This window comes from Chiloscyllium plagiosum, unplaced genomic scaffold (assembly GCF_037043375.1).
Source record: "Chiloscyllium plagiosum isolate Xiang-an unplaced genomic scaffold, Cpla_swu_hap1 HiC_scaffold_15, whole genome shotgun sequence".
Classification (NCBI taxonomy): domain Eukaryota; kingdom Metazoa; phylum Chordata; class Chondrichthyes; order Orectolobiformes; family Hemiscylliidae; genus Chiloscyllium; species Chiloscyllium plagiosum.
In genome coordinates, this window is record NW_028270153.1 from 21,016,268 (window position 1) to 21,160,446 (window position 144,179).

The window sequence follows — 144,179 nt, forward strand, 5'->3', positions numbered from 1 at the left end:
GGTAACTTGATGACTTACTCAAAATACAATGCAGTAATCAGTTCACTTTTCACATAGCCACAGGCACTCTGACAGTTTGTCCATTCAAATGTGTAGTCTTTTAAAAACTTTGTCAAAGAACACTACAAGGCTAAAATTTGGAATGAACTTCTGATGAAATGTACTCCTGCTAACATCACGCAACTTCTCAGTTTGTCTCAGACACAGGAAAATCCAAGGTAGCTTTTATCCTTGGTTCTTCCAAGGCTCCTTGGCCTTATTCTTCAGTATGCTTCTCTCGCGTTGACAGTTTCACTTTTAGCCAAATGTATTACCAAGTTAGTTATTTGTAATTAGTCAAACAATTCATTCTAATGTTGTAAATGTTTTTCCCAAATTTAGCTGAACATAACCAAATCATCAATATGTTCAACACAGTTGAATAATCCTTTGATGATCTTATCAGTTAATTGTTGGTTGAGATGTACTGCCGTGTTTTTCATTCCAAACAGCAAGTCATCTGGTGTTACCAAAGCTGATATTTTGTCAATATCCTTTTAACAAGTCATTTTTGAAAATAAATTGTGCTCATCCAATCATGCAATCAGCTATGAATTCTTTCTTGTTATCAAAGTGGCTTTGCAATAATTGATACACAATCATTGTAATCCACCTGGTTTTGGTTCCATCACAATAGATGAGTGATGCAGATCAATAATATACTTATGTATCATGAATTTGATTTCCTCCTCACTCTGACTAACTTTTCAGGGTTGAATGTGTAAGAATGTTGTTTTATGGATAATGCATCCCGTGCATTAACATCATATATAACTAAAGATGTTTTACTGGCCTTTTTACACAAATTAATTCAGGTGTCTGCAATAGTTTTATAAGTAACTCTGATTTCCTGGACATAGCATAATATTTGACTTATCTTTTCAAACATTTCTGTATTATCCAATCATTACTACTTGAGAGTTAACTTCCATTTGGCCCATACCTCTCTAAACCCCTCCTATTTTTATATCCATCCAGATGCCTGTGTATAATTGTTTTAATTGTACCAGCTTCCTCCACTTGTTCTAGCAGCTCATTCCATACATGCATCACCCTCTGTGTGAACAAGTTGCCCATAAGATCCCTGTCACCTTAAAGCTATGCCCTCTGATTTTGGACTCTCCCACCCCAGGGAAAAGACGTTAGCCATTCACCCTATCCAGGCTCCTCATGATTCTATAAACCTCTATAAAGTCAATCAGCCTCTGATGCTCTGGGGAAATTAGCCCCAGCCTAATCAACCTCTCCTTATAGCTCAAACCCTCCAACCCTGGCAACATCTTTGTAAATCTTTTCTGAACCCTTGCAAATTTCACAACATCCTTCCTATAGGAGGGAGACTAGAAGTGTATGCAGTATTCCAAAAGTGGCATAACCAGGCAGCATGACCTCTGAACTCCTATATTCAGTACACTGATCAATAAAGGCGAGCACACCAAATGCTGCCTATTTACTTGCAACTCTACTTTCAAGGAATTATGAAACTGTACTCCAAGGTCTCTTTGTTCAGCAACACTCCCTAGGACCTTACCATTAAGTGTGTAAGTCTTGCCCTGATTTGCCTTCCTAAAATGCAGCTCCTCACAATTATCTAAACTCCATCTGCCACTCCTCAGCCCATTGACCTGTCTGATCAAGATCCAGTGGTACTCTGAGGTAACCTTCTTCGCTGTTCACTACACCTCCAATTTTGGTGTCATTTGTAAACTTATCAATCAACTCCTATGTTTATGTCCAAATTATTTATGTAAGAGACAAAAAGTAATGGACCCAGCACCGATCCTTGTGGCACACCACTGGTTCCAGGTCTGCAGTCTGAAAAGCAACCCTCCACCATCGTCTGTCTTCTACCTTCAAGCAAGTTTTGTATCTAAATGGCTAGTTCTCCCTGTATTCCATGTGATTGAACTTTACTAACTGGCATGGACGAGTTGGACAGAAAGTTCTGTTTCTGTGCTTTATACCTCTAACTCTATAACTAGTCTACTATGAGATACATTGTCAAATGCCTCACTGAAATCCATATAGATCACATTCATCTCTTTGCACTCATCAATCTTCTTCGTTACTTCTTAAAAAAATTCAAACGTTAGTGAGCCATGATTTCCCACACACAAAGCCATGTTGACTATCCCTAGTCAGTCCTTGCCTTTCCAAAATACATGTAAATCCTGTTTCTCAGTATCCCTCCAACAACTTGCCCACTACCAATGTCTGAGTCACCTGTCTATAGTTCCCAGGCTTTTACTTACCACTCTTCTTAAATAGTGGCACCATGTTAGTCAATCTCCAGTCTTCCAGCACCTCACCTGTGACTATCAATGATACAAACTCTCAGCAAGGGGTCTCTTCTCTAGCTTCCCACAGAGTTCTAGGGTACACCTGATCAGGTCCATGGGATTTATCCACCTTTATGCATTTTACGACATCCAGCACCACCGCCTCTGTAATATGAGCACCTTTCCATTTATTTGGACAAGTGTTCTTTAATGGAACAACCACCAGATGGACTACTGACCAATCCTCATTGACTGGTATGTGAAGTGATCTCCATTTTGTCATTAAGTCTGGATAACCCCTCCCTGATAGCATCCCGAGTCTATCTGTAACAACAGGTTGCAACAGTGCAAGAAGGTGGTTTATCATCACCCTCCCTCAAGGCAATCGGGGATAGGCAATAAATTCCGAGCCAGTGGTAGACATATCCCATGAGTGAACAAAAAAACTGGTGATTTTTAAATAGTAGCACTGCAATCTTGGTTCTGATTCAATTTCTGAGTTGACTGATACAGCTCTCTCAACTCTGCATCTGTTTGTTGCATTTCTGTAAATGATGCTATAAACACAACCTTTTCCTCTTTGGTCCTTTTTACTTAAATGAATTTCCATATCATCTCCCTTTTGCATACAATTTTCCTGTTTCTAACTCTATAGACTTGAGGTCTAATTACAGCTAAGGAAAAATCCAAGATGTTCCCCCTGTGACATCTGAATTCAATTAGTTGTTCTGACACCAGGTCACTCCCCAAAACAAAATCAGTTTCTTCTATAGGATTTGTTGCTAAGTCTCTCCTGGCTTCAACTCTATAAAATGTGATTAATAACCTCCACTTTAATTTTTTTTCTTCATTACCTCTTTGGAAGATGAATTGTATCTTTATCTAGCATCAATAACTGACTTTCTTTAGTGTTCCCCCACATCTTTATCAATTTGCCTATTTGATTTGAAGAATAAGGAAATTCTTCCCTACCAAAATATTAAAAACTTTGTGATCTGATTTTCTTTAGCAATTACTGGTGAGGAATTTGCTTGACTGTCTTGAGCTATCTCCCCTTTTCTAGTAAATTCTGAGGAACACACTCCGACGGTACCACCAGTCTGAGGACACATTTCTTTTCCTGATGCTCCCTTGTGGATTCCATAGCGCCTCCTTCTACTGTGAGAGATCTCCTATTTAATTTCCAGCATTAGCTACGTCCCTTCTTAATGCGATGGAAGTATATCATTTTATTTATATTACCTTTAGGTTCTCGACTTTCTCCTAGTATTATTTTAGCATCCTTATGTCTATTTCCTAAAGCAATTACCCGTTTCATCCCTGATTCCTCCAGTTTCCTTGTGGCTTTGGGAAGGTGCTGTTGCAAGAGCCTTGGGAGTTGCTGCAGAGTATTGCATAGATGGTAAACATCGATGCCACTCTGAGTCAATTATGAAGAAAGTGAATATTTAAGCTGCTGGATTGGGTGCTAGGCACTTGGACTGCTTTGTTCAGGAATATATCAGGCTTTTGAGTTTTGTTTGAACTGCATTTATCCAGGCGTCTATTCTTAAATGTCACTCTTCTATTGGTCTTGAATTCTTAATTTCCTGTGTAGTTACATAGAGGGAGTATGAAAAAGAGACTAATAGCTAATAAAGAGGGAATCCTAAAGTTTTCTATCAGCATAAAATAGTAAAGGGTGGTAAGAGTACTGGAGCTGATTAGGGGTTCTAAACATTGGGAGAGAGCATAGTTCAATTATTAGTTCAAAGGACTGTGCACCCATCTTTACCAAAGAAGATGATGCCAAGGACCCTAGTATAAGAGGAAGTCGGTCATTAGGAGGGTTTAAAATTGGTAAGGAGGACATATTGGATAGACTGTCTGTCTACTTAAAGTTGACAAAGCGACCAGATGAGATGCATTCAAGAATATGTAGGGAAGTGACATTGAAATTGTGGATGCATTTGCAACAATTCTTCTGTTGTCTTTAGCCTCAGGGTGGTGCCCAGAGAATTGCAAATATTCAAAAAATGTGTAAAGACAAGTAACTTCATCAGTTTAACTTTGGTGGTTGGGAAGCTTCTAGAACAAAAATAACAGTGACGTGGATGAGTGAAGGTTAATGAGATCTGACACAAAATTCCTAAGTGAAAAATCACTTTTAACTAAATTGCTGGAGTGTTTTAAAGAAATAGCAATGGGTTGATGAGAGTAATACTGTCGATGTGATGTAACATGGACTTCCAAAAAGGGTTGATGCAGTGCCATACAACAACTTGTGAATAATGTTATAGCTCATGGAACTAAAGGGTCAATAGTAACATGGATTAAAAAAAAAAATCAGTGACAGGAAATTGAGTAATAGTTAACACATGATTTGGGGGCTGGGATAAGATTAATTGTGGAGCTCCCCAGGATTCAAAATTGGAACCTTATAGGGCATAATTTCAAAATTTGCAGATGAGTTGAAACTTGGAAGCATTGTACAACTGTGAGGTTAGTATAGAATAACAAAAAAAGGTTGGTTTGATTGGTAGACAGATGGCAGATGAAATTCAATTTGAAATAGGAAGTGATACATTTCAGTTGGAGGTTTTGCAGGAGCATAAACTCAGAATCCCTACAGTGTAGAAGCAGGACTATCGGAGTCCACACCTACCCTCCAAAGAGGACGCTCCTCTGCTCCCCCCAGACCCATCCATCTACCTTATCCCTATAGCCCTGCATTTCTCATGGCTTATCCAGCCAGTCTGCACATCCTTGGACACTATGGGCAATTTAGCATAACCAATCCATTTAGCCTGCATATCTTTGGAGTGTGGGAGGAAACCAGAGGACTTGGAAGAAATCCATGCAGACACAGGGAGAATGTGCAAACTGCACGCAAAATAAATCACCTAAGGCTGGAATTGCCGCCCCAATCTGGGATTTGGGTGTGAATGTACAAATCATTAAAATGTGACAGGACAGGCTAAGAGAGCAATTAACAAGACATATAGCATCCTAGGCTTCATTGATAGTGGCAGAGTACAAGAGCAAAGACATTAGGTTGAGCTTATGGTTGTAGGTTTGCTGGCTGAGCTGGAAGATTTGTTCTCAGATGTTTTGTCACCATGCTAGGTAACATCATCAGTGAGCCTCCGGTGAAGTGCTGGTGTTCTGTCCCGCTTTCTATTTATGTTTCTTGGTCTGTTAAGGTGGGTGATATCATTTCCAGTTCTTTTACTGAGAGGTTAGTAAATGGGGTCCAAATCAATGTGTTTGTTGATGGGAATTCTGGTCTGAATGCTAGGCCTCTAGGAATTCCCATGTGTGTCTTTGTTCAGGCTGTCCAAGGATGGATAGATTGTCCCAGTCAAACTGGTGTCCTTTGTTGTCTGTGAGTACGGATACTAATGATAGTTGGTAGTGTCTTTGGTGGCTAGTTGGTGCTCATATATCCTGGTGGCTAGTTTCCTGCCCATCTGTCCAATGTAACGTTTGTTGCAGTCCTTGCAGAGTATTTTGTATATGACATTCATTCTGCTGGTTGTTGGTACAGGGTCCTTTAGATTCATCAAGAGCTGTTTCAGTGTGTTGGTAGGTTTGTGGGCTACCATAATGCCAAGGGGCTGGAGTAGTCTGGTCATCATCTCTTGAGATGTCTTTAATGTATGGTAACGTGGCCTGAGTCTCTGGGCATGTTGTCTCTTGATTAGGTTTGTTGTGCAAGAATCAGAAGACTGTGCTTATTGAGCACCTTTTGTTCTTGAATACATTGTCCAGATGTTTGTCTTTGGCATCTCATAGTTCCTGGGTGCTGCAGGTTGTCGTGACCCATTTACATAATGTCCTGATGCAGCTCCGTTAGTAAGTGTTGGGATGAATAGCTCCTGTAGTAGAATATCTAGTCTGAGTATGTCACATTCTTGTAAACACTGGTCTGCAACTCTCCATTGGTTTTTCATTCTACTGTGACATTTAGGAAGGGTAGTCTGTTGCTGCTCTCTTCCTCTTTGGTGAACTTTATCCCAGTAAGCATATTGTTTATGGGTTTATTTTAATTTGTTCCATTTCGTGAATGCCGAAGGTGTCATCCACATAGCAGACCCAAAGCTTAGGCTGAATCGTGGGGAGGGCTGCTTGATCCAATCCCTGCATAACTGCTTCTGCCAAGAATCCTGATATTGGTGATCCCATGGGCATCCCATTGATTTGTTTGTAGGTCTTGTCGTTGTAAGTCAAGTGGGTTGTGACGCACAGGTCTACTAATTTTAAGATGCTGTCCTTGCTGATGTATTTGGTGGTGTCTGGTGCTTGTGTCCTTGGTTCGTCTAGCAGTATGGCCAGTGTTTCTTTGGCCGGGGGATATTTATTGATGTGATTGGGTCGGTCGCATCAAAGGAGACCATGACTTCGTCATCCTCTACCTTGGTATCTTTGATGATGTTCAGGAATTCCTAGATGGACTGGCATGAATCTTCTACTAGGTATTTCAGTTTGCGTTGACTTTCCTTTGCTAGTCTATATGTTAGTATGCCCGGAAGTGAGACCATGGGTCTGAGGGGAGCCCCTGGTTTGTGTATCTTCGGTAATCCATAGAAACAAGGTGTTGGATCCTTTAGGTTTCACTCTTTGGAGGTTTGTTTTAATTTCATCTGTCTTGTGGAGTTTCTTCAGTCATGTTTTAACTGTGGAGTCGGGTCCATCACCACCTATTGGTAGGTGTCAGTATCTGTGAGTAGAGAGTTCACCTTTTCAATGTATTGTGTTCTGCTTAGGATGACGGTTATGCATCCTTTGTCTGCTGGTAGGATTACAACATTTCTGTATTTTCTGAGTCCTCCCATGGCTTTCCTTTCCTTTCCTGTGTGTTGAGGGTCATAGAGTCATAGAGATGTACAGCATGGAAACAGACCCTTCGGTCCAACCCGTCCATGCCGACCAGATATCCCAACCCAATCTAGTCCCACCTGCCAGCACCCTGCCCATATGTCTCCAAAGCCTTCCTATGCATATACCCATCCAAATGCCTCTTAAATGTTGCAATTGTGCCAGCCTCCACCACATCCTCTGGCAGCTCATTCCATACACGTACCACTCTCTGCGTGAAAAAGTTGCCCCTTAGGTCTCTTTTATATCTTTCCCCTCTCACCCTAAACCTATGACCTCTAGTTCTGGACTCCCCGACCCCAGGGAAAAGACTTTGTCTATTTATCCTATCCACGCCCCTCAATTTTGTAAACCTCTATAAAGGTCACCCCTCAGCCTCCAACGCTCCAGCGAAAACAGCCCCAGCCTGCTTAGTGTTGGTGCAACTGTCTGTCTGATGGCCTGCTGGGTTTCTTCAGTAAGTCCGCCGTCTTTCAGAGCTGCTAAGAAGAACTTTTTGTCGTTAAGATTATAGCACAAATTAGTTTTGGCTCAGCTGTAGCATTGTGCTCAACTTTAGAAACAATGTGAAGGCATTGGAAAGGGTGTAGAAGACTTTGAGATTGGTTCTAAGGATGAGAAATCTCAGTTATGAAGGTCAACTACAAAAGTTGGGACTATTTTTATTGTATAAGAGAAGGCTGAGAGGAGATTTGACTGAAGTATTCCAAATCATGAGAGGTCTACATAGAGTAAATGGAGAGCGCCGATTTCCATTCACGAAAGGTAAGCATTGTTCAGTCTTTTGCCTCGTAGCATTTACTTGTATCTCATGGACCTAAGGGAGCATATATAATTGCTCTGTTCCTGTTGGTTTATGTATATTGCGAAACTTTGGGTCTCTCTGAATTAGGCCTTATTTGGTGATGAGGTCACTGCTATATACACAAGCTTTTCTAAACCCATAGCTTTATATAATTGAAATGACAACTTTGCAAGTATAGGAAAGATATTGTGAAAGCTGAAATGATTCAGAAAAGATTTAGAAGAATGTTGCCAGTGTTGGAGGGTTTGAGCTATAGGGAGAGGCTAAACAGGCTGGGGCTGTTTCTCTGGAGCATCAGAGGCTGAGGGGTAACCTTATAGAAGTTTATAAAATCATGACAGGCATGGATAGGGTAAATAGCCAAGGTCTTTTTCCCAGCGTAAGGAGAGTCTAAAACTAGAGGGCATAGGTTTAAGGTAAGAGGGATAAGATTTAAAAGGAACCTAAGGGCAACTTTTTCACACAGATGGTGTATGTATGGAATGAGCTGCCAGAGGAAGTGGTACAGTTACATCTAAAAGGCATCGGGGTGGCTACATAAATAGGGAGGGTTTAGAGGGATATGGGCCAAATGTTGGCAAATGGGACTAGATTTATACAGGATAATTTGTTGGCATGAACGAGTTAGATTGAAGAGTCTGTTCTAATGCTGTACATTTCTATGACTATGATTGAGAGCAAGAGTGAGCAGATAAATTAATTAGTAAAAGCAGCAAAAAAGTGATATGGGCATAGCATTTTCATTGTTAGGATCTGAAATGTACTGTTTAAGAGTATGTGATTTTCAAAGGAGAATTAGTTATTTAAAAAGAACAAAAATGCATCGTTACGGGTTACAGATATGAGAATGGCACGAAGTGAAACGTTCATTCAGACAGCTGGCTAAAGTCAATGGGCCGAATGGCCTTCTTTGGCACTGTAACAATTCTGTTTTTCCTTCTGTGAAACCTTTGGCTATGATTTGGGATCCTCAGTTTGTTCTTGCGTGCACATAGTGAGTGTGTTTACACTGACCTTAACAGGATTGCGAATCATTAACTGGATACAATACTTAAAAATGAAAATACTGAAACCACTGAGACACTTAACTAAACAACAATAACAATATAATGTTGAATAATTTGAGACATCCTAATATGTCCAACTATGTTTCCCCACACTGAGAATTTATTACGACAAATGAACAAATTTCCTTAATCCCCTTTTCTAACACTAGCATTGGAATATGATGAATAATGTAGTTTGTTATTGCTAAGCTGCCGATTTGTATTTTCTTAATTTTTTCAAGCTTTGCTGTTAGGAACTATTTCAATTTTACTGGAACTGGTTATTTATCAAGAGTACAGTAAATCACTAAAATTATCCTGCACATTACGCTATAGCCAAATGCTACCATGACATATGCTTGCTTTATCGCAGAATTGTGCTGCATTTTTTTAAAACAGAGGAATGCACATATTCTTCTTAGCTTCTCCAATTGCTTACAGGGGTTTGCTAGAAATACATAACCTAAACTAATAACCTGTAACTTTAACAAGCACCAAAGATGACAGAAAGCAAAATACAGATAAATTCATTGTTTTAATAAAGGAGTTAATTCTCTTTCAATCCTATATAAAACAATAGTAATTAAAAACTTCCTTTTTTGAAAGTAAAATATTTACATATTAACAAGTAACTGTGCAAAATTTACATGAAAAATGGAAAGACAGGATTTGTAAAAGACCAAGGTTGTAACAGTTTTCAGGCATTGGTAAAAATACTGATTAGTTTTCAGTTTACACACAGAACTCATCAGCTTAATAGCATCTTAAATGTTTCTTTTAACAACATAAAATTACACACAAAGAAAGCAAAAGTATTTACAATCATAATGTCCTATCGATAGACAATCATTTAATACAATAACCTCTGAAAATATAAAGAAAAATTTAGTATTTTTTGTATAAAAAAATAGATACAAAGAAGGGACATCGCTCTGGTTACCATTAAGTAGGTCCATAGCTTGCATACAGTCTTTTTACCAAAATAATTACGGTTTACATTGCAATTTATGTTATGTGCCAAAATTATGTACAAATTATTAGCTCACTGATAGACACCAGCAAATTGTTTTCTACACGTGATTCATACCAAGTAACAATCCTTTCACAATTCACCATTTCTTAGATTTTTTTTAACTAAAGTTTTACATTAGCTAGGTAGCCAACACAGTGCAAGTAATGTATATTTATGCAGAAAAGTTATTTTTTAAATCCTTTACGGCATCATGTATTGTATCAAATAAAAAAAAGCATTTTTTTCTTTTTACAAATGCCCTACAACATTCACAAAAGAAACCCTTCTTAAAGGCTTCCAAGGAAAGCCTCTGACATGCAAATCACATGGTGAGAACTGCAGAGTTACCACTGAACAAACTCTCCTAACTCTTCACAAACCATACATTTACAAAAGCTAAATTGAGAAAAGTACAGCAAAAGAATGGAAACAATGAAAAGTGGATAAAGATACAATAATGAAAATGTTTTTTTGCTCCATGTCCTTGAAGGTAAAACAATCCAAGGTTGTTAGCTTCAGACCCATATAATTCAAAGTCTTTTAAGCCAAAAGATTCAAAAACAGAATACTTAAATGTTTCAAGTTGCTACTAATCTGCCAAAAAGTTGGCAAATTATACACTGGTGAAATCAGAATCAGTTTTTAAATATGGCTTGTTTGGCAAGAAGGCCACTCAGTCAGGAGACGAGAAGTGATCAGACTTTTTATTTTATAAATAAAGTATCCACAGGTCTCGCTGTTTTCATTTTTCTAACTAAAATCCAAAACTTTAAAAACAGAAAGAGTTAATGTAAAGCTGAACATTAAAACATTCTCCCATTTGTAGAGTTCCACCTGTTCTCCAACTCTCTATCTTTCTTTCCTTACCTCCGTCCCCCCAAAAACTGCAAAGAAAAAGAAATGGCAGAAGGTTGTCTCGGTCAAAATCAAACGAAATCAACCCAGGACATTTATTTAAGGAATGCACGGTACAGCATTAGTGAATGGCTTGTCTCACGCTCATTCTCCAAGCAGAAGATAAGGTCCCTGAGGTTGACTCTTGTTATTCGTTGCCGTGTGAACTGTCTAGGTGTTCCAACTCCAGAGGCTCCTGGTGTCCCGCCCGTACTGGGTCCCTAGAACAAAAAGAGAGAATGGATAATATATCATGTTCGACTATAAATTCAAGGATTTATAAGGTATTGAAACATACCAATTTAAATTCCAGCAACTTTATCTCAGTCTCTAATGCCTGAAAATATGCTTTGTAAAATGCTTTACTTCATACTGCCAATACATTGTCTATTATAGAGTCATACAGCACAGACTATTACTTGCATTCAACAATCAAGCTTGCAAATCTCTTGTGTGAGATACATAAGAGATATTGTCAGGCTAACTAAATGATTTGTTTGGTGAAGAAGTCAGCAACAACTTTTTCCCTTGAAGTTATTGTTTATAAATATTAAATTTACTGTTTTGTTTAAGAGCCAGTTCTTTAGAACAACTGCAGTTCCAGCAGCTGCATGTAACTTTATGGTTTATTGTCATTTGATTTAAACCGGAACCTAAATTAATGACTCTAAAGAGTTCTGAATTGTGTCCTTCCATTTGTCTCTAAGAAAATATTTCTCTGTCCACAAGTTTATGGTCTGCGAGAGATAGCTGGATCATCTCCTCTCTGAATTGCACGTGAAGGAGAGAATGGGATTTGAAACAGTTTTAAGCTGTGAATTAGCAAAACATGTTTAGTATGTCATCAAATTAATAGCTTTATTGTAACTGCACTCAATATAGGAATTCTATTTATTCTTTTACCAAAGATGAACCAAAACTTTGGAAAAAAATTACAGGAAGGCATTGGTGTATAAATGCAGGGCAAGAAATATAAATACAAATTTTGTCAGTTTGTGACCAGTTTATAAACATAGATTAGGAAAGTTTTGTTGGGAATGGTTTTCTCCTGATTTGCAAAAGCAAGTTTACATTGGAAAGGCTCAGCATAGAGTCATAGAGATGTAAAGTATGGAAACAGACCCTTCGGTCCAACTCGTCCATACCAACCAGATATCCTAACCTAATCTAGTCCCATATCCCTCTAAACTCTTCCTATTCATATATCCATTCAGGTGCCTTTTAAATGTTGCAATTGTACCAGCCTCCACCACTTCTTCTGGCAGCTCATTCCATACATGCACCACCCTCAGCATAGAAAAAGTTGCCCCTTAGCTCCCTTTAAAAGTTTTCCCCTCTGAGCCGAAAACTATGCTCTCTAGTTCTGGACTCCCTTACCCCAGAGAAAAGACCTTATTGATTTATCCTATACATGCCCCTCATGATTTTATAAACCTCTATAAAGTCACCCCTCAGCCTCCGACACTTCAGAGAAAACAGTCCCAGCCTATTCGCTCTCTCCCTACAGTTCAAATCCTTCCACCCTGGCAACATCCTTGTAAATCTTTTCTGAACCCTTTCAAGTTTCACGACATAAGCAACATTTCCCCAAATTCTGTCAGTTATAGCATTTATCAAGTTTTGAGAAGATTTGTAGCTCAGGTTGAGGTCCTAGATGTAAGTTTGCTCAGTGAGCTGAAAGGTTCATTTTCAGATGTTTTGTCACCATACGTTTTGTCACCATAGAACATAGAACATAGAAGAATACAGCGCAGTACAGGCCCTTCGGCCCTCGATGTTGCGCCGATCCAAGCCCACCTAACCTACACTAGCCCACTATCCTCCATATGCCTATCCAATGCCCGCTTAAATGCCCATAATGAGGGAGAGTCCACCACTGCTACTGGCAGGGTATTCCATGAACTCACGACTCGCTGAGTAAAGAACCTACCCCTAACATCTGTCCTATACCTACCCCCCCCTTAATTTAAAGCTATGCCCCCTTGTAATAGCTGACTCCATACTATGTAACATCTTCAGTGAGCCTCTGGACGAAGCATTGCTGGTATTTCCTGCTTTCTACTGATATGTTTGGGTTTCCTTGGGTTGGTGATGTCATTTCTTTTTCTCAGGGGGTGGTAAATGGGATCCAAGTCAATGTGTTTGTTGATAGAGTTCCGGTTGATAGAGTTCCGGTTGTTTTTCTAATTTTCACGTGGGCAGCAAAACTTCAGCTTGGATTTTACTCCAGCTGAACAAGACAGAGCCAAATTTCATGTCCAGGATGAAAACCTGGTCCACTGTTTAGATTCCAACATCACAACTGCTTCTTCTTTAGGTCTAAGCTTGTGGAGTGGCATGCCCATTGGGCTTTGTGTAGAAACTCTGAAAGAATTATAGGAATTCTCGTGCGTGTCTCTGTTTGGCTTGTTCTAAGGATGGATGTGTAGTCCCAATCAAAGTGGTGTCCTTCCTTATCTGTATGTAAGGATACTAGTGAGAGAGGGTCATGTCGCTTTGTGGCTAGTTGACATTCGTGTATCCTGGTGGCTAGTTTTCTGCCTGTTTATCCAATGTAGTGTTTGTTACAGTTCTTTAAGTCTGTAAATGACATTAGTTTTGCTTGTTGTCTGTATAGCTTCTTTCAGGTTCATTAGCTGCTGTTTTAGTGTGTCGGTGGGTTCGTGGGCTACCATGATGCCAAGGGGTCTGATTAGTCGGGTGACGAAATGTCTGAAAACCTTCCAGCTCAGCGAGCAAACCTACATTCTTTAGCATTTATGATCAAAGAAAACAGCTTCCTAACTATCAATCTTGGTCTATGACAAAATTCTTGGACTGAGCTTAGAAGGGAAATCTCAAAGGAAGAAGGGAAAACTCAAAGGAAGAATGGCAAAAGAAAATGGTAACTGAATGGAACAGCAAGAAACTTTGCTTCCATTTTCAGACAATGCTATTTTGTACAGTGTAGGATAGAGCACAGGCAGAAAACCACACACATTCATAATATTAACCCACTTAATACTACTGAGGGCGCATTAAAAGCCTACACCAGATACATTTGTTTTTCTAATTTTCACGTAGGCAGCAAAACTTCAGCTTGGATTTTACTCCAGCTGAACAAGACAGAGCCAAATTTCATGTCCAGGATGAAAACCTGGTCCACTGTTTAGGATTCCAACATCACAACTGCTTCTTCTTTAGGTCTAAGCTTGTGGAGTGGCATGCCCATTGGGCTTTGTGTAGAAACTCTGAAAAAATTATAAAAGAATGTACCATTCAATCTATAGAATCAGTGCTGGTGTATTCTTCTAATTCACTCAACAGCCTTTCCAAAACATTTTAATTCAAATACTGGTTATCTCTGATTTAGCACAAAGAATGGCTTTCAAATAAATTGTACTAAATAGCTAACCATGCCATTTTGCCAAGTTTGTGCATCATGCACTTCAGTTGCCCAAATGCCCCAAAAGCCTGTTTCACCTGCAAACACCCACCAAATAAAGCCAACAGAAGACACACCCCATAAAAGTATTAATGAAAACAATCCAGACAGACAAAAATAATACTGTTATAGTTTTGTACGAAATTGTTGACTCAAATGACTCATATCTTAAAAGGACAATAAGATCATTTATAATATGGTGGGCTAGGGACACCCACAGAGCTGTTTGGATTGGAGCTTCAGGATTATGGCTGGAAATGTGTTGCTGGAAAAGCGCAGCAGGTCAGGCAGCATCCAGGGAACAGGAGAATCGACGTTTCGGGCATAAGCCCTTCTTCAGGAATGGGGAAAGTTTGTCCAGCAGGCTAAGATAAAAGGTAGGGAGGAGGGACTTGGGAGAGGGGCGTCGGAAATGTGATAGGTGGAAAGAGGTCAAGGTGAGGGTGATAGGTCAGACTGGGGTGGGGGCGGAGAGGTCGGGAAGAAGATCTCAGGTTAGGAAGGTGGTGCTGAATTTGATGGATTTGACTGAGACAGGGTGGGGGGAGGGGAAATGAGGAAACTGGTGAAATCCGAGTTCATCCCTTGTGGTTGGAGGGTTCCTAGCCGGAAGATGAGGCGTTCTTCCTCCAACCGTCGTTTTGTTGTGGTCTGACGATGGAGGAGTCCAAAGACCTGCATATCCTTGGTGGAGTGGGAGGGGGAATTGAAATGTTGAGCTACAGGGTGGTTGGGTTGGTTGGTCCGGGTGTCCCAGAGGTGTTCTCTGAAACGGTCCGCAAGTAGCCGGCCTGTCTCCCCAATATAGAGGAGGCCACATCGGGTGCAGAGGATGCAATAGATGATATGTGTGGAGGTGCAGGTGAATCTGTGGCGGATATGGAAGTTTCCTTTGGGGCCTTGGAGGGAGGTGAGGGGGGAGGTGTGGGCGCAAGTCTTGCACCTCCTGCGGTTGCAGGGGAAGGTGCCGGGAGTGGAGGTTGGGTTGGTGGGGGGTGTGGATCTGACGAGGGAGTCACGGAGGGAGTGGTCTTTACGGAATGCTGATAGGGGAGGGGAGGGAAATATATCCTTGGTGGTGGGGTCCGTTTGGAGGTAGCGGAAATGACGGCGGATGATGCGCTGTACATGGAGATTGATGGGGTGGTAGGTGAGGACCAGTGGGGTTCTGTCCTGGTGGCGGTTGGAGGGGCGGGGTTCAAGGGCGGAGGAGCGGGAAGTGGAAGAGATGCGGTGGAGGGCATTGTCGACCACGTCGGGGGGGAAATTGCGGTCCTTGAAGAAGGAGGCCATCTGGGTTGTGCGTTTTTGGAACTGGTCCTCCTGGGAGCAGATGCGGCGGAGTCGAAGGAATTGGGAGAATGGGATGGCGTTTTTACAGGGGGCAGGATGGGAGGAGGTGTAGTCCAGGTAGCTGTGGGAGTCGGTCAGTTTGTAGTAGATGTCCATGTTGATTCGGTCGCCTGAGATGGAAATAGAAAGGTCGAGGAAGGGGAGGGAGGAATCTGAGACTGTCCAGGTGAATTTGAGGTCAGGGTGGAAGGTGTTGGTGAAGTGGATGAACTGTTCAACTTCCTCGTGGGAGCACGAGGCGGCGCCGATAGTCAATGATGTAGCGGAGGAAAAGGTGGGGGGTGGGGCCAGTGTAGTTGCGGAAGATGGATTGTTCCACATATCCTACGAAGAGGCAGGCATAGCTGGGGCCCATGCGGGTGCCCATGGCTACTCCTTTCGTTTGGAGGAAGTGGGAGGATTGGAAGGAGAAGTTGTTCAGGGTGAGGACCAGTTCAGTCAGTCGAAGGAGGGTGTCAGTGGAAGGGTATGGTCGGTACGGCGGGAAAGAAAGAAGCGGAGGGCTTTGAGTCCATCGTGATGGGGGATGGAGGTGTACAGGGACTGGATGTCCATGGTGAAAATAAGGCGTTGGGGACCGGGGAAGCGAAAATCATGGAGCAGGTGGAGGGCATGGGTAGTGTCCCGAATGTAGGTGGGGAGTTCTTGGACTAAGGGGGACAGGACCGTGTCGAGGTATGCAGAGATGAGTTCGGTGGGGCAGGAGCAGGCGGAGACAATGGGTCGGCCGGGGCAGTCAGGTTTGTGGATTTTGGGCAGGAGGTAGAAGCGGGAGGTATGGGGTTGTGGGACTATGAGGTTGGAGGCGGTGGATGGGAGATCACCCGAGGTGATGAGGTTATGGACGGTCTGGGAGATGATGGTTTGGTGGTGGGGGGTGGGGTCATGGTCAAGGGGGCAGTAGGAGGAGGTATCTGCGAGCTGGCGTTTGGCCTCAGCGATGTAGAGGTCGGTGCGCCAAACTACTACCGCGCCTCCCTTGTCTGCTGGTTTGATAGTGAGGTTGGGGTTGCAACGGAGTGAGTGGAGGGCTGCGCGTTCCGAGGGTGAGAGGTTAGAGTGGGTGAGTGGGGTGGGGGAGTTCAGGTGACGGTTAATATCGCGGCGGCAGTTGGCTATGAAGAGGTCGAGGGCAGGTAGGAGGCCAGCACGGGATGTCCAGGTGGATGGGGTGTGTTGGAGGCGGGAGAAGGGGTCGTCAGAGGGTGGGCGGGAGTCTTGGTTAAAGAAGTAGGCACGGAGGCGAAGGCGGCGGAAGAATTGTTCGATGTCACGCCGCGTGTTGAATTCATTAATCTGGGAGCGTAGGGGAATGAAGGTGAGGCCCCTGCTGAGGACTGATCTTTCATCCTCAGAGAGGGGTAGGTCTGGAGGGATGGTGAAAACACGGCAGGGCTGGGAGCTAGGACCTGGTGTGGGGCTGGAGGTGGGTGTGGGGGCGGGGTTAGGTCTGGATTATGGCCCAATGATAGTGGAGAGGTAGTAATATAGTTCCAAATCAAAAAGGTGTTTAGCTTGGAAGGGAATTTGAAAATGATGCTACTTCCATGCATCTAATGTCCTTGTACTTCTAAATGATAGAGGTCAGGATTCTGGAAGGTACTTTCAAAGGAGCTTTGGTAAAAAGGGTGGCACTGTGGCTCAGCGGTTAGCATTGCTGCCTCACAGCACCAGCGTCCTAGGTTCGATTCCAGCCTTGGATGACTGTCTGTGTGGACTTTGCAGATTCTCCATGTGTCTGCGTGGGTATTCTCCGGGTGCTCCGGTTTCCTCCCACAGTCCAAAGATGTGCAGGCTAGGTGAATTGGTCATGCTAAATTGCTCATTGTGTAAGGTGCATTAGTCAGGGGTAAATGTAGGGGAGTGGGTCTGGGTGGGTTACTCTTCGGAGGGTTGATGTGGACTTGTTGCACCAAAGGGCCTGTTTCCATACTGTAGGGAATCTAATCTAATAAAAAAAATCTAAATTGTTGCTATGCATCTTGTAGATGTACAGTGGCAGCAGTATGTACTATCAGTGGTAAAGAAAGCAGATGGTTAAGGTGGTGTATAAAATGCCAATAAAGCAGGCTGCTTTGTTCTGGATAATGTCAAGCTTCAGGATTGTTACTGGAGCTTCAGTGATCCAGGCAGTTGCAGAATATTCTATCAGACTCTTTATTTGTGCCTTGTAGATAGGTGGTGCACAGGGCCTGGGGAGTCAGGAGGGGAGCTACCTGCTACAAACTCTATGGCCTCTGACCTGCTCTTGTAGCTGCAATATTTAAGTAACTGCTCCAGTTTAGTTTCTGGTCAGTGATGGCCTCCAGGATATTGATAGTGGGGATTCAGCGATGGCATGATACTTGTGTGGGGCGAATGTTACTGAACCTGCTTTGGAATTTTGTGTAGCATTCGTACAGTAATGATATATAATGTTTTTATATAGTACCTCTGTCCCAGCTCCAATGCCGGGTCCTGGTGAATCAACCTTCCGCTTCTTTCTGGGGCCAATTGCTGCTAATGCAGTTAAATTGGCTTCCCTCTGCCTCATCTGAGCCAATTCCTGTTGTTGCATCTAGGAATCAAAGAGTGGATCATTTATTCATGTGAAAATAGTGAATATTCTGAATATATCAAAAGTCATACTATTAGAAAATGACAAATGACTCGAAAGTTTATTACTAAAATTTGATAAATAATCAATTTCAATCAATGCTGGATGAGAAAACAGTCTTAACTAGCCTAAAATATTAACCTTTAGGAATTGTTATTTCTGTTTTCAAAATTTGCAGGTGACACAAAACTTGGAAATATTGTCAACTGTGGAGAATAATTTTTTAAAACCTCTTTTATGCAAGTGAACATCATTGGCAAGGCAACCATTTCCAGTCCACTGTTAATTAGTGGCTCATCCATTTCAAAGTTGGCTAAAATTTAACCATTTTGCTTCAGATCTGTCATCACATATAGGTTAGACTAGCTGAGAATGCCAGACTCCTTCCCTGTAGGAATTAGTGAACCAGATGCTTTTTTTTCCAAAACAAACCCCAAATTAATGATGGCTTGATGTCATGGTCACTATTACTGAGACTATCTTTCTCTTTTAAAAATCTTTACTAATTGAACTACGTCAGCTGCTATTGAATCCTCATTCCAAAAGCCCGGACCTCTGAAGTACCAGGCCTGAGACATGACCACTATCTTTCCCTTTTGTGACAGACTGCAAGTGGACACAGGCTAGTGGAGCGAACAGTCAGGTGGCTGATGAAATGTAACGTGTAAAGTGATTCATTTTGGAAGGAAGAACAAGGTTAGTCAATAAAGAATGTGATTCAAAAACAGAAAAGAAAGTGGCAATATTTACACATATTGTTGAAGGTTGCAGAGAGGATTGAGAAAGTGGTTGATACAGCATATGGAATTCTGAGTTTAAAAAGAGTAGAGAGCAAGGATGTTATGATAGGCTGTTAAGAAACATTTGTTTAGCCTCATGAGTGTTGTGTTTAATTCTGGACGTCCCACTTTAGGAAGGATGTGAAATTATTTTAGAAAGTGTATGAGATTGGTTACAGGCATAAGGAACTTCAATCATGTGGATAGATTGAAGAAACAAGGATTGGTTTCCTTCGAAGAGAAACTTGAGATTTGCCAGAGATGTTAGAAATGAAGGGTCTGGACAAAGTTGAAGGGGAAAAACAGGTTTGTGTTTGCCAAAAGTAGCAATAGAACAGTTTTAACGTAGTAGGTGGCTAAAATTTGGAATGCATTGACTGAGAGAATGACGTGGGAATATTCAACTGCAGCTTTCAAAAAGGAATTGGACAAATACTTGAAGCTAAATAAGCTGTAGGGATGGGGAAAAGGCAGGAGAGTGGGACTAGCTGATCTAATTTTGCAGAGAGACTACACAGACAAAATAATCTGTGCTTTATCAGTTCTATATTTTGTGTTCAAAAACAATAAGTTATATTCAAATAGTGCCTTAAATGTAATGAAATGTCCCAAGGCGCTTAGAGTAGGAATTAAACAAAATATGATACTTATAAAATATTAGGTCAGATAAGAAAAAGCTTGGTCAAAGAAATAGTTTTCAAAGTGTGTACTGAAGGAGGAAAGTAGGGCAGAGAGATATGGGGAGGGTATTCCAGAGCCTATAGCTGAGGAAAGCCAAAGTGCCACAAAGCAAAGATGAAGCAATTAACATTGGCAATGCACGTTAGGCCAGAATTAGAGGACTTCAGATACCTAGGAGGATTGTCAGGCTGAAGGATGAGGCAAGGCTGTGGAGGGATTTAAAAACAAGAATGAGAGTTTAAAAATCAAGATATTTCTTGAGCAGGAGCCAACATAAAGGCAGTGTAGATAGATGAATGGGAATTGGTGTGCCTTAAAACACAGTAACAGAGGTTTAGTTATCCTCAGGTTTACAAATGACAGTGTGAGAATCCATCCAGCTGTTATTATGCATAGCCAAGTTTTGTGCAATTATTGCTATTTTTCTTATCCATGATACCACTGCCTTGCTAGAGGTAGCAAGAACAATAACTTAGATGATAGAGATTTATCATCTTCCCTGGATGTCATGAAGTGCTTCAGAGCCAAATAACTACTTTTTGAAGTGATCACCACAATTGTTCACCGAAATGCAGTAACCAATTTTCACAAATTAGACAAATAACCAGTAACTTCTTTTCATGGTGATGACTAAATAAGCAATGTTTGTCAAAACACCAGCAAAATTCCCTCCTATCAGATCTCACATTTCTTTGTACTGACAACTCTGGCTAATATCCCATTCAAGAGATGCCACTTCTAACAATGTTGCACACACTCAGTATGACACTGAAGTGTTGGTCTAGATTATAAGCACATACTTTGATATGGAGCATAAGCTGATAATCAACTGACAGAGGCAGGAGAGCTTCCAACTAGGTCAAGCTAATACCTAGTAATGTAGGTAATATTTTGCATTCCAGGACATCACAATGGGAAAAGAAAATATAACTATTCTGAAATCTGATCACTGACAGTGGGATTCTGCAAATAAAAAGTGGTCAGCTTGTAAAAAAACCCAAAAAAATCGGCAGCTTGAAAGTAACAGTACCACTGTGGCAAAGTGTATTATTCTGCCATAATATATAAAAAGCAATCTTTACCTTTTCTTCGCATAAGGACATCTCTTAAGGTTTCACATCAATTTTATTAACAAAATCTACGTAGAATCTTCCTGCATACACATGCCACCTGAATGTATTTTACTGAGTTATTTGATTCTACTATTAAGCTTGATCTCAGACCAACTAGTTTAACCAGAGGTTTGACTTCCTTTCTAGGTATTTCTATTCAGTGCACCCTGCAAGTATCTTGTACAGTGTGCTAAACTTGGTACAGCATTCTTTTGTAGCAAAGGGGAAAAAGGATTATTCTTACCTCTTTGGCCTTTTGTTTTAGCCTAAGTTGCTCTGGGTCCTCTTGTCTGGAGCGAGACTGTTGACAAAAAGGAATAAAATAGTAATTTGCAAAGTAATATCGTAGAAGGTGAGGATTAAGACTGACAATTATATAAATTCCTGTAAAAGGTACTGAGTTAGAAGTACTACAATTGTTTTTATTTATTCATTTTGTGGGATGTAGGTGTCACTGGCTGGCCAGCATTTATTGCCCGTCCCTAATTGCGCTTGAGAAGGTGGTGATGAGCTGCCTTCTTGAAACACTGCAGTCTACCTGCTGTGGGTTAACCCACAACGCCATTAAGGAGGGAATTCCAGGATTTTGACCCAGCGACAGTGAAGGAACAGTAATGTATTTCCAAATCAGGATGGTGAGTGGGTTCAAAAGAAACTTAAAGGTGGTGGTGTTCCCATATATCTGTTGCCTTTGTCCTTTTAGATGGAAGTGGTCATGGGTTTGCAAAGTGCTGTCCGAGGTTCTTTGGGGAGTTTCTGCAGTGCATTTTGTAAATAGCACACACTGAGTGTCAGTAGTGGAGGGAGTGGATGCTGTGTCAATCAAGCAAACTGCTTTGTCCTGTTTGGGTGTTGTTGGGGCTGCACTCATCCAGGGAAGTGGGGAGTATTCTATGACTTTCCTAGCTTGTGTCTTGCAGATGGTGGACAGGATTTGGAGAGTCAGGAGATTGCTCTTGTAGCTATTGCACCTACGTGGTGAGTCCAGTTGAGTTTCTGATCAAGGATAACTCCCAGGGTGCTGATAGTGGGGAGTTCAGTGAAAGTAACACCACTGAATGTCAAGGAGCAGTTATTAGTGATGGTTATAGCCTGGCAATTGTGTGGCACGAATGTTACTTGCCACATGTCAGCCTAAGCCTGGATACTGTAAAGATCTTGTTGCATTTGGACACAGAGTGCTTCAGTGTCTGAGGAGATGCGAATGGTGCTGAACATTGTGCAGCCATTGGTGAAACATCCCCACTTCTGACCTTATGATGGAGGGAAGGTCATTAATGAAGCAGCTGAAGACTCCTGCAGAGACGTGCTGAAGTGGAGATGAATGACCTCCAACAATCATGACCCTCTTCCTATGTTTCAGGTATGACTCTAACCACAAGAGAGTTTCCCCCTGACACCCATTGATTGCGGTTTTAGGGGAACTCCATGATAACACACTTGATTGAATGCAGCCTTGGTGTCAAGGGCTGTCACTCTCCCCACACCTCTGGAATTCAGTTCTTTTGTCCATGTTTGAACCAAGACTGTAATGAAGTCAGGAACCCTGGCAGAATCCAAACTGGGTGTCACTGAGCAAGTTCTGCTAGATGCCACTGTTGATGAAACCTTCCATCACTTTACTGATGATCGATAGACTGATGGGGAGGTAATTAGTCAGGTTGGATTTATCATGCTTTTTATGTACAGGACATACTTGGGCAATTTTCCACATTGTTGGATAGATGCCAATATTGTAACTATACTGGAACAGCTTGACTAGGGAACGGCAAGTTTTGGAGCACAAGTATTATTGCTATCAGTACTATTGCTGGAATGCTGTCAGGGCCCATAGTGTGTGCACTATCCAGTGCCTCCAACCATTCTTGATATCACATGGAGTGAATCGAATTGGGTGAGGACTGGTATCTGTAATGCTGGGAAGACAAACATTTGAGACGGACTCCAGTTTCATGATATTTTAATTTAGATTCTAAATTGCAATGATTTATTGTTACAGTTGAAAATTGTTATTATTTCTCTCATCGTGCATTCACAAACAATATATTGGAAATACTTAGCTGTGGAGGCAACGTCTGTGGAGAGAAACACCGTTAACATTTCAGTTCAATTACCTTTCAAGAGAACTGAAATAAGATATGAATGCCAAGAACTTTAAGTCAGTGCAAGGGGAGAGGGGCAGGAAGCACAAATGCCATCATCGCATTGAATGGCCGAGTAAACACCATGTGTTGAATAACCTACTTCTACTCTTGTACCTTATGGAAGGTCTACGGCAGGGTGAAGGGCAGGAGAGATTAACTAAACCATTGATCATTTACATGTCATCAGGACACAACTTTTGTTTTTTTCAGTACATCCATTATCCCTGATCTAAGATGGCCGCAGGGTAGGGTGCCTGAGCTCACTTTTTTCTTTTTTTTGTTAGTTTTTTTTTCCTCTACATACCCTCTGGAGGGAGCTCAGTTGTGGAGACAGTGGTGATAACAGTAGTGACTAGAGGCCCAGAACCTTAGCAGTCAATCACAAGGTGCATGTTGTGCATGGGCAGACCTCTGGTGGTCAGTGACATTGCGGAAGTGGCTGGGGCCCACAGTGAGACTCTGGCAACCTTTGGTGAGGCGGCTGATGTCAAGATGGCAGCACAGAGGCCCAGGGATCGAGAGATCAAGCGTGGGGTGTGACTGTGAGAGAGTGAGAGAGAGAGAGAGAGAGAGAGAGTGTGTGAGTGTGAGTGTGAGAGAGAGAGAGAGAGAGAGAGAGAGAGTGTGTGAGTGTGAGAGTGTGAGAGAGTGTGAGAGAGTGTGTGAGAGAGAGAGAGAGAGAGAGAGAGAGAGAGAGAGAGAGAGAGAGAGAGAGAGAGAGAACCTTCATGGAGCAACTGCAGGCCCATGGCGAAAGGAGGAGTGTAATTTGGAACTTTTAACTTTATTTCCTATTCTACTTTATACTAGGAAGAATTACATTGTTGACACTAATTTCTTTATTTTTCTAGTTTTTAACCTAACATTTGTACCCAAGATGATGCTGTGACTGGCAACATTGTATACTTTTCACTGTACTCCAGTATTCCTGTACTTGAGTACACATGACAATAAACCTAATTCTAATTCTTTTCACTCTCTTAGGCTTTTGTTACAAGAGTGCTTCTTATCTAATAACCTGAAGGTCTTAAACTCTGGAAGATTGTGGAACACTGATTTATTTTAAATTAATTGGAAATATCTGGAGTGTTTAAAGTCATTGAAAGCTAACTGTGGACACTGGAGTTTTGTTTTCCTTTAAGGCTTCCTGTAAATCATCAACCTGCTGATAATTGTTTTGTTGTAGACCTCGGAGATGGCTGGTTTGAACAATGACTGATTTGGAAAGATACTTGCTTTATCTGGTTATGTTAGAGGGAAGCCTGTTAAGAACAAGCTGACTTGGAGGAAAGATTGCTTAGAACAAGCTGCAGAGCTAACCTCTCCTATTCTGAAAAGGAAACCAAGTTGTTGAGTTTAGAGTGAAATCTATTTGTTCTTTTGAGAGAGCGACTGCAAGAGCATTTCAAAATTGTGTTTCCTGAGCAAGCTGTATTTACAAACTTTCAGAGATTAACCATGTGTGATTAGTGATAGTCACTTGTGCCTGTACACCAGAGCAACACCCTCTGGAATATTCTATACTTTATTCCTTTTCCCTTCAAGAATAACCCACTGGCCAAAAAGCATTTTTTTTCCCCAGAAAGTCAATGTCTGCAGAGAAATCTAATCTTTTCTCCTCTTTTACTGAAGAGAGAGAGAGAGAGAGAGAGAGAGAGATGGAGAGATGTTTTAGGGATAGTTACAGGAAGAAGCATTTAAACGTCTCTATTACTAGCTGTGTACGTTAACCAATTATCGCACCTTTGTGGAATAAGACCACAAGATATAGGAGCAGAAGTTAGGCCATTCAGCCCATCAAGTCTAATCCACTATTCAATCATGGCTGATACATTTCTCAACCCCATTCTCCTGCTTTGTCCCCTTACCCCTTGATCCTCTTGACAATCAAGAACCTATCTATCGGTGTCTTAAATATACTCAATGATCTGACCTCCACAGTCTTCTGTGGCAGTGAATTTCATTCATTCACCACTCTCTGGCTGAAGTTTCTCCTTATCTCCACTCTAAAATGTCTTCCCTTTACTCGAAGGCTGTGCCCTTGGGTTCTAGTCTCACAAAACAATGGTAACATCTTCCCAACATCCACTCTGTCCAGGCCATTCAGTATTCTATAAGTTTCAATTAGATCCCACCGCTGCCCCCTCCCCCCCATCCTCTAAACTCCAAGTATAGACCCAGAGACCTCAAACATTCCTCATATGTTAAACTTTTCATTCCTGGGACCATTCTCTGAACCTCCTCTGAACCGGTTCCAGGCCTGTACATTCTTCCTGAGATATCAGGCCCAAGCCTGCACACGATACTCCAAATGCTATTCAACCAGAGCCTTCTAAAGCCTCAGAAGTACACTCCTACTGTTATATTCAAGTCCTCTCAAAATAAATGCCAACATTGCATCTGCTTTCCTAACTACTGACTCAACTGCAAGTTTACCTTGAGAGAATCCTAATCTAGAACTCCCAAGTGTCTTTGCATTTCAGACTTCTGAATTTTCTCACTTAGAAAACAGCCCATGCTTCTATTCTTCCTACCAAAGTGCATGACCTCATACTTTCCCACTTTGTACCCAATCTGTCACTTCTTCGCCCACTCTCCTAACCTGTCCAAATCTTTCTGCAGCCTTCCCACCTCCTCAATACTACATGTCCCTCTACCTATCTTTGTATCATCTGCCCTCAGTTCCTTCATCTAGATCATTAATGCATAAAGTGAAAAGTTGTGGTCCCAACACTGACCCTTGCAGAACACAAGCTCTCACTTGTTTTGATAAAAAATCCACAATTATGTTTAAGAAACCTAATTGACAGATCTTGTTCTTTGCAACCTGATAAACTATTTTACTGGTCAACTTAGTAACTGGAAAATGTATTTTTGTTTTATGGGTGAACTGTTGAGTAGAGTGACCAGAGTGTTGGTACATGCCAGCTTTAATTATAACACTTCTACATAATGAAATACTTTGCTCATTAATCTCACCTCCCTATCACACCCATCATTTTGTTATTCCTGCCCCCTCCCCTCCCACTGATTTCAAACCTCTTACATTTCTATCTTTCTTCACTTCTGATGAAAGGATTTCAACCTGAAATACTAATAGAGTTCCTTGCCATAATTGATGCTTGACCTACTACTGGCTTACATTGTTACATTATTAACTCAAATGATTCCAGTGTTGTGTTTATATATCAGAGACAAGTGTATTGTGAAATAAAGCTTTAGCTTGCACAATGTACTATTTATAACCCACAATAATCAACCTGGTGCAATGAAATACAGGTTTGTGGATTGAGTGAAGCTAAAATAAATTTTCTTTTAAAGTATGACCTAAGATTAATTACAATGTGCTGAGTAATGACAGTTAAAGAATTGCAGACATTATAACTTACAGTTGGTACATTAAAGGTGGTGCAATTTTCTGCTGTTTCAGGTGGATGGTAAAGCCAAAAATAACCGAACTAGTATTTCTTAAAATTAAAAAAACAAACTCCACTTAGCAGATGTCTTAATTAAATATGAACAGTTCCAGCAGATGCCTTCCATAAATGTAAACGTTATGTGCAGAATTTTATCACTCAGATGATCACATTATATTGAGGTGGGAACAGATAATTGAAATCGTTTGAAGACCTGACTTGTTCCAAAATCTGCAGCATTTTAAAAAGCCCTGTGTACCAGACACAATTTAAAAGTTGATTAAAACTGTATATCTGATTTGCTGAGCCTATTAAGTTAGTAGTGCAGTGCAAATACATATTGGATATGTCCCCAAATAACAAGTATGTTTAATACAGTATAATGACTTTGAAAAGTTAAAGTAACTTTGTAATGGATTCCTATGCTTACGAAGAAAACAGGTAACTCTACTTTCTCGCTATAAGCAACTGCCCATCAACATGGGACCATATCACTAAAGGGAACTGCACTTTTCTATGCATTATATCAGTACAATGAGAAGTCTTAAATCGCTAAATATGAGGGGTTTCATTGGCATGCAGTCCCTGTAAATGGGCAAGCTTTTTTTAAAGCTCATTCGTGTGCAATGATGCTGGCAAGATAAAGCTGCATTTATTATCTATCTATAATTCCCTTCAAACTAAGTGCCATGTTAGGCCACTTCAAAAGGGCATTAAGAATCCAGTGCAATGTGGAATGGGTGTCACGGGTTGGTTACATTATGTGAGGTTGTCAGGTTTTCTTTCCTGAAGAACATTAAATGATTCAGTGACTTCTAGCCACTTCTTTGGTCATTACAATTGTCACTTGTATTCAGTTGTGAAATGGATGAATCAATGTGCTCTGCCATGTGAACCAGCATTGATTTTGAAAGCTTGCTTGTGAAACAGTGTGTGGAGGCCCAGCAGATGAAGTAATCAAACTTGATATTTACTTTCAGTAATATGCATAGACACAATATCAGCACAGCTGCCAATTCAATCTCCTCTTGTACTGTGCAGCTTGTTCAGGTATTTGTTTAAACTTAATAAATATGTAGTTCAAAGCAGGTGGATATATGTCTACAATCCAAGCTGTGATTTTACAGTAGAAAAGGTAAAATTGGTGATCAAAGACCCTAAGATTTCTTAAGCATTTCAGGCTAGTAACAACTACGTATCATGTTCACAAGTACTCAGTTGAATATGTGCATTTAATATTTGCATCAATGTCGCCTTTGGCTCAGCATTCATTATATATGCTTGGTATTAGATTAACCTTTTGCAAGACGAAACTGAGAGTTTAATGTATTACAACATCCCCTTCTGTTTGATTTAATTTAAATTCCACTTAACACTGCTTACCTTTGCTGCTCGCATTAAAATTTCTCTTTCTTGTTCATCTTTTCTCTGCTTTTCTATTTGATCTAGTTGTTCAAAGAACTTGAGCTGTGACTTTACATCATTTAACTGCTCATACCTGTCGTCCTCCTGAAATCAAAAGATAAACGTTAAATTATTTCAGATTGTGAAAATAGTGAAGTAATTCTTACACAAAAACCTTGACAATCAGACTGCCCTATCACCACTTCCCTGTTTTATGCAGGTTTGTGAAGAGCAACATTCCAATGTGCAAAGACTTCAGTTAATGTCTTGCATAGGGCAGTACAGTGGCTCAGTGGTTAGCACTGATGCCTCACAATGCAAGTGACCCGGGTTCGATTCCAGCCTTTGGTTACTATCTGTGTGGTGTTTGCACATTCTCCCCGTATCAGCAGGTGCTCTGGTTTCCTCCCGCAGTCCAAAGATGTGCCGGTTAGGTAGACTGGCCATACTAAATTGTCCTGTAGTATCCAGGGATGTGCAGGGTAGATGGATTAACCATAGTAATAGAATGGGGGTTATGGGGATTGGGTTTTGGGGTCTGAATGGGATGCTTCTTCGGAGGGTCGGTTCTGGCTCAATTGGCAAAATAGTCTCTTTCTGCACTGTGGGAATTCTATGTTCTATAAATAGCCCATTTGTGCTGGATAAGAGGCAAAACGTTCTGCTCATTGCCCTCCTGTCCTTTGACTGCTATCCTACTTGCAAACAACAAATGATGTAGCAAAAATAAATTGCTGTTAAACTTGTTGCTTATTCCTGAAATGAAAAAAGAAATATTCTGTGTATTTGTAGTGATATCCCCTTACAAAAAGAATCTTTGAAATAATCATTCACATGCAAGTTGTTTTGTTAAGTGCAATTAGTCCATATATATCAGTGTTAGTTTACCACCTTTTAAAAAAGTAGTTTGCACTAGTCTCAGTTATGTTACAAACCTGACAGAAAATGTGAACATCCCACTAATAAACCCTCTGAGAAGTACTGTTCTGCAATACAATCAATACAAACTTTTGGCTACTGTTTATACTGAATTAGTTGAGATGGCTGCAAGGTACTAAGATTGGTGTCAGGGTTTCAAATTAGGGAAGGGATCAACTATAATTTCTGCTCCTGATTGCCAATTATTATGCTAGCCAGCAAGTATTAGTTGAAGAGAGTATCAGTCTATGTTCTGAGTTCTTCCTCATTATCAGACTTAACCTGGCCTGATTCCACACTCTGAGAATGTTCACTCTGCCCCTTCTCAGCTATGTTGCTGATAGCAATGGTGGCACCATATGCCCTTGAAAATATATCTCAATGAGAATCAATATTCAAAGTTTGTGCGAAGATTTGTAGCTCGGGTGCTCGTTGTTGTGGTTCTGTTCGCCGAGCTGCAAGTTTTTGTTGCAAACGTTTTGTCCCCTGGCTAGGCGACATCATCAGTGCTTGGGAGCCTCCTGCGAAGCGCTTCTTTGATGTTTCCTCCGGTGTTTATAGTGGTCTGTCCCTGCCGCTTCCGGTTGTCAGTTTCAGCTGTCCGCTGTAGTGGTTGGTATATTGGGTCCAGGTCGACATGTTTGTTGATGGAGTTTGTGGATGAATGCCATGCCTCTAGGAATTCCCTGGCTGTTCTCTGTCTGGCTTGCCCTATGATAGTAGTGTTGTCCCAGTCGAATTCATGTTGCTTGTTGTCTGTGTGTGTGGCTACTAAGGATAGCTGGTCGTGTCGTTTCGTGGCTAGTCGATGTTCATGTATGCGGATTGTTAGCTGTCTTCCTGTTTGTCCATCAACAAACACGTCGACCTGGACCCAATATACCAACCACTACAGCGGACAGCTGAAATTGACAACCGGAAGCGACAGGGACAGACCACTATAAACACAGGAGGAAACATCAAAGAAGCGCTTCGCAGAAGGCTCCCAAGCACTGATGATGTCGCCTAGCCAGGGGACGAAACGTTTGCAACAAAAACTTCCAGCTCGGCGAACAGAACCGCAACAGAATCAATATTTTGAGGAAAGGTGGAGGGGGCGTGGGGTTGTTTATAAAAGTTTAAGCTCACAGCAAATACTTGTAGTCTAACCAGTCTTTTTAACATGAAAGGGGTGCAAATTCAGTTAGTTTATGAATCTTTTACTGATAGGATTGATAAAACAACTCAGATTATATTAAAACCAGGCATTTGGTCTAAAGAAACAATAAATGATTCGACACTCACCTTGTATGAGATGTTTCTCTGTTGTGCAACTTCAGATATCTTTTCTACAAGTGTTTGTAATCGTTGTTGGGTGGCATGTGATACAAAATTTACTACATCAGGATGAACGTCAGTAATTCCATGTTTTTTACCTATGCCAAAAAAAAGTTAAAATATGTTTAGATAGGTTAAACATTCTTAGCTATATTAATATAGCTTTCCCCTTTGACTAATGCATATTATTCACTGAGCTCAATACAACAGCTACAAGCTACACTTGGCTAATTGTGAGTGAAACATAAGACAAAAACAGTGCACAACTGTTTTGTGATCATTTGTTGCTTTGTTTCATTGGTTAGTTAATGTTGGTAAATGTTTGCTTGACGAACATATATATTTGGAAGTACACTCAGCTGTGTTGTGAGTATATCGAATATAATTACTGTACATGGCTAAAACAATCTTGACCATAACTGTTGTTAATTAGCAATCTTACTGGATAGCACTTGGCAGAATAAGTTTTGAAACTTGTAGTTCCATGTACAGATTTTAGTATATTTAGTTTCTTTTTATAAAAATATTATTTCAGAAACCTTCCTTAGAGATATTTCTAAACATTTCTTCAATAGCTTGTCCCAAATCTGTGACTTCTGCCACCTAAATACAAGACCAGTAAATACGTGGGAACACCATCACCTCCAAGTACTCGTTCACATCACAGACCTTGTAACTTGGAAATGTATCGCCAGTCCTTCAGCATGGTTAGGTCAAAACCATGGAACTCACTACTTCCTGGTACTGTATGCAGTACCTTCAAAGCACCTTGGATAGAACATCTTCCTTCTTAGCACTGTAGTTGTACCTACAGCATCTGGATTGCAGCAATTCAAGGTGACTTACCACCATTCTCTCAAGAGGAGTTATGGATGTGTAATAAATACTGACCATGCCAGTAAGACCCACATTTCATGAATGGAGTTTTAAAAATTTTTGAAAGAGGTCATGTTTTTAAAAAGATTCCTTATTGCACTTTTTTTTTCAACAAAGTTTGCATAAGTAGGTAGCCATAGTATGAAAATCAGTTAATATCTCTTTACCTATTTCTAACATTCTTCTGTGCAACGGTGCAGCAAACAGGAATGCCTCATCTTTACACGATCTTGTCAGAGTCCCCACCAGTTCTGAATTTGTTGCCAAAATGCGTGCACTTTCTTCTGAAAGGTTAACTCCAGCCATAGATGCCACATCATTAATATCATCATCATCCCTAGAAAATTTCACACCTACACATTAATGTCATTACAAGAGCTAATCTACAATGTTAGCAATTTGTAAATTTGCATGGAATATTCAACCGAGTCACAGATTTGATGAAGTACATTTATCTAGTTAAGGAAGATAGAAGAGTTCCCTATTTAGATAGTACCTGTTTAACAATGCAGGCAAGCATCTGTATGGATCATCTTACCAGCATGCCAGGTAGTTTCCTTTCTTAGAACACTGCAGAGTACCATGATCACAAAGACTGTAATGGGCCAAGCAGAAGGACCAACACAGCTCTCAATGCAACCAGGATCAGGAAAACATGTGGCCGTGCAGTATTATTTTCATATTACAGATTTTTTAAAAAAGGCCAGTACTTTTTCTTCCTAACAGGAAACAGATCACTTCTGCCACTTGCTTGGCGTATGACATCGGGTGTTGTTCCGAGCAGAAGTGAGGACTGCATATGCTGGAAACCAGAGTTTAGATTAAGATAGCAGGTCAGGCAGCATCCGAGGATCAGGAAAATCAACGTTTCGGGCAAAAGCTCTTCATTAGGAAAGGGCTTCCTGATGAAGGGCTTTTGCCTGAAATGTCGATTTTCCTGCTCCTCGGATGCTGCCTGACCTGCTGTGCTTTTCCAGCACCACTCTAATCTAAAAGCTGGGTGTTGTTCCCTCGACAGCAAATTCAAAATCATTGATTATAATGTGCTAATCCACTAAAAAGCATCACACATGTTAACCCTCTAGATATAGAATATTGTTCTAATTAAGTCCAACTTAAGTAACCTGATAAAGGGCCAAGTATGAAAATAAAGTTGACTTTTAAAGAACGGCAGTTGGTGATGGGATATTGTTTTTAAAAGGAATGTTGTCATATAGTTTTTAATGAGATGTAAATATTTACCAGGTAAGTACTGTTTTCAACAGTAATCTTTTCCATATTAAACATCATTTGTTTCTTCCAGAGATATTGATTAAATATCTCACCTGAAAGAGCCACTTGCAGCAGCAGCAGCAGCAGCAGCTTCTTTTAGTTTATTTTTTTGAACGACAGAAGTCTGGACAGAGTAAGTCAAACCAGCTTTAGTTCCTGGCACCACTGTCTGTTTCATAACAGGAACTGTAAAATTATGGAGAAAGTTATGTTAAACACGGTGTCAAGTCAGTTTCTCCAATTCAATTAATCACAGTATTTTACTTGTCACTGAAGTTTTTAAGCCTGTTTTTTTTTTAACTTGCAGATACAAATGCCCACTTGCATCACTTTACATAAACTACATGGGCGGCATGGTGGCACAGTGGTTAGCACTGCTGCCTCACAGCGCCAGAGACCCGGGTTCAATTCCCGCCTCAGGCGACTGTGTGGAGTTTGCACATTCTCCCAGTGTCTGCGTGGGTTTCCTCCGGGTGCTCCGGTTTCCTCCCAGAGTCCAAAAATGTGCAGGTTAGGTGAATTGGCCATGCTAAATTGCCCGTAGTGTTAGGTGAAGGGGTAAATGTAGGGGAATGGGTCTGGGTGGTTTGCGCTTCGACAGGTTGGTGTGGACTTGTTGGGCCGAAGGGCCTGTTTCCACACTGCAAGTAATCTACATATAAACAGTCAATTTGAGGATAACAACCGCAAGATTGCTTTTGTACCAGGTTTGTAGGAGCATTCCTCATGGCAGATCACCTTGTTCGAGGTTGTCTGCATCAGTGCTCAACACGAGGTAGGTTTGTTAACACCATCCTTTTTCAGAATAGGGATCTTCTGGGCCCCCTTGATCTAATATGGTAGAGGAAAACCACTTGGTAGTCCAATGTGAAATGCTAGTCTTAAACAAAATGATTTATTCTGTGGTAGCAACTATGGACAAGCTACATTAATGTGATAGACATGATTACAGAAACTATGAGGAGCACTTAGATACTGGTCTTATTCCTTTGGGATCTACACTGTTCTCTCAGAAGTCTGTACGTCATCATGGTGGATGGGGTTTGTGGCACCTCTCAGACCCTTACATCCTTATACAATAGCAACTCAAATGAATTACATCTCCTAAGTATTATCTGGTATTAATAACAGAAGTTCCTTAATGTGCAAACACCACATTTCTTCTAGTCACAAAATAATCTCTAAAGACATTTGGAAATAAAAACATGTTGGTAAAATCTATGCAAGTCCTTATAAAATATTCCCTTCATCAGTTTTACCCTTGTGCAGTTCTATGTACCTTACAGGGTTTGCTTGTGATTTATGACCTTATGGAGGGTGATGATGTTATGACACGGTTAACATACTTGGCAGACTTTAGTGTAAGATAGATGTGGGCAGACGAATTTTTGAGAGGTGAAATTTACAGAGGTAGAGTATAGAAGGCCAGGTAGTGTTATTTAAATAACTGACTGAGAAAATAGCAAAGACCAAATTGCGAACTTTCGCAGCAAACAATATAAGAATGATAGGGAGGCAGTATTACAAAGATGGAAGCAGGTATTTTTGTGATGGACAATAGATTGTCAAACGTTTGCTTTAACACAGTGGAGGTTTCTGTCTTCACAACGTTTACACGGAAAAAAGCACGATCTACCCAAAAGTGAACATCGCTTGATCAATTTGACATCACTGAGGCACTGGGAGAGGAGACCAGATGTGGTTTTGAGAGCTATGTATCAAGTAGAAGCTGATCTTTTTCTTTAATTGTGTTACCAAGGGAAAGAAATGCAAAAGGAAGAAATGAAGGAGCAAGATGGATTCTTGTTCTTGGAACTCCATAAACAATATGTGCACCACAGAAAGAGGAAACCCCCACCCTCTCTACAATAAAACTGCACAGAAAGAAAGGGATAAGACACTTTGTGTGGATTGTGATTAGAATAGATGACTGGTCATGCTAAGAAACTGCCACATTACCAAAACTGTTACTGTAAACAGGAAAAGGCTACAGAAAAATGTCTACTTTGATCAGCCTCTGAAAAAACATTTGTCATGATTTCTGTATTCAATTGTTTACATATAATCTGCCTTTCAGCTTGTTGTTTTTAACTAAGTGTTTTTAAGTGTTGATGCTATGCAATAATTTGGGTATATTACAACTAGCATTGTTATTGTCGGAACATTTAACATATTCACACTAAATTTCACTCTACATCACTCCATGCTCAACCCAAAAATAATTTGCACTGTTAACTACAAGCTTTAGTTGAAGTTTCAGGAGCATTCTAATATTTTAGTCTGAACGTTCAGGGCCAGTGTTTTGATGAAATAATTCTTGTCATAGGTGGTGCTTAACTTAAAGTGAACTATTTCACAACCTTTGATTTATTTCAATTCATTTGTCTGATAAGTACAGCTGATTTGACTTCCTAAAGGTAAGCTTTTGAAAGCAGCATAATTTTTATATCAAAATGTATTTTGAATAATTAAAACCAAGACTACTGCAGATAAATGTAACAAGACCCAAGTTCCATAAAAATAGGTAATGTTCGGGGAGGTAAGCGAGATGTATAAATTTGAGTTTGATGCACTGTTCAATTCACTGTTCTCGTTACTATGCTTAAAGTATGCAAATAAGCCAGTAACTGCACATAAAAAGCAATCATGCATTAAGTCAGGGTTGTGAACCTTTGGAAATTCCAGCCCAGACAGCTGCAGGCGCACACAGTCATTGAGGACATTTAAGATGACTAACATCAATAGGTTTTCGAACATGAAGAGAATCAGGGCGAGTTGGAAACGAGGTAGAAGAAAAGATATGATTTTACTGAAAGATGAAGCACGTTCAAGCAAATGCAAGACCTTCACTTTCTCCTATATCCTATCTCCTTAGAGATGTTTCAATTCTGTCATACATGTTCAACCATTCCTTCATTTCCTAATGACAATTGAATTGCAACTTGCAGGATGGTGATTCACAAGTGCAGTTTTACTTCTAAAGCTGATTAAAGTTTGATTACAAATTCAGATAATTAGCCTCCTCTATACATATGATAAAAACTAATGTCTGTATATGTTTCTCCACATCAACATTTTCATTGTACATCGCTACATCTGCATCTTTTAAATGGAATTTAATGTAATTACACACTCAACAATCCTGTTGCACCACACTAGTTTTGTACTATCTGTATGTCACTTCCTCTCTCTGTCCTATGTTGCCACCTACTGTATTTCTTTTGTTTCCCAACCTAACTTTGATAAACTATTACATTAAGGGCAAAGTCTACAACTTTAAAATTGGACTGAATTAAATGTATATTCTCTAGTCCAATTCTCTCCATCTTTTCTACTCAATATTTATATTTTGTCTCATTCCCTGTTTGCAAAGGTACACAAGTTGATTTAACAACAGGTTATATTTTTCTGGCAACTTCAATGTTTTTCTTAGGTTGGTGTTTTTACTATTTAATATTAACAATTTAAAAGGGCTTCCTTAAAGAAGGTAAGTAAAAATACTTAAAAAGATGGAGTTGATAATTAAGTACCTAAGTGAGTAGGCCATTCAGTGTCTCAAGCCTGTCCCACCATTCAATAATATCATGCCTGGCCTGCCCAGGCCTCAATTCCTCTTTTGTACTAGTTCTTCATCGCCTCAACTCCCTGATATTTCAAAAATGTATTTACATCTCTAAATATTTTCAGTCATCCAGCCTCCACAAATCCTAGAGTATTCTAGACATTGACCACTCTATGGGAGAAGAAATTCGTTTGCATCTCAGTTTTAAATGAGTGCTACCTTATTTTGTAATTACTGATAGAAACATCTTCTCAACATCTAAAGCTCCCATAAAATCTTGTTTGTTTCAATAAGATTGCCCCTCATTCTTGGAAAAAGTGAGGACTGCAGATGCTGGGGAACAGAGTCGAAGTGCGTGGTGCTGGAAAAGTACAACTGGTCAGGCAGCATCCAAGGAGCAGGAGAGTTGACATAAACCCTTATTAGATTAGATTAGATTCCCTACAGTGTGGAAACAGGCCCTTCGGCCTAACCAGTCCACACCGACCCTCCGAAGAGTAACCCACCCAATCCCAATTCCCTCTGACGAATGCACCTAACACTAAGGGCAATTTAGCATGACCAATTCACCTGGCCTGCACTTCTTTGGACTGTGGGAGAAAACCGGAGCACCCGGAGGAAACCCATGCAGACACAGGGAGAATGTGCAAACTCCACACAGCCAGTCACCCGAGGCTGGAATCGTACCTGGGATCCTGGTGCTGTGAGGCAGCAGTGCTAACTACTGAGCCACCTTGCTGCCCCACTTATGAAGGGCTTATGCCCGAAATGTCGACTCTCCTGCTCCTCAGATGCTGCCTAACATGCTGTGCTTTTCCAGCACCACACTCTTCCACCCCTCAGTTTTCTAAACTTTAACGAGTAGGCCTTTCTTGATAAGTCAAACTCTTCATCTTGTGAATAAGCCAATTAATCTTTTTGAAATGCTTCTAATGCCAGTATGCCAAGTTTTAAATGACAGACAAAAACCATTAACAGTACTCCAGGTGTGGCCTCAGCACCACCCGTTATGGCTGTAGTAGGCATGGGCCAAAGAAATATACTGAACATAGACTGGTATCTATGTGAGCATATCTAAATTGACCTGCAGCCTTAACGTTTATATATTTTGTTTTAAGGAGGGTTGAAGAGTATTCATATTTACCTGTTTGAAGTTGCTTCAATTGCACCTGTGAAGAACCAGTCAGCATGATACGGTTCTGAGGTTGCCGAAGTGTCACCATAGGTGTTTGAGTCAGTGTTACCTGCGGCCTGACGATTGTTCCCTGCTGCTGTTGAACAACCTGAAAGCAATTACATGCATTAGATTAAACAGATGTCGAAATAATTTTTTTAAATCTCAGTTGATAATGATCATCGTTCTTCAGCAACTATCCTAAATAACAATTCATTTAAGTAGATGCAGTACCAAAATCAAGAAAACCAGGTTTACAAAAATGAGTATAAAGCAAATAATTATACATGCAGTCTGCATGAAACAAATACTTGAATAATGTTCAGAGTGTATTTGGCTTCTTCCCGAGCAAATCCTGTGTTTTACCACACCAACTGTGTTCTGTGCTCCCACAGCAAGGGGATAGTTTTGGTTTCAAATGTTATTTTTTAAAAACATAGTTTTAAAGTAAAAAACATGTAAACCCAAATGACATATACCACTACTATTTCGGCCATCTGAGGTGACTCTTTCTGGATATATCCTGGCTCCATTTTAAGTTTGGAGAAAGTGAGGACTGCAAATGCTGGAGATCAGAGCTTAAAAATGTGTTGCTGGAAAAACGCAGCAGGTCAGGCAGTATCAAAGGAGCAGGAGAATCGACATTTCGGGCATCAGGAATTCCTGAAGAAGGGCTTATGCCCGAAATGTCGATTCTCCTGTTCCTTTGATGCTGCCTGACCTGCTGCGCTTTTCCAGCAACACATTTTTAAGCTCCATTTTAAGTTTGCTCATAAACGCTGCAAGCATGAAATGCAGTAAATTAACTTTTGGACACACCTCCTACCTTAAAAAGCCATTTGGATCCTTTAGGGAAAGGAATCCTTTCCAGATCTGGGAAATGTGGGACTCCAGATCTGCAACAATATGGTTGACTCTTAACTGCCCTTTGAAACTGTCAAACAAACTAATCAGTTACATTCAAGAAGGCAGCTCATTGCCACATTCTCAAGGGCAATAAAGTTTGGACAATAAATTTTGGCTTTGCCAGTGATATTCACATCTCATGAATGAATGAAAAAATTGTAATATTCTGCAATGTAACGGGCATATAATAATGTGAAATAATTAAAATAGTGATTGCCAATCATATCCCCATAGTGGTTAGTAATGCTTTAAATAGTCACAATGCTCATTATTAAAAGAATACTAAACCTAGTGGTTGTAATTAAGGTAACTAAACACTTTCAATAACTTTAATGATTTAGTATTCAGCAATTTGAAACTTTCCTACAGACATTTTTACATTAAAATGATAATTATTTAATTCCAAAAAGAGAGTCATACAACCCAGAAACAGATCCTTCGGTCCAACTCATCCATGCCAACCAGGTTTCCCAAACTAAACTAGTCCCATTTGCCTGCATTTGGCCCATATCCCTCCTATTCATGTACCTGGAGAAAGTGAAGACTGCAGATGTTTGAGCTCAGAGTCAGAGTCAAAATGTGTGGTGCTGGAAAAACACAGCTGGTCAGGCAGCATTCGAGGAGGAGAAGAGTCAAAGTTTCAAGCATGAGCTCTTCCTGATGAACAGCTTATGCTCTCCTGCTCCTTGGATATTCATAGTATTTTAACTTTAAGTATAACTACCACTTCGTCTAGCCTAAACTGCATTTTATCGGGTTTCAAACTAAAAAGTAAATTGCAAGAGTATCTATAACTTTACATGACTGGTACTGGTCAATTATTTCTTATTCCCATATTATAGTCTAAAATAAAAAAATTATGTGACCCAAATGACAGCCTAAGATTAGTGCTGCTTATAGTTTGCTACATATTGACCAGAAACATAAACATACCAGTCTTATAATTACTGAAATAAGAGAGCAAGCCAGAGTCTGAGAATCCTATGACAAATAACTCAATTCCTGACTTCCCAAAACCTGTCCACCACCGACAAGGCACATGTCAGATGTGCAACTTAATACTTCCCAAGTGCCTGGATGGGTGCAGCAAATCTTAGAATAATCCAAGATAGGCCAGCCCAATTAACTGGCATCCTATCCACCACTTTAAACATTCATTTCATCACCACTTGCATACAGTTGCCTCTACAAGAGACAATGCAGCAATTCATCAAGATCCCACAGACAACACCATACAAACTTGTGACCTCCGTTATCTCGAAGGACAAGGACAGCAGCTGCATTAGAACACTACTACCTGCAAGATCCTTTGCAAGGCATCCACCATCCTGACTTTGAACTATATTACCTTTCCTTCACCATTGCTGGGTAAAAGACCTGAAGCTCCCTCCCTAGCAGCACTTTGGGTGTACCTCCAGATTGTGGGCTGCAGCAATTCATGAGTCAGTATACCACCATCTGCTCAAGGGCATTTAGAGATGGTTAATAAATGCTGTCTTGGCAGCAACCTTACATGCTAAAAACAAATTATTAAAATAGTTGTTCAACAACTCACCTTTCAAGCTGAAAGAGTTTATTCAGATAATCTATGTGAGGTTATCTCGAATGGGCAGTTCTGAACAAAATATGGGGTTATGAGAATGTCTGAAATCTGCTAAATGCATGTAGGTTACACTTTGTCCTTAAATGGCAGCTGTATGGATTAGTCTTACCTTGCCAGTTTGCACTGACTGTCCAGGTTGTGTTAAACTTAGCACAGGATGTTGGAGAGTGCTAGTTACTGTAGCTGTAGCAGTAGTTGTTCTTACTACAGGTCGTTGTTGAACAGTATTTCCCAGCACCACTGCTGTCAATGCTGTTGTAGTCTGAGTTGAGGATTGCTGTTGACTTTGCTGAATAAAAGCTTGCGAGTCTTGGGTGAGTTGGCGCAAGGCTGGCAAACTCCGCTGGAAAAACACAGAATAGTTAAACATTTGTACCAATCTTATTTTGAATTTATAAATTACTTCTGTGTAACTGAACTTCTAATTGAATCATCTCTTTTAAAATACCATCAATTCTTATTTTTTTATTGAAATCAACCAAACTATTTTTTTTTTTAGATTTTAGATTACTTACAGTGTGGAAACAGGCCCTTCGGCCCAACAAGTCCACACCGACCCGCCGAAGCGTAACCCACCCATTCCCGTACATTTACCCCTTTACCTAACACTACAGGCAATTTAGCATGGCCAATTCACCTGACCTGCACATCTTTGGACTGTGGGAGGAAACCGGAGCACCCGGAGGAAACCCACGCAGACACGGGGAGAATGTGCAAACTCCACACAGTCAGTCGCCTGAGTCGGGAATTGAACCCGGGTCTCTGGCGCTGTGAGGCAGCAGTGCTAACCACTGTGCCACCGTGCCGCCCACAATTCCTTGTATTTATTGATTCCTTGTACTCTAGCAGCAGAATTGACCATATTTCTGATGGATTAGTATCATTATGCATCATTTGTTGGGGATGGAGGAAAGAAAGAAACTTTAAGAATAAATAAATTTTGTCATCTGTATGGTATATTTAAGATGGCTCTCTTTATAACCATCAGATTGATCAAGTTACCCTTTTGGACAAAATTTGACAACTGTTTCAATGAAGTTAGGATAATTATTTTAACCCAAATTGTTGAGAAATGTCTTAATCAAATAGAGAAAAACACCATTACTTCTAATAAAATGGTCATCCTTGTTGCCCAAAAGTTTGGGTAATGAAAGATTGGATTCTGAATAACCATTACAATCTTAACAATAAGAATCTGGTATTGAAAAATATTTCTGTAAAATGCAAGCTAAACCGGAGAATACTTTCACAAAAATAAACACATTTCCAACATAATCCTTGCCTTTTCCAACCAATTTAATTCCTATACAGGGATCATTGACCAGGACAAAATGAATAGTCATAATTATAGTCACCAAATATGAAAAACACTGTAAACCACACCAAGATAATCAATTAAGTACCTTCAGGAAAGGCACGAGATAAGGTTGAGGCGAGGAGTTGAGCTCCCTGTATAACCGGCTAGTGAAATCTTCTGCTTCAATTTTTCCATCCTGTGAGAAGAGGAAGAGAAGAACTTTTGAGTGAGACAAGGGTGGGAATTGAGTAGGTCAAAGTGGCGAAAACTTCCCGCATTGTCCAACAGTTTGTAGCTTGCATGGACCAACTCTCATACGTTGGGGGAAACTAGATAAATCTGCCCTCAAAAGTCCCCAATCTGCTCAGGGGAAATCCACTCACAGGGGCAACCAGGGAAAGGTCACTCCTGAAAGGAAAATAGAAGAAAATGGTTAGCAGCTGCTCCTCCAATCACAGGCCACTCTCTTCCATATTTGCTGTTGAAAGTCAGTAGTGAAACAACATGTGAATGGAGGAGCACAGGCAGTTACAAAAGTAAGTAAAGGCAATGAGGGAATCGTTCAACTTGCCTTTAGACAAGGATGGGGTTACGGGCTGCCTTGATCAGAGGCAGGGGTCAGCAGTTGCCTCATTCAGAGGCCTGGATTGGGAGCTGAAGCCAGAATCAAAGGTCACCTTGTGGCAAGGCCGGGATATGGAACAGTCTTGTGCCACGGTCAGGACCTGGAGCCTTTTGCTGTGTGCAAGAACTCTGGCTGCTGGAATTGGGATGTCTTTTGAGAATATCCAACCAAATACACTTAAAGAGTATGGCGTAATACAGTGTAAGACTTTTAAAGTTGAGATTAATTGAGAAACTTAAAACTTTTCTGGAGGGTGAATGTTAGTTAAGTGAAATGTACTAATTGCAAGTATGAATAATGGAGCTTTTAAAGGCTCTTAGGCATGTTTTACTTGTGAAATCTGTTTTGTGCGCATAATGGATAACTTTCCTGTATGATGCTGAGAATCACAGCACCAATATTTTGTTTTGAGGAAAATTCAGAAGATTCCAAATTTCAGGTACAAGCAGTGATTCTCCATCACCTGACTATTTAATCAAGTCTTTGTTATATCTGTGGCTTGTATGATACATTGCTGCAAAATTTGAAACTGTATCCTCTGTAATATTAAACCACAAAGGTTTAAATAACAGAAAACCAATTAGCCCACTGTGAGCGTTGCTGTTTGTTGCTAGTATGATTCAAAATGAATTTCAATATCAGGCTTTTTTCCCCATATTTTGTATCGAATTCTATTTAAGATACATTTATTTACTATTCTCTGAAAAGATGCTTCTCTATCTCAACCGCCCTCATGATATACTATTCTATCCTCTCTAATAACTCTACGTAAAGATTTTGTTTCTTTGTTTTGCTTATGTTACACATTCACTCCCAATTCAGAAACAATTTGCATTTTGTTGAGATAGCTTTTTACTTCAACAAAATTAATGCAGAAATGTGTATACTATATTTCTCACCAACAAGTTCTGCACCAGTTCTTTAACATTGGCAGCTGTTTCTGTTGACTGTTTACCACTTGAAGCTAGTTTGATCAGCGTAGATAGAAAGTTCTTACACTTCTTCACATTTTCCATGGTTTCCTGTGGAGCATAATAAGGATTTAATGAAGGGAAAAGTACACCACCATGTAATTAAAAACATTTTACATACAAAGTTTACTTTACATGTTGAAGAGTCATTTGTGGAACAGTAGGGAAACTTCAGATCTTGTAAAAAGCAATTCCATACACTTTGCATTTGCTTCAAAACTAGAAGTTTTCCAACTTACTAACAGTTAAAAATATTTTTTTTTTGTGAAGGCTGGTATAGTTCCAGTTGTTCGAACTTTTAGGCATTGGATTAATATTGTACCTTTAACGTAGGGAAGTGTCCCGAAGCATGACGCAAAGTTGTAATCAAACATGAGTCAGCAGCAAGCCAATGAAGATGACATTAATGAGGACTAAACATTTGGTGAAAGTAGTAGATTTTAAGAAGGGTCTTAAAAATACGGAAAGAAAAAGAAATTTCAGCAGGAAAATCCAGAGTTTCGAGCCTGGACAACTGAAAGCATGCTGCCAATGGTGGGGTGGAGGGTGTGGTGGCTTGGTAAGCAGCAAGTGTTGGGAGTAGAGTCTTTGAAGATTTGTGAAAATAGGAAGTCTATTGTGATAAAATGGAGAAAGAGCATGGAGGGATTTGAACACAATGATGATTTTACATTTAAGATGTTGATCAACTTTTATGTCAACATCATAAGGGTCATGGGTGAACCAAACCTCCTGTAGGCTTGAATGGGAATTTAGAATTCTGGATGAAATTCTGGAGCATGGAGATTGACAAACCAGAAAAACAGTAAAACAATACACTCAACACTGACAAAAGCATTTAGAAGATGGGCTGAGACAAATGTGAAGACAGGCAGAAGTTGAGGTGGAGGAACATGCTGAAATCACCAAGTGGGATTCTGGATGATTTTTATCCACCAACAACCATCAATGATGAGACTAATTTGTGCCCATTTCTTATCCATCTGTTTACTCGCACAGTCCTGAAATTGTAAACCAAACTTCCACATTTTAATTGCTGAAAATGTGTTGCTGGAAAAGCGCAGGTCAGGCAGCATCCAAGGAACAGGAGAATCGATGTTTCGGGCAAAAGCCCTTTTCCAGCAACATATTTTCAGCTCTGATCTCCAGCATCTGCAGCCCTCACTTTCTCCTTCCATATTTTAATTGCCCATTACAGTTTTCTTCCAAATAACTTCATAGAATATTGTCAGTGAAATATTATTTTCTCTCCTTCAGGTCACATCACTTTTATTATTTGTCAGAATTATTTAAAAAGGAACATTTGAGGACGTGACAAAACATATTGATGAAGGGAGAGCACTGGATGTGGAGTATATGGATTTTAGCAAGGCATTTGATAAGGTTCTCTGTGATAGGCTCATTCAGAAAGTAAGGAGGCATGGGATGGAGGGTAACTTGGCTGTCTGGACACAGAATTGGCTAGTCCATAAAAGACAGAGGGTGGTTGTAGATGAAAAGCATTCAGCCTGGAGCTTGGTGACCAGTGGTGTTCTGCAGGGATCTGTTTTGGGGCCTCTACTCTTTGTGATTTTTATAAATGATTTGGATAAGGAAGTGGAGGAGTGGGCTAATACGTTTACCAATGACACAAAGATTGATGGAATTGTGGATAGTGTCAAGGACTGTTGTAGCTTGCAATGGGACATTGACAGGATGCACAGCTGGGCTGAGAAGTGGCAGATGGAGTTCAACCTGGAAAAGTGAGAAGTGATTCATTTTCAAAAGGTTGAATTTGAATGTAGATTATAGATTTAAAGGCAGGATTCTTTGCAGTGTGCAGTGTGGAGGAACACTGGGATCTTACAGTCCACATCCATAGATCCCTAAAAGTTGCCACCCAAATTGATAAGGTTGTTAAAAAAGGCGTATGATATCATAGAGTCATACAGAATGTACAGCACTGAAACAGACCCTTTGGTCCAGTTTGTCCATGATGACCAGCTATCCTAATCTCATCCAGTCCCATTTGGCGACACTTGGGCCATATCACTCTAAACCTTTCCTATTCATATACCCATCCAGATGCCTTTTAAATGCTGTAAATGTACCTCCCTTCCTCTGGTAGCTCATTCCATACACATACCACCCTCTATGTGAAAAAGTTGCCCCTTAGATCCCTTTTATATCTTTGCCCCCTCAGCCTAAAGCTATGCCCTCTAGTTCTGGACTCCCCCACCCCAGGGAAAAGAACCTTGTCTATTTATCCTATCCATGCCCCTCATGATTTTATAAACTTCTATAAAGTCACTCCTCAGTCTCTGAAATTCCAATGAAAACAGCCCCACCCTATCCTTATAGCTCAAATTCTCCAAACCTTGGCAACATCCTTGTAAATCTTTTCTGAACCCTTTCAAGTTTCACAACATCTTTCCATTGGTATGTTGGCTTTCATTAGTAGGGGCATTGACATTAAGAGCTGTGAAGTTATGCTGCAGCTCTATAAAGCCCTGGTTAGACCACACTTTGAATATTATGCTCAGTGCTGGTCACCTCATTATAGGAAGGATGTGGAAGCTTTAAGAGGGAGTGCAGAAGAGATTTACCAGGATGCTGCCTGGACTGGAGGGCATGTCTTATGAAGAAAGGTTCAGGGTTTTCTCACTGGAGCAAAGAAGGATGAGAGGTGACTTGATAGAGGTGTACAAGATGATGAGAGGCATAGACACAGTGGGTAGCCATAGACATTTTCCCAGGCAGAAATGGTTGTTACGAGGGGCATACTTTTAAGGTCGTTGGTGAAAGCTTTAGGGGAGATGTCAGGGTTGGTTCTTTACTCAGTGTGATGGGTGCGTGGAATACACTGCAGCAGTGGTAGTAGAGTCAGCTACATTAGGGACATTTAAGCGGCTCTTGGATCGGCACATGAATGATATTAAAATAAAGGGTATGTTGGTCAGTTTGATCTTAGAGTAGGATAAAAAGTCAGCACAACATAGAGGGCTGAAGGGCCTGTACTGTGCTGTAGTGTTCTAATTTCTATTACAAAAGGAGGGGGATGGGAAAGAAAATATATCCAACATCCTTTTGCACAGTAATGAAATTGCAGAACTGAGATATCAATTCCTACAGTGGCTGAGGTTACCATGAAGAATTCTCCTTCTCAACCTTTCCCCTTCCCCAAGGCGTACTGACAGAGGTTAAACTACCACCAGTCATCACTCTTGTTTGGGTGAGTAGTCCTACAGTCGGGTCAGACTGTGGTGACTTTTACCTTTCATAGGGGTGATTTGATTACTTGCCTTTAATGACTATCTATATATTAACAACTGACCACAATAAAACCATATTCTTTCAGTAAATTAAGTATTAAAATTGCGCTTTTTAAAATTATAGGTTAAAACCATTTCTTTTAAACTGTGAACATTTAGTGTCTTTGCTTTTATTCCCTTGCCTCTCTCTTTAGATTATGCAGAAAGAGATAAAAAAATGATGAAATCCAGCTTATGTGGAAATACTCAAAGCAATGTGGTTTATGTCCCGCTGTGGACACCAAGTGTGGAAAACAAATACTGGCTTCTACCAAAAATAATTGATTATTGCAATGGAAATACAATGTAACGACGTGTTGTAAAAATGACTGATGCTTGATGCATCACAGTGTGGTTTGGCAACTGCTCTTCTCAAGACCGCGAGAAACTACAGTCAGTCATGAACTAAGCCCAGTTCATCACATAAATCAATCTCCCAAGCAGTGACTCCACCTGTACTTCCCACTATGCTGGTTGCTTTCCAGAGGCAATCAAAAATGCCTCCCACCCCAGCTATACTCTCTTTCACCCTCTTCCATCGGGCAGAAGATATAAAAGTTTGAATACATGTACGCATAGAATCAGGAACACCTTCGCCACTGTTATCAGACTTTTGAATGGACCTCTCAAATACTAATTCTGAACTGTCTCTCTGTGCAACTTCTCCATGCCTGTAAGACTGTATTCTACACTCTGTTCTGCTACCCTGAAGAACTCTATATGGTATGATCTGCCTGTACAGCACACAGAACAACACTCAGTACATGTGACAATAATAAATCAATCACAGTCACAAATTATTCATCACCGGGTAAGACCTTTCTGAATCAAACACATTTGGGTGGCTTACTAATGCTATCTGATTAAGAATATTGGATAAAGCCTTCGCTACTGACTGCAACAGCATTGTACATATTTATACACAATTATTCATTTTGGTATAAATAGAGACCAATTGTAATTTTTTGGCTTGCATATATGCTGTGATGACAATACTCACTTAGTTACTAACTCTAGAATTTACAACTACTTTTTCCCCAGGTGGAATATATTTCTAACCATCCAGCTTGCTGCTGACAGAAATTTGGAACTTTTTCTTTATGTGCAGTTTGAGTGCCTACCAGCAGATGGCTGTATATCTTTAGTCCATCAGCCATTAATCTGTTTTGGGTTTCTAGTGTTGAATGGACTTGGCTGACATACTGACCTACATTAATCGTGAAAGGGTAGTCTTAAGCATGTAACTCTAATACGGAAGCAATGGATCTTACAAATACATAACATAACTCCCTGTGTGAACATGGAAGTTACAGTTCAAATTTGGCCAGCATTAACTATTAAAGTAACAAATTATTTAAGAATATCTAGTAAATACAAAGACCCAGAAATATTTAATTGCAGACAATAAGAAACAACATTCCTTCCAAATCAGAGTTACTTGGTAATTGTTAAATGACACCTAAAAGACAAATGACGTTGGGAGTTTTTGTTTTAATCAATGTAAAGTTAAAAAAAAACTTAATACTTCATCGGCGATGAAATTTCAGAAACAAGTACCAATATTCTATACACTTAATGAACATAATCACAATGTCAAGGGATTAAGATTGCCTTTTTGCCAACATGCATTTCTATCCTAACTTTCAAAATATCATGATTATTGCATGAAAGGAAAACAATGGATTACTACAGAAACCATATTTAGTACGAAATAAAACCTTTGTACAGCAAGTGTACTTCAGAACCACTCAAACTCAGGAAACTATTGGCATTGTTTTTAGTTTATTCACGATACATTCACTTTGGAGTGAGTGGAATGTGCTCAAAATTTAGCCATTAGAATCTTATAATAATGCATTGTACAAAAGTAAATCAACTATTCAAAAGTGACATATCCGCATCAGACCTGAATATGGATAAAATGTCGATAAATTTAATATAATGTCTTAAAAACTTTCATTTTAAAATGTTAAAAAAAGATCTTTGTTAAACATAATTTATTGTTGGAACATAAAACTACTTTCTTTAATACGTTTGATATTTCTTTAGCATGAAAATGAAATTTGCTAGAGTTCCAGAGAACTACAAGCTGCTCTCTCATTACAGCAAGGTGAGTTTAACCTGTATTCCAGTGCACATCCGTACAGGCTGATTAAAAATGTTAACAAGTTAAGCTAGGAGGGGACATCTTGTAGTACAGTGGTTGTGTCCCCATCTCTGGGTCAGAAGGCATGGGTTCACGTTCCTCTTGCTGCTCAACATGAATGCCATACATGATGGAGCAAAGTGATTAAAAATAAGTGATTGTCCCCAACTCTGATTAAAACTATTAGTTCAGTCAAGCTGCATCTGAAGATTTTAAAATAGTGAAGCTGGGTTCTCTTCTGGTGTAATGGTAATGTCTTTGCCTCTGAGCCAGGAGGCCCAATTTCAAGTCCCAATTGCTTCTAAGGTGTGTAATAACACCTTGGAACAGGCTACTTAGAAAATATTTAAGAGTTAAGTCATTTTTAGGGCCAGAAGATTCAGGTTGAAGTCCCACCTTCCCTGGAGGTGTCTCATAACAGGTTCAAACAGGTTGATTTAAAAACAACTAAAAATTAAGCCCATGACAATCTACTGAGGACTCTTGTGATGCAGTCGTAGCATCCCTATCTTTGGGTCAGAAGGCCTAGGTTCAAGTTGCCTATGCTCCACAAGTGTGTAAAAACATGTCTGAGCAGATTGGTTAGGAAATATCTAAAGGGTAAGCTAATGACCATTTACTGAGCATTCTTGCGGTACAGGAGTTGCGGTTGCTTATACGTATTTGTAATCAACTTATTCAGTATTGAGACACACCTCTAGAGCCAATGGGACTTGAATCCATGCCCTCTGACTCAAAGGTCGAAACACTACCACTGTCTGAACACATTCTGATACCTGTGGACCTCACCTCCTAAGATGGGACACAAACCTTCTGGCCCAGAGACGCACTGTCACAAAAGCCCCAGAAGACCTGTTCCTGTCTGAATAGGTTGAATAAAACAACTATAACTCGAGCTTTTGGGCCTCTTGTAGTGCAGTGGTAATGTGAAACAGGTGCGGGCTTGCTGAATAAAGTCCAAAGATCATTGAGGCTCAATACTTCTATTCTGGCGTGTTGCGAATGGACATATGAGCATATGAATGAGGAGCAGAAAATATAGGTTAATTCAAGTTTTTGATTTCAAGTAAGCTCCTACAAAGTAAAAGAAATAGCTTAAAAAAAACACTGAACCAGACAGAACAATTTACATAAATTTAATCAAAATTGTTTTGTATCCATTCAATTATGGAAATGCAGTTTTTAAGAAAATCCACAGTTTAAAATATCGTCTGCGTTTAATTTGTAAAAGGCAATGGCCTAGCAGTAGTATCACTCAACTATTAATCCAGATAATCAGGTAATGTTCTGGGAACTTTGGTTTGAATCTCACAATGGCAGATGGTGAAATTTGAATTCAATAAAAATCTGGAATTAAGAGTCTGATGATGACTATGAAACCATTGTCGACTGTTAGAAAAAACACATCTGGTTCACTCATGTCCTTTAGGACTGCCATCCTTACCTGGTCTGATCTACATGTGACTCTACAGCCACAGCAATGTGGTTGACTCTTAACTGCCCTTTGGCAAATTAGGAATAGGCAATAAATGCTGGCCTCATCCCACAAATGAATTAAATAAAAATAAATTTTGTTAAATAAATGGAACGATTACATTGTCTAACTCTAGCAATATATGTTATGTTTATGATAAAGATGTTAATTGCTGTGATGGATATTTTTGCTCCACTGTATTTCATTGCCGAGGAAGTTTTCCTTAATCAGATATTTTTAATCGATGTAAATTTCATTTCTCACAGGTGTAGGCTGCAAATATTTCTGAACTCTCAATAGCAGTTTTGTTACAATGTCATATCTTACAGGTTTCACACCATGCATCAACAAATGATTCTTACCGCTGAGGCAGTGGGTTGCAGTATCTGTGATGAAGGACCCCCAGCAGCAGCTGCTAATGTTTGTACAGATCTCTGAGGTGTTCCTGGTTGGACTGTTGTTGCTGTCCCTATTGAAGCTGCAGATGTTGACCCACTTATTACAATCTGAGACTGGAAGATAAATAAATAATTTGCCTTTATCTAACATCATTCATGGCTTTAAGATATTGCAAATAAAGCACCTTAAAGTATAGTCACTTTGTAAGGATATGAGGCGTTCAATTTGCACAGTAAGCTCCCATAAAGTTTCCTGCTCTTCTCCAAATGGTATGATTGATCCTTTACTCCAGAAAGGGCAAAGAGAATCTTATCCACTTCTGACAATACAGTATTTCTTCAGTACTGTAGTGAAGTGTTCATTTAGTTTATGTGCAAAGTTTAAAACCATGTCCAGTAGTATTATTGAAACAAATTGGTGATAGTAAAGTGCCAAAAATAATTAACATATTTTTCATGTGTTAAAATCTCAGTGACACACTACTGACATAATGAATTCTGAAGACTTCAAACAAAAGAAAAATCACCCTTCTCATTTAACAAAAACAAACCACAAAACCTATGGGGTAGGAACAGGAAGTATTTTAGCTATTGTACCTTTCACCAAGATTGTGGCTTATCTGCATTATAACTCTACCCACTCCTTTTGATTCACTCTTCTGTACATTTGTTTAGCAAAAAATGGTGCGGCAAATGACTTTTCTCCACGCATTAGTTTAATATTGCATTTCTTTATTAATTGTGTCAAGCTTGTCCTTCGCTCAAAATTCAAACTCTTGAAGTGAAATTGAAATAATACACTGCACAATATACTTTCGTACATATATCCTGAAGCTTTAACTTTACTAACAGACATTTCTAGTCTAACTTTGAAAACTGTTCTCATTGATTTGCAATAAAAGTGAACTCAATATTTTTAGGTATCACAACTTGGTTCGTAACATTACCTGTACAGTTGGAGGTCGCTGCAATGCAGTTGTTACTTGTACTGTAGTCTGTGGCTGAGAAACCGGTTTGATGATCGTAGGTGTCACTTGTCGTGCAATTATTTGGGTTCCAGGTGCCTAGAAATGAGAATGAAAAATGTAGGAAAGATGGGGTCAACCTTTCCAGGATTACTGATGCATGTTTTCTTTTGAGAAAATAATCTAAAAATTATTCAAATATAAATGTAATTATGATTTGGAGATGCCGGTGTTGGACTGGGGTGTACAAAGTTCAAAATCACACAACACCAGGTTATAGTCCAACAGGTTTAACTGGAAGCACTAGCTTTCGGAGCGTTGCTCCTTCATCACCTGATGACAACCAGCTGATGAAGGAGCAGCGCTCTGAAAGCTAATGCTTCCATTTAAACCTGTTGGACTATAACCTGATGTTGTATGATTTTGAACTTAATAAAATTATTAAGTCATAACTTTCAGCACCTTGGAGAGTGGTAAAACACTCAACAAATTTTTAATTCTAATTTAGAAAGCAGAAAATGAAGAAATGCAGAAAATGGATCCATTTTCTAGTTTGGTGATGTTTCTCCTTGTGGCGTTCTCTAAAACACATTGAAATAAATAAAATACACAAATTGGAGGGACAGGATGTACATGTATTTGGAAAGGCAAGGACTGATTAGGGATATTCAATATGGCTTTGAGTGGGGGAAATCATGTCTCACAAAAGATTGAGTTTTTTTTTGAAGAAGTAACAAAGAGGATTGATGAGGACAGAGTGGTAGAGGTGATCTATATGGACTTCAGTAAGGCACTCAACAAGGTTCCCCATGGGAGACTGATTAGCAAAGTTAGATCTCACAGAAAATGAGGAGGACTAGCCATTTGGATACAAAACTGGCTCAAAAGGTAGAAGATAGAGGGTGGTGATGGAGGGTCGTTTTTCACACTGGAGGCCTGTGACCAGTGGAGTGCCACAAGGATCGCTGCTGGGTCCTCTACTTTTTGTCATTTACATAAATGATTTGGATGTGATCGTAAGAGGTACGGTTAGTAGGTTTGCAGATGACACCAAAATTGGAGGTGTAGTGGACAGCGAAGAGGGATCCTCAGATTACAACAGGATCTGGACCAGATGGGCCAATGGGCTGAGAAGTGGCAGATGGAGTTTAATTCAGATAAATGTGAGGTGCTGCATTTTGGGAAAGCAAATCTTAGCAGGACTTATACACTTAATGGTAAGGTCCTAGGGAGTGTTGCTGAACAAAGACCTTGGAGTACAGGTTCATAGCTCCTTGAAAGTGGAGTCGCAGGTAGGTAGGTAGGATAGTGAAGGCGGCATTTGATATGCTTTCTTTTATTGACCAGAGTATTGAGTACAGGAGTTGGGAGGTCATGTTGCGGCTGTACAGGACAATGGTTAGGCCACTGTTGGAATATTACGTGCAATTCTGGTCTCCTTCCTATCGGAAAGATGTTGTGAAACTTGAAAGGGTTCAGAAAAGATTTACAAGGATGTTGCCAGGGTTGGAGGATTTGAGCTATAGGGAAAGGCTGAAAGACTGGGGCTGGTTTCCCTGGAGCATCGGAGGCTGAGGGGTGACCTTATAGAAGTTTACAAATTATGAGGGGCATGGATAGGGTAAATAGACAAAGTCTTTTCCATGGGGTCGAGGAGTACAGAACTGGAGGGCATAGGCTTCGGGAGAGAGGGGAAAGATATAAAAGAGACCTAAGGGGCAACTTTTTCGCACAAAGGGTGGTACGTGTATGGAATGAGCTGCCAGAGGAAATGGTGGAGGCTGGTACAATTGCAACATTTAAGAGGCATTTGGATGGGTATATGAATAGGAAGGGTTTGGGCCGGGTGCTGGCAGGTGGGACTAGTTTGGGTTGGGATATCTGGTCGGCATGGACGGGTTGGACCGAAGGGTCTGTTTCCATGCTGTACATCTCTATGACTCCATGACTCTCATTAGTAAACTCTAACATATGGTGAACTTAATTCCACTGCTAGTTATACTGTTCAGGGTTTACGTAAGACTAACAGAGATCCACAAAGCATTAATCTACAGAGTGGCATATCTGTATTATCTATATTGCAACATCATTTCTTTAAATTCCAATTCCATATAATCCTTCTCATGCATACATATTCTGTTCCCTTTATCCCTCTCCTTTCATTCCCATCCCATCCTATCATTCGTTTCATTCTTCCTATGCCATCCCATACCTCTTAGCACATTCATCCCATCCTCCATTTTGAATTTTCCATGTATTTCCCCGACTCATGCCAATACATTCAAAATAGGGAGAAAATATCAAACATCAAATGCTACACAACAAAGCAATTTTTTTTACGGTTTTGATAAGCTTCAATAGACTTTAGTTAACAATCAATCAATTTCAGAACATAGTCATCAGATCTGAAATGTCATGTGTACAACAGTCACATTTTGAAGACCCTAGGTTGACATCCATTAGGAGCTTGGGTTTTGTCAGCTTTTAGTCTTTTTTTTCTGTCTTAAGAGTTTACCTCAGTACCCTTTCTTGTGGTGATTGTCACTAATTTAGGTTCCTCCTTCATTTCAACCATCGACTGACCAATTTCCTTTCAATTCGCCATGATTGCTTTATGCTCCATTATTCATTCTCAGGCTCACTCCAGAGGAGCAATGTTTACTTATGTACTAGTTTGTTTTTCAAATAACCATAGAAATGCTACTGTTTGATTTTGAGATTTTGAGCCAGCTTTATGAACAGTCCAAAAGTAAGGAAGGAGAAAAAAAAAGTTTTTTTTTAATATTCTGCCCAGTCTTTTAACCTACCATTACTCGTCATAGAAATATACGTTTTTCTTTCAATTTCATATCATCTTCATACCCTTAGAAAGCCATAGATGGTGTGTCCTTCACTTGGTGTGTCCTTCACCTTTCTTTCTCACTGGAAAGTATCTATGCTGAGTGTTAGGAAATGTCTCCCTCAATGTCTGCCATCTACTAATAGATTCCTGAACTTGAATTTTCCAGTTCTCTTTAGTCAATCCTGTCTTCATTCCCTCAAAATTGCCCTTATTAAGTTTAAAATGTTGTCTTGGACAAACTATTCTAACCCTCAGATTGAATGTGAATCCAATCGTGTTACAATCACTGCTATTACGCGATCTAGAATTCCCTGCCCTTTGGCTCCGGAACATGCTGTGCTAGGAAACTGTCCTGAAAATCTTCAATAAACTCACCATCAAGACTACAGAAGATGGCTCACCACCACCATATCGAAGGTAATTAGGAGAGCAATAAATGCTGGTGTTCAGTGACGAACACATCCCATAAATGAAGTTACATGATCACTTTGTTCTATCACTATTTGATTTAAAGTTGTCTTCAGTGCTCTAATTATACAAGTTGCCCGAATACTAGTTTAAGCACAATTCTGAAGACGACCTTTCCTCAATACTGTCAATGTCTAATGAACCAAAACTCATTTATCTATTTTACAAACCCACCCTTGCAAATTTAGTGGGCCTATTTATTTCTCAAGTTTAAGATTTGCAACATTAATTGGAACAAATTAGAACGTTTCATGGCTTAGAGAAAGAATGAGTTACTAATTATCATGTTAGAATTTGAACATATTTATATAAATAATTACCATGTGTATTTCAACAGATGATGGGTATGTCATTAAAAACTATTTTCTGAATGTTAAGCATAAGAAATTGATCTGGCCTGTGAATTAATAAAAATGGTGCTCACAGATTACCTAGACAATTTAAACCCTAGTTATTACTGTTTTATAAGCAGATGTAATCATGCAAGGAAACAGAAAGCTAGCATGCAGTTACACCATGTATTTGGGGGAAAATTACTGTACTACAAGCAGATTGTAGTAGAAGACAGAGGAAGTCTTGCTACAATAGATAAGACCACATCTAGAGTAACGTGCACAGTTTTCATCTCCACATTTAATGAAGGACATATTTGTGTTGGAGGCAGTGCAGCAAAGAGCCATGAAATTAGTTTGTAGTGTAACAGGATTGCCTCATGTTGCTGCTGAGTAAATTGGGCCTATATTGTCAGGAATGAAGAGAATGAAAGAAGGAGGAATGATTGAAACACACAATAACCTGAAGACATTTAACAGGGTACCCACCCAGTAGTTGTATCCCAGGAATGGGGAGTCCAGAACATGAGAATCATGAGGAGAAATGTCTTCAAATCAAATGATTGTGAAACTTTGGAACTGTCAACCACAGATTTATGGATTCTCCAAAATTTACTATATTTACAGCTGACAGGAAAAGGTTCTGATCCAAGAAAATGGATAGCAGATGGTACAAGAGTTGAGACAAATGATTAGCCATGATCACAATTAAAGGTAGAATAGGTTCAAAGGTTAGATGGTCTACAATTGCTCCTATTCTTATATTTATATGTTCCTACAACTCCAGATTTAGGTTCAGCTGTTAGACACCAACATGTCTTGAGAAGAACCCTTTTTTATTGTTAGCTAGTGCTGATAAATTTAAGGAAAGACGGACATTTTATTTTACATCTACATTATGAAAATTACTGCAAAAACAAAAATTCAATTACATGGCTAGAATGCTCCACTGTATTGACTTTGCCTCGAAAGAAGGCATTATAGTTTAGTTAAAAAAACATATAAATATCAGTTTCATGTTTTCAATCTATTAAAAAGTAATGAAAATTAAAAGCAACATTTTACATTTTTTTTCTGATACTATCAACTGTGTGCACATAACAATCAGTGACACAAACATAAAGCTCAATATAACATCGCTGGAAAGTCTACTTCTAGGATCCAAAGACACTTTTTGGAGTACTAATAAACCTGGAGTTCAGATTTATAATATGCAGCCATCTGACAATAGAACTGACTTTCAAATCCAGACTGCAAGTTCTTCATCTGGATAAAACTGCATCAAAACCATTTAACCCTCATTGAAGTTAGGTAGCAGACAAAATGTTCCAGCCAAGTACTAAGCAGGCTCTGTTGTATGAGTTAAAATACTTAGCAAATTCAACTGTGGACCCTGAGTGGGGAGCATTCCCTTACCTGTACTGTTGAGATCTGAACTGGAGGACCACTGGTAGGTGTAGCTGATCTTGAAGTGAGTGCCCCTTGAGACTGAGCTTGTGACTGCATCTGTTGTAGAGCTTGCTGAGGAATCAGCATCAACTGTCCACTGTCACTTCGCACAAGAACCATTCCTAGATGAAGAAAACAATTTATTTAGAATTCCCATTCATTTAGATTCTGGAAAACAATATTTTCATGAATTTAATGTCGCAATAAAAAAAAAGTATTTAAAATTTGACGATCTGAGCAGATTGATACAATTCAATCAAATGCTCGCCTTCAAAATCAAAAGGAGGCTCGCAAATAAAAGAACTATTGAGTTAATAGTTATTCAATTTTGTGAGAAATTATGATGCTAGAAATGTGTACATTTTACACAACAGTTTTTTTTCCACATCCTTAGGATATCCCAAAGTGCTTCATGACCAGTCAATTACTTCTGCAGCGTAATTACTGACATCTTGTTGGCAAATAACAAGACAGCATTAGACTGAACATGGCATCAAGGAGTCCTGGCAAAACTGAACTGGTTGGGAATTGGAAGAAAACATTTCACTGATTGGAGTCATATCTTGCACAAAGGAAAATGGTTGTCATTGCTGAAGGTCTATCACTCAGTCTCAGGACCGCAGGACATCCTGAGAGTAGTATCCCAGATGCAACTATCTTCAGTTGTTTCATCAATGACCTTCCTTACATTACAAAGTCAGAAGTGGAAATGTTTGCACAATGTTCATTACCATTCACAACGCCTCAAATACTGAAGCAGTCTGCGCAAATATGCAGCAAGATCTGGACAAAAGGCTTGGGCTGATAAGTGGCAAGTAATATTTGAAGCAGACTTGTACCAGTTTGCAGCAAATGAGTGCAGTCACTGGGTGAGAAAGTATCAAAGCCCTTAATTTGTGTAAACCTAATTTAGACTGCAATTTGTAGTTGACATTAAAGTAAAATATGTAGTTTAAAATTTTGTAGTTAGGGGCTTTGAGCAGGTTTATTTTCAAGTAGTGCATTGAAAGCACAGCCTAATTAATGAACTGACCAGAACTTCCAGTGGAAGGGGAGGGACCCCATCAGAATGCATATTAATATCAATTACATCGATATGACTAGAAAGAAGATTCTGCTTAAAGAATTTTGAACAGCAAGAAATAAAATTGAAAAGTAAAACATAAAACAATATTAAATAAAATGATATGGCAACCAATTTATGCACAGCATAGCCCCACAAATAAATTAGGTGAATGAGCCGCTGGAGAAATGCTCATGAGCATACTAGGAAAACCCCTTACTATTCGTCAAGAAAGTCCATGATGTTATGTTTGATCTAAATGAGCACATTTCCAAGAATGCATTCAGTATTCTTTCTGTACTGGATTAAAGCAGCAGTCTACATTGTGTTCTAGCTTTGGATTGGGCACATAACTTACAAATATTTAATTCAGTGGAGAGAGTACAACCCTTTAAACAAGCTAATGGACATGTAATGACAATTACAGGAGACGCCCTACCATACTTCCCAAATGTATCAATGTGAATTAACACTAGTTTCCCTAGAAGCTGTTATTCATCAATTTTATGACTTTAATGAGGCAAGAAAGTAATGCTTGCGCATAGAAAAAACACTGGAATTGAAGTTTGCTCATCTTTATTTACAGACAAGCAATTGTGTTCCAAACACAAGAAATTTGAATAACTTGAAAAATAAGCCGCACAATATAATGAACATTTTACAAACACACACGTTATTACAAAACAGACTTTTCTCCCTAATTTAGTTGTGATATACTCAAAAGTATATATGATCAGAGTTCTATAATTTCATTCTGTAGTAAATCTTCCCTATCTGAAATCTGTAGTTAGATCCTCTATTCAACAAAAATACATGTAAAATTGTCCTCAATGTAATATTGAGAGCATACTGCATTTTTGAAACTGCCAATAGTCAATCAATACATTAAACCAAACCAACACTTTTCTATAATAATGGGCATAAAAGATTGCATAGTGCTACTCAAATACATTTTACCACTATCTTAGTGATCTATGAATTAATAAACACCAATAAAACAGATTGTCTGTTATTTATCTCATCATTCATTGTTGCATCCTATTGTGGGCAAATTGGTTCCATTATATCTGAGACTACACTTGAGAAAGATCAACTATAAGAAAGGATTTTGCTGATCGTAATTACAGTTTTTCTCAGCAGCACACTGTGAGAATTCTATTGCACAAAGGAACCAATCTAGCTTTCGAATTGCAGCTATCCTTTTTTGGTCAAACTTACTGCCCTGTCCTCGTAACTTTTCATGTCGTTTGCGAATCTTTATCAGATTTTATTTTATTAATTTTGATAATAGCTTGATAATCATGTTCTAATGACCTTCTACGAGAAGAGAACCTTCTTCCAATTTTGACTTTCACTCTTCAAATTATAGTCCTTCATGAAAAATGTATGAACATAAAATACATTCTCATGGAGAGCTTTCTCATTCTGACCCTCCTCAACAACTTCTAATTTTGTTATTCAACCTCAAACCTTTAGTTAATTGCAATGCAGTACCACACAGGTGCCAGTGCACGTGGCTTAAAGACTATGAAGCCCAACCTATTGTGATCGGTTTTCTGCCCGATTCCCTACATTAAACTGCGTGTAAATTCCAGGTTTCCAGTGAAAGATGCAATTTCAGAGCTTGCTCTCCATTTGTGATGGTGCTCAATATTCACTTTTTTCACTGCTGCCTACATTGTCAATAGAGATTCTTTAAATCCAGTATTGTTTCCAGTGCAGCGTTGTCTACAAGCAGCAAGGCTCCTTGGTCAATCAAACTGAACCATCCTTAGACAAGTGGAGAGTTCTGCCCAAAGCTAGACACACAAATTAGATTTAAAGAATGTACAGCAAGTGGAATAGAGATTGGGAAATACAATTGGATTGGTATGAGAGATTAAAGACCAACAGAAAAAAAATGCATTTTTAAAAAAATTCTCCAACAGAGATTACAGAGAGTTAGGCAGGAATTTAAAAAGGAGGTCCTCAAGAGTAGTAATATCTGGATTACTCCCAGTGCTAGAGCTAGTGAGGGCAGGAATAGGAGGATAGAGCAGATGAAGGCAAGGCTCAGGAGCTGGTGTATGGGAGAAGGATTCACATTTTTGGATCATTGGAATCTCTTTTGGAGTAGAAGTGGATAGGATAGTGAAGGTGGCGTTTGGTATGCCTTCCTTTATTGGTCAGAGTATTGAGTACAGTATGGGAAAGCCTGTTGCGGCTGTAAAGGACATTGGTTAGGCCACTATTGGAATATTGCAAGCAATTCTGTTCTCCTTCCGATCGGAAAGATGTGAAACTTGAAAGGGTTTAGAAAATATTCACAAGGATGTTGCCAAGGTTGGAGGATTTGAGCTATAGGGAGAGGCTGAACAAGCTGGGGCTGTTTTCCCTGGAGCATTGGAGGCTGAGGGGTGACCTAATAGAGGTTTACAGAATTATGAGGGGCATGGATAGGGTAGATAGACAAAGTCTTTTCCCTAGGTTGGGAGAATCCAGAACTAGAGGGCATAGGTTTAGGGTGAGAGGGGAAAGATATAAGAGAGACCTAAGGGGCAACTTTTTCATGCAGAGGGTGGTACATGTATGGAATGAGCTGCCAGAGGAAGTGGTGGCGGCTATTACAATTGCAACATTTAAAAAGGCATTTGGATGGGTATATGAATAGGAAGGGTTTGGAGGGATATGGGCCGGGTGCTGACAGGTGGAACTAGATTGGGTTGGGATATCTCGTCTGCATTGTCGGGTTGGACCGAAGGATCTGTTTCCATGCTATACATCTCTATGACTTCTACCAGAAGGACGGATTGCACCTAAATTGGAAGGCAGATGAACTCAGGGCTTGGTTAGGAACATGGGACTGGGATATCACAGCAATTACAGAAACATGGCTTAGGGGTAGACAGGACTGGCAGCTTAACATTCCAGGATACAAATGCTACAGGAAGGATAGAAAGGGAGGCAAGAGGGGGAGTGGCATTTTTTGATAAGGGATAGCATTACAGCTGTGCTGAGGGAGGATATTCCTGGAAGTACATCCAGGGAAGTTATTTGGGTGGAGCTGAGAAATAAGAAATGGATGATCACCTTATTGGGATTGTATTATAGACATCCTAATAGTCAGAGGGAAATTGAGAAACAAATTTGTAAGGAGACCTCAGCTATCTCTAAGAATAATAGGGTGATTATGGTAGGGGATTTTAACTTTCCAAATATAGACTGGGACTGCCATAGTGTTAAGGGTTTAGATGGAGAGGAATTTGTTAAGTGTGTACAAGAAAATGTTCTGATTAAGTATGTGGATGTACCTACTAGAACTCTTGGGAAATAAGGCTGGGCAGGTGATTGAGGTGTTAGTGGGGCCAGTGACCATAATTCTATTAGATTTAAAACAGTGATGGAAAAGGATAGACTAGATCTATGAGTTGAAGTTCTAAATTGGAGAAAGGCCAATTTTGACGGAATTAGGCAAGAACTTTTGAAAGCTGTTTGGGGGCTGATGTTTGCAGGCAAAGGAACAGCTAGAAAATGGGAAGCCTTCAGAAATGAGATAACGAGAATCCAGAGAAAGTATATTCCTGTTATGGTGAAAGAAAAGACTGGTAGGTATAGGGAATGCTGGATGACTAAAGAAATGGAGGGTTTGGTTAAGAAAAAGAAAGAAGCATATGTAAGGTATAGACAGGATAGATCGAGTGAATCCTTAGAAGAGTATAAAGGAAGTAGGAGTATACTTAAGAGAGAAATCAGGAGGGCAAAAAGGGGACATGAGATAGCTTTGGCAAAAAGAGAATTAAGGAGAATGTAAGGGTTTTTACAAATACATTAAGGACAAAAGGGTAACTAGGGAGAAAATAAGGCCCCTCAAAAATCAGCAAGGCAGCCTTTGTGTGGAGCCGCAGAAAATTGGGGAGATACTAAACGAGTATTTTGCATCAGTATTTACTGTGGAAAAGGATATGGAAGATATAGACTGTACGGAAATAGATGGTGACACCGTGAAAAAACATCCAAATTACAAAGGAGGAAGTGCTGGATGTCTTAAAAAATACATAAAGGTGGATAAATCCCCAAGACCTAATCAGGTATACCCTAGAACTCTGTGGGAAGCTAGAGAAGTGATTGCTGGGCCTCATGCGGAGATATTTGTATTATTGATAGCCACAGGTGAGGTGCTAGAAGACTGGAGGTTGGCTAATGTGGTGCCACTTTTTAAGAAGGGTGGTAAGGACAAGCCAGGGAACTATAGACCAGTGAGCCTGACCTCGGTGGTGGGTAAGTTGTTGGAGGGAATCCTGAGGGACAGGATGTACACGTATTTGGAAAGGTAAGGACTGATTAGGGATAGTCAACATGGCTTTGTGCATGGGAAATCATGTCTCACAAACATGATTGAGTTTTTTGAAGTAACAAAGAGGATTGATGAGGGCAGAGCGGTAGTTGTGATCTATATGGACTTCAGTGAGGCGTTCGACAAGGTTCCTCATGGGAGACCGATTAGCAACGTCAGATCTCACGGAATACAGGGAAAACTAGCCATTTGGATACAGAACTGGCTCAAAAGATAGAAGACAGAGGGTGGTGGTGGAGGGTTGTTTTTCACACTGGAGGCCTGTGACCAGTGGAATGCCACAAGGATCAGTTCTGGGTCCTCTACTTTTTGTCATTTACATAAATGATTTCGATGTGAGCATAAGAGATACAGTTCGTAAGTTTGTAGATGACACCAAAATTGGAGGTGTAGTGGACAGCGAAAAGGGTTACCTCAGATTACTACAGGATCTGGACCAGATGGGCCAATGGGCTGAAAAGTGGCAGATGGAGTTTAATTCAGATAAATGCGAGTTGCTGCATTTTGGGAAAGCAAATCTTAGCAGGACTTTTACACTTAATGGTAAGGTCCAAGGGAATATTGCTGAACAAAGAGACCTTGGAGTGCAGATTAATAGCTCTTTGAAAGCGGAATCGCAGGTAGATAGGATAGTGAAGGAGGTGTTTGGTATGCTTTCTTTTATTGGTCAGAGTATTGAGTACAGGAATTGGGAGGTCATGTTGCATCTGTACAGGACATTGGTTAGGCCACTGTTGGAATATTGCGTGCAATTCTGGTCTCCTTTCTATCGGACAGATGCTGTGAAACTTGAATGGGTTCAATAAAGATTTACAAGGATGTTGCCAGGATTAGAGGATCTGAGCTATAGGGTGAGCCTGGACAGGCTGGAGCTGTTTTCCCTGAGCAACAGAGGCTGAGGGGTGACCTTATAGAGGTTTACAAAATCATGAGGGGCATGAATAGGGAAAATAGACAAAGTCTTTTCCCTTGGGTCGGGGAGTCCAGAACTAGGGGGCATAGGTTTAGGGTGAGAGAGGAAAGATATAAGAGAGACCTAAGGGGCAACTTTTTCATACAAAGGGTGATGCATGTATGGAATGAGCTGCCAGAGGAAGTGGTGGAGGCTGGTACAATTGCAACATTTAAGAAGCATTTGGATGGGTATATGAATAGGAAGGGTTTGGTGGGATATGGGCCGGGGGCTGGCCGGTGGGACTAGATTGGGTTGGGATATCTGGTCGGCATGGATAGATTGGACCGAAGGGTCTGTTTCCATGCTGTACATCTCTATGATTCTATGACTAATTTGCTTCTGAAGAAACAGAGTTCTGTATCGACAAAATTCTTTCAGGGTGAAAAAGATTTTTCTTAAGTAATTATCACTATTGCACCACTCATTTATCACTCATAAATGCACCAGCCTAACATTTTCCAGCCATTTTTAGAGCAGAAGTAGTGGGTAAGAATTGCATGTTCATACCACTATTTATTTCAATGCTAGCTTTATCAATAAGGATTGCTAAGATACTTCTGACAGCAACATTTGGATTACTACATTTAACTCCTGACATTGCTGTTAGATTATCTCCATTATAATTTTGATCATAGACAGCCTTGCTATTTTCATAAATCCAAAGCCATTATCTGGTAATAACTGCTACCAAGTCATACAGCATGGAAACAGATCATTTGGTCCAACTAGTCCACTATAACCATGTTCCCAAACCAATCTAGTCCCACTTGCCTGCCTTTGACTCACAACCCTCCAAACCTTTCCTATTCATGTACTTATCTAAATGTCTTTTAAATTTTGTAACTGTACCTACATCTACCACTTTCTCTGGAAGTTCATTCCACATATGAATGAATGAACGAACGAACGAATAAATGAAACACTATGTAAAAAGGTTGCCCCAATGTTCTTTTTAAATCTTTCTCCTCTCACCTTAAAAGCATTTCCCCTAATTTTGAACTCACCCAGTCCTTGCTATTCACCTTTTCTACCTCTCATGATTTTGTAAACTTCTAGAAAGTCACCCCTCAACCCCTAAGCTCCAGTGAAAAAAGTCCCAGTCTATCTTTATAACTCAAATCCTCCATTCCCGACAACATTATGGTAAGTCTTTTTTGGACTTTCTCCAATTTAATAATATCTTTCCTATGGCAGACCTGTACTCAGTACTCCAGAAGAGGCCTCATAAACATCATGAACAACCTCAACAAAAGCCCAAGTTCTATACTCAAAGGTCTGAGTAATGAAGGAATACACACTGCTGGCCTGAATAGGTATGTGAATGACTCAGTTTTCATGTTAATACTAAGACAATTGTTTTAATAAGATTAAGGATACACAGTGAAGAGCACTGATTAAATACACTGAGTGCTTAAAGAGAAGTGTTGGGAACTTTGTGCCACAATGTTACTGTCCCAACCTCTGGGCCAGAAGTTTTAGGTTCAACACCCATTTAGCCCAGAGATTCATCATAAGTCCAAACTGGTTGTTTGAGTTTTCTTTACAAGAAAGATTTTGATGGGTGAATGGGTACTCAAGAGTATAAAAAGAAAGATTTTGGGACACTGGCTTGATTAGGAAGGAGGCAGACATTACATAATGCTATATTCTGTAAACAAGACTGATATTAAGTAAAAGATTGCTGTCTAGCTTGCTACTTCACTATTGGACCAGAATGAATTAACGTGGTAGCAGAGAACGGTTGGCAAAAGGAGAAAGTTGGATATTTTCTCAGACATATTTTAATGTCAGTTACTTTATGAAGAATAGCTGAAAGGAAAAGTAAATTGTAAGGGTGATGATTAACCACTGATGTGTTCCAAATCTGAACAGCAAAATCAAGTGAATATGTGGACATTACTAAAGAGAAAAAAAGGTATGGATTTGACAAATATAAAATCAAAAGCAAAGGTTTCTGTGAGTTGTATGCTTATCAGTTGGATACTGAAGATATTTGAACAGATTCATAGAGATGTACAGCACGGAAATAGACCCTTTGGTCCAACTCGTCTATGCCGACCAGATATCCCAACCTAATCTAGTCCCATCTGCCAGCACCCAGCCAATATCCCTCCAAACCCTTCCTATTCACATACCCATCCAGATGCCTCTTAAATGTTGCAATTGTACCAGCCTCCACCACTTCCTCTGGCAGTTCATTCCATACATGTACCACCCTCTGCATGAAACAGTTACTCCTTAGGTCTCTTTTATATCTTTCCCCTCTCACCCTAAACCTATGCCCTCTAGTTCTGTACTCCCTGACCCCAGGGAAAAAACTGTCTATTTATCCTATACATGCCCCTCATGATTTTATAAACCTCTATGGTCTCCCCTCAGCCTCCAATGCTCCAGGGAAAACAGCCCCAGCCTGTTCAGCCTCTCCCTATAGCTCAAATTCTCCAACCCTGGCAACATCCTTGGAAATCTTTTTTGAACCCTTTCAAGTTTCACAACACCTTTCCGATAGGAAGGAGACCAGAACTGCGTGCAATATTCCAACAGTGGCCTAACTAATGTCCTGTAAAGCCGCAACATGACCTCCCAACTCCTGTATTCAATACTCTGACCAATAAAGAATACCAAACGCCTTCTTCACTATCCTATCTACCTGCAGCTCCACTTTTAAGGAACTATGAACCTGCACTCCAAGATCTCTTTGTTCAGCAATATTCCCTTGGACCTTACCATTAAGTGTAAAAGTCCAGCTAAGATTTGCTTTCCCAAAATGCAGCACCTCACATTTATCTAAATTAAACTCCATCTACCACTTCTCAGCCCATTGGCCCATCTGGTCCAGATCCTGTAGTAATCTGAGGTAACCCCCTTCGCTGTCCACTACACCTCCAATTTTGGTGTCATCTACAAACTTACTAACCGTACCTCTTATGCTCACATCGAAATCATTTATATAAATGATGAAAAGTAGTGGACCCAGCATCGATCCTTGTGGCACTCCACTGGTCACAGGCCTCCAGTCTGAAAAACAACCCTCCACTACCACCCTCTGCCTTCTACCTTTGAGCCAGTTCTGTACCCACATAGCTAGTTCTCCCTGTATTCAGTGAGATTAGATTAGATTAGATTAGATTACTTACAGTGTGGAAACAGGCCCTTCGGCCCAACAAGTCCACACCGCCCCGCCGAAGCGCAACCCACCCATACATTTTCCCCTTACCTAACACTACGGGCAATTTAGCATGGCCAATTCACCTGACCCCTGCACATTTTTGGACTGTGGGAGGAAACCGGAGCACCCGGAGGAAACCCACGCAGACACGGGGAGAACGTGCAAACTCCACACAGTCAGTCGCCTGAGGCGGGAATTGAACCCGGGTCTCTGGCGCTGTGAGGCAGCAGTGCTAACCACTGTGCCACCGTGCCACCCACAAACCTTGAGATCTAACCTTGCTAACCAGCCTACCCTGGGGAACCTTGTTGAGTGCCTTACTGAAGTCCATATAGATCATATCTACTGCTCTGCCCTCTTCAATCCTCTTTGTTAATTCTTCAAAAAACTCAATCAAGTTTGAGAGACAGGACTTCCCATGCACAAAGCCATGTTGACTATCCCTAATCAGTCCTTGCATTTCCAAATACATGAACATCCTGTCCCTCAGGATTCCCTCCAACAACTTGCTCACCAACAACGTCAGGCTCACTGGTCTACAGTTCCATGGCTTGTCCTTACCACCTTTCTTAAACAGTGGCACCACATTAGCCAACCTCCAGTCCTCTGGCACCTCACCTGTGACTATCGATGATTTAAATATCTCAGCAAGAGGCCCAGCAATCACTTTCCTAGCTTCCCACAGCGTTCTAGGGTACACCTGATCAGGTCTTGGGGATTTATCCACTTTTATCCATTTCAAGACATCCAGCACTTCCTCCTTTGTAATATGGATATTTTTCAAGATGTCATCATCTATTTCCCTACATTCTATATTTTCCATGCCCTTCATCACAGTAAATACTGATGCAAAATACTTGCTTAGTATCTCCCCCATGCTCCACACAAAGGGCGCTTTGCTGATCTTTGCGAGGCCCTATTCTCTCCCTAGTTACCCTTTTGTCCTTCATGTATTTTCTTCTAAGTTTAATTTATAAAGCTAAATAGATGCCTACGGGAAATGGTCAGATTCCGATAGATTTTGCAAGGCTGATTTTCATTCCTTACAGGAATATATCATGGCATTTAGTAGATCATTGTTTAGATGCCTGCAGAAGTTCAATTTATGGATTCCTTACTCAAAGGGCGTGGCGCTGGAAAAACACAGCCTGACAGGCAGCATCTGAGAAGCAGAAGAGTTGACGTTTCGAGCATGATCTCTTCATCAGGAATGAGGGAGTGGCCAAAGGGAGCTGAGAGATAAATGGGACAGGGGTGGGACTGGGTGTGAAAAGATAGCTGGGAATGCGATAGGTAGATGAAGGTGGGAGTGAAGGTGATAGGTCTGAGAGGAGGGTGGAGCAGATTGGTGGACAGGAAAATGAACAGATAGGACCGTTCAATAGGGCGGTGCCGTTGCAAGGTTGGATCTGGGATAAGCTGGGGGGTGGTGAGGGGAAATAAGGAAACTGGTAAAATCAACATTGGGACCCTTCAACCACATAGAATCAAGGCAGAAGATGAGGTATTCTTCCTCCAGGCGTTGAGTGGCTAGAGTTTGGTGGTGGAGGCCGCCCAGGACTTGCATGCCCTTGGCGGAATGGGACAGGGAGTTAAAGTGTTTGGCCCCAGGTGAGGTTGTTTAGTACAGGTCCCAGAGATGTTCTTTGAAACATTCCGTAAGTTGGCATCCTGTCTCCACAAAGTAAAGGAGACCACATTGAGAACAACAGACACAGAGATGACCTGTGTGGAAGTACAAGTAAATCTCTGTTGGATGTGGAAGGATCATTTGGGGCCTTGGACTGAGGTGAGGGTGAGGTGTGGGCGCAGGCTTGCAGTGGCAGGGGAAGGTGTCTAGAGTGGAGGGTGGGATGGTGAGGTGCGTGAACCTAACAAGGGAATCTTGGAGGGAATGGTCTCTGCAGAATGCAGACAGGGGTAGGGAGTGAAATATAATCTGATGGTGGAGTCTGTTTGTAGATGGTGGAAATGGTGGAGGATGATATGATGTATCTGAAAGTTGGTGAGGTGCAAGGTGAGGACCGGCGGCAGGGTTCTGTCCTTGTTGTAATTGGATGGGTGAGATTCAAGGGCGGAGGTGCATGAAGTGGTGGAGATGTGCTGGAGGGCACAGTCGACCACGTGGAAGGGGAAATTGTGGTCTTCCAAGGAGGAGGCCATCTGGTATGCTCTTTGGTGGATTTGGCCCACCTGGGAGCAGATGTGATAGAGGTAGAGGAATTGGGAATAAGGACTCGTATTTTTACAGGAGGCAGGGTCGGAGGAGGTGTAATCCAGGTCGCTGTGGGAGTCAATGGGTTTGATGTCGAGTTCAGTGTTGAGTTGGTTGCTGGAAATGGAGGTAGAGTGATCCAGAAAGGGGAGGGAGGTATCAAAGATGGTCCAGATGAACTTGAGGTTGGGGTGGAAGGTGTTTGTGAAGTTGATGAACTGTTCAAACTCCTCCTGGGAGCACGAAGTGGTGTCAATACTGTCACTGATGTAGCGGAGGAAAAGGTGGGAAATGGTGTTGGTGAAGCTGTGGAAGATGGACTGTTCCACATACCCGAAGAGGTAGGCATAGCTGGGGCCCATGCAGGTGCCAATGTCTACCCTTTTCGTCTGGAAGAAACGGGAGGATTCAAAGGAGAAAGTGATGAGGGTGAGGATCAGTTCAGCCAATCTACTGAGTATCATCCTCCGCCATTTCCACCACCTACAAACAGATCCCACCACCAGGGATATATTTCCCTCACCACTGCTGTCTTAGTTCTAGAGAGACCATTCTCTCATCGACCCCCTTAATAGGTCCATGACCCCACCAACCCAGTCTCCACTCCCAGCACCTTCCCCTGCAACCACATGAACTGCACAACCTGTGCCGACACCTCACCCCTCACCTCCTTCCAAGGCCCCAAAGGATCCTTCCACATCCAACAGAGATTTTCTTGTACTTCCACACACGTCATTGACTTTGTCCGGTGCTCTCAATGTGGTCTCCTCTACATTGGGAAGAGAGGATGCCCACTTGTGGAACTTTTCAGAGAACATCTCTGGGACATGCACTAAAAAACTCCACGGCCCTGTGGCTGAACACTAACTCCCTGTCCCACTCTGCCAAGGATATGCAAGTCCTGGGCCTTCTCCACCACCAAACTCTAGCCACCTGACACCAGGAGGAAGAATGCCTCATCTTCTGCCTTGGGACCCTCCAACAGCATGGGATCAATGTGGATTTCACCAGTTTCCTCATTTCCCCCTCCCCCACCTTGTCCCAGATTCAATCTTCCAACGCAGCACCACCCTCTTGAACTGTCCTATCTGTCCACCTTCCTTCCCACCTGTCCACTCCACCCTCCTCTCTGACCTATCATCTTCACTCACCTTCATCTACCTATCGCATTTCCACCTACCTTACCCTCAGCCCCACCCCAGTCCCATTTATCTCTAGGCTCCCTTGGGCCACCCCCTCATTCCTAATGAAGAGCTTATGCTCAAAATGTCAATTCTTCTGCTCCTGACTAGCTGCGCTTTTCCAGCGCCACATTCCTCAACTCTGATCTTCAGGATCTGCAGTCCTCATTTTCTCCTAGATTCCTTACTCCTGGCTTTAAATTGTTGAACTTTTATAAGGTGTCATATATAGATATGCTCCTATCGCAACTGGCATTCAGTGTTAGAAAAAGACACTTTTGGATCAAATTCTTACTCCTATAAAAAAGTTCCCAGGAAACAGTCATTTCCACCAACCTTGATGGTGCAAATGGGACATTCTGTGGTATCCCAAAGGATAGAGGACTCAATGTCTGGTGGTATTTTGAGGTCAGACAGATAAGGGTGCAGTCATCAATACAACAGAAGAAAGGCATTTTAGTAGTCCTGGCAGATGACAGAATTGGAGGAGCAATAATAGCTGAATAAATCCCACGAATACTCTAGGAACAGTTAACAGATATTTCAGACTCAAAATATCAATATGTCCAAGATGGATCAGCAGGGTTTTTGAATTGATGCCTGAATCAGAAAATTCACAAGTTTATGATGATGATAAGATCAGTTTCAAGAGTGTGTACGAGGTACAAGCTGTTTAGTCCAGAATTGAATATATTAGTTTCAAATTCACTTAATTGTTCCATGTTAGATAGTGGTAGCGTATGGAACAGTTTAGTTAAAATGTTATTGAGATTCATCAGTCAGAAAGATTCAAGTAATAGCAGGGAATAAGAAAGTTCTAATTAAGTCCTCCATTGGCATGAAATCTTTATGAAGTAGTAGCCATGGATTTTAAGGTGAAAGTGAGGACTGCAGATGCTGGAGATTAGAGTGGTGCTGGAAATGCACAGCAGGTCAGGCAGCATCCGAGGAGCAGGAATATCGACGTTTTGGGCAGGAGACCTTCATCAGGAATGGTTCCTGATGAAGGTCTCCTGCCCAAAACATCAATTTTCCTGCTCCTCGGATGTTGCCTGATCAGCTGTGTATTTCCAGCACTATTCTATTCCTAGATTTTAAGGTGTAGGGCTAAATCAGGAACAAACATTTTCATTTAATTATTTACAGACATGGCAGTCAGATTCAGACTTTCTACAGTAACACCTGGCAAAGACAAAAGGGTGATTGTAGATTAAATCGTGGAAAAATAGACAGAAACTGAACAGAGGAGCACTGACAAACTTTTTGACCGACAAGGAGGGGTATTTGCTTATGGAAAATTTCGTACCATGTAGAAATATGAACAGAGGTCATGAACACCACAGTTGATAGTGCTTTTAACAGTGGACTCTGTGGTCAATCCATGTGATCAATGAGATGATCCCCAAAATCTTAGCCAATCAAACAAATTGTAAGTTGGCATGGGCAACCCATGTAAAGGACTTGCTTCGAATGGCTGCTGCTACACTCCTCATCAATTGACCTAAGGAAGGTATCCCAAAATACCTTCTATGCTGTGTGATAGTCCCCCTTAGTTCAATTTTCACTCCACAGTTGTATGCTCAACATGCACGAACAATGGCATTCAACAAGGCAGAAGTCTTGGAGAAACCTTGGAGAGTTCTAGGCCATCATGTAAGACCACCAATCCTGGGGATTTAGTATCACGTGAAAGGGAGGGTCATAAATCGTGAAAAAGTCTGGTAGTGTAGAGTTATGGGAAGACAATGATTCTTCAACATGGTAACCAAACTATTATGGTCCATTAATTGTGATCAATTGAGAATGATTGCAATCTTTCAGAACTTGAGCAACTAATAGAAACTAGTAAGAGTACCCTGTATCTCACATGCATTCATTTGACAGAAACATAGCATATAGGAGCAGGAATAGGCCACTTGACCTGTGTCCTCGCTCCGTCATTCAATGTGATCATGGCTAATCATCCACCTCAGTACCCTGTTCCCACTTTCTCTCCATATCCTATGATCCTCTGTGGTGAAACGGTTAAAAATTATGTCCCAATACATGTGTGAATCTAACCGGAATGGAGGTGTTGCTTAGTCCCGTGTGAATCTTATTACACACCTCCCCGTGTGAATCTTCTTATCTGTATGTAACCAGAATGGAATGTGTTTTTTAGCCTTGCTCTGCTGTTCACATGAATGTTTATATCTGGAAAAGAGTATATCAGCTGGAAAAGTCTCCAGTTCGGTGAGTCTGCTCCGGGGTTACGTTTAACCGCCGAGCGTGGGTTATTGGCAACCGCTCTACGAGAACTGACGGCTCCCAGTTCCGGTAACATGTAGAGTGAGTATAAGCCAGACCCGTTGTAAGTATGAGACCTGGTTGTGGCGACGCTGCGGGGAATAAAATGCTCATATTCTAGCAGACTCGCCTCTTGGTCGTTTGTTCTGTGTCAGACTACTCTCCTACGAACCTGACCTTGAGAATTTTTTTAAAACATCCTCTCAGTTGGAAGGACAATATCTTCATTTTTCTTGAAAGTCTTGAATGTTTTTGCCTCCACAGTTTTCTGTGGCTGAAGATTCCACAGGCTCACCATTCTCTGGGAGAAGACATTCTTTGGCTTCTTTGTCCTAAAAAGGCCTATCCTTTACTCTTTGATTGTGACCCCTGGTTCTGAGTTCCCTAGTCATTGAGAAGATCCTTCCTGCATCTACCCTGTCTAATCTTGTTTGAATTTTATAGGTTTGTAGGAGATTCCACAACTCCCCACCATTTTCATAAACCAGTGAATATAGTCATAACTGATGCAGACTCTTCCTGTATGTCTGACCTATAAAGCTTCAGCAAGACATCCCCACTCTTGTACTTGAGTCCTCTCACTCTGAAGGCCAAGATACTATTTGCCTCCTTCACTGCCTGTTGCACCTGCATGCTTACTTTCAGTAACTAGTGTATGAGGACGTACAGGTTTTGCTGACCTCCTCTTTTCTCAATCTCTCACCATTCAAATAATAATCTGACTGCCTATGTTTCCCACCAAAGTGGATAACCTCACATTTATCCACATCACCCTGTATCTGTCATGTATTTGCCCACTTACTTAACTTTTCCCAACATCTCTGAAATCACCATCTTGTTGAACAGAATATGAGGTAAACAATGGACCAAATTGCAAAAGGCAGAATAATATTGAGGTACAGAACAGAGCTATCATATTCAAAGCACAACTAACCAGAATGGATGCTCAAGTGACATGAATACAAGACGACTCCAGTAAATGAAGAAATGCCAGTATGCGGGGAGAGAAGGGAAAGCCAGTGCCTTAGTCAATATTGACTGTCCAAGATGTTGGACAAGAGGCAAGACATATGGACCAGCAAAATGGGGTGAAACAGTGGGAAATAAGAAAATCTGGTTTGGGTTTTCATAGTGAAACAGAGATTGACTCATGTAGCAGGAAATGATCATGTACCAGCAATAGATTCTCTGATTGTGGGAGGGAGGGATCCTGTAGGAGTAATAGTACAGAAAGACACAGACGGGCAAGCAGATGAACTAGGTTATGCAATAGAACAAGGACTACAGAGCAATCTAGGAACACTACTGGAAGTAGAAATAAAAACAGAAATTGCTGGAAAAGCTCAGTAGTCTGGCAGCATCTGTGAAGAGAAATCAGAGTTAATGTTTCAGATCCAGTGGCTCTCCATCAGAACCCCTTTCCACTGCAAGTAGGAGACTTGTTTTTAGGATGTACATATATATCGATGTTTTTCTATGGGGAGCATGTGTGATTATTTGGAGTAATTTGTCATAGATATGATTAACAGGGAATCTAAGAGAGGAGATCAAGTTTCGTGGACATTTGAACATACTAGCTTAGACATTAAGCTTCTATAGATCAGGAGCAACTTTCAGTTGGCAAGTGTTATTCATATACTGGTAGGGCAACATGGTAGCTCAGTGGTGAGTGTTGTTGCCTCACAGCACCAGGTACCCAGGTTCGATTCCAGCCTCCATCTGTGTGGAGTTTGCACATTCTCCCTGTGTCTGCATGGGTTTCCTCCCACAATCCAAAGATGTGTAGGTTAGGTGAATTGGTCATGCTAAATTGTTCATAGTATTCAGGGATGGGGAGGTTAGGTGCACTAAGCAGGGGTAAATGTAGAGTAATAGGGTAGGGGATTGGGTCTGGGTGGACCACTCTTTGGATGGTCAGTGTGGACTTTTTGGGTCGAAGGGCCTGTTGCCACACTATAGGAATTCTATGAACTGTGCTAGTTGTCAAAGAAAGATGATCTTCTAGCAAAAGAAGAAACAGAGCAATTAGAAAGCTGGACTGGACAGGCGAATGGCTATACATCAAGATAAGACAGAATACCAGTTTTGCTGTCTTGCAACTAAGTGCTATGATAAAACACTGTTCAACCGAGGATGTTCTACGGGCATTTGAAACTTTTAAAAAGTGAAATACAAAAACATGCATGCTCATGTTTACTGACAGCCTTGAGGAACCGGTAGGACATAAAATTAGTACATTTTAGTGACGTTCTCATGAAATCTTCCAGATGGGTATTTAAATACAGCTAGTTTTATCATATTCTTGGTGTGTGAAAATGAAAAATATTATCCCTTGACCCGGGAAGCCAAGAAAATAAAAAGGGTGATTAAAAGTACTTTAGCTGTGAAAATATGACCTCTTGCAGAAACAATAGCCATATGATTTTACTTATTAACTATTTTAGCAGAAATCCTAAGCAAAAGGTGTTCTGAGAATACTTTGTTCATTGATCTCATGGAACTTGCAAATAAAACAGAAAGCTGTTTAGTTTACTGACAACTTGAGGAAAGGGGCATCTTTTGAAATGGTGCTCTATGTTAACAGAGCCACTAAAGCTATAATATCAACCACCTTCAATAAATTACAATTATAAAGAAATCTCGGTTTGGAAAGCAAAAAGATGTACAATAAATTAAACCATTTATACTGGGCTTGACTTCCATGTGATGCAAACTAATACAGGTAGTTCTATAACGCGATGGTCGTGTTCTCGTGCAACCCCATGTTATTGAAAAATCATGCTTTAGAAACAGTACTTCAAGTGTTGGCAATGTAATCGTGTTACAGCCATCTTGTGTTTTAAATGTTTGCACTTTAGAAACAGTGTTCCTAATTCATCAATTGCGTTACAGAGAATTCGGATTAACGAAACATGCATTATAGCAGAATGACCTGTACAGTAATTTTATCCGGTTCACCAAGATCAACATGCAAAAACAATCTAGCGAGTGTATGGTTGCCTGCTTAAGGTACTCTCACCTACTTTCCTATAATGAAAATGAAAAACTGATTAGTTAGTGATATTAACACAGGTCTGATGGTAAACATGCAGTCTATTCTTCTGAGCAGAAAAAAATGTACGATACATTGCGTTAAGGTTATTGAAAATGGAGAATAAAAATAAAGTGCCGAAAAAATGTCAGTTATCAATAAACCAACCAAAGTCACAAAGAATCTGGTCAGGATGGCAACTTCCTTTGAAGAAATTTATGGGGATAGTGATGCACCATAACTACTGGTAAGACAAGATAATACACATTACAAATCATTAATCATATTCAGACATGACAACAAGAGAAGCTGTCAATAATAATTTTTATTCCTATTGAGCTGAATGGTAGCCAACAATTTTCAGAAGCTCCCTGTTGGCTGAAACTAACAAAGATTAATCCTCTTTATTATTGCTGCAATTGCAAATTTTTTGTCAAATCAAAAGTATTTGTGAGCACTTTCATTCTGCAGTTAATAGTCTAATATGATTTTCTGAGTTGGATGATTACATGTACACCAAAAATGATTTTCTTTCAACCATTACATTGGAAAGTAGGCTCACTAGGTTAAAAGCATACGGCATCATCCAACAATCATGTCTCTTCAAACTAAAATCAGAACTTGAACACAATTTCCTAGAGGGGAAAGGATTTTGATTTCCTAAGCCTTCTGTAATGAGCAACCTGAAGTGGCCCATCATCTTCATGATCAGTTAGTCTACAATCTAAATCTAAAGGTATTTGCATCCACTACCTAAAAATTCTAACAACTAAATGAACACCTTAATTGTAACTGCCACAATATAAAATACACTTGCTTGTCATCAAAAGCCTATTAACTTCAGAGTATATTTTGAAAAAAAAAGGTGTAATCTGAACAGGGCAGAGACCACAAGAGGTCCTGACTGAATCCAGACATGATAATTTAACCACTTTAGAATATTGCCATCATAAAGTAAGGTATACCTTGTCACAATGTCAACAGATGGCAGGAAAGATGTAATAAATAGATACAGAAAGTGCACGAGAAACAGCATATCTGGCAGCATCTGTGAAGTCAGAAACAGAGCTAACATCGAGTCCGATATGACTTGAAATGTTAACTCGGTTTCCCTCGCCACAGATGCTGCAAGACCTGAGTTTTCTTCCAGCATTTTTAAAATTTCAGACTTACAACATCTGCAGTATTTTACTTTAACATGACAAACTTACATTTGATACCTAAGGATCAGATTGGGCATATAGTCAAGCATTGATATATGAATGCAAAATCCTGTTTGATGAGCTTGAGTTTTTTTGAGGATGATACTAACAAAATTGATAAAGGGAAAACTGATGGACTTAGTTTTCAAAAGGCTTTTCATCAAGTCCTCCACCACAAGAGGATGGTTAACAAAGTTAAAACAAAATGGAACAGAAGGTAAATTTACCGGCATGGATTAAGGAATGGCTGACAGGCAGAAAACAAACAGTAGGAATAAACATTTCATTCTCAAATTGGCAGTTTGTGACTAGCAGGGTAGGATCATTACTTCTGCCCCAATTGTTTACAATATATATCAATGATTTGGATGTGAGGACAAATCAAAATATTTCCAAATTTGTGGAAGATACAAAGCTACAGAGGAATATGTGTCATGAGGAATCTGTAAATCAACTTCAGAGGATTTGGAAATACTTAGTAAGTCCAGCAGAACATTGCAGATAGGATACAATGTTAAAAATGACAAGATATCCACTTGATAGGAAGATGTGGAGACCATTTCTTAAATGCAAAAGATAAGTAGCGCAAAGGGACATAGGTATACTTGTTAATAAGTTACTGAAAGCCAACATGCAAGTGCAACAAGCTATTAAGAATGCAAATGGAATATGAGCCTTTATCATAAACAGATTTAAGTACAGGATAGTGAAGCATTGCTTCAGTTATATAGAAGCTAAGGGAGACTGCACCTGGAATACTTTTGGTCTTCCTACTTCAAGGTAGGTATTATTGCCACAGATAGATGCAACAAATGTTCACCAGACTTGTTCATGGAACAGTGGGACTATCCTATGAAGAGTGAAAACCATGGTTGGCATGGAGCTTGACTTTAGAGAAGAGCTAGAAAAAGGGTATGGATTATCAGCATGCTGTGATTGTATTCTACACATGGAAGTGTTACATTTGACCCAAACATTCAGTTCTGCCCCCAATACTCATGTTATTCAACTTAAATTAAAAATACATTTATATACTGATAAAATGAAAATGGTAGATTTGAAAAATAAATTAGAACATTAATTGCAATATTAAAATATTCATAAGTTTTAAAAATCAAATCCATAAATTTATTCAATAAATATAAATCCATAAAAAATAGGTACAAAACTTATCTAGGAGAAAGTGAACACTGCAGATGCTGGAGATCAGAGTGATGAAGGACGTTTGCCTGAAACGCAATTCTCTTGCTCCTCGGATTCTGCCTGACCTGCTGTGCTTCTCCAGCACCATACTCTCGACAAAACCTTTCTGCTGCTGGTTCATCTTCAAAGGCGTAAGTATGAAAGTATTGTGATTTGCTGTATTAAACTTGTATGTTTACTTGTATGTAAATCACTGGGACATTTTTCAAATTTCCAGATATATATTTGAATATAAACAATTTAAGAGACCTATTTTTAAGGAAACTAACAATACTGTATGCTGATCTGGTTCACAAAACTTTTGATGTGCACAGAAAATTGATTGTTCCTGTGTGACATTCACAGCAAGCAAATCTTTAATTTATACTAATCTGTAAGAGTAGTAATTTAGGAATATCTGTTGGTCAGCAGATATTGTGGCAGGATATTCCACTCTTGCGTTATAAAACAATGCATATAATCTAACATTTAATTTGTTTTTGGAACAGCTCTGCTGTTACCTAATCTATACATAGATCATTAAGTCTACAGCATGGAGATAGACTATTCGGCTTCACCAATCTGTTCCAAAGTTACAGTTTCACATGAACCTTCTCCCAATCCCTTCATCTAACCCTCATCATACCCTTCAACTTTTTCTCAATCATGTTTACCTTACTCCTCCTAGAACACATCTTGTCTATTTGTATCAGCTACTCCTGGTGGTATTGCGTTTTACATTCTTAATATCCTTAATAAGTTTCTCCTGAATTTCTTTTAGATTTATTAGCATCTACCTTTTGCTTATAGCCTCTAGTTTTGATCTTCCCCAGACCTGCATCCTCAAAGCTTTTCTCCTTTATCCACTTAGATTCCTAACATCCAAATAGTAGTTGACTTCCTTCAAATTCAAACTTACATTCAGTTAAAATGAGACTTATTTTCCAGATATCTTAATTTAAGTTATATGCCATTTATTCAATAACTCAATTTACTGTTTCAGAACATACATACACTCTTGTCTGTTAAATGTCATTCACCATAGATTGCAGAACTTGAATTTTTTTCATTTTTCATAAACATGCTTTTCTAAATATCTTTTAATATATACAAATCAAATTTTTATTTGTACCACTTCCATTTGGAGTAGTCCTATTCTGATAGCCTTAAAGGCTTCACCTAATAATCACCATGGTAGCAATTACCATCAAAATTCATGTTTAAATGAAAACCTGTTGGCAAGGTATCAGAGGAGAAAAGGAAACTCTTTTTAAAGCTTAGAGTGGATGTTGAGTGTTCCAATAATTGTCCAATCAGATTCATCATTGATTATTCTTTTATTTTCCCCATATTATTATACAATTTGTTCCTGTCTCCCTCCAAGAGTTTTCCATTTGAGTGGCAGAAAATCATCTTGGGTGGTGGTGCAAAATAGATGGCAGGTTGAGGCCACCCTTCATACAGGGTGCCTGATTTTGTAGACAATTATTTGGTGATTGATTAAATGTCAGCTGTGTTGCCTGAATGCTCAAGAAGAATTTCTACCTCCAATTCTTTTCTAAATCTCAACATACACCAAGATTTTTAGCCATGTCTTTCTAAATCATACAATGCATGAAAGTTTCCTGTTAAAAATTAAACTGCCTAATTTCTAAAACCATTGTCATCCTTACAGCTGGGAAATTTAAGAGGGGGTGATTGATGGATTAAAGGATTTTGATAGAGTAAATACAGAGAGACTGTTTCAGGGGCTGAAGTGACAGTGACCACTAAAGGTAAATGGCAAAAGGTGCGGAGTTGATTTTATGCTTGCACACATATCTAAAGAAATTATTGAATATTTTGGGGCACTGATTTTATGAAAATATTTGAAAACAATCAAAATACAAATGCACAATGTAATAATGAAATTTGTTATGTAATTTGTATGTAATGGAAAGATAACTTCTGGCTCATTTTCAATCCTTTCTTTCATGAAGCTAATATCCCTTTGAAAAATGAACCACAGTATTTGATATTCTGCGAGATTTAAATCTACCTTCCGAATTGGCTACACAAAGCATAATAGTAACATTCAAAAGAATCAACTGAAGATTGTTTTATAAGCAAAGCTGGTATTTAAAAAAATTTTTTTTGAATACCTTTAAAATAATTCCTTTCTTCTCTATGCTGCTGATAAATGATTTGAAGAACTATTTTAAAATAAATTGAAGCAATGAACAAGGGGACATAGTTTGGACTCATAAAAGTCAAATTTAGGATTAACTTCAGGAGGTTTTTCCACACAATAGTAATCAACATGCAAAGTAAAACTGGATGAAATTCAAATAACTTTATATCGATTATATGTAAAGTTTAAAAACAGGATAAATAATGAGAAATGTCCAGAAACTTTTGAAAATTTACAAACTATAGCATAATCTGTGTGGTCACCTTTGCTGGGAATAATCTCTTTACATTGACATTTAAGAAAATTAAAAGTTGCAGCACTCACAGTATGTTTGCAAATTCTAGTTAAATGCATTAATAAACAAATTATTTAAATTTAAATTTGACAAAAATGACTGAAATGATCTGCTCAATAATGTCCAAGAGTATACTTGCTATTTTTAATCCAATACTGGATGGCTAGTTTCTCATTTGTAATCTTTCAGACTACATTCATACTTTCAACATTGACTTATATGTTTTGATTAGAATTTTAACTTGTCAAACAATTTGTTTCTATGCCTCCAAGATATAAACAAAAGCCATTCGACCATCCAGCAACTTTTGGTACTTATTTAAAACAATCATGTACCTTCTTGAAGGTTCAGGAGCAACTTGATGTTGTGACTGAACCAAAAAAAACCTTACAGGGGCAGAGCCTCAATAAGTTGGTATTGGGATGTAGGGCATATGGAAATTGACCATGCAAATTTAACTACTTAAATTAAACCAGTATTTTTTTTAAACTGCTTTTAGTACTGATAAAGCAAAGCAGAAACCATATTTAACTGTAGAATTACAAATTGATGTAAGACAACTTTAATTTTCCCCCTGTAAAAGGTAGCTGCATACACATCGAGTCAGAGATGTACAGCATGGAAACAGACCCTTCGGTCCAACCCGACAATGCAGACTAGATATCCCAACCGAATCTAGTCCCACCTGCCAGCACCCGGCCCATTTCCCTCCAAACCCTTCCTATTCATCTACCCATCCAATTGTAATAGCCTCCACAACTTCCTCTGGCAGCTCATTCCATACACACACCACCCTCTGCGTGAAAATGTTGCCCCTTAGGTCTCTCTCATATCTTTCCCCTCTCACCCTAAACCTATGCCCTCTAGTTCTGGATTCTCCCAACCCAGGGAAAAGACTTTGTCTACTTACCCTTTCCATGCCCCTCAATTTTGTAAACTTCTATTAGGTCACCCCTCCGCCTCCAATGTTCCAGGGAAAACAGCCCCAGCTTGTTCAGCCTCTCCCTATAGCTCAAATCCTCCAACCCTGGCAACATCCTTGTAATTTTTTTCTAAACCCTTTCAAGTTTCACAACATCTTTCCGATTGGAAGGAGACCAGAATTGCTTGCAATATTCCAACAGTAGCCTAACCAATGTTCTGTACAGCCGCAACAGGCCTTCACATACTGTACTCAATACTCTGACCAACAAAGGAAGGCATACCAAACGCCACCTACACTATGCTATCCACCTGCGACTCCACTTTTAAGGAGCTATGAACCTGCACTGCAAGGTCTCTTTGTTCAGCAATACTCCCTAGGACCTTACCATTAAGTGTATAAGTCCTGCTAAGATTTGCTTTCCCAAAATGCAGCAACTCGCATTTATCTGAATTAAACTCCATCTGCCACTTCCCAGCCCATCTGATCAAGATCCTGTTGTAATCTGAGGTAATTCTCTTCGCTGTCCTCGACACCTCCAATTTTGGTGTCATCTGCAAACTTACTAACCATACCTCTTATGCTCGCATCCAAATCATTTATATACATGACAAAAAGTAGAGGACCCAGAACTGGTCCTTGTGGTACTCCACTGGTCACTGGCCTCCTAGATTTTATTCAAATCAAGTGCACAAGACCCTCTGTCTTCTACCTTTAAGCCAGTTCTGTACCCACATGGCTAGTTCTCCCTGTGCTCCGTGAGATTAACCTTGCTAACCAGTCTTCCATGGGGAACCTTGTTGAACAACTTACTGAAGTCCATGTCGATCACATCTACCGCTCTGCCCTCATCAATCCTCTTTGTTGCTTCCTCAAAAAACTCAATCAAGTTTGAGAGACATGATTTCCCACGCACAAAGCCATGTTGACTATCCCTAATCAGTCCTTGCCTTTCCAAATACATGTACATCCTGTCCCTCAGGATTTCCTCCAACAACTTGCCCACCACCGAAGTCAGGCTCACTGGTCTATAGGTCCTGGTTTGTCCTTACCACCCTTCTTAAGCAGTGGCACCACATTAGCTAATCTCCAATCTTCCGGCACCTCACCTGTGACTATCCATGATATAAATATCTCAGCAAGAGACTCAGCAATCACTTCTCTAGCTTCCCACAGAGTTCTAGGGTACACCTGATCAGGTCCTGGGGATTTATCCACTTTTATGCATTTCAAGACACCCAACACTTCCTCCTCTGTAATATGGACATTTTTCAAGGTGTCACCATCTATTTCCCTACAGTCCATGTCTTCCATATCCTTTTCCACAGTAAATACTGATGCAAAACACTCGTTTAGTATCGCCCCCATTTTCTGCAGTTCCACACAAAAGCCACCTTGCTGATTTTTGAGGGGCCCTATTCTCCCCCTAGTTACCCTTTTGCCCTTAATGTATTTGTAAAACCCATTTGGATTCTCCTTAATTCTATTTGCCAAAGCTATCTCACGTCTCCTTTTTGCCCTCCCGATTTCCTTCTTAAGTATACCTCTACTGCCTTTATACACTTCTAAGAATTCACTCAATCTATTCTATCTATACCTGACATATGCTTCCTTCTTTTTCTTAACCAAACCCTCAATTTCTTTAGTCATCCAGCATTCCCTATACCTACCACCCTTTACTATACCTACCCGCCATATCAAACTTTTATTCAAATCTAGTGCATAAATTGTTTATGGAGCAATTTTACTAATGTCATGCCACATCACCAACTTCATCATTTATTAGAGGAATATTATTTTACAACTTTTATGCAAGTCCAGCAGAAACCATAAAATTTACATTGCATGGTTTCTGTTTATTTGTTTAAATAGTTCAATTTTAGCCTATTTGTAACACAATCGATATAATAATTTGCTGTCCTAATGAAAATTAGCATTTGAACACATATGTCCCAATCCTTGACCACCATTAGTTCTTCCTCTTTCTCAGCAAAGCTTTTCCCCATCTCTCTTCCAATCTTTCCCTTCCCATAACAAAATATATAGTCATTACCAATCTCATATTTGAAAAACATGCCAACCTCATTCATTAAAACATTTACATCTATCCATCTTTTCAGTTCACATATCATTTCTAAGCCCTTCCATACACAAATTCAGTCGAAACATTCTTAACTCAGCAACAAGGTTGTGAATTCAAGTCTCTTTTCACAACTTGAGCAAGTATTCTCGGTATTTCCAGTCTAATACATAGGGAATAATATGAATAGGAATTAAACCAAGTTCCTATCTGTCTATTCAGATGCAGAAAATTCCCAAGGCACCATTCAAAGAAGAACAGGTGAGTTACCTGTTGTCCTAGCCAATACGGATCCCTCAATCAATGCCACTAAAACTGCTTGCTTATCTCATTGCTCATAGAACATTCATACAAACAGCAAAGTGATTGCACAGGTTGTTCACAAAGTTCCACTTTAATTTACTGGTTGTAAATAATGCTTTGGGATATCCCAAGGAAGTGAAAGGCTTTTTAAAAAAAAGTTACAGCTTAATTTCCTCTTGTCTAAAATCAATTGAGTTTCAATACAGTACTTACAACGATCAAAAAATACGATACATTGCACTTTCAGTATCACTTTCATCATGATAAACACTTTATGTTGCCCCAAAGCTTTCTTTACTCTGTTTCTAATACAAAAGTTCATGAACAACCACCAAATATATGTGCCACTTAGTTTGGACATAATTAACATCTTCCTCAAACATTTGTTCAATCATATCATTATATTTTTTCCAGTCATCTTTCCTTGAGTGTAATTGCTGGTTACAGCCATTTTTATTTCCACTTTACAGATATTACATATTAGCACTAGCTTTGCACTATCATCATCAAAGTATACAACATAAAGTCGACCACCTCAGAAATGTTCACAGTATCGTTCAATAGATGTAGGCATACGCATTCTCACAGCTAAAAGATAAAAAGAGAAAACTGAAAAGGCTTGGTATTTAGAATTATAAACAAAGTAAATTTCAAATGTAGCAGCATCTGAACAGAACACGGAAGTTAACATTGAGTGTAACCTTTCATCAGAATTAACCAAAAAATACTGTTAACTTGTCATTCTAATTCTGGTCAAAGATTGATCTCAAAATACCATCCTGATGCTGACAGACCTATGTACTTCTAATATTTTACATTTAAACCCTCTATAGTTGACTGCGATGAGGAGTTCAATAGAATTTGGCATTTGGCATGCTGACATTCAGCATGTGTAATTACATATTTCAAGGATATCTTCAACTAAAATTTAAAATCAAGTAAACAGAATTGGCATCTTCTAATTACATTTAACCCCAAAACTATCACTGTAATGCAAAATATTCTGCAATGCGTTACGTTGATGTGTCTATGTTACTCTAGCAAGACTTTTGTTCTCCTTATTACACAGTGTGCCCAGTATAACAGGCCCTTTATCACAATCTTTTTAAGTGTCTCCATCTGGCTGCATTTTTCCAATCTCACCCGTTAACACAATGCAGTTAATGCCTGACGGATACAAAGTTGTAAAATTTTATTCTTAATATGCAGAAGAGTGGTACCGAAGAAGACAATGTTTTGTGTCCCCAGTTTCCACTCAATTACAATTGCCTTCCCTATAGGCATTGTAGGTCTACCAACAGCACACGGAATGTAGCAGTTCAAGATGGCAGCTCACCACCACCTTCTCAGGGACAATTCGAGACAGGCAATAAATGCTGGCCAGTTAGCGATGTCCATGTCCGACAAGTGAAGTTTTTTGTTTAACAAATTCACTCACAATCAGATTAAAACTGATGTTTCTTTCAATTTGCCCCAGATAATAACTCCAATATTAGAATACTACCTTGTTACCATTATGAATATTTCTGTCATCCTCACCAGCTAACCTTTCGGCCATTCTGGAAAGAGTGCCACATGTGTGCCAAATTATTGACAGATTTGTAGGGGGAAAACAGTACTGAGATGGACAAAACTAATTTACATATAACTTTTAAAACTGGTGGAGACAAGACATTAATTCACTCAATATGGACGAGATACAAACAGAAATCCCAAATATATGAGCAATAATGATTAGTAAAGAAGCTTTTTTTAAAAAAAACACAAGTCTGGTTTTTATCAAAATTGGAGAGATCGGGTTTGAAGGTTCTGCAGTTCAATGGGCTAAACACCATATTCTTTTCCTTTCAATTTATTGCATATCTTAAATATTTTCCATTGTATCTTTAAATTTCTTGCTCTCAACTGCTGCTTTAGCACTATTCCAGATAATAACTTTATTTTTAATGAGGGTAAAATTGTAACTTTTGAAAGTATTAGCATGTCTAATTTTCATTGTTCACAAGTATCACAGCATTTTGAAATTATCAACTGTTCACAAATTCAGAATCAATACGGAGTGAAAATTTATTTGTTTGCTGTTTGGTGCATCTATGACATACTGCACACTCTGAATAATCAACTTACTAGAAACAGGGTTTGCCAAATTCACTATTTTGAGTGTGAGGTTTTGAAGCAACTGATGAACAGAGATCATATTGTCAGTCCCCTATGAAAAGAATAATAAGTAAATTCTCTCAATTTTAGGTTAACAGAAGAGACATAAACTTATGGTGAATAAAGCAAGATAACTACTCATCCACTGATCTTCACATTACTTTTATACCACTTTGAATAAACATTAGGCCAGGGAGTATCAATGAGTGGAACAGCAATAAAGCAGGCAGTAGAGGATAATGTTTAAACAGACCAGGTCTTGAGAAAAAGACTGAACACATTACATTGCACGAAAATACACTCCCTTGGAAAGAATGACATATCAGTTAAGATTTTAACAATACGTTTGTTCTGAAGAGATAGTGGCACCATGGATAAGAATTTGGCCGAGTGTTTTGAATGGGTCTAATACAGAACAATATTGTAATATTGTGAGACTCAGCACCAGACTTGGAGTCTTCATCAAGAGGACCATGGATCACAGAATTTGCCCTTTAGTGTTACAGTCCAAATTCTAATCTGGGAATGGAGTCTCACAAAATCATCCCAATACATCCAATATTAAATGGTAGGACTATTTATCACAACTTGGTTCTAATCCCAGATGTGGCTAAAATTTCAACATTTGCATTCTTATAAATTTTAAACTCGAAACCTTAGACTTACTGCAAGTAGTCAGAACACTTTCCTACTGAGTGAACAAAATGCCCACAAATTCCACCCTAAAATCCACACAAGATCTGCAACATACATATCTAACTGAAACTTACACCATTAACATATATCTTGTTCACTCACTCTTTAGGATTTTGCAAAACTAACTGCTCACCTTTTTGCGATCAGCAAAATTGTAATGGTCAATGTTAAAAAAAAATCACAAATCCAATGTATGAGGAACTAATACATGTCAATATATTTTGGAGTTCATGCAAGTTTTATTAAAGGGTGAAAAGTATAAGTAACACAAGATTTAATTTGTTTCCTTTCAGAACAGCTTCTCACTGGTCAACCCCTGTCCCTTCCCACACCCACCCCTGCAACAAAGATCATTCTGCCATGGTCAGCTACTAGAATGGACCTCTGAACAGCAACATCAAGGAAGGGTACCAAAATTCTTCCATTCAACCTAATAAAATTAACCCCAAGCCTACACTTGGTTGCAAATTATGCCACATCCGATGATGTGAACTGCCAGGCCTCTTTGGTTTAATTCGAGGCTCAGCCACCTTAAGATCAGAAGTGGAGCTGTTTGTTGATAATTTTATAGTGTCTGGTTCCTTTCTCAACTCCTCAGATAATGAAGCAGTCCATGCCTTCATGCAGCAAGACTTGGTCAACATTCAGACATGCTGCTAAATGTCAAGTGACATCCATGTCACACAAGTGCCAGTCAATGAACATCTCCAACATAAGGAATCTAACTTAATTGCCCTTGACATTCAAATGAATGATATTTGTGGAACTGTCAGCATCCTGGTAATTACAATTGACTAGAATCTTAACGGGAGAAGCTGTCTAAATATTTCGACTACAATAGCAGATCAGAGGCTGGCTACTCTATCGCAAGTGATTCATCTTTTGACTCCCAAAGGCTTTCCACCATCTACAAGGCACATGTCAAGAGTGTAATGAACTTTCCATTTACTTGCATGAGTGCGGCGCCAATAAAAAGTAGGACATTTAACATCATTGAAGACAGAGCAGTGAGTTTGATTGATAACCTATCCATCAACCTAAAATGTTCACTTCCTCCATGGTGGGTGCACCACATTTTCAGTGTACACCACCTACAAGATGCACTGCAGCATCTCACCAAATCATTCCAAGAGCATCTCTCAAACACCTCATCTAGAATGAAAACGAATACCACCACTTCTGATATCCTCTTCAATTTACACATCAACTTGGCCTGGAAATCTGTACTTCAATGCTCCTGGGCTAAAATTCTGGAATTCTCTATCTGACAACACTATGAACATACCTTCAACAGAAGGTCTGCAGTATTTTACAAAGGCATTTGCTATAACCTCCTGCAGGGCAGACAGGATTAACAGTAAATGGTAGCCTTCCCTGTGACACTCAAATTCTGTGAATAAATTAAAAGAAATGTACTATGCCACATCAAGGGATAGCTTCCAGGAAAACGGTACGATTCTTTAGTCTTCCTTTTGATCCTTACAGGTAAACATCTGGCCTGTACTTGCATCTTCTGAATAAGCTACTATGATTAGAAGCTGATCATATGGAAAACTGTGTCTTCCATTTTATAGGCAATATACATGATGCTGTAGACTTTCCCCACTATTAAACAACTTTCATGAAACAATGAACACTGACTTTTGAATATCAATACAATGATGGTGCTCAATTATTACAATTGCAGCAAGATACAGCAAATTCATTGAATATTTCAGAGACCATCTGCAGAAACAAGCATAAAAATATAACTTTAAAAGTCTTCCATTCAAAGATTTGTTCAGGCAGTAACATATTAATTGAGAATAGAACACTTGCACATTTTCTTCTCATGTCATCTCCCACACAAGTTCACCATACCATTTTCTCCAAACTAACCTCGTTGCTTTAATTGTTTCCAGCTTGTATAAACTTGGTGCATCTACTGAAAACCTACATGTTACTCTTAATTCTACACAGAGCAATAAAACATCCCAATGTGCTACACAAGAATGTGATAACACAAAATATGACTTGGAGCCAGGTAAGGAGATATTAGGTCAGATGACCAAAAGCTTGATCAAATAAGTTTTAAGAAATGTTTTAAATTAGGAAAGCAACATAGAGAAGAATAGCAAGAGTATTTCAGGCTTTAAAGTGTGGCCATCAATTGTGAATTAATTGAAACTGATGTTCAAAAGGCTAATACGAGAGGAGCCCAGATATCTGGGACAGAGGAAAGTTGGAGGAGATTGCAGAAATAGGGACTAGTGAGTGCACAGAGGAATTTGAAAATATGAATGAGAATACTAAGATTGAGAAGTAGTTGACCCGCATCAAGTGTAAGTAAGCGAACACATCAGCAATAAGCAAATGGAACTTTATGCCAATTAAGGTATGGGCAGCAGAGTTTTGAATGACCTCTGGTTTACAATATGTTCAGCGTAGAATACAGGAGATAAGCCACAGTGCAGTGGAATAGTCAAGAGGTAATGAAGGCACATGTAAGATTTCAGAAGTGGGTGAGCTGAGAGGAGACAAAGATGTTTACAAGGTGTCCTAGTGACAATATGAAGATGAAAATTATTAGAATCAATTTGTACTTTTGCAATATTTAGAGTATGAACAAGAGCTTAATCCAAGTGCCAGTTCGTGGAAACATACCATTCCAACACTTACATGCCATGTACTCATTTTTGTGTTTCATACAGGGAAATATTTTGGACAGCATTTTAGAGTAATTCAGGGAAGTTTCCAAGACAACAGAAATGGTGCCTTGAATAAAGACTTGGAGTGAATGTTAAAAATCACAACACCAGGTTATAGTCCAACAGGTTTAATTGGAAGCACACTAGCTTTCGGAGTGTCACTTCTTCATCAGGTGATAGTGGAGGACTCAATCCTAAAACAGAATTTATCGCAAAAATTTACAGTGTGATGTAACTGAAATTATACATTGAAAAATACCTTGATTGTCTGTTGAGTCTTTCATCTGTTCGAATACCATGATAGTTTCACTTATCTAATGTGTAAATCACAAAACCTTTTTTTAAAAAGTTGCATTCTCAGGTTAACTGTAACAATTGGTGTTAGCTAGACAATATGTTGAACGTGTTAGCCCAGTGTTCTGTCTGTGCCATGATGTTTAGATCGATTCTAATTTAAAAATTGAGATAACAGAGTTTTACATGAATTCATGCAGTTTTTGAGCAAAGTACAATGTAACTCTGCAAGTAAAAATTCACCCCACAAAATATGTGTGCGCATGTGGGTCTTTGTGTCTGTCCGGGTTGGGGGTTGTGAGTGTGAGAGAGTGTATATGTGTGTGTAGCGAGTGGAGAGTGTCTTAAGTCTGTGAGAGGATTCATATATATATATATATATAATATGTGTGTGTGTGTGTGTGTGTGTGTGTGTGTGTGTGTGTGTGTGTGTGTGTGAGAGAGAGAGAGAGAATGTGAGAGGGAGGGAGGGGGAGCAAGAGAGAGCGAGTGCGAGAGAGAGAGAGTGCGAGAGAGAGAGAGAGTGCGAGAGAGAGAGAGAGTGCGAGAGAGAGAGTGCGAGAGAGAGAGAGAGAGTGCGAGAGAGAGAGAGTGCGAGAGAGAGAGAGAGTGCGAGAGAGAGAGAGAGTGCGAGAGAGAGAGAGAGAGCGCGAGAGAGAGAGCGCGAGAGAGAGAGAGCGCGAGAGAGAGAGAGAGCGCGAGAGAGAGAGAGCGCGAGAGAGAGAGAGCGCGAGAGAGAGAGAGCGCGAGAGAGAGAGAGCGCGAGAGAGAGAGAGCGCGAGAGAGAGAGAGCGCGAGAGAGAGAGAGCGCGAGAGAGCGAGCGCGAGAGAGCGAGCGCGAGAGAGAGAGCGCGAGAGAGAGAGCGCGAGAGAGAGAGCGCGAGAGAGAGAGCGCGAGAGAGAGAGCGCGAGAGAGAGAGCGCGAGAGAGAGAGAGAGTGCGAGCGCGAGAGAGAGCGAGCGCGAGAGAGAGAGAGTGAGCGCGAGAGAGAGAGCGAGCGCGAGAGAGAGAGCGAGCGCGAGAGAGAGCGCGCAAGAGAGAGAGCGAGCGCGAGAGAGAGAAAGAGAGCGAGCGCGAGAGAGAGCGAGCGCGAGAGAGAGAGCGAGCGAGCGCGAGAGAGAGAAAGAGCGAGCGAGCACGAGAGAAAGAGCGAGCGAGCACGAGAGAAAGAGCGAGCGAGCACGAGAGAAAGAGCGAGCGAGCGCGAGAGAGAGAGCGAGCGAGCGCGAGAGAGAGAGTGAGCGAGCAAGCGACAGATGCTGCCTGTCCCGAACTTCGCCTTGGAGGATGGTCACCCGAAAGGTCCAAGGTCAAATGTCCTGGACTGCTGAAATGTTCCCCAACTGGGAGGGAACACTCCTGTCTGTTGATTGAGAGAGAGAGAGCGCGAGAGAGAGAGAGCGCGAGAGAGAGAGAGCGCGAGAGAGAGAGAGCGCGAGAGAGAGAGCGCGAGAGAGAGAGAGCGCGAGAGAGAGAGAGCGCGAGAGAGAGAGAGAGAGTGCGAGCGCGAGAGAGAGAGCGAGCGCGAGAGAGCGAGCGCGAGAGAGAGCGCGCGAGAGCGCGAGAGAGAGAGAGAGCGAGCGCGAGAGAGAGAAAGAGAGCGAGCGCGAGAGAGAGAGCGAGCGCGAGAGAGAGAGCGAGCGCGAGAGAGAGAGCGAGCGCGAGAGAGAGAGCGAGCGCGAGAGAGAGCGAGAGCGAGAGCGAGCGAGCGCGAGAGAGAGAGCGAGCGAGCGCGAGAGAAAGAGCGAGCGAGCGCGAGAGAGAGAGTGAGCGAGCAAGCGAGAGATGCTGCCTGTCCCGAACTTCGCCTTGGAGGATGGTCACCCGAAAGGTCCAAGGTCAAATGTCCTGGACTGCTGAAATGTTCCCCAACTGGGAGGGAACACTCCTGTCTGTTGATTGTTGTGCGGTGCCCATTCATCCATTGCCATAGCCTTTGCTCGGTTTCCCCAATGGACCACGCCTCAGGGCATCCTTGCCTGCAACGTATAAGATAGACAACATTGGCGGAGTCACTGCCACATACAAGGTGGGAGGTGTCCCCACGTGTAAAAGGTGGGATCCATGTCCACATTCTGACACGTCTTGCAGTGCCTACCGTGACAGGGTTGTATGGAGTCGTCCTGAAAGCCGGACAGCTTGCTACGAACAATGATCTGTTTGAGGTTTGGCGGTTGTTTAAAGGCAAGCAGTGGAGGTTTGGGGAAGGTCTTGGCGAGATGCTCATCCTCATTGATAATGTGTTGCAGATCATGAAGAACATGGTGTAGTTTTTTCAGCTCCTGGGAAGTACTGAACAACGAAGGTTACCCTGTCGGTTGCAGCACGTGTCTATCTCCTGAGGAGGTCATTATGGTTCCTTGCTGTGGCACGTTGGAACTGGTGGTCAATGAGTTGAGCATCGTACCCCGTTCTTATGAGGGCATCCCTGAGTACTTCCAGGTGCCCATCACGTTCCTTCTCATCTGAGCAGATCCGGTGTACGCATAGGACTTGTCCATAGGGGATGGCTGTTATAATGTGTTTTGGGTAGAAGCTGGAGAAATGTAGCAATGTGAGGCTCTCTGTGGGTTTGCGGTAGAGTGTGAACCTTGGGTTCGTGTCACACTACAGGTGACCACCATTGCACTACACACACACACACACACATATATTTTGTGGGGTGAATTTCTCCTTGCAGAGTTACATTGTACTTTGCTCAAACACTGCATGAATTCATGTAAAATTCTGTTATATCACTTTTTAGATTAGAATCAATCTAAACATCATGGCATAGACAGAGAACACAGAGGGCTAACATGTTCAACAGATTGTCTAGCTAACACCAATTGTTACAGTTAACCTGAGAATGCAACAGTTAAAAAAACGTTTTGTGATTTATACATGAAAGAAATGAAACTATCATGGTATTTGAACAGATGAAAGACTCAACAATCAAGGTATTTTTCGATGTATAATTTCAGTTAATCACACTGTAAATTTTTGCGATAAATTCTGTGCCTTACAATTGTATCCTCTACAATCACCTGATGAAGGAGTGGTGCTCCGAAAGCTAGTGTGCTTCCAATTAAACCTGTTGGACTATAACCTGGTGTTGTGTGATTTTTAACTTTGTACACCAATGTCCAACACCGGCATCTCCAAATCATGGAGTGAATGTGTAATGCTAATTATTTTCAAAATGTGCTTAATGAAAGAAAAAGATGAAGTGGCGATTGTTCTGAGATTTAAATTATAGTTTTTACCTTAGGTCCCTGTAGGAATCAAATTCAAGAGGAAGGCTCAATGAAAAAGATGCCTTTTTAAAAAAAAAAAATTGGTTTAAAAATGGTTCTGACAATGGTGAATCTCATCAGGTCTAAAAACAATCAGAACAACAGTATAGGTAGACATTCCTTTATCCAAAAATCATCGGGACCAGCCGTTTTTCAGAATTTGCACTTATTTTGGATTTCAGAATATATGTCGCACCCCCTGTAGGGTCCAGGGCAGCATCCCGTGATCAAACATCAATACTGCAGCAAAAACGTATGAATACTCACACTAAGTGGAATAAATAAAGACTAGAAATACTACCACAGTTTATTTATAGAGTAAAATACTGATAAATGAAATACATAGACCATAACTACTCAACAACATTTTATTTCCAGAAAAACCATTCCAAGAAAAACATTCGGTAAAACTTAAACATATTCAGCTTCAGCACTATGGCAGACGGCGTTTTTGAAGACTTCTTCAAGTATCATCTGTCTCATTAACATAGAGAGATTGCTTAGACAGAAACCTGAGTAAATTGCCATAATCTCTTGCTCACTGATAAATGAACTTTGTTCAAGGCCAGGAATTAACTGATCACACATTTTCACCAACCGTGTTCACTAAGTCATCATCATCACTACTATCCTCACACTTATCTGTATTTAAAACCATTTCAACAATTTTCCCATCACTCAAGGGATGCACGACAGGTGCATCATTGTCAATGTTCAGCATTTCTTCAATGTCAGCTTCCTGTAATTTATTTACATTTTTGTCCGATAGACTTTCTGTGTAACTTACAAGGTTTGCTATCAACTTTTTCTCTTCAGTGACACAAAATCCTTCAAAGATTTCATCTGTAGATTCATTTACATCACACATCGTTGTAGGCCAGAGTCTGTGCCAAGCTTTTGTTAATGTTGATTTATCAACATCATTCCAAGCATTAGTGACTGCGTAAATGGCATCCTTAACATTAATCTCTTCCAGGAAGTACTGGATTCCTACCTCTCTGTTGACTGCAGCAAAAATACAGTTTAAAAAAATAGTCTTTATACTTGCTCTTCATGGAGCGCAAAATTCCCTGGTCACAAGGCTGTAATACAGATGTCACATTAGGGGCAAGTAAATGCCAAAAACATTATTTTTCACAAGAAGTTCAGCAGGGGGATGTGCGGAGCAGTTGTCCAGGAACAATAACATTTTACAGTTTTCTTCCAGTCCAGCTTGCCTGCAATGAGCTTGTGCCGCTGATATGAAGTAGTTACTGAACCAGTCGAAAAAGATTTCTCGGGTTACCCATGCTTTTTTGTTTGCATAATACTGCACAGGTAAATGGTGTTCACCTTTCAGACATCTCGGATGTTTGCTTTTCCCAATCACTGCCAATTTCACCTTGTGTGTGCCTGCAACATTGGCACACCCAAGAATAGTTAACCTGTCCTTAGAATCCTTAAAACCTATTGGTGCTCCCTCATCAGCCGTTGTTAATGTTTTTCTCGGGACATAGCACCAGTCGAGAGCTGTTTCATCAGCATTGTAAATTTGTTCAGGACTAAAGCTTTGTTCAGATATCATCTTGTCAAATTTATCAATAGAATTTTCAGCTGCTTCATGGTCAGCAGAAGCCTTTTCACCACAGATTTTCAGGTATTTTACACTATTACGCTTCTTAAATGTCTGCAGCCAACCTTCTGAATATTGACATTTGTCTTTAATGTTCAGTTGTTATAATATTTTCTAGCTTGTTTCATGACCAACAAACCAGTCAATGGCACACGTTCACCTCTTCGTTGTCGAATCCACTCCATCAACACACGGTTAAGATTTTCATTTTTTGCCCTATGCAGTGTTTTCTTATTTTTCATTAGTTTATGGTCATCACTGTTACCATAAAACTTCAGTAGCTTGTCTTTCTGTTTCTTCAAGTCATAGACAGTGGTAGTCCGGACACTGTTTCTTCAGTAAGATGCTGCACAGACACATCATGATCAAGCTTCTGTAATAACTCTACTTTCTGCATTATTGATAACGTCAGATGCTTCCTTTCCTTTTTATTATTGTTAGGCATAGCTGTACCTGCAGCTCTTTTTGGCATTTTCACAGTGAAAAAAATACACAATTGACACCTGCCAGTGCTGGGCCATACCGCCACGTGGGTCGAGTGGGTGTGGCCTTCACCCACCAAACAAACCTTGATACGTTATGCAGACATGACTGATGCTTCACATTCCATGAAAACACTTCGGATTTCGGAGTTTTTCAGATTTTGGAATTTTGAATAAAGGATCATCTATCTGTACTATTAAAATTTAACTCAAACTATTTGTTTAAAGTATTCACATTCAAGTTACCCTATTTGAATACAAGGACCGATCCAAAGTGTCACGTCCAACAGCACAAGACAGACTGATCTACAGTAATATAAAGATTTGACAGCAACTTGGCCAAAATAAAGTTTACATACATACACATTCAGTAATGCATCTGGATGTAGCACCTTTTTGTTCTTTTCTTCTCTTTGCTCCACCACCTTCAGTAATCAATTATCAAAGTTATCCTAGAATATTCATACATTGATCTACCATTCATAACTGTCACAAATTCTGTTTTGTCAGTTGTCAGAGTAACAATTGGCAAGGCTGTGTTTACTGTATAGAAACTAAAGTTCCACAAAATCCTGTGGATACAAAATACTTAAAATTTTAGTAAGTAAATTGTGGATACAATATACTTAAAATTTTATAAATTTCACAGGACCCTGACAATTTCAGACATTTTGAAATAAAAAGCTGCTTCAGTTAAGAATAACTTATATAGACTGAACATTTTCTTAACATAACAAGAACAAATATTAAGACCCACAGGCTGCATACTTACGTTAAACAGTTGAAAGATTTACATGTTTGGGTGGGTGGGAGAGTGGGATCGCTTCATATGCCATTAGAACTTTACAAAGATAAAAGTAAAGATACTTAACTTTTAAAATAATTGAATAGCATACATTAGAGCAAATATTTCCCCTAAAATCAAACACCCACAAATTGGAAATAGACAGGAAGTGCTAAGTGTTTCCCCTACTGACTGGAGAGGGATATTGCCTTATTTAATTGGTGCCTAACCTAGTGACTAGCTTCAAATATTGCTAAAATCCCAACAGCAAGTTACTCCACTGCACAATGTATTTAGAGACTCAAGAGGAAGGGAAAAATGTTGGTGTCGCTCCACACACCAATTCAAAATACTAAATGGGGAATAGAAATATAACAATTCTAGCGTACTTACAAATGCAAACAAGCACACAAATACACAAATTAGGTGGAGTAGGTCATTCACCTTCTCAATCCTGTTATGTAATTAAATAAGATCATTGTAGATCAGACTGTAGCCTTAACACCATTTTCCTATCTCACTCCTCATAACACTTTAATCTTGTCAACCAAAAATCTAACTCAGCCCCCATTGTGCAATTTGCTTTGTTGAGGCAAACTACAAGAGAAGAAAATTTCTCATCTCAGTCTTAATGACAGACCTCTTATTTTCAAATTGTATCCTGTAGTTCAAGTCTTTTCCACAAGGAAAAGTATTATTTTAGCATTCACTGCGAAGACCCTCAGGTCTTATATGTTTTAATAATATTGTCTCTCAGTCTGTTAGACAATATGGTGTAGGAGCAGGAGGATGCCATTTAGCTCAACAAGTGTCCTCTGCCATTGAATGGATCATGGCTGATCTGATAATCCTCGACTTTTCTGGCTTGTCCCCATAACCCTTGATTCATTTACAGCTATAACGCGCATTTCTTCAAAGTGAATTGGTTATAACACAATTGAAGATTTAGACCATCATTTGTAGTACGCAAACTTTCCTTACCTGTATTGGCTATAACGAGATTCCGGTCTCATTGTTTTAAACGATGCTGCTATTATGCGATTTGCTTGTAACGCAGGATCTCACGGGAACAGAACTATCAACTTATATCAGAACAGACTGTACTGGTTAAATTCTATTTACCTCTGCCTTGAATATACTTTAGGACACAGCTACTACAGCCCTTTATGACAAAGAATTCTGCAGATTCACTACCCTAAGAGCAAAAATTCATCATCTGTGTCCTAACTGGGTAACCTCTCGCATTCAGATTATGCCCTATGACCATAAGATAGACCATAGATATAGGAGCAGATTTAGGCCATTCAGCCCACAGGATCTGCTCTGCCATTTTGTCATGGCTGATCAGTTTCCCCCAACCTTATTTTCCTGTATCATCCCCATAACCTTTGGTCCTCTTACTAATCAAGAACTTATTTATTTCTGCCTTAAAAACACTCAATGACTTGGCTCTAACAACCTTCCATGACAATGAGTTCTAAACAGTCATCCTTTCACTCAGAGGCTGTGCCTTGGGTCCTAGTCTCTCCTATTAGTGGAAACAGCTTCCCTACGTCCACTTTGTCCAGGCCTCTCAATATTCTCTAAGTTTTAATGAGATTCCTCCTGTCGCCCCCAATCCTTCTAAACTTCATTCAGTAAAGACCCTGAATTCTCATATGACAAGTCCTTCATTCCCAAGAACATTCTTTTAAACATCTTCTGGACTCCCAAGGCCAGCACATCCTTCCTTAGAAATAAAAGCCCAAAACTACTCTCAATATTCTAAATACAGTCATAGAGATGTACAGCATGAAAACAGACCCTTCGGTCCAATCCATCCATGCTGACCAGATATGCTCATTCCTGAAGAAGGGCTTATGCCCAAAACGTCGATTCTCCTGCTCCTCGGATGCTGCCTGGCCTGCTGTGTTTTTCCAGCACTACATTTTTCAACTCTGGTCTCCAGCATCTGCAGTCCTCACTTTCTCCTGTGCCGACCAGATATCCCAACCCAATCTAGTCCCACCTGCCAACACCCGGCCCATATCCCTCCAAACCCTTCCTATTTATATACCCATCCAAATGCCTCTTAAATCTTGCAATTGTACCAGCCTACACCACAACCTCTGGCAGCTCATTCCATACATGTACCTCTGCGTGAAAACGTTGCCCCTTAGGTCTCTCTTATATCTTTCCCCTCTCACCCTAAACCTATGCCCTCTAGTTCTGGACTCCCCGACCCCAGGAAAAAGACTTTGCCTATTTATCCTATCTATGCCCCTCATGACTTGATAAACCTCTATAAGGTCACCCCTCAGCCTCCGACGCTCCAGGGAAAACAGCCCCAACCTGTTCAGCCTCTCCCTGTAGCTCAGATCCTCCAACCCTGGCACTAAATGTGGTCTTATACAGACTCAGCAGCTCATCCCAGGTCTTGTTATAAAGACATACAGCACAGAAACTTACCCTTCAGTCCAATTTGTCTGCGCCAACCTGTTATTCCATTTTTCAGCATTTAGTCCATGTTCCTCTAAACTCTTTCTAATTACATACCTAACCAAATGCCTTTTAAATGCAATTGCACCCATCTCCAACACTTCCTCTGGCAACTCGTTCCATACATGCAGCACCCTCTGTGTGAAAATGTTAACCCTTGATCCTTTTCAAATCTTTCGTCTCTCACCTTAAACCTATCCCCTCTAGTTTTAGACTCCCCAGCCTAGGAAAAAGACCTTGGCTATTCACCCTATCCATGTCAATCATGATTTTATAAATCTCTATGAGGTCACTCCTCAGCATTCAATGCCGCAGGGGGAAAAAGCCCCAGCCTATTCCATCAGTACTGTCACAGGAAAAGGAGAGATGAGAAATAAGGGTAGCCTTACCATTCACATGACAACAACAGGCATTTTAAAAGACTTCTTTTTTGGCAAATTGTAATCTTATCATTTAATCTTATCCTTCAATTTCATCTTTCTTCAGAAACACTTCTGGTCACCTCTCAATTTTATTATTTTGTTTTGACCACCTATCTTGGGAATTTAATTCCACATTTCTGAGCATTGTTGATAAGTGATTGCATCCAACATTTTATGGAGAATATTGATTTATGCCGGAAATTACATCTATAACAGGGCAAATTTTTGTTTTACTTTTAAACATAGTGTCAGAGTCATACAGCATGGAAGCAGGCCCTTCAGTCTAACAATCCATGCCGACCATAATCCCAAACTAAACTAGTCCCACCTTCCTGCAAACATTTCATGTACTTATCCTAATGTCTTTTAAACATTGTAACTATACCCCCATCCACAACTTCGCCTGGAAGTTCAGTCCACACATAAATCACCATGTAAAAAAATTGCCCCTTGTGTCTTTTTTAAATCTTTCTCTTCTTACCTTAAAAAATGCCTCCAGTTTTGAAATCCCCCACCCAAGATAAAATACATCTGCCATTCACCTTATCTATACCCTGCAATATTTTATAAACCTGTAGAAGTTCATCTCTCAACTTCAGAAATTCAAGTGAAAAAAGTCCTAGCCTCTCCTTATAACTCAAGCCCTCTATTCCCAGCAACATCCTGGTAAATCTCTTCTGAACCCTCTCCAACTTAATAATATCCTTCCTATAATGGAGACCAGAAATGGACATAGTACTCCAGAAGAGGCCTTTATTATGTGGCTATTAAATTGAGAGATTAAATCAAATCCTCAAGACCTTTCAGAATCTGATATTCTCAATATTATTAGAACTTCAGATTATCAGATCATCAAAATTGAAAACAAGGTCTCACTATTAAATTCTCCTCCATAAATAATAGCCAAGGTACGTGCCCTAAAAGGGCTAATTGAAGACATTTACATTTATTATTTTAATAGCCTGGATTTTCTTTTGTGCACTTAACCCTTAGGGATTACAGACACACATCCACCAGTTAGATCGTTTGTTATCTATAGTAGAAAATGCAGATTTTTATTTAATTGTCACATGTATCAAGAATCAGCTCTCAGAATTCTTCCTCTTTCCACCACAAGGTATATGGCCACTTCCTAACAAAAAAAAAACTCCAAACTGTTATCTGCTGAGTTAATTCCTACTATGTGGAAATTAGTCCTCTCAAAACAAATGCCAACATGCTCTTTGCCTTTACTCCAAATGAATCTGCACTTAACCTTACAAGAATCCTGAACCAGGACTCCTAAGTCCATGTGTGCTTCAGATTTCTGAAGCCTCTGCTCATTTAGAAAATCGCTCATGCCTCTATTCTGCCTACCAAAGTATACACACTCTGATTCTAGATTCTCCCATAAAGGGAAACAGCATCACAAATCTATCCTGTCAAGTTTCCCAAAAATCTTGTTATGTTTCAATAAGGTCTGTCTCACTCTTGTAAACCCAATTTATTCAACCGCTCCTTATAAAACAAACCCTCCATGTGCAGAATCAGTCTAGCGAACCTTCTCTGGACTACACTATCCCATACTAATATACTACATCCAAGACCATGGGATCTTGACTTATTAAGCATCCTTGCACATGGTACTTTATCGAATGCCTTCTGAAAATTCAAATAGGTCACATCCACAGATTTCCCTTCATCTACCCTGCTTGAATCTCCTCATAAATTTGTCAGGCACAATTTCCATGTGAAGCTATGCTGTCTCTGCTCAATCATGTTATGCATTTCTAAATGCACTGCAATTACATCCCTTACATTGGATTCTAACATTTTCCTAATAACAGATGTTAAGATAACTGGTCAACCATTTGTTATGCCTCCTTGCTTTTTTAAATAAAGGCTTTACATTGGCAGTATTCCAATGTGACTTTTCCAGAATCTAAGTATTCCTATAAAGTTACTACCAGTGCATCCACCATTGCTGTAGTTATTTCTTTTAATATCCCAGGATGTGTTCCATCAGGTCCAGGAAATTTATTGGTCTTTAGCTCTATTAGTTTCCCTAACACTTTTTCCTCGAGCGATAGTCCTCTCCTGTTTGCCCCTTGATTATTTAGTAATTTTAGATTGCTAGTAGTGCTCTTCTACTCTGAAGACTGATGTCAACTCCTCTGCCATTTACAGTTATAGAGTCACACAGCACGGAAACAGAACATTCGGGTCAACCAGACCACGCCAACCAAATTCCCAAATTATATCAACCCCACCTGCCTGCGCTTGACCCATATCCCTCCAAACATTTCCCATTCATGAACTTATTCAAACGTCTTTTAGGCATTCTAACTGTACATGCATCCAACACTTTCTCTGGCAATTCATTCCGTACACGAATCACTGTAAAACGTTGCCCCTCATGTCCTTTTTAAATCTTTTCTCTCTCACCTTAAAATATGCCCACTAGTTTTTAAAACTTGCCTACTCTAGGGAAAAGACCCTTGTCACTTATCTATGCCCCTCGTGATTTTATAAACCTCAATAAGGTCACCCTCAACCCCCTAAGGTCTAGAGAGAAAAGTCCCAGCCTTTCCAGTATAACCCAAACCTTCCATTCCCAGCAACATTTTGGTAAATCTTTTCTGAATTTTTTAAATAATACCCTTCTTATAACAGGGCAACTAGAACTGCACACAGTACTCCAGAACAGGCCTCATCAATGTCCTGTACAGCCTCAACATAACATTCAGCTTTGACAAAGGGTCAGTTAGACTCGAAACGTCAGCTCTTTTCTCTCCTTACAGATGTTGCTGGACCTGCTGAGATTTTCCAGCATTTTCTCTTTTGGATAACATTCCAACTGTTATACTCGAAAGGTCTGAGCAAAGAAGGCAAGTGTGCTAAATACCTTCTCAACCACTCTACCTGTTATGCAAAATTCAAAGATTTATGAATGTAACTGAACTCCTTGGTCTCTCTGTTCTATAACACTACACAGGCCCTACCATTAACTGTGTAATTCCTGCCCTTGTTTGTATTACCAAAATGCAATACCTTGCATTCATCCAAATTAAACTCCATTTGCCACTCAACCCATTCACCCAATTGATCAAGATCTCTTTATAATCTTAGACAACCTTCTTCACTATTCACTAGATCATCAATTTTGCTGTCATCTACAAATTTACTAACCATTCCTCCTATATTTTCATTCAAACCATTTATAAAAATGACAAACAAAAGTGGACCCAGTACCAATCCCTGCGGACCCCAGTAGTCACAGGCTTCCAGTTTGAAAAACAACCCTCCACCACCACTCTGTCACTTACCATAAAGACAATTTTGTATCAATTGGCAGGCTCATCCTGAATCCCATGTGATCTAACTTTACCAGTTAGCATACCATGTGGAAACTTGTCAAAGGCTTACTAAAGCTTAAAAAAAGCCCTGAAGAAGGGCTTATGCCCGAAACGTTGATTCTCCTGTTCCTTTGATGCTGCCTGACCTGCTGCGCTTTTCCAGCAACACATTTTTAAACTCTGATCTCCAGCATCTGCAGTCCTAACTTTCTCCAAAGGCTTACTAAAGTCCTCGTTCCTATTACTGTTTCTCTCGCCTCATTCATTAGGAGCCTATATACACTTTGGTAGCTTTCCTTTTTATATATTTAAAGAAACTCTTGCTGTCTGTCTTAATATTGTTTGCAAGTTTACCTTCTCCCTCTATGCCTTTCTAGTCATCATTTGTGTGCTTTCCCAATCCCCTGGTTTACCTACAACTTTTGCCACATTATTTGTTTTTTTCTTTCAATTTGATCCTAATCTTAACTTCACTGGTTAACAACGCTTGGCTTAATCCTTTCCTAGAAACTTTCTGACTGGGATAGATCTTTGTAGTGAACCATTTTGTGACACTATTCCTATTCTTTCTCAACCAATTTTTCTCCTATAGTCCTTTCTCATGCCACTCTAGCTAGATCTGCGCTCATTTCTTTGTAATTAGTCATTATTTAAGGGTACAGGCTGTTCTGCTAATAACATGCGTTCCATCAACATGAAGTCACTATAATGTGATTGACGAATTGGGGATACTGTTTCTAAAGCATAAACTTCTAAAACATGTGCTGGCTGTAATGCAACTACATTGTCAACACTTTAAGCACTGTTTCTAAAGCGCAAATTTTCTACAACACAGGGTTGCATAAGAATATAATCATTGCTCTATAGAAGAACTACTTGCATGTCCAATTGGCATAGGCCAAACCTTTATAACCCTTTCTAAGACAGACCCAGCATCCCAGGAATCAGTTAAGTAAACTTTCTCTGAACTGCTTCGCATGCAATTCCATCTTTTCTTAAGAAAGAAGTCTAAAACTGTAAGTAGTATTCCAGATGTTGTCTCACAAAGGCCCTCTACAGCTGTATCAGAATTTCTCTACTTTATATTCCATTCCCTTTGCAATAAGTGACAACATTCCATTTGGGTTCCTAATCACTTGTTGTTGCTGCATGCTAACTTTTGTGATTCACATACCAGCAGACCCAGGTCCCTCCATGACACGGAGTTCTGCAGTCTTTTTCCGTTTAAATAATATTCTGTTCTTGTATTTTTAGTAGGCTGGAGCATTTAAAAATAAACCGTAACAATTTCTAAACCATCCTGATTCTTAAAGATTATGGTAATCAGATTGTAATAACCAGATAAATAAAATCTGCTTTAAGTTTTAAGGCAACATATAAATTGCCAAAGTTCCTCAGTGTATGCACTCATTAAACAAACAATGCACTGTTTAAACCAAAATGTCAATATTTTACGTACTTGTATATTTAACTAAATTATTTCTGCTACAATATAAACATTGAAGCAATGCATCATTGCAGGAACAGAATCAAGCTCTCAGTAAAACGTAGTGTCTACTGTCTCCTACCAAAGTTCTAATAATTGTGAGAATATCAGAACTCTTACTAAGTTTCTGGATACTTAACATGTTAGAAATTTTAGTTTTTTTTTTAGGTTGTTTCTGAACAATCACAAATTTCTCACACAGAAGGGGGAACACTACCAAATTTTATTTTCATTTCATTATTTCTGAAACAATGAATTGACACAATTGCATTTAATTTACACTGTGTTCATTCATCCTGTTTTGTCAATTTTATTTATGCTAATTGCACTTGCTGTAAATTTTTAGGGTTCCCTTCACCATTTCTCCCTGTACTGTTTATTCAGGTTATAGCAAAAATATTTAATCTGCATATAAACACAAATAATTTTGTTCAACTGTTCATAATACTACCATGTGCTTCTTAATACGGCTTGTTACTTGTTTTCTTTGAAACTTCGATTAAGTGAATATTTTTTATTCATTCACAGGACACGGATGTCACAATCGAGGCCAGCATGTGGGTGTCAATGGCTGGCCAGCATTTATTGCCTGTCCCTAGGAGCCCTTGAGGTGGTGATGAGCTACCTTCTTGAGCAGTGGATTGACTCACAATGCCATTAGGGAGAGAATTCCAGGAATTTGACCCAGTGACAATGAAGGAACGGCAATGCATTTCCAAGTCAGGATGGTGAGTGGCTTGGAGGGGAACTTAGAGGTGGTGGTGTTCCCATATATCTGCTGCCCTTCTCCTTCGCGATGGAAGTGGCGTAGGATTGGAAGGCTCTGTCTGAGGATCTTTGGTGAATTTCTGCAGTGCATCTCAGATAGCACACATTGCTGCTACTGAGCGTCGGTGGTGGAGGGAGTGGATGCTTGTGGCTTTGTCCTAGATGGTATCAAGCTCCTTGAGTGTTGTTGGGACGGCACTCATCCAGGCAAGTGGGGAATATTCAATCTCACACCTGACTTCAGCCTTGTAGATAGATGGTGAACAGGCTTTTGGAAATCAGGAGATGAGTTAGACGCCACAGTATTCCTATTCTCTGACATACTCTTGTAGCCAAGAATTGGCAGTCTGACAAAATTAAGTGATACTGTTATTAAATGTAGTTTGTAAGTTTAATTTCACACAAATTATGGATTTTACACTATTTATTTCCATTAAAATTGTGCACTCCAGTGTAGTACTGATGTTTTGTCTTCCAAGGACATGTTAAGCATAAGCCCCATGTCATAAAATTCCATGGCACTATTTCGAAGAACAGGAGAGTTATTCTCAATATCCTGGCTACTATCTATCCCTCAAGCAACAGGACAAAAACAAATTAGCTGGTCATTGTAACAATGCTGTTTTGTGAATTTCCCATGTGCAAATTGGCTTTTGCATTATCTGAATTAAAATACTGGCCACACTTGATTGGATCTGAAAATGTGTTGCTGGAAAAGCGCAGCAGGTCAGGCAGCATCCAAGGAGCAGGAGAATCGACGTTTCGGGCATGAGCCCTTCTTCAGGATTGGATGCAAAGCACTTTGAGATGTTTTGAGGTCATGAAGTGTATGATATAAATGTGAGGCTTTTTTCTATACATTTAATTCTTATTATATTATGATTACTATTTTAATTTCCGTTAACACAATAGTTAAATAGTGACTTGTTCTGTTCATGTTATCTCACAAGTTATACAAACATATTTCTTATCCTTGGGAAGCCACAACACAGGTATTTAATTTTCTAATGGGAAATGCTAACCTAGCTTCTCCATTCATAACGCTATACAATCTGTATAATGTTTATTGCATCCACTATGTCCAATTTAGTCATGTGCCATTTCATTGGTAAATGCTGAAAATAATTTGCACAGGATTTAATATGAATTTCTATTGCGCAATGTAAAATGAGAAAAAAAATTAAGAGTACACATCCAAGTACGAAGATTTTAGTGATTTTCACATAAAAGGTTGTATGTTACTTTTTCCCAAATCGCCAAAATGATACGCATGAGTACTGAAATTTACAGTGACTATCAACTGATTTAATGTGAAGTTGAATAATCTCCTGAACATTAGATCTTCATGATAGCAGAAGCTGAAAAACTAAGAAGGAAATACACAGAGAAAAAATGAGGTACGAAGGTAAACTGGCCAATAATATAAAGGAGGATAGTAAAAGTTTTTTTAGGTACGTGAAAGGCAAAAAAATGGTTAAGACTAAAATTGGGCCCTTGAAGACAGAAACAGGGGAATATATTACGGAAAACAAAGAAATGGCAGAAGAATTGAATTAGTACTTCAGATCTGTGTTCACTGGGGAAGACACAAGCAATCTCCCTGAGGTAACAGTGGCTGAAGGACCTGAACTGAAGGGAATTTATATTTGCCAGAAATTGGTGTTGGAGAGACTGTTAGGTCTGAAGGTTGATAAGTCCCCGGGGCCTGATGGTCTATATCCCAGGGTACTGAAGGAAGTGGCTCGAGAAATCATGGATGCGTTGGTGATTATTTTCCAGAGTTCGATAGATTCGGGATCAATTCCTGCGGATTGGAGGGTGGCTAATGTTGTACCACTTTTTAAGAAAGGTGGGAGAGAGAAAGCAGGAAATTATAGACCAGTTAGTCTGAACTCAGTGGTGGGAAAGATGCTGGAGTCTATTATAAAGGATGAAATTACGACACAACTGGGTAGTAGGAACAGGATAGGTCAGAGTCAGCATGGATTTATGAAGGGGAAATCATGCTTGACTAATCTTCTGGAATTTTTTGAGGATGTAACTCTGAAGATGGATGAAGGAGATCAAATAGATATCGTGTACCTGGACTTTCAGAAAGCTTTTGATAAAGTCCCATATAGGAGGTTAGTGAGCAAAATTAGGGCGCATGGTATTGGGGGCAAAGTACTAACTTGGATTGAAAGTTGGTTGGCTGATAGGAAACAAAGAGTAGTGATAAACAGCTCAATTTCGGAATGGCAGGCAGTGACCAGTGGGGTACCGCAGGGATCAGTACTGGGACCGCAGCTTTTTACAATATATGTTAATGATATAGAAGATGGTATTAGTAATAACATTAGCAAATTTGCTGATGATATTAAGCTGGGTGGCAGGGTGAAATATGATGAGGATGTTAGGAGATTACAGGGTGACCTCGACAAGTTAGGTGAGTGGTCAGATGCATGGCAGATGCAGTTTAATGTGGATAAATGTATGGTTATCCACTTTGGTGGCAAGAACAGGAAGGCAGATTACTACCTCAATGGAATCAATTTAGGTAAAGGGGCAGTACAGAGAGATCTGGGTGTTCTTGTACACCAGTCAACGAAGGTAAGCATGCAGGTACAGCAGGTAGTGAAGGCAGCTAATAGCATGCTGGCCTTCATAACAAGAGAGATTGAGTACAGAAGCAAAGAGGTTCTTCTGCAGCTGTACAGGGCCCTGGTGAGACCATACCTGGAGTACTGTGTGCAGTTCTGGTCTCCAAATTTGAGGAAAGACATTCTGGCTATTGAGGGAGTGCAGCGTAGGTTCACGAGGTCAATTCCTGGAATGGCGGGATTACCTTACACTGAAAGACTGGAGCGACTGGGCTTGTATACCCTTGAGTTTAGAAGACTGAGAGGGGATCTGATTGAGACATATAAGATTATTAAAGGATTGGACACTCTGGAGGCAGGAAACATGTTTCCGCTGATGGGTGAGTGCCGAACCAGAGGACATAGCTTAAAAATACGGGGTAGACCATTTAGGACAGAGTTGAGGAGAAACGTCTTCACCCAGAGAGTGGTGGCTGTGTGGAATGCTCTGCCCCAGAGGGCAGTGAAGGCCCAGTCTTTGGATTCATTTAAGAAAGAATTGGATAGAGCTCTCAAGAATTGTGAAATCAAGGGTTATGGAGATAAGGCAGGAACAGAATACTGATTAAGCCATGATCATATTGAATGGTGGTGCAGACTCGAAGGGCAGAATGGCCTACTCCTGCACCGATTGTCTATTGTCATATTAGACATCCTTGGCTGGTTCAAGCATCTCACTTCAAATGGGGCAATAAGAGAATAGGAACTTTAACAGAACTTTACCCTATAACTGACTTACCTCAAACTAAAGCTAAATGTATTAAATTGTTGCACATTAATTTTCTTCATTCTCCTGTTACTGAATCCTTACAGGGACAGCTCCAATGCTTCCAGTCATACTCCAATACATTTCACAAGTGGAACTCTTCATGTGAGGGTTTGACAGTGAATGACAACACTTGATTCACTCAAAGAAGTGTCACAGCAGATTCTGATCCTGCCACCTCAGCACGTGTACAAATGTGCCCTTGAACCAACACTGACTTGAAAATGATCAGGATCAGCGACCAGATTCCCTCTCATCTCCCCTGCAGCATTTTCAGAGATGTGAAAAATCAACTAATTTAGAGTTATTGAGAAGCATACATTCATTCAGTTCGAGTCCACTTAACCTGAAGAAAGTGAGGGCTGCAGATGCTGCAGTACCAGTGTTGAAAAATGTGGTGCTGGAAAAACACAGCAGGCCAGGCAGCATCCGAGGAGCAGGAGAATCGACGTTTCGGGCTTAAGCCCTTCTTCAGGAATGAGGCTGGTGTGCCAAGCGGGCTGAGATAAAAGGTAGGGGGGGGAGCAGCGCTGGGAATACGATAGGTGGAAGGAGGTGAGGGTGATGGTGATGGGCTGGAGAGGAGATGAGGGCGGAGAGGTCGGGAAGAAGATTTTAGGTCAAGAGGGCAGTGCTGAATCCAAGGGTTGGGACTGAGATAAGGTGGGGGGAGGGGAAATGAGGAAGCTGGAGAAATCTACATTCATCCCGTGTGGTTGGAGGGTTCCTAGGCAGATGATGAGGCGCTCTTCCTCCAGGCGTCATGTGGCCAGGGTCTGGCGATGGAGGAGGCCAAGGACCTGCATGTCATTGGCGGAGTGGGAAGGGGAGCTAAAGTGTTCAGCCACGGGGCGGTTGGGTTGGTTGGTGCGGGTGTCCCAGAACTGTTCTCTGAAACATTCTGCAAGTTGGCGGCCTGTCTCCCCAATGTAGAGGAGACCACATCGGGTGCAGCGGATACAGTAAATGATGTGTGTGGAGGTGCAGGTGAATTTGCGACGGATATAGAAGGATCCATTGGGGCTTTGGAGGGAGGTGAGGGGGGAGGTGTGGCCCCAATGGATCCTTCCTTATCCGTCGCAAATTCACCTGCACCTCCACACACATCATTTACTGCATCCGCTGCACCCGATGTGGTCTCCTCTACATTGGGGAGAAGGCCGCCTACTTGCGGAACGTTTCAGGGAACACCTCTAGGACAACCACACCAACCAACCCAACCGCCCTGTGACTGAACACTTTAGCTCCCCCTCCCACTCAGCCAATGACATGCAGGTCCTTTGCCTCCTCCATCGCCAGACCCTGGCCACACGACACCTGGAGGAAGGGCGCCTCATCTTCCACCTAGGAACCCTCCAACCACAAGGGATGAATGTAGATTTCTCCAGCTTCCTCATTTCCCCTCCCCCCACCTTATCTCAGTCCCAACCCTCGGTTTCAGCACCACCCTCTTGACCTGCAATCTTCTTCCCAACCTCTCTGCCCCCACCTCCTCTCCGGCCGATCACCCTCACTCTCACCTCCTTCCACCTATCGTATTCCCAGCGCCCCTCCCCCAAATTCCCTCCCCCCTACCTTTTATCTCAGCCCGCTTGGCACACCAGCCTCATTCCTGAAGAAGGGCTTAAGCCCGAAACGTCAATTCTCCTGCTCCTCGGATGCTGCCTGGCCTGCTGTGTTTTTCCAGCACCACATTTTTCAACTCCACTTAACCTGAGCCAGCCTCAGCTTTTTGACATATGCTATTACTCAAGTTTGGAGTGCTGAACTCAACTGTCATATTTAAGTGTAGGCTCAAGTTCATCATTTTAAAATTTCCATCACAATCTCTGAAAATTTCTCAACTTTTCAATTCATGTGCTTCACATTAGGCTGTGCAGCAACGTGTAAAGGTATTCCTAGCAACATAAAACTAGCAATCATGTAACTATACTGAATAGAACTGTTTACATGTAAACAGCACTTTTGCACAGAACATTCAAGTATCTATTTGTCATTTTCATAACTTCATCTACTTCCCAAATAAAAATGCTTTCAAGATGGAGTGATTAAGAGACTTTTCTTACTGTCTTTACCATATAAAGAATAGTTATGAATCTAAGATTTGTGTTATGTGTTTATTTTACAGCATGTTTACTACACAATGCCATTTACTTTTAGAAAAAAACATTCTTATTAAAAGTTATATATCTAGATTTACAAAACCATAGTAATCACATTGCGACAAATTGGTAACAATCACTCAAAAAAAATGAATGTATTCTCACAGTTTTAAGAATTTTCAGTTTATGTGTTGTGAAATATTGTCCAGATGTACCTTTAGAATGTAATCCAAACAAATCTCTAAAATATGACAAAGCTAAAAGTAATAAAAGTGCTGGATTTTATGTTAAATGTCAATCTTCCATTTATTCTATAGGAAAAAACTATGACAACCAGATTTTCTTTGATTATACTAAAATTCCCATAATGTCTTCATTCTAAGAGTATGCCATCTCGCAAAGACAATATGAGGGGCAAATTGAATTGTTAACTATTTCTCTGTATCTCTCATTATTGTGACTTACTTTCCCTCTTGCATGCAATTTCGGTCCCCTTGCTTTGGAGACGGTTCAGAGAATATTCATTAGATTAGTTGAAGAGATGAAAAGTTGTCAGATGAGGGGAGATTGAACAGTCTAGGTCGATACTCACTACAGTTTCAAACAACAAGAGATCTAATTGCGGTATATAGATGCTAAAGGAGATCGACAGAATAGATGTAGAGTGGATGTTTCCCCCTTGTGGGCAATCTAGAATGAAAGATCATAATTTTACGCTAAGGGACTTCTCTCAAAGATTTGAGAATTTGTGGAATTGACAACCCAAGAGAGTAGTGGACACCACACATTGAATAGGTTTAAGGAGATAGGCTTTAAATTTGTAACCGGTTAAAAGGTTTATGAGGAGTGGGTAGGAAAGTGGAATTGAGGCGAAGATGAGATCAATTAAGATAGTGTTAAATGGCAGAACAGGCAAGTGGGGCTTAGTGGCCTACTCCTGGTCTTATTCATAAGTTCTTATTTTCTCAATTTATGCAAAGGCAGTATTGGCAGTGATTTCAAGTAAGTACCTATTCAGTAATCTCACTGAGCTACTAAGTAAAGGTAAAGTCACTATAGTCCCAGAGAACCATTTGGCTGCTCTCCCATTACAGAGACAACGGACGGTGAGTTTAACCATCCGCTGTGACTCAGGCGAGGAACAAGGGTGAGAAGGTGGGACCGTCATGCTGACCTCAGCTGATGTGGGAAGTGAATTCACGCTGTCGGCTTTACTCTGCATTGCAAACCAGCCATCCAGCTGTGCTAACCGATCCTCAACTGAGCCTCTCCTGTATGCTTCTCTGTACTAAAAGGGAAGAGTACACTCATTTTAAAGAAATGTTTGAAGTTCTGGACTCCATCTTGCTAAGCCACACAGGTAGTTTGTCATTGGCAATTACACCAGAGCCACTTAACAAAAGAGGAAAGTTTGATCAAAGGTTTCCTTCTTAGAATGAAGTTTCCCATTTAAAATAAAAGCATCATAACTCACACTAAGTCCCGTTCACCCATCAGATCATAGGGTTGCTGATTAAGTAGCATTACAATTCTAAAATTCTCAGCCTTGTTTTTAAAATCCCTCCATGGCTTCACTCCTTCATAGATCTGTAATCTCTGGGCCCAAATCCCTCTGAGGTATTGGTCCTCAACTACTTCTGGTTTCTTGTGCATCCCCAGTTTTGGTTGCTTCAATCTTGATGACAGTGCTTTCATTTGCTAAGACTTGCTCTACAATTCCTGCCCCAAACACCCTGCCGTTGTATCCACCTTTAAGACATTCCTTACCATGTAGCTCTTTGCAAACTTCTGATCATCTGAGCCAATATCTTTTTGTGTGGCTTGGTGCCAAATTATCTTAATAATGCTCTTGTGAAATGACTTGGAGGGGGACAAGTTAGCTCAGTTGACTAGATGAATGGTTTGCAACGCAGTGATGCCAACAGTATGGGTATTTCCTGCACCAGCAGAGGTGACCATGAAAGACTTGTCTTTTCAATCTCTCCCCTCGCCTAAGGCACAGTGATCCTTGAGTTAAACTACCACCAGTCGTCTTCTTTCTGGGTGAGAGAGTAGCACTGTTGTTCTCTGGAACTATGATGATTTTTATCTTTACCTAAATAGCTTTGGAATTTTTTAACGTTAAACATGCCATATTAATGTAAGATATATTGAAGACAAAGCAAACTTTTGTTTAGTTACTTCTTTCAACAAGCTAACTGGCAGCTTAATGTTCCAGGGCATAGGTGCTATAGGAAGGATAGAAAGAGGGGCAAGAGGCATTTTTGGTTAGGAAAAACATTATGGCTGTACTTAGGGAGGACATTCCTCAGAGATCATCAAGTGAAGTTATATGGGTGAAATTTAAAAATAAGAAAGGGATGATGACCTTGTTGGGATTGCATTATTGCCCCCCCCCCATAGTCAGTGGGAAACTGAGAAGTAAATATGTAAGATCTTGGATATCTGTGAGAAAAATAGGTTTGTAATAGTAAGGAAATGAGGTAGGGAAAGTAAATGAGGTGTCAGTGGGGCCAGCACTTTGGGGTGAGTGATTATAACTGTACTAGTTTTAAAACATGATGAGGAGGTGCCAGTGTTGGACTGGGGTGGACAAAGTTAAAAATCACACAACACGAAGGACGGAGGAGCAATGCTCTGAAAGCTTGTACATCCAAATAAACCTGTCAGACTATAACCTGGTGTTGTGATTTTTAGTTTTAAAATAGTTATGGAAAAAGATAGAACTGATCAAAAAGTTAAAAGTTTAAAGTGGAATAAGGCTAATTTTGACAGTATTAAATAGGAACTTTCAAAAGTTGATTGGGGGAGGCTATTCGCAGGTAAAGAGATGGTTGGGAAGTGGGAGGCCTTGAAGAATGAGATAATGAAAGTTCAGAGACAGTATGTTCATGTTAGTGGAAAGAGCAAGGCTGGTAGGTGTAGGGAATGCTGGATGACTTGAGAAATTGAGGTTCTGGTCAAGAAAAAGGAGGCATATATATCAGATGGACAGCTGAGATCAAATAAATCTCCAGAAGAGTGTAAAGGCAGTAGGAGCATAAAAGGGAAATCAAGAGGGCAAAAAAGAGTTTTGATAAACAGAATTAAGGATAATCCAAAGAGATTCAATAAATATATTAAGGGCAAAAGTGTAACTAGGGAGAGGACAGTGTCCCGTAATATTCAATGTGGCTGCCTATGTGTGGAACCACAGGAGATGGGTGAGATACTAAACAAATATTTTGCATCAGTATTTACTGTGAAGAACATGGAAGCTACGAAATTAGGGAGATAAATACTAATGTGTTGCTGGAAAAGCGCAGATCAGGCAGCATCCAAGGAGCAGGAGAATCGACGTTTCGGAAGAAGGGCTTATGCCCGAAACGTCGATTCTCCTGCTCCTTGGATGCTGCCTGACATACTGCGCTTTTCCAGCAACACATTTTTCAGCTCTGATCTCCAGCATCTGCAGTCCTCACTTTTTCCCAAATAAATACTAATATCTTGAAAAAAAACTCATATTACAGAAGAGGTGGTGCTGGAGGTCTAAAAATGTATAAAGCTAGATAAATCCCTAGGACATAATCAAGTGTTTCTCAGAACTTTGTTGGAAGCAAGGGAAGAGATTGCTGGGCTCCTCGCTGAGATATTTGTATCATCAATAGCCACAGGTGAAGTGCTGAACAACTGGAGGTTGACCAATGTGATGCAATTATTTAAGAAAGGCTGTAGGGAAAAAACCCAGGGAACTATAGACCAGTGAGCCTTATGTGGGTAAGTTGTTGGAGGGGATTCTGAGGGACAGAATTTACATGCATTTGGAAAGGAATGGACCGAGTAGGGTTAGTGAGCACGGTTTTGAGTGTGGGAAATTGTGTCTCACTAACTTTGAGTTTTTTGACGTGGTGATCAAGAAAAGTGATGAAGGCAGAGTGGCAGACATTGTCTATGTAGCCTTCATCAAAGCATTTGACAAGGTTCTGTATTGTAGATTGCTTAGTAAGGTTCGATCACATGGAATCCAGGTGGAGCTAGCCAATTAGATACAGAATTGGCTTAAAGGTAGGAAACAGACCATGGTGGTGGAGGGTCGTTTTTCAGATTGAAGACCTGTGACTTGTAGGGTGCCATGAAGATCAGTGCTGGGTTCATTGCTTTTCATTAAATGATTTATATAATTGATTTGGATGCGAATATATGAGATATGGTTAGCAAATTTGCAGATTATACCAAAATAGGTGGTGTAGTGGACAGCGAAGAAGTAATTACCGCAGAACATAATGGGACGTTGATCAAATGGGCCAGTGGGCTGAGGAGTGGCAGATGGAGTTTAATTTAGATACATGTGAAGTATTCCATTTTGGTAAGGCAAACCAGGGCAGGACACTGGGGAGAGCTGCTGAACAAAGAGACCTAAGGCTGCAGGTTCCTTGAGAGTGGAGTCACAATTAGACAGGGTGGTGAAAAAGGCTTTTGGCATGCTTGCCTTCATTGGTAAGTACACTGAGCATAGGATTTGGGATTATAATATTGCGGCTGTAGAGAACAGTGATGAGGCCACTTTTAGAGTACCATGTACAATTCTGATCACCTTTATATAGGAAGAATGTTGTTAAACTTGAGAGGGTGCAATAAAGATTTACAAATTTGTTGCCGGGACTGGACGGTTTGAGCAATAGGCAGAGGCTGAAAAGGTTGGGGCTTTTGTTTCTGGAGCGATAGAAACGGGGGGGGGGGGTGACTTTAAAGGTTTACAGGGTGAAGAGCCAAGGTCTTTTTCCCAGCGTGGGGGGATGTCCAAGAGTAGAGGACTTAGGTTTAAAAGGTGAGAGGAACAAGATTTAAAAAAGGACCTGAGGGGTAGCTTTTTCATGTAGAGGGTGGTGCGTGTATGGAATGAGCTACCAGAGGAAGTGGTGGATGCGGGTACAAATACATTTGAAAAGCATCTGGATGGGTATATGAATAGGAAGAGTTGAGAAGGGTATGGGCCAAATGGAACTAGGGATGTTTGGGATGTCATATTGGCGTGGATGAGTTGGATTAAATGGTCTGTTTCGTGCTATCTGACTCTGACTCTATAAACTTAAGATATACTTGGAAAATAGTACTTACTTAAACTTTTCTTTCCTTTTAAAGGTTATGTTAAGATGGTACTTGTTCAATACAATTCATAACTTTAAACTAATTCAAACAAATTTCCTATGGCAATCTAAACATCACTACAGTAGCTCAAAATACTCCAGATGCAAGTCAAACTTTAGAATTGCAAAATTTCAGTGAAGAATCTAGCTCTTCTCTCTGTTCAAACAATTATAGGTGAAAGCTTCATATGCTGATCAGAGCACATTTTTGAAGTCAGAGTGATGATAACCATGTCTGATTAACTTGATATTGATTGCAGTTAGACAATGCAGTAGCAAATGCCGCAATTACAAGTGACGATTTTGTAGACATTAGTCATAATTCCACAATATTAGATCTTAATCACCAATTAGTACCTTCTTGGTCACAGGTGACAAAAGGGAAACTGTACTACCACAGAAGCAGAAATAATTTAGATGATCAGTTTAATTAATCCTTATCGGTTCTAATCGGTGTTATATCACATTCATTTCAGAGCAAAACTTTGATATTAACAGGCAATTCATCAGCTGAATCAGTTACCTGTCAGTAAGCACAGTAAGTATTCATTACTTTTAATTGATCTTACAAAAAAACATTTTTTGCAGTTTAATTCAATTTCTGAAGGCTGCTGAATATTTACACTGGGTTTAAATTATAAAAGTTATTCATTGTGCAAAACTCTCCTACCATCCAAAAATAAAACTAACTTTACTAACTGTTAAGATTACTCAGTCATATAATAAAAATTCATCAATACTGCCGCGATACTGAATGAGGTAGAATGCAAGCTGTACAAGCCCTATAATGATCAATATTTTAAAGGTGAACGAAGAACTGGATTTGCAAGTGATTTTACTCTGATCACCTGGAAATTGGTAAAATTACAACTGTAAATTGTAATTCCATTAACATTACGTGCACAAGGTTAACAGTTCGGTATTTTAAAAGTAAATTAACTTCAACCATGACACTTTCTATATTCTGCTAGTCAGAAATGCTAATTTATGGAATTGATAAGTTTAACTATAACAATATTTGGTAAATCAAAACTGATGTTTTTAAAACTGCCAATAATTCTGTGTCAGTTTAATCTATGGCCTGGTAGTTAACAGCCTATTCCAAATTAAGTTTTCCCACTTTGATCCAATTACCTCTGACAAAACTATAAAGCAAATATTCTGAAGACTGACATTTAGCTGGAAAAGAAAAGTAATTTTTAAAATATCTTAATAATATAAGAAAGTACAAGCCACTGAACAATATGATCTTAGTCTCACCTGGGGGAATTTGAATATTTTGAATGTTTGGTTGATGCTGTTGGGGTTGAGGGAGACGGGGAGCTATAACTTGTGGTGTTATTGTTGTCCTTGGGCCAGTGTTCACTGCTGCTGTCCTTGCCATAGTTTGGGCAACTGTGTTAATGGTTCCTTTGCCCATTCCAACTGGTGTACCAACTGACTGAGTGGAAATTCCACCAGGATTGGATGCCACATTCTGAAGCCCACTTTGTATCGTCTGACCTATTACCATAGTACTTGTATTTGATTGATTGTTTATAGTGGTCGCCGCACTACCAGTTGTTGATGTCAATATTCCTGCACCGAGAGTCTGTTGTGGTGTCTGTATAATTGTTTTGGGCTGTAAATCAGATTTGATAACTTGTCCACCAGCAGACAAAGAAGTGTTGCTTGACAAACTAGAAGTTTGACTGTTTAAAGTCAGAAGTGAAGTCTGATGGGGAGTTCCAGTGCCACTAGGAGCTGGCAAGTTAGTTACACTAACTGTTGAGTTCAATATAGTACTACTACCATTCGGCGTCGATGCAACTGACAGAACTGGGCCACTGTGAGCTGGTGGTCTCACCAGTGTCACTGTGGGTCCTGCTGTCTGTGAAGAAACAACAGTTGAAGGAACATTCTGCGTGCTGACAAAAGACGTCTGAATAACAGTGTAGGCAGAACTAGAGACAGGCAAAGACACCGCTGGCAACCCTGTATTAATTGTGTTTTTTACAACAGATCCAGGTCCATTATTGACCACTGTAACAGCTGGCAAGGTAGTTGCTGCTGCTGAACAAGTGAAAGTGGTGGCATTTCCTGCATTGTGAGAGTTTATCGCCATTCCATTATTCCCATTAAGAGTTTGTACGTTGGAGGTGACAGTTTTCACATGGTTGGACACTGGGGTTGCCATTGCACTTATTACCACCGATTTTCCTTGACCGATGCTGCCTGAAGCTGATGTTTCTGATGATCCTGTCACTGCCGCTACCGCCGCTGTACTCTGCTCCTGTTCCACTCCTGGAGCCTGGGACCTTGCATTATTGATAACAACACTTTGCTGTGCTCCACTCCCGGCCGTTGTACATGGCAAAACCCCACTGCCAAATGCGTTCTGCGAATTAATCTGTGCGTTTTTCCCCTCGGAGCTCTCGTCCACTTTGATTTTGGCTGCGGTGGAAACCTCAGCTCCTGCCAGTCCCATTTTGTTCTCTGCTGTTTGCAGCTCAACATTATTGCTCACCATCCCGGGTGTGTTTTCCACGTGATTATTTACCACCTGCGCCCTTATTCCGGGCTGTTCCGCCGCGTTATGGCCCGTAGCCGCCAACTGGGACTCCAGGGAGCCGACTAAGTCGCTCACCACTTTCTCATCCACGTCTGAGAAGAACACATCGTCCAACAGATCTGAAGCCCCCGCCGCCATCTTAAGGCAGAACTCTTGTTTGACTCGGACCGCGCATGCGCACCGGGCCGTGTTGTTGGGGGTGACGTCAGATGTGGGTCGGCAGCCGCCCTCTGCTATTGGTCAGCTCCAGGTTTAAAGCACCGGCGAATGAAGGAGCGCGTTATTGGGCTGTGGAATGACTGCGCCGAGCGGGCTGGAGAGAAGCCGCCGAGCAATCACACGAAGGCAAACGCTTTAATCCTGCCTGGTCCTGCCCGGGAACCTGGCGTTTCTGACCGCCTTGGTGGTTTCGGCGAGATTCGCGTCAAAAGCGACCGTTTTCCGCGGCTTTTCCGAATTTATCTTTGTACATTATTGTGTGCAAGATGGCTCCCTGGCTTCAGATGCTAAAGGGCGCCACACCTGGTGGTGCGTGTGGAAACAGCAACTTGTCTCACATCCTCTTCTCAGCGGACATGTTAAACCTACTTTAATTCTTATACGGGGATCTGTCAGCATACAACTGGAGTGGGAGCCAGTTAGTACCGTAACCAAGTACTTTATTTCGAAAGAATGAACGAATGCAGCTTTCGGTTGACTTTCCCCTTTTGTGGTAGAGTGCTAGTCTGAGGCGAAAAGTTAATGTTTCGAGTTCAGTGGCCAACCTAGTTCTGAAGATTCCCTGGACTCGAAGCATTAACTTTTCTCAACAGCCACTGCTAGTCCTACTGAGTATTCTGTCTAACCTCTGTGTTCTATTTTGCTTCAGATCTCCAGTATCCGCAGTTCTTTATTTCACTTGTTTTATCTGGTGCTTGGATGTTGTATACTGTACCTTATTTTATCAGGATGCTGTTTGAGATTGGAATTCTTTTGCCTTTCAGTCTCTTCTGGAGCATAATGTTTGAAACTGTCTACCACACGCTAGTGTTCATACACACCTTTTTTTCTCGTATGCTCCGTACCGCAAGCGTACTCCAGTTTAGAATTGTACTGAGTAAGCAGTTTGAGTAGAACTGTTGCATATTTCTGGAAAAAATCCGGCGCGTTTAAGCTTGAACGGTAAGCAATTTTTATTTCTCGTTGCTCGCTAGTGTTTACACTAAAATGGAATGTCTAATATCTAAAGACAGCGTGTGATATAGGAATTGTACAAAGCTACACTATGTAAAAGTGAGTTTGTTTACTCTAAACGTAACATTCCAGCTGTGAAGCAAACTAACCTCGAATTGTATTCCATAGAAAGCTATGGACTGATCACACGTGTGGGATATAAAATGTAATTGTAGCAGTTTTGAATGGTGGCTTTCTTGTCACTTTGGTTATAGGGCACCAATAAATGAAGTTCAAGATGAGGCAAAGTGTTGCTTTTCTGACAATTGACCTTGCAGAAAACTAGGTTATAAATGCAGTTTTTGGAAGCAAACTGTAAATCAATGGGCATAAGACTATGGCAGAAGCACATGGAGTTTCATAGAGGGCAGACAGGCTCTTTATATTTGTCCATGCTGGCCAGTTTTCTAACTTGAACTAGCTCCCACCTGCCTGTAGTTCATCTATATTCCTCAACCTTTTGTATCAACTTGTCTTTCAAATGTTGTTTGGCAACTCATTCCATATGTGCCTCTAGTGCAATCCCATTGGTGATCACTCCCTTGTTTCTCTCAGCTACATCCAGATAGGACCATCCTGATGGATTGCCCAGTGAAGCTAAGTACTGCTGTTTTCCTAATCAAACTCTTGCTGTACTCTCTCCATCTTTCTTCCTTCCTGTAGTGTATGTACCCAAACATTAAGCTGTCAGTCTTGTCACTTCCTGAGCCTGTCCTCAACACATGGATGTGAAAAAACTAATGAAGTAATAAATTACACCTCTTGGTATCTCATTAGCCTTGTGTAGAAATTGAACCATGTTAGTATGGTTTTTAAATGGACATCTCTCAGAACTATGCAGATGAGTGATTCAATGTTTCCTAAATATGAAGATTGGAAGTATTAAGACTTGTGCCAATGAAGTGTACAGCCTCTGGGTATGAAATTTTACCCCAGACTGTTAAGCAAAGTGACTGCATTAGTCTTCACAAATATTCCCAGAGGATTAAACTTTCTTTTTTCCAAAAGAAATGAGCAAGGCTAGGCTGGCTAGACCAGTCAGTATAACCTTGGTGTGCAAGTTACTGCAGTTGAGATTAATCCATAACTTTAAGATTAATTCACAATCTCAAATTTCCCTGCATGAAATTAGGTATTGCAGTTTGTGTAGGCTGCAGATTGTTAGCAAAGCTTTTGACTCCCGGCAACACTTCTCTGAAGAGAACATAGCAAGCTAGATATCAAATTTAGTTGAGTGGCAGGAAGCCATTCAGTTGTGCTTTTACCCAGAAGGTTGTTTCCAGTGAAGTTACATGGAACTTGGTACTATCCCACTTTTGTTTTATGTACAGGTTCTGCTCTAATGTTCAACGTGAATTTGTTTAATGCAATTAAATTTAGACTGACTTGTAGAACACGAATCTTTTCTGTATTGGTTTAACACTATTCTGGCCCTGTTAAATGGTGTGGCTATTGTGCAATTGTCTTATGCATTGCATGAGAAGAACTGCTATCTGAACAACAAATGACTTGTCACTGAGGATAGCTTTAAATTGCAGGGGGATAGGAAAGTAGCAAATAGAATTCGAACCTGAAGTAATGCATTTGAGGTTGTGTATTCTTGTAGAGTAGGTGAGGGATGTGGTCTAACTTTTTCTGTAGGCAGTAAGGCAAGTGGCCAAGTTAACTCAGATAAACCTTTCAACAGCTTATGTCACTGGCTGGACTACAACTTTCATGCTGTTCTAAACTCATGCAGTTTCTCATGAACTAAAACATAGACTAAAGGGTGTTGCCAGAACTGGAAAAATCTAACTATTAGTGCTAGACTGAATAGTTTTCCTTGGAGTGAAGGCTGAGTGGCGCTTTAAGTCCTGGCTAGTGCATGGGGAGGTCCTAACTATTTGAGCAGATGTCAGTGACTAGGGGTACAGATTAAGTAACATGGAAACATTTTTTCTCAACTATGGTTGACAAGATGTGGGACTCTCTACAAGTGTAGTAGAGGTCAAACTTCAGTCCTTGCGGAGCTGGGAACAAAATGTTTGGTTTTAGACTATTGACTTGGAAGTTTCTAGAACAGCAAAAAACATGCTTTGCTTTTTCAGAAAGCATATGTGAAGGTGCATATAGAGTCTACAAATTGAGAAACTGACTTTTCTTCAGATGCTGTCGCATCTATCTCCAGCAACTTTGTGGATTTCTGACATCTGCATGACTTAGATTCTAACCTTGCCCAGTTTACTTTAGTTTTGCAGTATATAGGCTTTAATCTGTTGCAGGATCAGTTCTTGGTCCTCATCTATTAATTTCCAAGTGTCTATGCTTTATTCTTATCTACTGTAACACTTGCCAAATTTATTGGGTAAGTGGAAGATGGGATGAAAGGCAAGACTGGTAGAATGAATTTAAATTTTCTAGATGGTGAGCAGCCTTCATTTTGTTGTTCAGAGGCATCTGTTTTGTGCATTAATCTGAGTTTGTATGAAGGTACAGCAAGCAATTTGTAAAGTAAATGGTATGTTGGTCAGGAGTCATACAGCACAGGAACAGACTCTTCAGTTCAACTTTTCTTGATTACAATTTTTTTGCAACACCTGCTTTGGGACCAAATCTGCAACTTTGGTGTCATTACCAAAATTGATGTTGTCGTTGTGGAATGCAATAAATTTGCTTAACTGAGTCACTTCCTGAGGACAGTTATACTTCAGTGCAGTGTGATCTCCTGAACAAAATTTGGGGTAGCTGAGAGTTGGAGTCTAGGAATTATGGCCTTGACAAGCATGATTTGCCACTGCAAAGTGCATTCATTTTGAAGTTGAGATTTTCTCCACTTTGTCGAAAGCAGTTTTGATGCCTCTGACTATCAATATTTTGCTTTACTGTCCCAATTTCTTTAACTAGTTTCAGAAGCAGGCACTTTGGACCAGTGCAAAAGTTTTCAGGAAATTAATTTGACTGGTATCAGTGTCTGGAGACCAGGCTACTTGAACTTGTAATGTAAAAATAAATTTCCCCAATTGGGGGTCGGAATGAAACTTGCCCTATGCAAATCATGTGATCAATCTTGTCAAAATTCTCTCACGCCTTCCTCTCGGGAAGGCTATAAGACCATAAAGACAGGAGCAGAAATTAGGAGATTCAGCCTGATGAATCTGCTCCATCATTCAATCATGGCTGATAAGTTTCTCAATCCCACTTCCTCCATAACCCTTAATCCCCTTGAGACTCCAGAACCTATCTGTCTTAAATATACTCTGACCTGGCCTCCCCAGACTTGTGTGGCAGTGGCATTCACCACTCCAGCTGACGTTTATCTGTTGTCAAAGGTCTTCCCTTTCAGCTGTGCCCTTGGGTCCTAGTCTGTCCTACCAATAGAAACATCTACCCTGTCCAGGCCATTCAGTATTCTGTAGATTTAATTCCCTTCTCTTCCTCCTGCCTGCCCCCCCCAACATTCTTCTAATTCATGAGCCATTCTTGGGAACCTCTGAACCTGATGCAGGGCTGGTACATCCTGCCTGAGATATGGTCCAAACTTGTGCAAATTCAAAATGTGGTCTGACCAGAGCCTCTAGTACATCGCTGCTTTTGTTAGTCTTTGCAACATAAACATTGCATTTGCCCATCTAACTAATCACCTACCTGTGTACCTTGAGAGAATCCTGGATTAAACTCCCAAGGTGCTTTGCACTTCAGCCTTCTGAATTTTCTCCCCATTTGGAAAATAGTCCATGCCTCTATGCTTTGTATCAAAGTGCATGACCTCACTTTGCTACATTATACTCCATCTGGCACTACTTAGCCCACTCTCAATCTGTAATTTTTTCTGCAGCCTCTCTGCTGCCTGAATGCTACCTATGTCTCCACTTATCTTATCAGCAAACTTAGCCAGAATGCCCTCAGTTCCTTCAAGATCATTAATGTATAAAGTCATGCATCTTGTGGAACACTATTTGCTGTTGGCTGCCATCTTGAGGATGCTTTTATCCACCCTCTGTTTTCTGCCAGACAGGCAAGCTTTTATCCATGCTGGCACCTTTCCTCTAAAACCATGGGCCATTATCTTACTCAGTAGCCTCCTGTGAAGTGCTCCTTCAAAGACCACCTTGAAGTCCAGGTTAACATCTATTGGCTCTCCTTGGTCTAATCTCACTATTCCTCAGAATTCAAACAGGCTTGTCAGGCATGACTTCCCCATGAAGCCATGCTGACTTTCAGTATTTTACCTGACACTTTCATTGCTGGATAAATCAAGGTTCCTCCAATCAGATTACAAGTCCTGATGCTTGGCTAAACAATGTTCTGGCCTTTGATCCAGCATACTAGTAACCAAATGAAAGACACCCTACCTGTTTAGATCAAGCTTCCTGTGTTCAGAAGTCTCTCCCTTCATGATGAATTCTAGGATCTTACCTACAACTGAGGTTAGGTTAACTGGTCTGTAATTGTTTTAAATGTGTTGATTTTCCAGTCCTTTAGGACCCTCCCTGATTCTAGTGATTCGTGAAAGATCATTACTAATGCCTGTTCTCTCTTCAGCATCTCACTTAGAACTCATCCATTTAATCTGTGATTTATCCACCTTCAGGCCATTCAGTTTTCTAGCACCTTTTTCTTGGTGATGGCCACTATATTCTATGCCCTCTCTTGAATTTTTCAGATATTCCCCTGAAGACAAACACAAGTAATTATTCAGCCATTTCCTTCCCCATGACCTCATGCAATTTTCCAGTGGCCCAATGTCAACTTTCACCCTTGTATCTAAAAGAAATGTAATCCTTTATTACTGGCTAGTGTATCCCCATTTAATCACTTTCATTTTGCCCTCTTCTTTAGCTTTAATGGTCATTTCCTCCTGCCCTTTGCCATTGTAAGCTTTGTTTTGTTTTTGTTATCCCTGACTTTCCTCGTCAGCGATAGTCTGTCCCCCATGCATTTTTCCTCAATGAGCCTCAGCTGTCTTATGAATTGCTCCTACAAACTCATGCATTACTATTTCTTGCCAGGCTCCCCTCCCAGTCAATTCTACCCTGCTCCTCAGTTTGCCTTTTCAGCTATTATACTATTACCTCTTGTGTCTCAAATTGCAGAGTAAATGCAATAAGTATCACTATCCGTATCTTAAATCTGCCTCCTTGCACAACATTTAAATCCAGTATTGCCTAGTCCCTAGTGGACTCCATCACAAGCAGCTCCAAAAAGCCATCTTGTTGACATTGCACAAATTGCTTTCCTAGTAACCATTTGCATATTTAAATCCCCCATGAACATTAACTTTGACTTTCCTATCTTGGTGTATCTTGCATCCCACTCTTGATTAATGGTTGGAGGCCTGTACATAACTATGGATTTTACCTTTGCAGTTCTCCAATTCTACCCTCATTCAACACCATCTAACCTACTTTTTCTTGCTATTGACTTATTTTCATGCCTTAGTAAGGCAACCGTCCCTCTCTTTTTTGGTGATGTGCACCCTTGAATATTCAGCTCCCAATCCTGATCCTCTTGTAGCCATGTCTCCATGATGCCCATCACAATACCTGCTAATTATGATCTGTGCCACAAGCTCATTACCTTCTAAATGTATACAGTATGAGGAGAAAGTCCTGTTTTAACTGTCCTTCTCATTTGTCATTTTGTCTGGTGTGCTTGGTTTGCCAACCCTTCCATACATTGTCTGTGCTGGAGGTTTTAACCTGTTCTGTGCTCTTAACACCTTCAATTCAGTTTTCTAATTCCCCTATAACTGAACCATTCTCCATAAAACGTTGTCTACATCCTATGTAATTCATTAGGACTCTATTCCCAGCACAGGTCAAATGAAGACCATCCTGTTAATCAGTTCCTTCTCCAGTACTGATGCCAATGTCTCATGAATTCAAACCTATTTCTCTCTCCATCTTTCAGCCATGTACCTCTTGATCTTAGTGACCATGTGCCATTAGCTCATGGCTCTGGGAGTAATCCAGAGATTATTGGAATTTTTGGTTTTGCTCCTAGCTGTTCATATGTCCTTAAAATTAGGACAAGTTGGTACCATGTGGACCATAACCACAAGATCATTACCCTCCCACTCCAAATTCCTCTGTAGCCCAGATGAAATATTCCAAACCTAAGCACTAGGCAGATAACACCACCTTCAGGACTATCTCTCAATGTTCTGTGACCATGCCTCTAACTACACTTTAATTACAGTCATTCAAGTAGAGAAAAATTGTATCATGGTGCTGCAGTCAGTCTGCTCATCCTCTGTAGTCCCCACTCCCATTTACACAGGGAGCAAAATTCTTTAACCTGTTGAAGGATGGGGCTGAGGCAACTCCCTGGATCTCACTTAGCCACACCCTCCTGTCCCTGACCACTGGCCAAATTCATTAGTCTAAGGGGTGTGACTATCTGCTGAATCAGCATCCAGGTAACCCCCCCCACCTTGATGTTGCAACATTTGAAGCTCACTCTAGCTCACTAAACCAGAGTTCTTTGAGCAACCAATGTTTACTACAGACAGATCACTTGACCACAATGGGGTCCACCAACTGACACAATGCAGAAACTCCACTCAACCTCCACTTTTTTTTTAGCTTCAAGTTTGTTAACTTTTTTTACTTTGTATTTTTGCTTATGCAAGTTCTAACCAATAAATTAGATTTAATTTACATTTGATTAGCAGATCCATTAGGGAGAAAGTGAGGTCTGCAGATCAGCTGAAAATGTGTTGCTGGAAAAACACAGCAGGTCAGGCAGCATCCATGGAACAGGAGAATCGACATTTCGGGCATAAGCCCTTCAGGAAACATCAATTCTCCTGTTCCTGGATGCTGCCTGACCTGCTGCGCTCTTCCTGCAACACATATTTTTAGCAGATCCATTAGCCAATTTAGTCTTGGCCCTCAATACCATTTCAGTTTCCCCTCCAAATCAGAATTACTTACCTTCCCAGAAGCTTTCAGTTTGCAACTGCTTCACTCTGGCCCCAAAGTGGTTTGCAACTGCTATGTTCAGTTACTGCATCCTGTGGTTCTACTCACCTTTGTTTACAATTCAGTGCTATGTTTGACTCTTGGTCTAATGGGGTGGCATGGTGGCTCAGTGGTTAACACTGCCTCACAGCACCAGGGTCCCAAGTTTGATTCCAGCCTTTGGCAATTGTGTCGAGTTTGCACAATCTCCCAGTCTGTGGGTTTCCTCCCACAGTCCAAAGATGTGCTGGTCAGGTGAATTGGCCATGTTAAACTGCCCCATACTGTTAAGTGCATTGTCGAGAAAATGGATCAGGGTGAGTTATTCTTCAGAGGATCGGTGTGGACTTGGTGGGCTGAAGGACCTGCTTCCACTCTGTAGGGAATCTGATCTAATGCTTTTTAATCCAGACCATGAAACCATCTTTAAAATTACCACAAATCTTAAGGAGTCTACATTTGGTAAGATGACTTGCTGGTTTTATTTGTGTTGAACTTCAATGACTTGCAATTTCCAGATTGGCAAGTTTTTTTCTAAATTAGAGTAGCTGTACCTTCCACACAGGAAATAACTAAGTCATTGATACACTCATTGCAGCATTACAAGATATATTTGTGTCTTCCTCAGAGGTAATGCCCCCTTAAACTTACATGCATTTGCATCTTTCAATTTGGCTCTGATTTAACCTGTCTTTAACAATGATGACACTTATTAATGTAGCATAGTTGCATCGCAAAAACTGAGTGAGCTTCCAGACTCCAAACAATTAACTCAGCTTTCTTGTCAGATGCTGCCAGACCTGAGCTTTTCTAGCAACATTTTTTTGCTGGATGTAAACTTGTTTGGTTTTACATTAATGTTAACTAGCATTTAAGTTGTACTTTCCCTCTTGCAAAAGCAAACTGCATAAAACTTAATAGTGCCAGTTTAAAATGTGGAACTGGTTCATTGTCAAAGTAAATGTTTTAGTATTTGAAATTGTCTATTGATTGACCCACATGAAGTTAATTTTCTAGTGCTAAAATGGAGTTGAGATTTAAACTGTTAATTTGTAATGTTGGATTTAACAACAATCGTAGAATCTTGAGTGCTTGAGCACAGTACTTTTCAAATGACTTTGTATCTGCCCCCACCCCCCCCTCAGCCCCTCTCCCTTCCACCTAGCATATTCCCAGTGCCCCTCTCCCTATATCTCAGCCTGCTTGGCACACCAGCCTCATTCCTGAAGGGCTTATGCCTGAAATGTCAATTCACCTGCTCCTTGGATGCTTCCTGGCCTGTTTTTCCAGCACATTTTTCAACTCTGATTTTGATTGTCTTACTCAAACTGCTCTACTTAGTCAAGTCTACAGCTCAATTTTGGGGCAATTACTTTCCGAAAACTTCAGATTCAACAGGCAGAGATGGGAGCTGCACAAGAATCATGGACATTCTAACTGCTATCAATGGTAAGATGTGGTTACCTTTAATGTGCTTATTTCAAATGGTAGGATGTTCATCATGGGGGGGATGAGCACTCCATAGAATCTTGGTGTAGAACAAACCCTGGAATGGACAGCCTTTAATACATTAAGGCTGTCCATGATCCAAATATCTCCTTCAGACCTTTCGGTCTACTTTGTCCATGTTGACCAGATATCCCAACCCAATCTAGTCCCACCTTCCAGCACCTGGTCCATATCCCTCCCAACCCTTCCTATTCATACCCATCCACATGCCTCCTTTAAATGTTGCAATTGTACTAGTCTCCTCCACATCCTCTGGCAGCTCACTCCATACACATACCACCCTCTGTTTTTAAAAAAAAAAAGTTGCCCCTTAGGTCCCTTCTTATATTTTTCCTCCACCCCTAATCCTATGCCCTCTAGTTTTGAACTCCCAACCCCAGGAGAAGACTTTGCCTATTTGCCCTATCATAATTTTGTAAGCCTCTAAGGTCACCCCTCCACCTCTGCTCTAGGGAAAACAGCCCCAGCCTGTTCAGCCTCCCCCCTGTAGCTCAAATCCTCCAACCCTGGCAACATCCTTAAATCTTTTCTGGACCCTTAAGTTTCACAACATTGATAGGAAGGAGACCAGAATTGTGCACAATATTCCAAAAGTGGCCTAACCAATGTCCAGTACAGCCACATGACCTCCCAACTCCTGTACTCAATACTGACCAATGAAGGAAGGCATACCAAACACCTTCACTATCCTACCTGTGACTCTACTTTCAAGGAGCTATGAACCTTCTCTCCAAGGTCTTTGTTCAGCAACACTCCCCTAGGACCTTACTATTAAGTGTATACATCCTGCTAAGATTTGATTTCCCAAAAATGCAGCACCTCATTTATCAGAATTAAACTCCATCTGCCATCTGGTCCAGATCCTGTTGTAATCGGAGGTAACCCTCCTCACTGTCCACTACACCTCCAATTTTGGTATCATCTGCAAACTTACTAACTATACCTCTTATGCTCTCATTCAAATCACTTGTATAAATGAGTAGTGGACCCAACACAATCCTTGTGGCACTCCACTGGTTGCATGAGATCTAATGTTGCTAACCAGTCTCCATAGGGAACCTTGTCAAATGCCTTACTGAAGTCACAAGTATCACTCTACCCAAATCAATCCTCTTGGTTGCTATTTCAAAACTCAAAGTTTGAGACATTTCCCATGCACAAAGCAATGCTGACTATCCCTAATCAGTCCTTGCCTTTGCAAAACATGAATATCCTATTCCTCAGGATCTAACTTGCTCACTGGTCTCATTCCCTGGTTTGTCTTTACCAACTTAAACAGTGGCACTACAATATTCAACCTCCAGTCTTCTGGCACCTCGCCTGTGACTATTGATCTTACAAATATTTCAGTAAGAGGCCCAGCATTCAACTTCCCAGGGTACACCTGATCAGGTCCTGGGGATTTATCTACTGTTGGATGTTTCAAGACATCCATCACTTCATCCTGTCATATGGACATTTTGCAAGATGTCACCATCTATTTCCCTACAGTCTATCTTCCATGTCCTTTTCCACAGTAAATGATACAAAATACTCATTTAGTATCTCCTGTGGCTCCACACAAAGGCTGCCTTGTTGATCTTTGAGGGGCCCTATTCTCCCCCTAGTTACCCTTTTTGTCCTTATTTGTAAAAACCCTTTGGATTCTCCTTAATTCTACTTGCCAAAGCTATCTCTTGACCCCTTTTTGCCCTCTTGCTTTCTCTAGTATACTCCTACTGCCTTGACAATTTTAGGATTGACTCTGTCCCATCTGTACCTGGCATATGCTTTTTCCTTAACCCTCAATTTCTTTAGCCATCCAGAATTCCATATAACCTACCAGCCTTTCCTTTCACCCTAACAAGAATATACTTTCTCTGGATTCTCATTACCTAATTTCTGAAGGCTTCCTATTTTCCAGCTGTCCCTTAACTGCAAACATCTGTCCCTGGTCAGCTTTTGAAAGTTCTTGCCTAATACAATCAAAATTGGCCTCTCTCCAATTTGAAGTTCAACTTTTAGATCTGGTCTGTCCTTTTCCATTCTAAATCTAATAGAATTATGGTTGCTGGCCCCAAAGTCCTCCCCCACTGACACCTCAGTCCCCTGCCTCATTTCCAAAGTAGGTCAAGTTTTGCATCTTCAGTAGGTACATCCACATACTGAATAAACTTGTCTTGTACTCAAATTCCTCTCCTTCTAAACCCTTAACACTATGGCAGTCCCAGTCTGTTTGGAAAGTTAAAATCCCCTACCATAACTACCCTATTCTTACAGATAGCTGAGATCTCCTTACAAGTTTGTTTTCAATTTCCCTCTGACTATTGGGGGGGTCTATAATACAATCCCCATAAGCTGATCATCCCTTTTATTTCTCAGTTCAACCCAAATAGCTTCCCTGGATGTATCTCTGGGAATATTCTCCCTCAGTACAGCTGTAATGTTATCACTTATCAAAAACATCACTCCTCTTTCTACCCCTCTGCTTTCTATGCTTCCTGTATAGCATTTGTATCCTGGAACATTAAGCTGCCAGTCCTGTCCATCCCTCAGCAATGTTTCTGTAATTGCTATAATACCCCAGTCCCATGTTCCTAACCATGCCCTGAGTTCATCTGGCTTCCCTGTTAGGCCCCTTGCATTGAAATAAATGCAGTTTTCTCAACTGTACCTGTCTCCGACTGATCTTTTCCTCCCTGGGTCCCCCCATGTTATAGCTTAAATCCTCCTGAGCAGCTATAGTAAATCTCCTGCCAGTATATTATCCCCTTCCAATTTAGGTGCAATTTGTACTTGGTCAATTCTAACCCAAAAGGATTCCAATGATCACTGTGAATCCTTCCATACACCAGCTCCTCAGCCACGCATTCATCTGCTGTCCTTATTCCTGCCCTCACTAGCTAGTAGCACTGGGAGTAATCCAGAGGTTACTGAAGGACCTCCTCTTTAAAATTCCTGCCTAACTAATCTCCCTTCAGAATCTCATCCTTTTCCCTTGTTATTGGTTCCAATGTGTACAATAACTTTCTGCTGGCCCCTCCCTCTTGAACATTCTGTTGCCTGAGACAATGTTGATCCTGGCACCAAGGAAGCAACACCATTCTGTTGCTGCTGGCCATAGATGTCTCTGTATCTCAGACTAGTCACCTAACAATCAATTTCTTGGAACCTGATGTACCCCTCATTGCATTAGAGCCAGTATGTTCCCCTGAGAATCAGCCTTACTCTAAAACAGCACCCCATCTGACCTATCACCCTCACCTTGACCTCTTTCCACCTCTCATTTCTGATGCCCCTCCCCCAAGTCCCTCCTCCCTACCTTTTTATCTTAGCCTGCTGGACAAACTTTCTTCTTTCCTGAAGAAGGGCTTATGCCTGAAACGTCAATTCTCCTGTTCCCTGGATGCTGCCTGACCTGCGCTTTTCAGCAACACATTTTCAGCTCTAAAACAGTGTACTTGTTTGAAATGGGGATAGCTACAGAAGACTCCTGAATTGCCGACCCCTCAATTTTTCTAGTTAACCATCTGACTATTGGACTTTCTCCTTCCTGTAGCTGCCATCCAGCACATCCCCCTGCTCTTGTAAGTTTGTCTATCTTTCCAATTGATCCATTCAATCTGATATAGGATTCACATTTCAATCACCTTTATTGCAGATATGATCCTCAAACTTTCCCTAAACTCTCACATCTGACAAGAGCATATCACTTTTCTAAAGGCTGTTTTTGTTGCTTTCAATCTACAAGCTGAGAAAATAGCAGTCTTATCCCTCAGTGACACCTCAACAGGTTCTTCAACTAGTTAATTTCACCTAATTTTCCCAGATACACTCAGATATCCAGTGATGGTTGCTGCTGTCAGTTAGCAATGTGGGTTTCTCTATCCTACACTGACCTCAGTAAAACTTGAATTATTTTGCATTCTGTAGGTGACAATAACTGTTCTATAACTAGCATTCTGCAGTAATTGATCAAAGTAATTCATGTAGCAAAACAACCTTAGCAATATTTCCACCTGCTTGAATGGAGCACTTGTAAATCTCCTAACTGATTCCAAGTTAATTCTGCTAACTGTTTGTAAATTGACTTATTTCATACCAGTTTCCATCTAACTGGATATGTTTAAATGTCTCCTCCTTTTTATGGGAAGGTTGAGACAAAACTCAAGATGCTAGAATCTAAGGTAGACTCGCAGGAGGCTGGAAGAGCACAGCAAGCCAGGCAGCAGGTGGTGAAGCCAACACTTCAGGTGGAATTCTCCACCTCCAATGCTGCCTGGCTAGCTGTGTTCTTCCAGCCTCTTGCTTGTCTATCCTTTATGGGAGAGTTGAAGCATTCAAACTTAGTTGTAGTTCAAATTGTGATCATCTTTGAGATGCAATGTCACAGTTCCAAGTTCAGACTCAGAATCTGACAATCAAGATTCCGATAACCCTGCATTTACCTGCTAATCCACTAGCCTTAACATTTCTGGGCACTACAGGCAATTTAGCACAGTCAATCCAACTAATTTACCATCTTAGACTAAAAGTAAACCTGAGTAACTAGAGGAAACCCACAAATGTGAGAATATCACCTGAGATTAAAATTGAACATGTACCTGGTATTGAGGCTGTGCCATCTGTTCATGAAATTAGTGAATTTGGACTTTAATGAATCACCCTTCAATATCCACTTTCTACTATTCATGTTTTTGCTTCATGCTGAATGTCAGTATGAGGTTTCAGTTGATACTAAATCTGGTTGGAAGTACTTGGGTCATGTCAATAAATACTTTCAGTGACTTTGCATAGCTATATTGATAAATTTTAAATTAAGCTATAAAATCTCCATGATAGGAATAACCTTAACTATTTCATCAAATGTAGCTAATCTGAAATTCAAAGTGCATTGAACTGAATGTTGGTGTCAACACCTCCAATTAACCTGTACTTCTCCAAAAGGCTTCAATGCTGGCCCCTTGCTCTCATCCCCCTCTTCCCCTTCTCCTTCCCCCCCCCCACCCCCTGCATAGTCATAAAGACATACAGTATGGAAACAGACTCTTTGGTCCAACCTGTCCATGCTGACCAGATATCCCAACCCAATTAATCCCACCTGCCAGCACCCAGCCAATGTCCCTCAACCCTTATTTATATACCCATCCAAATGCCTTTTTAAATGTTGCAATTGTACAAGCCTCTACCACTTCCTCTGGCAGCTCATTCCATACATTTACCACTGAAAAATTTGCCCCTTAGGTCTATCTTTCCCCTCTCCCTAAACCTATGCCCTCTAGTTCTGGACTCCAAGTGAAATGAAAGCATACTTCACTTAAGTTTACTCACCATAGTAATTTTCACTGTATCCGTCCATGATTCCAGACTGTTTTTTGGTTTCCTCTTGATATAAGATTGGAGATGAGTGGCAAGTTTAGTTTTCCATTCATGCCTAATCTTTTCAGATAAAAGATACCTGTAATTGTTACAAGAGCATGTAACACTTCACCCCAGTTGATTTCAAATACTATTTCCTGACATCAATGGATAGTCAACTCCAATTCATTCAAACTGTCATATACAGCATTTTTCTAGCAATGCCCCTTTCAATTTTCTGCTAACTTTAATTCAAACAAAGCTGAAGACCAGGTACAGATGTTAGGAGGCACCTCCATCTCAACCAAAAATCTAGGTGCTCTAACTCAATGTTTAAAACCATCTGGTAGCACCTAGAGCAATCAGTTGATGTCAGGTTGACCTTCAGAACTATCGGGCTTAAGTTTTTTAGAATGGTTTTTGCCACCCAGTTGCACCCTGCTAATTGAAGTACTTTTGCATCACACCACCCCTGCCTTCAGCCTCAAACACTCCTTACTTCCTAACTCGAGCACTCCCCATGGCTAACTGCAGGTTTTTCCAAGTTCTTAATTCAAAATTTAATTGCTACCCACTCTAGGTCTGCAAGTGACCTTCCAGTGTGGATTGAATACTCATTCAATTGTTTACAACCCCTTTAGTTCAGTCTGGATTTGACCAACCCATTGGGTCATAATTTAAATTCAAATTTGTGCAATAGCCTGAATACTAAACTGCTATTAAATCTTTATTCTTGCTAAATGTGCAAGTTCAATTCTACTCGCTAACTAGCATGTAACTTAATTTTTGCTCCTTTATGCCATTTCAGCCCTTTGACTAGCAGTGATTTTAAAGCAATCTTTAACTGGAGAAAATGAACTATAAGTTGACTTTGCAAGTTTTTGTTTCCCCTTTTTCCCTTTTGGAGAAGGAAGGATTCAATTGCAATAGAGATAGCAATCTGGTAACATTAGCTATCTAGAATGAATGCAGTGCCTGAGAAGTTCAACAAACTGATTCCCACTTGTTTAGTGGGAACTGACAACTTTAGCATAATCTGATCTCCATAAAATGGACTTGGAAATCTAAGCTGTAAGAATTTGGATGAAAGTTATTGCATACTTCTGGACTATCAGGTAAAGTATAACTTGGGTAGGTAACAATTTCCTGTAAAATGTAGCAAGAATCCAATAATGAAAATAGTAAAATATGCAAAAGGCATTCAAAAGCTGCCTATTGATGGACTGTCTTCACACAGAAGGATGTGACCTTATTGAAACATAAACAAATTTTGGCCTTAAATGTAGCAGATATGAAAATGTTCCCCTTTTTTTGAGAAGACATAACAATGGGTTAAGTACACTCTGAGGAATTAATGTTTAATGAATCTATGGCATTAGCAAGTTGAGATTACCAAATGTGGTAATTGTTGGAGTCAGATCTGACATGTCAGAGCAGTGTGCTCAATGGGCTGAATTGCTGACTTGTGCTGCTACATCTTTAGGTCTTATGGTAGAGTTCACTATCTTTAAAAGACTGGGCTGAAATGTTTGCAACTATCAATGGCCAGAGTCAATTAGATTATCTGCACTTACTGATTTTTTTTTTTTTCCCTACCAAATCAATAGTCTTCAGCCCATTTGATTCCCTTTGTCTCAGGCTTTTGTAGCCCACACTGGAAACTGTTTTAGGCCCTGATGACACTTCAGTAATAGCCTGTTCTGCTCTAACAGTACTTTTTGTTCTTAACAATCCCATTACAAGAAAATCAAGTGGCAGCATTCTTTAAACTAATGGTGCTGGGATCTCATTGTAACAATATATTCTTTAAAACTTGCTTTAGAAACCATATCCAATTCCTCAATCACTTGAATCTGCATTCATGAAACATGCAGAATGACCTATACTGATATTTGTTTCAGAACTAGCCATGTGCCTATCTAACTGCTTCAGTACGACCAATTATTCAGGATATGCTCCCACAAAGTTCTCTGTTCAGAGGATATTGTTGTGAAATCAATGCCACCAGATTTTCTCTCAACCATATCCCTGCACTAAGTGTGACTTGAATGTCAGCCTCCTGGCTGACCAACAATACCACTGCACAACAATACCACTGCACTGGAACAACTGTTAGTATCTAGACCTAACAGACTTCCTCTTTAATGACCTGCCTTTATTGTAATCATGGCCTTGGTATTGGGGATATTTGCTGATACTATGGAATTCAATCTTCCTATGCAGCAAGACCTAGATAACATTTAGGTTTGGGCAGAATAGTAAGTGACACTTGTTCCACAAACTATACACTGATTTTAAGCAAAGAATCCAATGATCACTTGATAGTCAATGGTTTTGACATTGCTGAATCCTCCCACTCCATTTCTGGGGATGACTGTTGACCAGAACCTAAACTGGATCAGTCATAAATACCTTGGCTGTGTGAAGTCAGAGGTTGACCATTTTGCAGTAACTCATCTGACTCCACAAAAAGCCTGCCTGCTATCTACCATGTCCACATCAGGCATGTAATGAACTAAGCTCCACTTGGATGTGTATTTGCAACTACAATAGAGAAGCTTGACACCATATAAAGTGAAACAGTCCATTTGACTGGAACCCCATCCATAACCTTCAATATTGCCACCTTTTTAACAGTGGCAAAGTAATGTGCCATCTACATGTGCTGCAACAACTCCAGGAATCTTTCTACAGCACCTTCCAAAAACATAACCTCTACATTTGGCAAGACAAAAGCAGCAGGTGCATGGGACCACCACTATCGCAAAATACCAACTGACTATATAGTATCCTAAATGAAGTGTTCTTGATTTATGTCAATCTGAGAGCTCACCTCCTAATAGGGGTAACTAACTTGTAGTGGCTGAAGGAGGTAAAGCACTGATGTTGAGGTTGGTCTGTAGTGGTTAATAAATGCTGGCCTACCAATCTACACTTTCCATGAAAATGTTTTAAAACAAAATACAGATTTCTTTAACTCTCCTTCACTAATTGCTATGATTTGAGGAATTGAAATTTCAACCATTAGGTTGCTAATCTAGTAACATCGGTAATACTTAGAAATTTCATCTAATTATAATTTACCTTGATCACAATCATGTCCCTGGGTGCTTTGACCAGGATTTCTATGCCATCTCATCACATGGTATAGTGGTAAATGTGCATGGCTATACTTAGGAATATATCTTGAGTTGGCAGTCCCTGGTCAATAGAAATTCAAAATGCATATAATTCACTTCATAAAATGTGATAGCATGAAAAAAACAAGAACATAACATTCCTTTATACTCTGGTGATTTTAACATATCTGCAAATGTAGAATTTTATAACTTGTTAACAGATGAGAGATTGAGGCTACACAATGTGAAACAACAAAGTAGGTATGTTTAAAAAAATGTGCAAAATATTCATTCACAGGGCATGAGTAAAGCAAGCAGACCCGCCATCCTACTGGTTAAAGTTCTGTAAGCTGAATAAATCGAAGATTAAATAAATTCACAACTTACAACAGTAGCTCCTTGTTACTGCTTCAAAAATTGACTCTTGTTGAAATAAGACCTTCCTTTAATCAAAGTCTCTCTCAGCTTTGTCAATCTTTCTAAATAAAGATTGATCTTGTCTTAACTTTTTCCAATAACTTATGGAGTTTAGGTTATGGTCTGTTGGCTCCTTTGTCTTTACAACTGCAATGAAATAATTGAGTTTTGTCAATCTGGAAAGAAACTGTTGGTTTAAGATTAAAGAAACACTTGAGCTGAAGTTTTGTTTCTAGTGTTCTTATTCCTACTTTCATTGAGTCTTGATTTATATTTCACACAATACCATATTGCTACCTGATGAAGGAGCAGTGCAATGAAAGCTTGAACTTCCAAACAACTGGGCTAACACAACCTGGTCTTGTGGGATTTTTAATTTTGTCCACACCAGTCCAATGTCAGTGCCTCCATCTTGATTGATATTGTCCTACTTATGCAGTAACCTTTTCATAAACTTTAACATGCTGTGAGATCACTAAGTGTGGGATTTGTTGGTAATGTCATTGAATGTCAGTGACTAGATTCTCTCATTAGATCGTGATTACCTGGACATCATCCAGGTCTTCCATAGACGTGGACAGTATCTGAGGAATTGAATAGGACTGAACATTGTGCAAACATCCCTACTTCTGACCTTCTATTGAAGGTGGTTGGGGTTAGACTACTTTGAGCTCTAGCAGGAATGTCCTGGAACTGATGACTGGGTGAACACAACTGATTTCTTACAGCACAGTAATTGAGGAATGAGCTGTATGGTTTTGTAAATGTTTTTCCATCCCACCAAGTACAGGAGCAGTGAATGTATCTTTCTCTATCAAATGTTAAATGCATAGGAGGCTTTCTATTTTAGAAATAGAAGCCAGGAAAAGCTTAAAGTTGGGCCTTGCTTGTGGAAGAAACCAAATCTAAATTTCACTATGAAAGAATGAAATTTGGAAGATTGGAGTAAAAGTTAGCAGTAAATGTACTAACCCATTACTGAAGCAGTATACAGAAACACTGACTGGAAACACTCAGTAGGTCTGGCAGCATTTTGTGAAGAGAAATCAGTTCTGAAATGACCTACTGACACTTTACTGAACTAGTGTAAATGGCTGAGCAAATGATTTTGCAATAGGATTGAAAGTCCTAGTTGGAAGAGTTCTGAAGTTGATTCTGAATGAGGATGGATCTGATGGCCCACCCTTTCCTGCTAAGTTTGGTGCTTGTACATAAAGTATTGAACAAACAAGTTCTGGAACTTGAGATTTTAAATTTTGAAAGAGGGGACATGATTTAAGATTATATCCCAGTGGGTACTACATATATTAACATGGAATATATGGATTGAATGAATAACAGACTGCTCTACTGGCTTTTAAATTAGTGGGGAAAAACTAATTGACTTATCTAGATTCTTAAAAGAATCTGGTTAGCATTGAAGACAATTAGGGTGTGTATAGACTAAACCAGTCAAATGTTGTCACTTGGTTTCTGAGCTGTTGGCTAGTGAATGATTGAGAATTGGAAGGTTAATACCATAGGCATTATGAAACTCCCTTCTCCAACTATCTCCAGTCGGATGTTAAGTTGAGTTCATGATCTGTCAAAATGGAGCATTAAGAAATTAGCAAGGCAAAGAGGGGATATGGTTTAGCATTGGCAGATAAGGTTAAGCATAATCCAAAGAAATTCTACAAATTAAGAGGAAGAGGGCATCTAGAGAGCATACAACCTCTTACAGATCAAGGAGGTTGTTTGTGTTGAACCCCAAGAGATGGGAGAGAGAAATGAATATTTTACATCAGATTTTTCTGTGGAGAAAGAAATGGTGTTTAGATAAGGCAGTGATAAACCTTGATGTTTTAAACAGTTCACATTACAGATGTTCTGGATGTCTTAGAATATAAATGTAGATAAATCTCTGGGACCTGATCTAATGTATTCCAGAACATTATGGGAAGTGAGGGAGGAAATTAGACTCTTGCAGAAATAATTGTATCTATTACTACAGGTGAGGTATGAGTGGCTAATGTTCAACTTTCTCTAAGATTGTCTGGAGAAACCAGGGATCTACAGACCAATGAGCCTGACTTCAGTTGAGTAAATTGTTGGTGATAAAATATAGGATTTGACATTTGAGGGGCAAAAATTGATTAGGGCTAGTCAGCATGGTTTTCAGAGGGAAATAGTGTCTCAAACTTGTTTTTTGAGGAAGTTACCAAAAGATTGGCAGAACAGTATGTTTGTTTGGATTTTGTAAAGCATTTGACAAGGTTCCACATGGCAAATTAGTGAACTTAGATCACATGGGATTTGGTGAGCTTGCCCATTGTAGATATAATTGACTTAACAGTAGGAGAGCACTGATGGAGGGTTGCTTTTCAGACTGGAGGCCTGTGACTAGCAGCCTTTCACAGGGATCATTTCTGGGCTGCCTTTGTCATTAGAAATGATTTGGATGAGAATACAGAAAGCATGATTAAGTTTGCAGATGACACACATTGGTGGCATAGTAGATAGTGAATAAGGGTTTCAAGATTATAAAGAATCATAATCAAATGTTTTTGGCTGAAAAATTCCAGATTAAGTTCAATCTGGATAAATGCAAGATGTTGCAGTTTGGTAAAACAAGGGTAGGCATTATACAATTAACAGTGGGCATTGGGTAACATTGCAGAACAGGGACCCCTTCAGGGTGCAGGCACAATTTTTTAAAGTTGTCACACAGGATGACTAAAGGTGTTTAGCATATGTTTATTCCAGAGTTCTTGAGTTAAAGTTGGGATGTTATTTTGAGGTTTATAGGGCATTGGTGAGGCCTCTTCTCCAATATGATGTCCAGTTCTGGTTGCCCAGTTATAGGAATGATGAGCGAGAGAGGCTTCAGAAGAGATTTACCAGGATGTTGCTGAGTTTGAGTTGTGAAGGGAGGCTGGATATTCCAGTTTTTTTCACTGGACTGTTGGAGATTGAGCTAACCTGAAGGAGTTTATTAAAGAATAAGAGCATTGACTGTAGTTGTCTTTTCTAAGATGAGGGATTTCAAGACTAGGGAGCACCTCTTTAAGGTGAGGAGAGATTTTAATATATGCAAATGTTAGGTGGTTTGTGGGTTAATGAACTTGCTGAGAAAGTGGTAAATGGGGTACAATTACAATGTTTAAAAGACATTTGGATGGATACATCAATAGGAAAGCTTTTGAGGAATATGGGCAAGGAGCATGGTGGGATTAGTTTAGTTTGCAATTATGTTCACATGGACTAGTTGAACAGTCTGTTTCTGCTGTATGACTCTTAATGACTAGAACTTGTGTTTCTAGTCTCTGAACTACAAGGAGCATTTTTAGTTTGCATTTCAGTCTCCAGTCTTTATTTCTTAAATTAGCTTCAGTACAAGATTGATGTTGGTGTTAAAAATTAATTGCAATTGTTATGGACCAGACCCTCAATGTTAAGATAACCAAGACCCTAACCTGTTAAGGTAAATGTAAGGCATTTCATTCCAGGTGTAATTTGATTGGTGAAACTGCTCAACTTTAAGCAAAACACTTTTACACTAGTTAAAATACAGACATATAAAAATTTGGCTTAACTGTATTGAATTTTTAATATATACTACTAATTAACCATTCCCATAAATATACCCATGGCAAAGGCAAATTGACTGTGCAATTCTAGCAGTAGGAAGAACTCCAGTTTTTAGCTGTAACCCCAGCATCCATTAAAGCTAAAAATCTAAGGCCTCAAGCTGCCTATTAGTTTTGGGCAGACTGCTCTTTATCTCTGTCTCAACCTTTCTTCATTAAAAGCCAGGACAAAATACAGCTCTTAAAGCCACAGTATTGTGTCAAAGTATGAAGAGTGGGATTACTTAAAGCCTAAAGAGCAGGAAATCTAGATTGATCAAGAAATTAAATAAAATATGACAAATGGCAGGTCAGGTGGAATGTTGCTGCTTTGGCATGTGGGAGCTGCTGTACGCAAGTGACCCAGGGTGAGCTTCAGCCATTTCAGATCTGAGTTGAGTAGCTGGATCCAAGCTTCAGACATTGTACCACATCAGGGAGGAAGAAAGTTGCTTGGGTGCTTTGCTCCAGTATGTGGGCACACCCCTCAGTCATTCAAGTTTGGTCTATGTTCAGGCTCAAGAACAGGGACTGAGGGAGGGTGAGTGAACTGACCATAGACTGTGATACAAGGAGCTATTTCAGTGTGGGCAGGCAATAGGAATGTAGTAGTGGTAGAACTGTATAATAGGGGAATAGAGCAGCAGTGGGCATGTGTCCTGAAGATGGATTTGCCTGCTAGTGCCAGGGTTAAGAACATCCTAGACCTAAAGAGGAACATTAAGTGGAATGGGAGGGATCCAATTATCATCCACATCAATATCAATGAAATTGATTGATAGAATCAAAGGTGCTGCTGGAAAAATAGTTGAGCTAATTTAAATAGCAGAACCTCCAAATAACCTCGGGGTTGCTACCTGAACCACAGGTCGTAAATGGGTAAAGACAAGGAATTAAATGTGATTCAAAGACCAGTGTGGGATTGACTGAAATCTGGTCTATGGACCACTGGCATTACACTGGAGTAGAAGGGAAATGTTGAGGTGGGACATGCTTGAACTGTGGTAGGAGCAAACCTGGTAAACTGAATAACTAGAGTTGTTGAGAACTTTAAACTAAGAGGGGGAGAATTCTGGAGAAGGTATATGTTGCCTAACAAAGGAGTTGCCTGCATTACTTCCATATCTCTTAACAATCCCTTCCAGAGTGGTATTGGAAGGGACAGTATGTACAGAGAGAGAATGGTAAAAATACAATATTTAATGGCTCTATTCTCATGCATAGTATTCAGAACAATATAAATGCATTACCAGCAGAAATTTAGATTAGTTGGTATCATCTTGTAACCAGGTCTCTATAATGGTTACAAGGAGATCAAAGCTAGGAACTAAATTCAGTATAAACGTTTTGGAAGGACAGGCTGAAAAGGGTCGAGATTGAAGTGGTACTGGAAAAGCACAGCAGGCCAGGCAGTGTCTGAGCAGAAAAATCAACATTTTGGGCAAAAGCCCTTCATCAGGAATGAGGCAAGAAGCTGTCTGGCTGGAGAGATAAATGGGAGGAGGGTGGGACTGGGGAGAAGGTAGCCAAGACTACAATAGGTGGGTGAAGGTGATGGGTGGAGTGGATAGGTGGGATGGAACTTTGGCAGGTAGGGCAGGTCATGATGCTGAGCTGGCAGGTTGGAGCTAGGGTAAGGTGGGGGGGGGAGGAGAATTGAGGAAACAAGTCCACAATGATGCCCTGGGTTCAAGTATTCAGAGGTGGAGAATACAGGATTCTTCCCAGTGTCAGGTGGTGGAGGAGGCCCAGGACCTGCATGTCCTTGGCAGCTGGGGGGGGGGGGGGGGGGGGAGAGTTGAAATGTTCAGCCACAGGGCAATGGGATTGATTGGTGCAGGTGTCCCAGAGATGTTCCCTAAAGTGCTCTGCGAGAAGGTGTCCAGTCTCCCCAATGTAAAGGAGACCGCAATAGATACAATAAATGATATTGGTGGATGTGCTCCTTTGGATGGAGGTGTGGGTGTAGATTTGGCAATTCCTGTGGTGCCAGGAGGGGCAGGTGGGTTGTTTCTTGGGAGGAAAAGTATGGACCTGACCAGGTAGTCAGAGGGAATGGCCTCTGCAGAAAGGGGTGGAGAGGGAAATATATCCCTGGTGGTGGGGTCCATTGGGAGGTGGCAGAAATGTCAGCAGATGCAGTTTATGCAGAGGTTGGTAGGATGAAAGGTGAGGACCAGGGGTTCTGTCTTTGTTGCCGTTTGAGGGCAGAGGTGTGGGATATGGATGAGATGTGTTGGAGGGCATCTTCAACCATGTGGGAAGGAAAATTTAGTCTTTAAAGAGGGAGGCCATCTGGTGTATTGTGGTGCAACCACTCCTGGGAGCAGATATGGCAGAGGTGGAGGAATTGGGAATATGGGATAGCATTTTTGCAAGAGGTAGGGTGGGAAGAGGTGTAATCCATGTAGCTTTGCGAGTCTGGGTTTGTAAAAAAAGTCAGTGTTTAAGTCTGTCATTAGAGATGGAGGTCCAGGAAGGGGAGGGAGGTGTCAGATGGTCCAGGTGAAGTTAAGTAAAGGTGGAATGTGTTGAAGCTGAATCGCTTGACCTCTGCAGGAGCACCAGGTGGTGCTGATGCAGTCATCAATGTAGTGGAGGAAGAGGTGGGGAGTGGTGCTCTTCTAACTACAGAAGATGGAATGTTCTATGTAGCCAACAAAGAGACCAGCATATCTGGGGCCCACGTGGGTTCCCATGGCTACCCCTTTGGGAGGATTCAAAGAAATTAAGGGTGAAGACCAGTTCAGCCAAATGAATAGTGGAAGGGTACTGTTGGGAAGGGAAAGAAAGGGTGATGTAGCTTTGTTTAAAGTGAATGGAATAAATAGATTATCTTGGATTGGAAAATGCAGAATCTATATAGATCAGAGCTGAGGAAGACACTGATGGAAGTAGTCCACAGGCACTTCATTCTATAGCAGAGGGTAAATCAGGAGGTATTGAAGGAATGTTACTAAGGTAGGACATTGGTTATTGCTGTCTTAAAACGTGATGTAGACTGGGATAGTTCAGTTTGCAGAGAAAGCAATGATAAAGAATTCATACCCTGTATTTGGGATAATTGTTTTGAAGCAATATGTGGTTCCAAATAGGGATTAGGTTCATTGGTAATGAAGCAAGTTTAATAAATGTGGACGTGCTAGTCTTGGACTGGGGTGGACAAAGGGTTGTACAACTGATTTTGAATGTATAGAACAAATCTAGATGGAAGATTTAATTGCATCAGTTTGAATGGAGATGCAGTTTTCTATGTAAAACCCAGAATTTCTTTCATGTCACTGCCCCAAGATACCTTTATTCTGGTAAAACTTGAAGTTGACACCTTGGTCTGACAATGCATTTTAGGTATGAGGTCATGTTTGAAGTTTTGTTTGCATCTCAAACTGGAGTCAGACTCATTCTATTTCCAAAGTAGGAATTTATAAAATGCCACATTTGCTAACTGTCTAAAGACTGCTTTTGAACAAAATAGAATGTATCTGCAAATTCAGTCCATAGATTTGTCTATGGGAAAGAAAATGCATGTTTGTGTGCACTTGTGCAAGGGAGAGTGGGTGTGCATTTGCAGTCTTGTGTGCTTGAAAACCTATTCCCCTATTCATTAATGCACCTATCTCAATGGGCAATTTAGCATGGCAAATTCACCTGACCTGTACATCTTTGGACTGGGAGGAAACTGGAGGAAAACCACCCAAACATTGAGAATGTGCAAACTCAACACAGTTGCCCAAGGCTGGAATTGAACTCAGGTCCCTGGTGCTGCAAGACAGCAGTGCCAATGTCTGAGCGACCGTGCTGCCCCTTGCTTTTGTTCAAAAAGCACACTATCTTCAGACAGTAAATGTGGCACTTTATAAATGCCTAATTTGGAAATAAATCTAAACATGACTCCAGTTGAGTTACAAACACTTATAACATGGCCTCATCCCTAAAATGCATTGTCTGGCCTGAGGTGTCACCTTTTATTCTGATAAAACCTGAAGTTATCCTGCGGCAGTGATTTGAAAGAAATTCTGGGATTTGCATATTAATCAATAGAAACATGCAACTCCATTCCAATTGATTTTTAACATTTAATTGCCATCTAGGGGTGTTCAATACATTCACATTAGTTGCACGCTCCTTTGATCTCTTACTTAAATTGTGTCCGATTGTATTCTCACTATCTGTCTAAGGAGCGGGAACTCAAAGCTTGTGCTTTCAAATAAACTATAAGCCGGTGTTGAGATTTTTGACTTGGTAAATGATGAATTTAGATTAGATTCCCTACAGTATGGAAACAGGCCCTTTGCCCCAACAAGTCCACACCGACCCATTTCCCACTGACTGCACCGAATACTACGGATAATTTAGCATAGCCAATTCACCTGACCTACACATCTTTGAACTGTGGGAGGAAACCCACCTAGACATGGAGGATGTACAAACTCCACAGTTGCCCAAGGCTGGAATCAAAGCTGGGACTGTGGTGCTATGAGGCAGCAGTACTAACCACCGTGCTGCTCCAAAAGTAAATGATCTCCTCAAACAGTGACCATAACATGGTAAGATTTAGCAGTCAATTTGAAATTGAGAAGCTTGGATTGGAAGTAACTGTGCTAATCTTAAATCAGTAATAACAAAGGAATGAAGGGAGACTTGGCTGGAGTAGACGGGAAGTGTTTAATAGAAAAGATGACTGATGAACAATAGATGACACTTAAGAAACTCACAACAAAGACACATTCCAATGATGGAGGATTCTGGAAGGAGGATTATTTAACCATGGACAGCATCAAATTGAAAGATTAAAATCTATAATATGGTAAAGATTAGTGGTCAACTAGAGGATTGGGACATTTTAAATACAAACAAAAGATTACTAAAAAAAAAGGAATGAAAGGTCAACTGGCAAGTAGTACAAGAACGGACAGTAAGAGCTGCTTTCATAAAATGTAATCATGGTCTCTTTACAGTATGAGGCTGTAAAAACAATAATGGGGAATTAGGAAATGAAGGAGTTAAGTAAATGCTTTCCATCAAAGCATTTGTTTTCATGGTAGATGGCACTCACAATCCAAAAATACTAAATAATCCAGACAAAAGTCAGGAGGAAATAAATACAAAAACTTTCACTCAAGAAAATATATTAGAAAAACTACCTAAAGGCTGATTGGGTCTCATCCTAGAATACTAAGGAAGTAACTCCACATATAGTGGGTGCACTGGTTGTAGTCTTCCAAAAATTGTTAGATTTGGGAAAATCCAGAGGATTTGAAAACTGCCATTGCAGCAGCCTCTTCAAAAAGAGAAGCAAAAGAATGGTAACTATTGGTCAGTTAGCTTAACATCTGCCTTTGGCAAAATATTTGAGTATTGTAAAGCATGTAACAACAGTATTTAGATATGCACAATATAATCCAGCAGAGTCAGTATTACTTCATGAATGGGAACTCATTCCTGACAAATTGCTTTGAGGAGATAGCAAGCAGGGAGTTGTAGAAGCAAGAAATTTGGATTTCCAAAAGACAGTTTATAAGGTACCACACAAGGATACTTAAAAAGGAAAAAACTTGTGGTGTTGGGGAATGATATACTAGCATATTTACAGGATTGGCTAACTAATAGAAAACAGAGTTGGGATGAGGTCAGCATTTTTAGGATGGCAAACTGTAACTGAACAGTCATATGGATTGGTTCTGGGGCCACAATTACAGGTATTTAATAATATAAATTAATTATTTGGATGATAAATGAATGTATTACCACAGTTTGCAGATGACACCCAAATAGCTGGGAAGGCAAGTGGCGTGGATAACACAAATAGTCTCCAGTGGAAGACCGTATATGTGATTGGGAAGAATTTTAGCAGATGGAATGTAAATGTGGGAAAGCTTGGGTTTATTTTTAACCACAGTAGGAAAAATAGAGGAGCTGAATGTTTAAATGCAGAATTAAGAAAGCTGCAGCATGAATCACAAGCCACCGTATGGATTTACTAGGAAAGCCAAATGATCTGCGTAATATTTTTTTCAAAGGGAATATAGTATTAAAGTATGGAAGTCTTGCTAAAACTATATAAGGCACTAATGAGATCACATCTTTCGTGTGAAGGTTTGGTTTCCCCCCATCTACTAGCATTGGAGAAGATAGAGAAGATTTGGGTGGGTGATGTTGGGTATGAAGGAATTTTCTTATGAAAAGAGGTTTAGTAGGTTGAATCCAAATTCATTGGAGTTTTAGAATACAAGATGGCCTCATTAAGATTCTCAAGAGGCCTAAGAGGATAGATGTGGAGAGGT

At 40.2% G+C, this 144,179-nt stretch overlaps 1 protein-coding gene across 2 annotated transcripts; it reads right to left on the minus strand.

The window, feature by feature from the left end:
• Positions 1 to 9,548: 9,548 nt before the first annotated feature.
• Positions 9,549 to 115,915, minus strand: taf4a (TAF4A RNA polymerase II, TATA box binding protein (TBP)-associated factor). Of its 2 annotated transcripts, none has more exons than XM_043710653.2 (15): positions 114,462 to 115,914; positions 55,694 to 55,848; positions 50,618 to 50,734; positions 49,635 to 49,784; positions 42,291 to 42,413; positions 40,873 to 40,962; positions 39,579 to 39,812; positions 36,931 to 37,069; positions 32,278 to 32,410; positions 31,120 to 31,289; positions 30,044 to 30,174; positions 27,821 to 27,946; positions 21,122 to 21,178; positions 18,141 to 18,266; positions 9,549 to 11,153 (listed from the first exon to the last, which is right to left on the minus strand). In XM_043710653.2, exons 1-15 carry the CDS (start codon positions 115,888 to 115,890, stop codon positions 10,989 to 10,991), a joined length of 3,345 nt encoding a protein of 1,114 aa, XP_043566588.2. In that variant the 5' UTR covers positions 115,891 to 115,914; the 3' UTR covers positions 9,549 to 10,988. The 2 variants fall into 2 exon arrangements, with proteins under 2 accessions (XP_043566588.2, XP_043566590.2); XM_043710655.2 differs by having other exon boundaries at positions 11,011 to 14,162; positions 114,462 to 115,915.
• Positions 115,916 to 144,179: the final 28,264 nt, after the last annotated feature.

Coding starts and splice junctions, on each gene's coding strand:
- taf4a (XM_043710653.2), bottom strand. CDS start 115,890: ATGGCGGCGGGGGCTTCAGATCTGTTGGACGATGTGTTCTTCTCAGAC. Junction 49,785..50,617: donor AGCGACCTCCAACTGTACAG/GTAATGTTACGA, acceptor TTTATCTTCCAG/TCTCAGATTGTAATAAGTGG. Junction 40,963..42,290: donor AACTGGTGCAGAACTTGTTG/GTGAGAAATATA, acceptor CTCTTCTCACAG/GATGGAAAAATTGAAGCAGA.